General features: G+C 41.9%; 8 protein-coding genes and 1 long non-coding RNA gene across 16 annotated transcripts; 5 read left to right on the forward strand and 4 right to left on the reverse strand.

The window, feature by feature from the left end:
• Positions 1–715: 715 nt before the first annotated feature.
• LOC105020671 (E3 ubiquitin-protein ligase RNF126) lies at positions 716–4,841 on the reverse strand. The gene is made up of 9 exons (XM_010887874.5): positions 4,720–4,841; positions 3,933–3,991; positions 3,709–3,769; positions 2,898–3,136; positions 2,669–2,737; positions 2,505–2,574; positions 2,309–2,402; positions 2,092–2,207; positions 716–1,979 (listed from the first exon to the last, which is right to left on the reverse strand). The coding sequence occupies exons 1-9, from the start codon at positions 4,792–4,794 to the stop codon at positions 1,827–1,829; spliced, it is 936 nt and encodes a 311-aa protein (XP_010886176.1). The 5' UTR covers positions 4,795–4,841; the 3' UTR covers positions 716–1,826.
• Positions 4,838–12,522, forward strand: sugp1 (SURP and G patch domain containing 1). 2 transcript variants are annotated; one of them, XM_013133013.3, is made up of 14 exons: positions 4,838–5,004; positions 5,752–5,926; positions 6,059–6,168; positions 6,352–6,609; positions 6,820–6,943; positions 7,046–7,149; positions 8,651–8,774; positions 8,917–9,284; positions 9,675–9,781; positions 10,231–10,408; positions 10,884–10,990; positions 11,152–11,297; positions 11,661–11,790; positions 11,883–12,522. In XM_013133013.3, the coding sequence occupies exons 1-14, from the start codon at positions 4,986–4,988 to the stop codon at positions 11,907–11,909; spliced, it is 1,977 nt and encodes a 658-aa protein (XP_012988467.2). In that variant the 5' UTR covers positions 4,838–4,985; the 3' UTR covers positions 11,910–12,522. The 2 variants fall into 2 exon arrangements, with proteins under 2 accessions (XP_012988467.2, XP_012988470.2); XM_013133016.3 differs by having other exon boundaries at positions 5,755–5,926; positions 11,883–12,518.
• Positions 12,523–16,074: 3,552 nt separating this feature from the next.
• Positions 16,075–46,522, forward strand: stk11 (serine/threonine kinase 11). 2 transcript variants are annotated; one of them, XM_010887886.4, is made up of 11 exons: positions 16,075–16,256; positions 17,165–18,131; positions 26,425–26,508; positions 26,980–27,069; positions 27,433–27,565; positions 28,091–28,227; positions 28,383–28,510; positions 35,177–35,234; positions 38,218–38,411; positions 44,514–44,738; positions 45,908–46,522. In XM_010887886.4, exons 2-10 carry the CDS (start codon positions 17,848–17,850, stop codon positions 44,702–44,704), a joined length of 1,299 nt encoding a protein of 432 aa, XP_010886188.1. In that variant the 5' UTR covers positions 16,075–16,256; positions 17,165–17,847; the 3' UTR covers positions 44,705–44,738; positions 45,908–46,522. The 2 variants fall into 2 exon arrangements, with proteins under 2 accessions (XP_010886188.1, XP_010886197.1); XM_010887895.4 differs by having other exon boundaries at positions 44,514–44,728.
• Positions 46,523–47,286: 764 nt separating this feature from the next.
• LOC105020690 lies at positions 47,287–60,095 on the reverse strand. 2 transcript variants are annotated; one of them, XM_010887915.3, is made up of 10 exons: positions 59,993–60,095; positions 58,603–58,676; positions 55,216–55,361; positions 55,037–55,098; positions 54,789–54,951; positions 53,148–53,322; positions 52,821–52,952; positions 52,376–52,604; positions 51,875–52,091; positions 47,287–51,749 (listed from the first exon to the last, which is right to left on the reverse strand). In XM_010887915.3, the coding sequence occupies exons 2-10, from the start codon at positions 58,648–58,650 to the stop codon at positions 49,631–49,633; spliced, it is 3,291 nt and encodes a 1,096-aa protein (XP_010886217.1). In that variant the 5' UTR covers positions 58,651–58,676; positions 59,993–60,095; the 3' UTR covers positions 47,287–49,630. The 2 variants fall into 2 exon arrangements, with proteins under 2 accessions (XP_010886217.1, XP_010886208.1); XM_010887906.3 differs by having other exon boundaries at positions 55,216–55,421.
• A 4,218-nt stretch (positions 60,096–64,313) lies between these two features.
• On the reverse strand, positions 64,314–68,058 carry LOC105020712. 2 transcript variants are annotated; one of them, XR_828751.3, is made up of 3 exons: positions 67,564–68,058; positions 66,730–66,872; positions 64,314–64,907 (listed from the first exon to the last, which is right to left on the reverse strand). It is a non-coding gene; the product is annotated as an uncharacterized LOC105020712 (long non-coding RNA). The 2 variants fall into 2 exon arrangements; XR_828752.3 differs by having other exon boundaries at positions 66,730–66,818; positions 67,564–68,000.
• On the forward strand, positions 66,241–75,737 carry LOC105020703 (midnolin). Its single transcript, XM_010887926.3, has 6 exons — positions 66,241–66,886; positions 68,866–68,953; positions 69,302–69,364; positions 72,015–72,410; positions 72,566–72,980; positions 74,570–75,737. Exons 1-6 carry the CDS (start codon positions 66,666–66,668, stop codon positions 74,848–74,850), a joined length of 1,464 nt encoding a protein of 487 aa, XP_010886228.1. The 5' UTR covers positions 66,241–66,665; the 3' UTR covers positions 74,851–75,737.
• An 870-nt stretch (positions 75,738–76,607) lies between these two features.
• Positions 76,608–81,108, reverse strand: LOC105021126 (zona pellucida sperm-binding protein 1). Its single transcript, XM_020041950.1, has 8 exons — positions 79,799–81,108; positions 79,537–79,724; positions 78,283–78,380; positions 77,998–78,155; positions 77,695–77,887; positions 77,391–77,535; positions 77,226–77,301; positions 76,608–77,044 (listed from the first exon to the last, which is right to left on the reverse strand). The coding sequence occupies exons 1-8, from the start codon at positions 81,105–81,107 to the stop codon at positions 76,953–76,955; spliced, it is 2,259 nt and encodes a 752-aa protein (XP_019897509.1). The 5' UTR covers position 81,108; the 3' UTR covers positions 76,608–76,952.
• A 4,395-nt stretch (positions 81,109–85,503) lies between these two features.
• On the forward strand, positions 85,504–88,547 carry LOC105021136 (zona pellucida sperm-binding protein 4-like). The gene is made up of 10 exons (XM_029117907.2): positions 85,504–85,620; positions 85,773–86,299; positions 86,552–86,697; positions 86,772–86,959; positions 87,070–87,167; positions 87,345–87,502; positions 87,627–87,819; positions 87,989–88,133; positions 88,221–88,296; positions 88,435–88,547. The coding sequence occupies exons 1-10, from the start codon at positions 85,504–85,506 to the stop codon at positions 88,545–88,547; spliced, it is 1,761 nt and encodes a 586-aa protein (XP_028973740.2).
• Positions 88,548–95,847: 7,300 nt separating this feature from the next.
• cirbpa (cold inducible RNA binding protein a) lies at positions 95,848–103,296 on the forward strand. Of its 4 annotated transcripts, XR_004575595.1 has the most exons (8): positions 95,848–95,953; positions 96,733–96,842; positions 96,925–97,031; positions 97,200–97,356; positions 97,523–97,697; positions 97,816–97,877; positions 100,417–100,507; positions 100,618–103,296. XR_004575595.1 is itself a non-coding variant. In XM_010887951.2 (7 exons), exons 2-7 carry the CDS (start codon positions 96,743–96,745, stop codon positions 98,226–98,228), a joined length of 615 nt encoding a protein of 204 aa, XP_010886253.1. In that variant the 5' UTR covers positions 95,848–95,953; positions 96,733–96,742; the 3' UTR covers positions 98,229–99,221. The 4 variants fall into 4 exon arrangements, 2 of the variants coding, with proteins under 2 accessions (XP_010886253.1, XP_019900962.1); XR_828753.2 differs by lacking the exons at positions 100,417–100,507; positions 100,618–103,296 and adding an exon at positions 98,215–98,225 and having other exon boundaries at positions 97,812–97,877; XM_010887951.2 differs by lacking the exons at positions 100,417–100,507; positions 100,618–103,296 and adding an exon at positions 98,215–99,221.
• Positions 103,297–103,590: the final 294 nt, after the last annotated feature.

Genomic DNA, 103,590 nt, shown 5'->3' on the forward strand with positions numbered 1-103,590 from the left:
GAATTAAGTGAAAATTAATTTCACTTCTCAGACTTGTGTTTAACATAACCTCCCTCAGGGTGTTGAAAGATTAAAGAGAATTGCATTTTTGTGGGAGGTTTTCAAAATCACTCTTAATCTATGTTTGTATTTAACTTATATTGTCAAAGGCAAAAATTTATGTTTTATCTGCTCTCGTCATTGACTCATCCACTTTGATGAATAAACCCTCTAAACATTGTTTTAGAAACATTATATGAACACATTTTAATCACTACTGATGTTATTTGCTGTGCAATACTTAATTTTTTGTTCAAAAATTGAAAAGCATGTCAAAATACTAATAAGCCCCGGCACATTATGTAGCGCTGTTCAAAAAACATTTTAGATTTTTTTTTACATACTTCAATACTCTAATATTATAATGAAAAGCCTTTAAATACCAGTTGGAATGGTTCCGGATTAGGTTTACATCAAACCAAGTTAGATGCATTTTAATTTAAACAATATACACAAATCGGTTTGTAATGTAAAGCTGTGCGCACAAAATAAGGGATTTCCTGTTTTTTGAAGAATCCCACAGTTCCTTCCAACCTTCCTTATAGTGACTAACTACTGAGCTAACAATGTGTTGGTACTAATGTAGCGTTTTCACCACATTATATAGGGAATAATGTGAGAATTGACTACGAGGAAAGAAGGAAGGGTAAAATTATAAAGTATTGTCACAAAGCCCCAGGATTCCAGACACTTTATATTTCACCAATTACACAATCCAATATATAGATTCACACAATAGGGCCTTCTAGATTCTACTAAAACTGTCACACTATAATTAGAACTGCAGTGTAGCATGTTTTCGGTATCTTTACCCAAAATAATTAACTTCGAACTGGTTCAAATGCATTATATTGAAATGCGTTGTAAGTGATTTTCAAGTAGGGAAGTGAGTGAAAACTAGATGCCACTCTGAAGATGCATTAGGCAGAACTTGTCAATTGATAGTAACCTGTTAAAACATTTGAGAATACCCATGAAACAAAATCTGGGAAAATGCAGAGTGAGACTTTAATATGAGAATCACGATAGGTGCCTTAAAATGATAAAGGAATGACAGAAGAAATGCTCAGAGACACAATACCATTTTTGTTCAGTAGTATTTCCCCCAAAAATCACATTCTTAAAACCAAACAGAATATTGTGCAAAACAAACACAACACTGGAAATAAAAATTAATTATAAGATGCATAAGATATTCTGTACAGTGGCTGACCTGCTTTATGTTCTTAAATACGAATACCTCTTTGTACATGGCGCTCTCCCCATCGGCAAGGTAGTAAAAAAAAAAAAAGTTATCTTAAATATAAAATGTCAGTATGTTCCCATCTTATGGCACAAAGACAATGAGTGTCTCAATCACAAGTCGTAGTCCACTCTGGTCCAAACATACTCCGTTCCAGTTCTTCTGTGGATTTCTATTATACACCCCAGCCTGTACTCATCGGTCTCTGGTTCCCGTTGCGCGGCTTCACTCCCTCGGACTACAAGATTCCTCCAATGAGAGCGGTGCCAGCATCAACCCCAGTTTATCACTCACGGGGAGGACTCATTGTGTGTTTAAAGTTCACAATAAAAAGGGATAAAAGAAAGGGAAAATATCGCCGAGTCCATCGGGTTTATCGTTTCACCTCAAGAGCCCAACAGAGGACTTAGCAGAGCGCTGAGAGGTGGCCCTCTGGACTCTCCTGAGCCAGGGGTGTAAATTGGTCTGCGGTGGGGGGGGGGGGGGGGGGGGGTGAGGTGTTGGTTGTGCGCTGGAGGTGTTATGGTGAGATGGTGACGGAGGTCTACAAGTTGTTGGCAGAGTTCTCGTTGCTGGGGGAGTTGGATGAGGATGAGGAGGAAGAGGAAGGGGAGAAGTTTATTCCTGATAGTCCCGGAGGGTCCGTAGCCGTGTTCTGTCCACTGAGGCTCTTTCGGCACACTGGACACGTGTCGTGCTGAGGGAAGGAGACCGGTATATGATGTTCAGCTGACAACTCGGACAAGGAGAACAAATGAACGTCGCTACAGTGAAATGAATAGAAATGTGGTGTGAACACACCCACACACCTGTTCCAGCCACGGTACTATACAGTCATTGTGAAACAGGTGATTGCACGGCAGTTGCCTGACAGTCTCCCCTACACTGTAGTCCTCTTTGCACACTGGACATTCTAAACAGGAAACTGGAATAAAAAAATATTAAAATGTACAAATGTTTTGTCAATGACTCCTTTAACACGACATTCGACCTCTGGGGTTGACTGGTTGGTCATTGTCAACTCACCCACATGTTCTTCTGTGATCTGGATTGTGGGCAGGCTCTTTATCCTCTCTCGGTCAGCTGGAGGAGGTCCCGTGTTCTCAAACTGATTCAATAACTACAGGAGAGGAAATCCCGTGTCATTAGGTGGTGGAAATGTCACCAGAGTGTGTTGTACTTGCTTGTCATTGAACTTCATGCTTTGAGGATCTGGGAATACCTGGGTAATGATGGCATCAAGTCCATTGGCACCCCAAGCATAGTCCATTGGATTGGAGTGTAACATGCCCCTATCAGGAGAATTCAAAGTAATGACTGGAAACACAGTGACTAGTTTGTTTATAGGAATCAACGGTTATGTATATAACAACAGTGTACACATACCAAGGACCCATCCCAATGTTCGGCATGGCTGTGGGTGCTATGATTCCATTGACTAGCTGCTGAATGATTCTGCAACGGGACAATGAGAAACATTTTAGTCACTTCCTCAATTCCTTCCTGAAGGAAACTGAACCATGTCGCTACACGAGCAGTGAATGCATTCCCTTAATGATGCTTTTCCAGTGTCCTCCCCACAGGAAAGGCAAGAAGGTTGTAAATTGTTCATTACCCTTCTAGCGTGGGCACTCCCTCTTGTCTCTGTCCCTGTCGCCGTGGGATGTGTCGTCCTCGTGGCTGCCGGGCGCTGTAACGTTGCCGCGACGCCATCTCCCGTTCCCGCCGATTCTCTGTCTCGCGGTTGTCTTCCATCGGCATCCCCGCTCGGAGGTCAAAATTTTCATCGAAGATCCCCAGAGCAAATTGGCCGTATCCTGGTGGAAATGTAAACATGTGCTGGTGGTCCATACTCTGAGGAAAGAAGAAAAAGAGGGTAAAACAACAGTGTCACTACAAGGCAGTCAAACCAAAGTGCATGAGTTCAAGAACAGCACCTTTTTGTTGAAGAACTCAGTTGTGCGTTACAAACAGGGTCTAAACGGTTTCACCAGCTATACTCGTAACCCTTTAGGGCTTCATACAGTTCAAGCATTTCTTGAAGCATTTCAATTGCTTTTTGGGGCAAAGAAAACCCGGAATATATGCTAGTTACAATTTATATTACATCAAAATCTCCAACAGTGGTTTTCAAAGTAGTTCTGCTGTTCAGTTTCAAAGCCGTACTCCAAATCCCTTATTTTCCTCCCACCATTTCTACGCCTTTGGCCTGGACATCATTGGAAATTACAATTGGTATCAACTGCCTCCCTCCCAAAATGTTGAAGTATAATCCATTCTCATTATGAATGCAATTATACTTTCAGTAACATTACATAGCACCTCTTTGCTGGGTTATTTTCTTTTTTTGGGGGGGGTAATATTTTGTCTTTGAAAGACTTATTTTATGTGGACCAAAACATTGGTTTGAGGCCCTGGTCACAAACCTCAAAAGATGGACGGTTCTGATCACTGGTGGAGGCAGTTGAGGTGGACCCATTTTCAGTGCTGGACAGAAAAAATATATCAGAGTTTACAGGTTTCCATTACTTTCAGCTATACACATTTTCCTGAACACTGACAGCCTGTTTCCCGGTCACAGACAGCATTGTTAATGGGGAATTGCTGCTGAAAGTGATTTGAACTCAGGGACAGGAAGATGATACTGTACCTCCTCTCTTCTGATAGCTCTTCGATGAAGCCTGATTCACACCGTGGACAGGTGTAGTCCTACAGGAAAGCAGAGATAAACCAAATGTATCATGTAATTATAATCTCTTAGTCTCATACACGTTTGTTTTCCTTAATTAATTAAAACAAACAACCATACCTATATAGATTATTAGGTGTCTTGAATTCTAAATTAAACGAATTAGTTGCAATCTGATCTCTTTGACATACATTAGCTTTTTGCTGATGATCCATTAACTCAACGATAAATTGCTATTGAGAGATGAGTACCATACATCTAATTAAAGCCTAGCTATGTTAAAGCTACTGTAAAATTCAAGAAGCTTCATTTAAAATTTGAATGAATTAGTTAGTAACTTAGGTACATTTGAAAGGGGTAGAATGTGTGACCCAGTTAAACAGCCAAGCTGTCACTAATGAACAGGTCTCTGATCGCGTCGTTACAGACTGACACGCTGTCAATGGAAGATACGTGCTGCCTTAATTTGCTACCTTCCTATGTTGAAACTAGAGAACAGGCAAGCCACACTATTTAGTAGTTAATTAGACTACAAACAAAGCTAGTTAGTAAGACGTCAAAACATGATCGCAACAGCTGGCAATGTAAACGTTGTACACTACAGTCGCTCAAGCTAACACGTTAGCTAGCTGTCGTGCTTCAGCCATGCAGAACTGAGACAACCGTGGATGAAATAACCAAACCCCAGTTAGCTATCTAGGCATGGTTCTATTTCGTCAACGACAGAAAGCCTATCTAAGGTGCGTACCGGGAGACGTGGGTTGATCTCTGCTGAACATCGGTGACAAAAAAACCGGCAGGGCCGTGGGGGAGCTTCAGCCATCTTCTGATTCTCTACGAGACAACCCAGACGGAACGTGTACGGGTAGCAACAACAGACACAATTTGCTGTTCTCGGGTGTGAGTTGGGGGACGGACAGGAAGCGGAAACTAGCAAAGATTATTATTTTTTTTGCGTTCTTGTGCAAGCTAACTGGCTTAGCAACAACCAGCTATAAAGGTCTAGTTGCAACCATGGAATCCGGAAATACAGGTAAAAGCAATATTTTGAATGATACCTGAAAATAGTAACAACGGTTTTTTTTTTTACTTTAATTGGGTTAAACTCTTGTCTCATCAAAACCAGTTATTTTTAGCTTACTACGTTACTTAGCTAACGTTAACTAGCTACACTGAACTAGCTAGGTAGGTGCAGTAGTACCCAATCACTTCCCATCAAAAACAACCCTATGTGTTAGGATGCATACAAAATCGATGCATAAAATTGGTTGCCACAATCAGCTTCAACTACATATGTCCGATTCCTGACAACTATTTGTAGTTTGGCATTGTAGCTATTTATTATTATTGCTAGCTGATTTCTTCACGTCACCTAGTTAAAAGTTAGTAGCCAGTTGTGCTTTTACACACCCCGTAGCCTCTACGCTCCGGTCTCCAGGAGCATAGAGGTTGGCCTGTGGGCTATCTCTCAAATCTGTGACAACAAATATGATCAAGGGTAAAGCAGACATCTTTTCGGTCCAGCTCCTGACAGGATTAAATATTCCTAACCTGGAGTCCATACAAATGCAATGCATTTCAATCTTCAAGATAGTATGACATGATTGTTAAAAATAACAGTATAGTTATTGCATACTCATGTCTACAGATTACTTTACCTTTTCATATTTTAGGCTTTAATACACAAAGACAAATTACTATTGTGAGCAACAATATTGGTAACAATAATACAGACTACCACTCCCGACTCTTTCACTAACTGGCTGTTTTATTACCACTGGAGGGAGAGGAGGCTGGAACAACAAATTCCGGCCACCTCAGAAGAGCAGGATGAGTGTGAACATTCTGAGACAGGAAGAACTGATTGCTCAGAAGAAGCGTGAGATCGAAGCTAAGATGGCAGAACAGGCCAAGAACAAGAGCCTTCAGACTCACAACAAGCCACAAACACGAAGGTACATTTGACCCTGGGTTTTTGAAATAGGCTACTACAAATATGGATAGTACTCATACCCAGATGAAAGTACTTGTTTGGTTCATTTGACTGGTTGACTGTGGCTATTGATTTTGGCTTATCATCCCCACAGTTTACCTAGTTCTCAGGGACCCTCTCCGAACAACAACAAGTATGTGAATGACGGTAGCTTCTTACAACAGTTTATGAAGCTCCAGAAGGACAAACCCAGCTCTGACTCTGGTGAGAAAATAAGTTATTCTTCGGTTTCAATATAAATCTGTTAACACATTACGTTATTGGCAAAATAATTGTTAAATGACGTTTTAAGTGATTAATAATGAATGATTTACTTGTTTCTTCTGGATTAATTAAAACAATTTAGGAAACCGTGCAATTGGTGTTAATGAATGAGTCCGTTTGCAGGCTCCAACAGTGATGGCAAAGACCCATCCTCATCCACCTCCAGTCCGGCATCGGGAGCATCTCAGCCCCAGAAGAAGAGCATTCTCATTGGCAAGCGTCCTGGGTTAGGCATCAGCAGCATGCTCAACCAGTTTAAGAACTACTCACAGTCCAAGAAGACCTTGCTGTGTCCTCAAAGGCCTAGCATATTCAGCTCCCCCGACGACGATGACGACGACGACGAGGAGGTTGACGATTCAAGCTTCCTAGAAATCAAAGGTAAACAATGATCTGTGTTTTTGCTTGCTGAAGTACTGCCGTCGTCGGGGAACCAGTCTTCTGCTGTCCAATTAATTTTTGGCATGTCGCTGACGCTGTTTTCTAGTTGTGGCTTACAGTGGTTGCTTACCTGAGAAAAAAATGCTTTGCCTGAACTCTCGTAGCCTTCTAGAGGAGTGCAAAGATGAAGTACTCATAGCCCTCTTAAAGTCTCTCCCCCAGAGGACCCAGACACGCGACTCATCCTGGACAAGATGGCGGCCTTTGTTGCTGAGGGAGGGCCTGAGCTGGAGAGGAAGGCCAAGGAGGACTACAAGGACAACCCTGTTTTCTCGTGAGTCTGGGTGGATGATTTAAATGTTTTTTTTTATGGTGGATTTATGTAATGTCCCTCTTTTGTTTCAATATAAATATCTGTTTCTTCTCTGCCCTACAGATTCTTATATGATAAGAACAGCCGGGACTATCTCTATTACCGAAAGAGAGTTGCTGAACTACGAACACATAACCCAAAACCTGAGACGCCATCACGTTCTAAAGGTAAGATGCCTATATTGGTTTCTCTCTGTGTCCTGCTCTCTTGCTGTCTCACATTCACACACACCTACTGTCACTCTCACTTTCTTAAATACACCCTCTCACTCTCTCAACTCCAACGACTGCAGACGATAATAACACCATTCAGTCTATCTTTAGACGTGTAAATGAGTCCTATACGAGACAAATAGAATTTCCCTTCCTGGATAGTTTGTCAAGTTACCATTATACATACAGTTGATTAATACTGAAGCTTCAAGTTACAGATAAACAATTATTTACTTAGTACTCTCACCGTGACAGTAGTAATTCACAATCCAGAACTTAAACGTAATGTGCACTGAATAACGGGACAACACGTTATGGGGTATGCAGCCTTATGACATCAATACCTGAACACCCTCTACAAGCACTCCTTTAAAGGCCAGTGAGGACTTGAGCTCATAAGAAGCCCCGCCCTAAATGGGATATAACAGTCCTACCTACTCAGAATATGGACTACACTTCGTAGACTCTGCACAGTCAACAGTGTCGTAGCTCATATCCTCCTTCAAGAAAAGGTCATTACAGTCGTACCTGTACATTCCCTTTAAGTCGTTTGGACTTAGCTGTAGCAATTGCACATAATCTCTTCTTTTTTCTACCGGTTCCCATGGAAACTGGTCCCAGAATCCTGACGCAGCTGATCATGCTGCACTACCACATACGAGACCCCTGTCTCAGTTTGGAGGGATTGTTTGTGAATTAAATGTTAAGCAAGTGGACATTGCATGGTTTATACCAGCCACAGAACTAATAACATTGAGGACTAGTTCAGCTATTGATGACTTGGTGGACAAACCGTGAACTTGAACCTGGGCTGCGTTTTGTTTTTCACATTTCTGATTCTAATGTTGCCCTACCACTTACACATTTGATTGATGTAATCAACCTATCATCAAGTCTTTAGTTTGAATCTGGTGTTTGAGTGCTAGGACAAAAACATGCACCCCTTGGGGTCCGCTGGACCTGGTTTGGGAAACACGGCTCTAGTTGGACTCACCGCCAGCAGTGTTAGGAGGGAAACCAGTAAAGCTTAACTAGGTCCTTATGTTGGACAGTTAAATACGGTAGCCCCAAATTCCTAAAGTTTGCTAAAAAATTGTGAGAATGTCTAAGATAATATCACATGGAAGGTTGGACTTCTGATGGGCTCAAGCTCTTAATGGCCATAAAAGGCATAAGAACTGAGCTCATATGAAGCACGTATGTTTTACCTGTTGTACCTAATGACCGACTGGGAAAGGTTTGATGACCCAGTGTTTATGGCATTATTTATTCACCAATTTTAGGCTTTTTATTTAGTTTCAAATCTATATAATCCACTTCCCCAATCACCACCGTGTGCCCTGCTCCTCCCCCTCCTCTTCTTATCCCCTACTGGCTGTAGACTGGTGTGGGGGCCAGTTGAATACGGTACGCTAGTAGTGTGAGTTGAGCCCCAGTACTGATAGGCTGCTTAAAGTCTCCCCCCCAGTGGACGAGGAGACCCAGAGGGTGGCTGAGAAGCTGGCCAGGTTTGTGGCTGACGGTGGCCCCGAGGTGGAAGCCATCGCCGCCCAGCACAATGGGGACAACCCCGCCTTCAGGTTAGTGAAGATGATGTAACCGGAACGTTCAGTGCATTTATGCATCCGTATGTTATTAATCCCAATGGATTGGTCAAAAAGGAGTTGACTAACATTTGGTTAGTGGACATAAATTAATCTTATTTCTTCTCCCTCTTGTCAGTTTTCTGTATGACCTCCAAAGCCCTGCCCACAGTTTCTACAAGGAGAAGGTTGAGGAGTATCGTCGGGCCAAAAATGCCCAGAACCCCATCACCACAATCAAACAGGAACCCGGGGTAGGAGTTAATAGACCAGCTGCCCCTCCCCTGACATGTCCTCCCCCTCCTCCGCCTCCTCACTACCCCCACCTGGTTGGTCAAGTGAAGCTTGAACCGGGTTTGGAGATAAAACAGGAAGCAGCTACGCCCCCTGTTACGAAGAGGAAGAGGAAGAGCCGCTGGGGGTCAGAGGATGACAAGGTGGACCTGCCGCTGCCACCTATTATCATCCCCAAGGAGGAGGAGCCAGAGCCCAGCCCGTGTCTTTCTGGTATACACACCGCACCATCTCTCCACACACACCGCACCATCGCTCTCCGCACACCGCACCATTTCTCCACGCACACCGCACCATCTCACACCGCACACCATCTCATCCACGCACACATACACAACACACGCCCAGCCATTTCTGCGCTCACACATTCACTGCACCATCTCTCCACACAACACACACTTAGCCATCTCTCCATGCACACACAACACATTCACTGCACCATCTCTCCACGCGCACACACACCACACCATCTCTCCACACACACACACACCTAGCTATCTACAAACAAAGAACCTCCCACCTCTGCTCTTTCCCACATGCTCAAGCACTGTTGTGTCAGTATCTTAATGTGTTTATAAGGTATGTCCATTCTGACTATTTCAGCCAATGATCTGAGAGATCTGGGCTATAAGAAAGGCAAGCCTGTGGGCCTGGTGGGAGTGACTGAGCTCTCAGACGACCAGAAGAAACAGCTCAAAGAGCAACAGGAGGTAATGTTTCTATAAACTACATCAGGGGTTCCAACCTTTCTCACTCTGTCATCCTGCAAAGTCTGCAATAACTGACCTAACAAAAGGAAAACTGCTGATGCAACACCACATTTCCAAACTGCACCTTGTGCATTCTACTGTTAATATTTTCATGTAGGTTGAAATCATTACTGAGTACCCCCACTGTTTGGGAACAACTGCATGGCAACAAATTATACTTTCGCTGTTTGAATTGCCTGGGTCTGTATAGTCTTTATAATTGTAATGCTTCGGGCTTGCTTTGCTTTATTTTGGTATGGAAGTGGTCAATATACTTCAATAAGACCTACTGAGATGGTTGCATTCATTTTCAGCTACCTTAAAATGTGTTGACTGAGATGTGTGTTTGGTCTGCGTGTGTTGTGTGTGTGTGTGTGTGTGTGTGTGTGTGGTCTGTGTTTCCACCCCAGATGCAGGAGATGTTCGACATGATTATGAAGCACAAGCGTGCCATGGCAGAGATGCAGGTGATGTGGGAGAAGGCGGTACGGGACCACTCCCACGAGTATGACAGCGACGAGGAGGTGGACCAGGAGGCCGGCACATGGGAGCACCGCCTCCGGCAGATGGAGATGGAGAAAACACGTGGTACGGTTCATCAAGACACTGGGCCACACTCTTAAACAAATGTCCTATCTGGAATAGAGCCTAAATATAACCTGACCAAACACCATGTAGGCCTTATAATAAGAGCATTGAGATGGAGGCATGGCCTTGTCCCGCAGGCTTACAGACAGGGACTAAATCCCATGTTTCTGCAGAGCTTGTGTCCAAGAGGAGACTCTAACCCACCATAACTGCTCACGCTAGTTCCCTACTGCATGTAAAAATTGTAAATAACAGTGATTTCATAATGCGTAAATACTTCTGCCATGATTGTAACTTCTGATTTACTTATTTTAAGCCAAAAGCATAAAATAACATTTCAACAGTTTATTGATCATCTTAGGGACATAATGTCATGCTAACCTAGGCCGTGTTCAATCTGAAACCCAAACTGTGGTGTCCCACTGAATACCCCCTGAAGGATCTGGTGTTGATATCTGCATTTTTCTTTATCCAGAATGGGCAGAGTCACTGACTGACATGGGAAAGGGAAAGCACTTTATCGGTGACTTCCTACCTCCAGAAGAGCTGGAGAAGTTTATGGAGACCTTTAAGGCACTCAAGGTCACTCAGAAATCAACTTTTCAATGTCTTCTTTTTGCCACCTGATCCTTCCTCACCTTGCCTCAATCCTGAAAACCATTACCTGTGGCCACCATTTGGAGGAACATTCAATTCATATGATCTGATGTATTTGTGACGGTTTTGTGTCCTGTGTCCTACAGGAGGGCCGTGATCCTGACTACTCGGAGTATAAAGAGTTTAAGTTGACAGTGGAGAACCTCGGTTTCCAGATGCTCATGAAGATGGGTTGGAAGGAAGGCGATGGTCTGGGCTCTGCTGGACAGGGAATCAAGGCTCCGGTCCATAGGTGGGTCACACTGTCCTTGGACTGAAAAGAATATTCCCATTTAAAATCTTATATTCCCATAGCCTTAACCTAACCCTTCCACAAACACCTAACCTTTATTCCAACCCTTGCCTAAATGGTAATATTTATCCAAATCATTACCCTAATATAGACTCTCTTCATATGGACTGTAAAACAAGTCCTTGTTTTACTATTCTTCAAGTGATCTTTCAAAAGTGTAGTTAATGAACATACAGATGCATAGTACAAAGACTCATATTCGCACTAAGACACACCAACACTAAACATGAACAGACACACTGCAGAGTCCTCTACACAGAGTAAACATGTACAAACCAACTGTGGTGTCTTGGTTTACTCCAGAGGAATCACGGCGGTTGACGGGGCAGGGTTCGGGGTGGACCGACCCGCCGAGCTTTCAGGACAGGATGATGAGTATGATGCTTTCAGAAAGAGGATGATGCTAGCCTACCGCTTCAGGCCAAATCCACTGGTAATTACAACAAGATATGCAAGCTCTGTTCTGTTAAGATGGCCTGGCTTCGGTTAGAGTTTTCAGTAACAGGCCTCTCTCTTTTCTTTCAGAATAATCCAAGGAGACCATACTACTGAAACTGGGAGACTTTGTTCACCTTACTTTTTGAAACCACCAACATGGGCATATTATGATGGCACAGTTATTCCTGTTTCTCTGTTGTGAAAACAGACTTCAGGACACTGTTAACATAGACCCCTCTAGATTGGGTGGAATTGGTTGTTGACAAATTGTTTTGGAAGGAGAATATTTGTCTGATCCAATTTAAGTTTTCCAAGAGTCAGTTGATATTCTTACTGAACTGCAACATCAAAGTATCCTATTTAATAAATCTGACGGCTAGGGCTGAATAGTAGCGTTTCATGATTGGATCGTACTGTCATGTCTCAAAACACAGTGTAACCTATAACTTTACCTGTCCTCCCTGTATTGTGATATCTGTCTTGGTTTAGATTTACATTTTTAATTTCAGTTTCTTTACATGTTCAAGATGTTCTTTGACAATGGCAGTAACCAAAAACATAATTTGACTATTACATGGCTGTAGTTTGTACTTTTAGTACATGGTTTTGCTATGTTTGCTTTACCACCGTTCCAATATTTTACAATGTAAACATCTTTCTATATCGTAAAGGCAAGCAACAAATGTAAAATGCTTCACTGCAAACAATAAACATAAATTGTCTTGAATGTGTAGTAGTTGAATGGTTCCCCCTGTTGAAAACTATTTTATTTAACATTGATACTCAACTGATGTTCCATGATGTAGATGAAAGTTGCATTAAATTGTATGAAATAACTCTTTAAAACACATTCATTTAACAAGCAAATAGTACATTAATATTATTGTACAACACTGCTGGAGTGTAATGAGCAATGGTACAACTGTGTTGCAGTTTGTCATTTCAGAATATTTCCATAAGGCACCATTTCAGAGAGTTGTCCTGGATAAATGGGGGCCATCTTGATCTCCTGCTGGAGTATCCAGTTGTTGTTTACGTAGCTTTTCCCATGCCGGGTTGGATGCAGCTGGCCAAGATGCTCTCCGTTGCGCGGTGTCAGTATATGGAGAGGACCCAAGGTGGCAATTCAACATTGTTTATTTAGTGGCCTTCAAGAGTAGTCACTCTAGCACCCTCTGGACAACATTGGTGGTGTTGACCATCCATGGCTCGGTGAAGCCTGGGAGCTTTGAACAGCTGACACTACTGCAGCCCTTTGATGTGTATTAGGGTGTGTTCACTCTACGGTTTCATCTGTTCTGCTGACGTTAAGGAAGTTGTCACGGTGCTACAATGCCCTTGCCTCCTCCCTGATGGCTGACTCGGTGGTTATCCGACCTCCAACCACAGTGACATCAGAAAGAACGTAATATGTTACTCAGACAAAACAGAGTAGTTGGTAGACTCCACAAAAGTCTCCACCTTTAACCCTTGAGAATGATGGTCCAGCTGTTGGCTAACTCCTTCATATTCCTAGGGGCCATCACCCATAATATCAGGTAGGAAGACTATCACAGTGATCACCATGAAGACAGTCCAGAGAATATGCTGCACAACTTGAAGCAACGGAAAATGTGTACAATCCACAGAAAGTCCATTTGGCCACCGGCTGCCCTCCACCAAGGCCCTATATGACCCGGGCTAGAAAGAGTGAAGGCAAGATCATTGCTGACCCCATCCACCCAAGTCACCCACTGATTCTCCGGCAGACAAAGGACAAGCTACAGTACAGGTCAATAATGAGAAAAACATCCTCCCACCTGAACACTTTCTCCATCCTATGCTAGCCACACCAAGTCCCCGCCTGTTAACTGATCATTGAAGAGTTGCACAATATTGCTCCTAAAACTGCCAATCTGGTTTAATCTAGACAGATGCATTTACTACCTAGATGGGACTATAAATCTGTAAATGTGCACATCAACTGTAAATTATTGGCAATGAATGTGTAGGAAATACTTATCTAATTTGCTCACCATTTAATGTACATAAATGTTGACTAGAGTTTTGTGTTCTCTTCAAATGTAATTAAAGGTGAAGCTCTGATGGTGTTGATGTTATGCAGAGCCAAGCAGTCATGGATGCCCGGGAAGTACAGCATAGGGCTGTGGACACACTCCTATGGCCCGAGTGTTAAGTATCAGTGACAGCATGTGGTCTCCCGTCATATGTTCTAGTATGCAATCTCACAGGGTGGTGTTCAGTTTGATGGCGAGTTTGGGCGAAGCAGTAGCGCTAAATGCTGAATTATTGTCAACAAACAGCATTCTTACTATTTTCTGGCTATGTTGCAGTTGTGTGAATAGTGATGGAGATTGCCTTCTCTATGGATCTGAGGTTGTAGGCAAATTAAAGGGGGTAAAGTGATGATGGCACTCTGCCTTTGATGTGGGCATTTGCATGCCTTTCAAAGTACTGCCTTATTACAAGGGTGAGTGCAATGGGTTTCTTCAGCAGATGTAGGATGGTGGCGATACCACCTAGCAAGTAGCAACGACAGCAAAAGACAGGTTGAATGTGTCTGAAAAGATGCCAGCCAACTGGGTGGCAAAGAATCTGAAGATGTGACCAAGGATGCCATCTGGACGGATGGCTTTGTGGGTGTTTATTCCTATGAGTGTCCCTTATGTCAGCCTCCTAGAGCATGAACACCTGGTTATCAGGAGCAGCAAGAAAGAGAATGTGATGTGAGTTATGCATAAAAACAAGGCAACACTTTATCTTTACTGCTCCTCTACATTTACCGGATTGCTTACAGTGGAGAAGAGAACGTCCCCTTTTTGCCAATACATTTATGTTGGGAATCTAGTTTCAGACGTTTCTTTGAATGCTTAATATGTTAACAGACTTGTTCCGATCGCCCCACACGCGGCTCGAACTTGTGATCCTTGGGGGGGGGGGGGGGGGGGGGGGGGTGACATTTTTTACCAACGCAGCGTTTTCTATCGCTCCTCAAAAAAGCAATGGTCCTCCCAAGAGAAACAACTACCTCAAGGTCTAAGAGCAATGTGACGTAAACGATTTAAACACTATCAGTGCGGATTGCGGCGCTAACTGGCCATTTCACACTCACCTCCTCCGCAGCAGCAACCCCAACAGCTAAACACAGCACAACTGAGCGATCCGAGACACAGCATCAATGTTTGCTTTCACTCTCCCCCGCATATTTACATATAGTCACTCTTCTATACATACTTTATATACATTATTTTCATTACTTACATTAAAGCAATTTAGCATATGCTGTCATTGAATGGGATTTACGGGAGCAAGTGCACTTGCTTGATAGCACAATAACAGATTTTTCCCCTGGTTAGCTGAGGATTCAAACCAGCAACCTTAATTTGCCATATTGCTTACTGTTGATAGGCTATTTTAAATGTGTAGCGAATATAACTGGAGACTGCAATATTCTTCACTTCCCTTGCGAAAGGAGCTGCGTTGCAGTAGGGCAGAGTGGAAACAAGCGAAATAACTGCGCGAACTAGGCCTACAGTGAAGATTAACTAGCCGGGTGAGAAAATAAATTGTTTTTGGCGGGAATTTATATAATCACCCAAGAGAGCACTTTCGGACCCTGGAAATGTTTTGGTGCATGTGCACGTTGTCCCCCTCCCCCTTACAGACGGTCCCTAACCTTTTTATCACCCCCAGACTTTGGCAGTCAGCCACAGCGATTCCTATGGGAAGGGTAACAGATCTGTGAAATCCAAGCGTCCATCTCTTGGTGTTTACCTCAGTTAAATATAACACCCACCAACTAAGCAAAAGAGACCCCCTGGAACGCCGCATCAGCCAACCGCAACATCAGTGTTGGCCTCTGTAGGCTATGGTAGCTGATACTTGTATAGGGCAGTGACCTGTGACCTTACGTAGTCATGCCCTGTCAAGATAACCTCTGACTCCATTGACCTGTAGTGGTACATTTTAATGATACACGTTGAGGTGTCCTTAAATATTTTCCTTTAGTTATATATAACTGATATCATATTAGTGCCATTTCTGCTAAATGTATGTGTGGTGCCTGCTTAAATGCGCATATTTCTTGTCCTCATCGGTTCTTTTTTTTTTTTTTAAATGTATTTCATTACTCAATTAGTTTAAGTTCAACTTCTAAAATTGGCTCTAGAACCTAGAAAAATAAGATTTCGTGAAGGCTGGTAGTAAATTAAAAAACTTCAAGACAATGTTGACGCATTAACGTCGTTAGAGGTTGCCTCGTAAAAAAATGGGTTGGCTTTTCAGACTGAAGCAAAAGGAGCGAGGGGGAGGTAAACAAGATGGCGGTTACCGGATTGCAGCTGCATCAGGAATAGCAAACCTCACATTTTTGCAGAGAAACACAAATAAAACACTACAACGGAATGCTACGTAACTTACAGGATATATTTTTTAATACAGTCTGAAAGTCTGGATGTGTAGGTGAGACCCGTTAACACAAAATGTCAATATTTTGCTACTGTACTAGTTGGCTAACTTAACGTTAGCAACAGCTAACGTTACCGCAATCCATTTCAGTCTGTATTTAGCATTGGCTTTAGCGACTGTAGCTAGTTGGTAGGAGCGTTGCAGTTTGCAAACACAGGTACGGAGGATGGAACCTTAGCTCTGACGTTACTGTAATTGTTTTCTAGTAACTTTGCTTCTGAATAGCAACACAAACTCACTGTAATGTACCAAACTAAAAAGCATTTGAATAATTTAATTTAGGTGAGTTGCCTTGATAACACCCGTAACGATACCACCTAGCTAGTTGAATGAACGTCTAAATGCGTTCAAGTATGTTAACGTAGCTAGCTAGTAGTGTTTGGGACTAAAGTGTATGAACTGAGGTGTCAGAAGTGTGTTTGGTGGCCCGGTACATGGCATCGGCTAAATAGCGTAAGTTATTTGTTTAGAAACCTAGTTTCCGATCTTACTGTAGGTAAGTAGGTACTATATGGGGAATGCTGAAACAATCGGCATACAACAAAATACCCGAGGCTAACTGCTTTCTAAATACTGTATTTCAAGCCAACAGACTGAGCATACAAGCACAGCTTTTACATTTGCAAGCTTTTCTGTTATGTGCGACATCCATTGGAGTGGTGCGAAGGCTAGTGTCTTTCAAGAACATTTGTATTCTCTATTTCTCCTCGTTGGCTTGCGTTTTGAAGCGCTGATCTTATGTTTTACAGTGTTTTGACCTCAGACCAGAAGTAGTTTAAAACGAATATTGAATATATTGTGGGCTTATGATTGACACTCACTTTCTACGTAATGTATATTACAATAGACTGATATCCTTATTTGCTGAGGTGTTTGACTGTGTTTATCACTTTGACCCTTAGGTTCCCAAGAGGAAAAATTGACAACTGAGAAAATTTAGTGGACGCACCAGAACGGTTAACAAAAGAATCAAGGATCCTGAGAAGGAATAACATGAACTATACAAAAGACAGAAATGACTAATTTTGGTTTGTGCTTTTTGGTGCCCTGCTCTCTCTGAGGTAGAGACCATGGATCGCTACAAGGACCTTTGGCCAAAATGCTTTGCTTGGCTTTAAAACAGGACCTGTTACCTCTGCCTGTCGTCGTCTCATATCAGAACACAGAGAAGGTGACATGGAGCTTGGCAGCGGAATGTAATCTCGGTCAGACATCCCGCTTTCTATTAAGTAGCACCTGTCACACGGTCTGAACTCCCCACAAATCTTTTCAATCTGGACCTTGTCCTCATTCGGTCTTAGCTAACTATCCTACACCTCTCTAGAAACCGTTAGTCTGCAGCTTCACTAGAACCGAAACAAGCCTCTTGGTGTTTACAGACCTACTCTATACCAATTGAAACCGTTTCAGTTGCGCCACCTCAGATGCACCACCTCCCATGTCCCTTAGTGTTTTCTAATTGAATTGTATCCCTTAGGCACCAGGATACACAGCCTAGGTCAAAAGGCTACAGGTCACAATATAGTGCATTAGACTGCCTCGAGCTTACTGCCGGGAACTAGGTCGTAACTCGGCCGATTTAAACATGAGTGTCGGGGAGCTGCAGCACCTGGATTATCTGACTGAGAATGAGCTGATGGGCATGGACACGTTCATCCACCGCATCGACTCCACCGAGGTCATCTACCAGCCGCGCCGGAAGAGGGCCAAGCTGATTGGGAAGTATCTGATGGGCGACCTGCTTGGCGAGGGCTCCTACGGGAAGGTGAAGGAGATGCTGGACTCTGACACGCTGTGTCGCAGGGCTGTCAAGATCCTCAAAAAGAAAAAGCTCCGGAGGATTCCGAACGGAGAGGCCAACGTCAAGAAGTGAGTGGTGGAGTTCTGGGATTGGCTAAGGGAGTGTTTCGAGTGGGTGTGTGAAAGTGTTTGAAATGTAAATGCCAGTGACATCCCTACCGTTCAGAGATGTACCTTACTCCCTTCCAAAAGAACATTAAAAAATAATCTCAAATTAGTCATGGTGTACATTGCCGCTATCTTGACCTCATCAAATTTAGAGACTAAGTTATAGCCTAACTTGAAAATACTAGGCTAATTGCGAATACAAAAAGTTCGACCGTGTTTTCTACCCTTTAACTGTTTGGTACTGTAGCATGTCATTTTAACCTTTTATTCTGTCTGTTTGTAAATAGTTGTTACTCTCCATCTTTATTCTCCAATTCACACTCCTGATCATTCATCATGTACCACAAGTTCTTAATTTTCCACCTGACAAGAAATACATGTGCAGGCTTTGGACTGTTGCTGCTTATTTTTTGGCGAAGTTTGAAATAATTACAGAGAATGGATACTGACGATCTACTTGATCTTATTATATGAATCTACTGGGTAAGCCTACTTTGTCACTTTTGGGAAGCTACCTTCAGGAGTAGTCTAGTCTTGAACCGCTTGTTTTGACCGTCCTACTGCGTTCACCATTTGTCTAGTGCGCAATCTGTGAGTTCTGTGACACAATGTAACTGATGCGGGTCATTGCACTGTAGGGAGATGACGCAAGCCATGCTGGGATCTAATTGGCTCTCATCCCTGCACACACGTTGCTTGGTTTGCACCACATTGTAGGCTGCTTCTTAAGCTAATTTTTACATTCGTCCTGGGAACATATCATTCCTGATCCAATAACCATGACTGGTAAGATCCAGGCTCGCGCTCCCTTTTTTTGTGTACACCAACAACACAAGAATGTCATAAAGCCATTGCGAGGTGAAGTAAAAGTCAAAGGGAGAGAACTTTTTAATGCTTGTTTCTTCCCTAAACTGCTCTCAATTCACATTATAACAGGAACTTGCCTGTCTGACTGCAGCAGTCATTACATCAATGCATATGAATTTGATTTACAAGTAATTTTTTTTGTACTGTTGGCAATTGTCTGCTACTTGAGATCCTGTCCCAATGTCTGGTGTCAATTGACTGAAGCAATTCTTCAATCTTGCGCAGCCTTGGCTGAATCCCATTTATTTGAAGAATGTGAGAATCTTTGTCAATGTCATGCATATCATGTTGCAACCACCACCATGCCTGACAAAAGGAGACAATTGCTCAATGATGTGGTGTTGAATTTGTTGCAAAAACAAAGCTTTTGTACTTTGGCCATAATGTGTATTACTTAGCAGTATTACGGTAGGACCTTATTGCAGGATGCGAGTTAGAATTTTGATCATTATTGTGGGGTTACTACAATATAGTTGATTAATCAATTTTCTCCCATCGCAACAATTAAAATCTGTTGACTCACGATATAATTTTTATGTTGACCATGCTCTGGCAATCACTTCCCTTATTAGTGGCTTTTAAAATGTCTCTCTGGTCTTTGTAATTTAATCTTTGCTTTAAATTCAGTACTTGACTTTGGGAACTTGCATTATATCTTCTGTATGTGGGACAAAGAAAGGGCTAGTCATGTAAATCCCTGTTCATCTTTTGTTAATGTATCATTTTTAAATGTTATCTGTTACCAGGTTTAGCATCCCGATACTTGGTCCTGCAAAATACTGTTGTAGCTAGTTTTTATTTTATTTTTATTATTTGTAGCTACTTAACAAAAATACCCAAATTAAGGTAAATAGCTTGTGCAATACTTTATGAGAAAAATGTATATCGTTCTTCCTTTTACTTCTATAATATGAGTTCCTTAGAGTTGAGCATTGGTTTATTTCAGACTGGAGTGGGTGGTGTCATAGGTATGTGATAGGGTGACCACCTATGCTAGCTGGCGCTGGCAACAACACTGGCTGCAGTAAGTCTACATCAATGGGCAAGTGGCATGTAAGACTCATTCCATTCCCCTTCATTAGTTAGCATTATAGGTCACTGCCCTTGGAATCCAGTGGTTCAAATGGGCATCATGAGTATCTCACATTAAACAGTTACCCACGGTTGCCAGTAATACATTTAAAGACAACACTGTCTGATTTGATGGACGTCATTGTTTGAAATTATTGACAGTGGTGTTGAGCTGAATTACCCTTTTCTGTCTTTGTGGATAAGAATGTCTGACTGACATTTTTAGTTCCTTAATTAAACTGAAATCAACTTAATATAACTGGAAATGTAGGACAACTTTCAAAATAAATATTGCTAACTGCCAATATCATGTTATCACAGGCACAGGTCATACAGTGTTAAAATATGAGAAAATTGCTCAAGCAGGAAAATATTTAATAGGAAACAACTTTGCCATCATTACCATGTATTTGGTCACAGAGAAAGGGAGTGTACACTGGCAGAACAAACAATGTTTCTAGACTGTGTTGACTGACTAGCAATGCATAAACATTGATTCTGGGTGAAATATCCCTTTAAGAGAGTGAAGCTGAATGGCACAGACAATCCATTGGCTGAGGTCAGTGCATCCAAGCCCAGAGCAATATACTTAAAAAATATATGAAAGCGGAGTAAAACTCCCATCCAGATGTTTTGAATATTGTGTGTATATAGTGCACTGAATTGCCAGGGATTGCCAGTTATGATTTTATATGTTGATATATTCTGTATATTCCTTTGCCTATTTCAAAGGGGTTGTCATGAGTAATTACATTTATTAACCTATTTTTGTGTTATTAATAGTTCCTGTTATAAGAGCCTCACTCAAAATGCACACTTCAGTAAGATCCCTCTAATTGGCTCTAACCTTTTGGAAGTTAGCTGAATAAAGCAACACATGTTCACATTCAAACCAACTCTCCTCTTATAGCACATCTTGTTATAATCCTTTTCACTTTTGCTTGACCAACTTACAAAAGCTTTAAAGAAAATGTTTTGGTGTCTGTTACAAATATAACAGTAATTTATTGAGCACCGTGATTCCCTACACTACTCAGCCAATCTATTTATAAATACTAGTAGGTTACTGGGCTCTATTGACCAACAGATTAGTGAGTTATATTTATAGGACCATTCCATTTGACATCTGGGCAATAAACCAATACACATGAATTCCGATAGGTTTCCCAGCATTCAGTAAAATATATATGTGTAACGTCACAAAACAACGCTAGTCAAAATGCCTTTAAATATGCTGGAAGCTTATAAACGACATCAGATTCTGAAATGTGCTCAGTTACCTTTTTACAAGGCCAAATTAAATTCGATTTGACTGCAGGTATATCAGGTTGGATGCTAACACTGCAAAACATTTATTTATATTACGATATGGTTCGTCTGTAATGGCACACTCTCCCCCACAATATATTGCTTCATTGAGGATTTAGCCTATTTAATTATTTAGACCTATTTCAGATCAAGCAATGGAAAAACATGCATTGTATTTAAGAAAGCACAGACAGCAAAAAGTTTTATATATATATATATATATATATATATATATATATATATATAAGTACTTTTGTATGTAGACTTGTGTTTCTACAATATACTATATCTCTGGAAAAATTAAGATACCCCTGCAAATTTAACACTTCTGTTCCTCACTCAAAACTTTCCTTTTTGACTTTTTTGGAAAGGAACGAGAAAAGTGCAGTGGCCTCTTAATTTTTTCCATAGCTGTATATTGTCACTAGCTGCCACTTAGCTTGAATACGCTGCTCAAAACTTTTTACTGTAGCGAGTAATCATCACCCTATAACACCAAGTCAATTAGACTTCTGGGAGATCATTCTGTCCAGTCAGGAAGCATAAGCCATTGTGAATCAATGTCACCTGTTGTGGTACAAATGAGTGACAACCGGTGCCCTGGAGAGGCAACAGCAAGACCACCCTGAAAAGACAATGGTTGTGCAGGTGGTGGCCACAGACAATTGCTCTCTCCTTATCCCTCCTGAATGGTTCTTCTCTAGTTTTACTAGTGTCCTTGTCACTACTGGTAGCATGAGGCCCATTCAGGTGGCACAGGTAATCCGGCTCCTCTAGAATGACACATCCATACGTGCCACCGCCAGAATGTTTGCTTTGTCTCCCAGTACAGTCTCAAGAGCGTAGAGGAGATACCAGGCGATGGGCTGTTACATGATCAGAGCTGGACAGGGCCGTAGAAGGGCATCAACACAGCAGCAGGACTGGTATTTTCTCCTTTGTGCGAGGAGGAACAGAAGGAGCACTGCCATGGCCCTACAAAATGACCTCCAGTGGGCTACCGGTGTGCATGTTTCTGACCAAACTGTCATTGACTGGCCCTCACATTCCCCAGTCCTGAATCCAATTTAGAACCTCTGGGACATTATTGATCTGTGCGTCTGACGCCGTCAAGTAGCGTCACAGACTGTCCAGGAGCTCATTGATGCCCTGATCCGTGTCTGGGATGAGATCCCATAGGACACCATCAGTCGTCTCATCTTGGGCATGCCCAGACATTGTCAGGAGTGCATACAGGCACATGAGGGCCATACACACTAATGAGTCACATTATGAGTTGCCGTCATGAAATTCACACAAGTTGGAACAGCCTGTGATTGCAATTGTTTGAATCCAGCCCTCAAACGGTTTTTGTCTTTGGTTTCCATTGACCGTTGTTAGGTCATTTTGTCCTCAAGGAATTACACAATGTACAGTAAAGATTTTGATCTTTAATATATTTTGTTCATCGAGACTCGATGTGTAAGTTAAGTGTTCTTTGAGCAGTGTATTAAAGAGTAAACATATTAACAATATATAATCAAACTAATAAATGTATTTTAACAATATTACGCTAGACCTAATAATGTGTCGTATGCACTTCAAAGATTCCTCTTGTCACTCTGCTCTGCTTCCCCCTGCACATCTCAGTGCTGCTAGAGCATCAAACATGGCTGAAAGTTAGAAAACAATTGCTTATAACCACTATTAATGGGTACACCTCCTATTTGAAGATTTCTATTAATTTGCCCTAATCTAAAAAACATAGTGCTTATAAATATGTTACAATTTTATGGGTTTAGTGTTGCATGTTGTTTTTGTGCAAGCCTACTGTACTCATGGCCAGCTCTGCTTAGGTGCAAAGTTATTAGGCGGGATAACTAATTAACAAACATTGCTGTTGAAAAATAAGGGCATTGTCTATAAGAATGCCATCATGCTACATTATATGTACAGTAGAACATGTCTTTTGTGGTAGCAATCATATCTCTATCATAAGAGATCGTAATATGCAGGTTGCTTAGAATGACATGTTCCTACCCGGACTGTTTAGAAACCCAGGACTCAGGGAGGACACATCAGGTCACTAAGACGTGTCTGTGTGTTTTAGGTCTTACTAAACGAAATGAGTATAGTAAAACCAGAAAAAAATTGAATCATTGGTACCTTTTGCCGTTCCCCATGAGGCAAAAGTCAATTTCTGGCTCAGGGTTTAAGTTTTTGTAGTTATAATTGGGTTTGCTTTAAGGTCCAAGCGTTGTTGGTTAAGGTTAGGCATTACATCTAGGTAAAGTTTAGGCATAAATGTTACTTTATTGAGGTTAGGGTTAGGTTTAGGGTTAAGATTAAGTTTAGGGCAAGGGAGCATGCAATTTCTATTTTCTGATCCCCATGAGGGTAGCTGTACAAAACACGGTGTTCTGCAATGTTCTTGTACTGTACGGGTTATGGACCAAACTTTAAAATTATAACAGACTATTAATTCCTTCATGGGAAACAAGGGATATCCAAACACTACAAATAAATGTCCTCAATTCCATGCATTTAGCTACATTCCAGTTTACTCGGTTACACACCTCTCCAGGTGAGCTCTGGAGGGTGGGGGCTGATGGGCCACACCTGGTGTTCCAGCTCTTCAGAGAAGCAGATGTTAGCAGGGCACCTGATTAACATCACCAACGGTCTGCTGGAGACTTGGTGGGGCCAGATGCTTCTCTTCATTGAGTACACTGCCACTCTTCTCAATACACTGCACTACAACCTGGATAGAAGTGAACCTTGATTCCAAGGTTTTGTGGAGGTGTTTGCAAGTCATTGTGAGACATTGTGACACACTGGGATTGTCGTTATAGACTGTGGGTCATCCTTTCTCCTCAGCTGTAATCAAATGAGTTGGCCCTGTTGCTTCATGTTCACCTATGCACTTACTGTTTTATTGCTGACGGCTGATGCAAAATTAAAATGAGGGACTTGGCTTGGCATTCTGGGTGTGCATCGCACCCCGGGGAAGTTATTGCCTTTTTTGAACTAGGACTGGCTCCCGTCTGTGAGCCAGGTGACCCTTTAAACAAATGTGTATTTCACAGCTTCTACCCATTTCACATCACAGGCAACGTCCCAGGCTATAGCCTTATTTACAAGTTGAGCTGTATTACGTACCAGTAAATACTGTCAATGATCCAGGATTTTGGACTCATTTTCCAGTACATATTTTTCTTGGTACAGTGTTGAACAAGCATATCCTGCAGGGGACATTGTTTTGCATTGGAATCCTACAGATTAGATTTTCTATGTTGGACAGTTTGGTCAATGTAAGAATGGGTCATCTAAACGTGGTCCTGGTAGGTACATTGAGGCTATGAGGTAAGGTTGATAGACTAGCCTCCAGACCAACTGGCCCCATAGTGCTGCCCCACACCACAACCACTGATTTTTGTGTTATACTCGCACCCACGATTTATCAAAACAAAGCTTGGTCTAGTAACATCGTGCTACCTGTGCTTTCTGTGCATTCCTGAGTTTCTCATTGTTGTAATGGAGAGAGTTCCAGTACGTGTTTGTATTATGCCTGTTCATGTCTGTGTAGGTGGGCCTTTTTCTGTGTTGTTTGAGCCTGTGAGAACCATCCCCGGCCTTATAAGGGCTGGTCCTGGATGCCATAGTACTGCACTAGCTCCCCTTCTGTCTCGCACTCCCTTTTTCCCCATTCACACGCGCTAAACATTCCTGTCTGCCAGACACTTCCTGCTATCATTGCCTGGGGTTGCCACCGGGATGGGCACACTCCCTTTCTCTCATTGCGCAGTGTAGTGTTGCACAGTACAATTTAGATTTATTTTCTTATATACTTTAAAAATCTTTGGTGCAGGAATTGTTTGGTTTTAGTTGTTCCATCAAATGTTTGTGTATTGTGTATGAAAAGGCAGAAGAACAGGGCTTGCTCTCCAGTCACACATTTGTAAAACACAAATGTGACATTGTAAGTCCACAACAATGCTTGAACCACATCTGGCGAACACTTGAGATCTGAGGGCAATACAATCAGTTAAGGTTTTAGTTGAATATGGATTTTTTTAATGTTTTTTTCCCCACTGGGCATAGTTTTGTAAATTCTGTGTAAATAACTATGCTTGACACTCACTGTTTGTTTCAGATCTATTACATATTGGGAGTAGTCTAGTTCGTATTCTTAGATGTTTATATAGTTTGTGGGTTTGTAACAAGCTGTAAACTAATGTATGTAACTTCAGTCGTAACTACGTAACTTTCTTAGGGAGTACGTAACTTTCTTAGGGAGTTTTTCCTAGCCACTGAAATCCAACACTACTATTGTTTGCTCCTTGGGGTTTAAGGCCGGGTGTCTCTGTAAAGCACTTTGTGACAACTGCTGTTGTAAAAAGGGCTTTATAAATACATTTTATTTATTGAGTCTTTTTAATTGGTTTTGATGTTACACGAATAGCAACCATCAATGTATGTACTGTGGCACTGTGTCAATTCAGACATCATCAAACTGTACTAGTCACTGTATTTATTAATAGCAGGCAGGCTACTGCTGAATGTGGAGTCTCCTGTTGGTTATGTCACAGTGGTACTGAGAGCTCTCCTTCTTTCAGACCACTTCGCTGCTTGCGTGATGAGCTTGCTGCTTCAATTCCTCTTTTTTATATATTTATATGTACATTGACATTTCTTTTAAGGGGCTCCCCCGTGTATCAGTTGCCTTGCCATGTCTGTCTTTAGCATCTTGGGCGTCTGCCAGCCATGAATTGTTGTTGGTAGCTATAGGACCTTTTGGTTCCGACCTTTATTCCTGGTTAACCAAAAAATGTGAACCGATTGGCGGGGTATGCTTCAGAGGACATGTCCTGATTTTTGACTCTCCCGAGCCTACTGACAGCTGCATCAGCATTTTTGACTCTCCCGAGCCTACTGACAGCTGCATCAGCACAACACCATAATCACGAATTGACATCTTTAAATTGAGTGAAGATGAGGGGTTGACTGTAACCTTTTGTTTGTGTTTCAGAGAAATCCAGCTTCTACGGAGACTCCAGCACAAAAATGTGATCCATCTGGTGGATGTGTTGTACAACGAAGAGAAGCAGAAAATATATCCTTTCTGCTGCTGTTTGTGTGCATATGTGTGCATGCGCCTGTCTGCCCTGCAGCACTGGAAAGACTCCTGACGCAGACAGCTTACACTGCGTCATCCCCAGGCCTGACTTCGCGCACGCACACACTCCTCATCCCTCTTTCTCTCTAACTCGCTTTGTCCTATCTCTAGGCCTTGTCCTGTCCCCTAACGTACGTACCTACCTACATGTCTTCTTTATAAGATAATATCATAGGTTATCGATGACATCAAATGATATACATTTTTTGTGTGCATTTTGTACTTTCAAGTCACATTGCTACTTGCTTGAAAGCCCTGGTGAATACTCACCTGAACAAATAGAACAACTGCCACAATTGATTCCCATTTTCTGTTGTATTTTAATGGCTGTTGAATGTGACAATTAGTTGCATGCATGTGTTTCTCATTGCCCACAAGTGTTTGTGTTCCCTTGACTGGCGGTCTTACGTATATGGTGATGGAGTATTGTGTATGTGGGATGCAAGAAATGCTGGACAGCGTCCCAGAGAAAAGGTTTCCAGTATTTCAAGCTCACGGGTACGTTTGTCTCTCTCAGCTGTTCTTCTTTCCCCCTGTGTTTCTCTGGCTCGCTCTCTCCCCCTCTCTTATTTCATTACTCTGAGGTCCTGTGCAGTCTACTCCCAAAATAAGCTTAGGCCCAGGACTCAGCAGGACTGCAGAGCTTTTCATTACAGGAATACCTGGTCAATGTGAAAATCCCCAGCTGTTAGGTGACCTCTGCAGATAGACCTATGGATCAGTGCTTAAAGAATGATTTTTAGCGACACTTGCTGAAATGCTGTGTGCAGGATTCACCATAGAGTTATTGTAACGCATTGTCTTGTGGGATTTTGATTGTTAACCCCCTGTTAATGCTCCTTACCATCTCTCTCTTCCCAGGTACTTTTTACAGCTGTTAGATGGCCTTGAATATTTGCACAGCCAGGGAATCGTTCATAAAGACATTAAACCAGGGAATCTGCTGCTGACTACCGACGGGGCACTTAAGATCTCTGACCTGGGTGTGGCAGAGGTGAGAGGTCGAACCGCCTTTTCTCCTGGACTACCTTCTGGAGAATTGTGTGAAACTTTTTTTAAACTGAATTAGTTTAGATAGACTCCTGGAAATGTTTCCATACACTGTTACACCATCTGACATAAGATAATATCGTAGACGGCAGGTTCCATAGATTCATTTCATGCTACTTCTGTAAATTATTCCCATGTAGCTCCGGATGACTTTTTTTCAAACATTCAATCAATGTAATGATTATAAAAAGGTCTTATTGGGATTTTTATGCTGTGAATGATGTAGGCATTTTACACTGGAAGAAGTGTGTATTTTAAAAGCATTGTGCAGCTGTTGGTTATCAGAACTGTATATTTTACTGTTGACACCTTTTTGATTGTTGCTACATTCCTCCCTTTCATACTGGTTGCCATGTCACTTCTCTCTCACCTCCTGTCACTTCCTCCCCACCTCTCCATCTCTCCCCCGTCCCCACCTCTGTCTCGCTCTGTCAACTACTACACCCACCCCCCCAACCCACACCACCAGGCTCTGCACCCATTTGCGGAGGACGACACGTGTCGTACAAGTCAGGGCTCACCGGCGTTCCAGCCCCCTGAAATCGCCAACGGCCTGGACACCTTTTCAGGGTTCAAAGTGGACATCTGGTCTGCAGGTGTCACACTGTGAGTAAGGACCGTGGCCACTGCAGTGAGCCGTCATCCTGTCTGTTTTCACCTCAACACCTTGCGTGGTCTATGAACGATTTAGTTATGAGCGGTTGTTATACATCTAGATTCAAACTGAGTGCTGTTTCAGCTGTGTCCCTTTCCTGCCATAGATACAACATTACGACGAGTCTATATCCGTTTGAAGGGGACAACATCTATAAGCTATTTGAGAACATTGGGAAAGGAGATTACAGTGTTCCAGAGGAGTGTGGGCCCGCCCTGTCAGACCTGCTGCAAGGTGAGGATGACCATGATGATGGTACTGACTTAGTGGTTGATTTAGCTCACTGCTATGTAGTCCCTTATTACGACGATCTGATTCCGTCATAGAGTATGCCCTCGTTCCATGAGTCTGCTCATTGTCTGATTTAGAGTTGTCCCGTCTTGGTCCTAAAGGGTCAGAACAATTCCGATTTTTCTTTCTACCTGGGAGTTACAGATGCATTGGGGAGCTTTTAAAAATAAAAAGAGTCCCCAATTAGAAAACAAGAAATCTTTGTCGTTGTCCCCCGGGATTGTTGTTGGGCTGGGACAAAAACATGCACACCGCTGTCTGTATTGTAGGGAGATCACTGGAATACCCAGAGAGATGACTTTGGGGGTTTTCTATGCTGCCCCAGTAGATGGCGCCATGACACTGAGTCAGTCCGGTGTCCTCAGCACTGGAGCCTGTAACCCACCCTCTATTCACATTCCTTTGAACAACCCTTCACACTGTTTCGTTTTTTCCTCACTGATTTTTGGTACTGCCTTGGACTGTTAAACAGGTCTCCACAAAGGAAGGATATATATATTCATCTAACCTCAGCAGTACTGTACAAGAGAGTCAACGAGCTAGCTCTACTGCTTGAAGCTGTGCATTTAAATGTCTAACTGCTTGTGTGGATACGGTGACAGACAATAAGATTTGGCCTTGGTGAAAATTCTAATGTAAAAAGGAGATTTTCATCAGGAAATGTATGCTTGCCGAAATTAAATTATCTACAAATAATCTAAAAATGTTTGTATGCAATGAGGTTTTTCACCTCAGTAACGTCTCCTTTGTCTAGGTACGTGTACTAAGAATTAGCGTTAGGGCAGTGGTGCTCGTGGTAGACAATGGAGAATACACATCACCACGTTGACCTATGTAGAAATGGGTAGTGAGCATATAACACACTTGTGTGTGCATAGAGTAGTATTCCCCTTTGTCATAAAAACAACTAGAAAGGCACAGTTGATTCAGTAAATGGCATCAGATTGCTGTTGCTGGGGTTAAGCTGTTAAGTTAATGGCAATGTAGTGTCGGAAAGTTTTTTTACTCAGATGCAGAAATGCCTTGTCGGCACAGTTCATAGGCTTCCAGTAAGACCCACTCAAATCTTGCAAATGAGACGAATTGTTTTCGCAGTCACATTTCTTTGAAGTCAGAGCAAAGCTTGATCTATATTAGGGGTCTATATTAGGTAAAGCTCAAGCCGCTAAGAGCGCACTAATGAGTGGCTTGCCAAACAGTTCTGAAAGAACTGCGTTCCACCGAAAACAGTTAAAAACAAAATTCACATTTTAGACCCTGCAATCTCCCAGCTATTATCTAATCAAAACAGACATTATCCCACTGCTGTAGCTTATAGGTTGATAGTAATACTGTGAACTCAAAACCTTTCAAAACTGCAAGACTGGGAATACAGATATGTGTCTTTTCATTACAAATACCTTAGTAGCAGTGACCAGTTAAAGGGAGAGATGTGCAATTATTGGGAAACGACATACAAAAAAGTGTGTTGTCTTTCAGGCCTAAAAAATTGGCTTATGATGTAATTTATTGTTGGACTTGGGATGGGGGGGGGGGCGGGGGCGCCCGGGGTGGTCCGGCGGTCCGCACTGTTGGATTGAGATCGGCCCCACAGCCAAAAAATGTCCTATTTCCTCTCTAAAATAAACCCTTTGAAATGCCTCAAAATGCTCATGCTCAACAATGTTGAAGAGCTGTGACTGCCTTTCTTTAGTGGGATTGGTGGATATGAGTTGTAAGCTTTGTAGAATTTGTATCTTTGTATCTTTTGTCTTGAAGAAATTCTATGGGTGGTTTTGCATTTTCCTCATTTTGCCAGACCGCGTAAGGGGAGCCGGCCTAGAAGAGCGAATGTCTCTTACTGACTGACTGAGTGACTGGCTGACTACCCCTTGTTAAATAGTGTAGTTGTTAGAGATTTGACTCCCGTCAACATCAAAACACGTTATGCCTGAGGATTTGCTGGCCACTACCTTCAGTAGCTACATCATAGGAAGCCTAAAATAAAACAATTCTGGTGGATATTAGGATTTGTTCAGGAAAGATGAACACTTTGCAGACTACACGATTCTCTCGTCTTTTCACTTGACGAAAAAGTCAGTTATCGTCACCTATATTGATATAGTAGTTACTGTATCAATGTCATTCACAAATGGCTAATACGTTTTTAAAATGGCCAGTGGGAAAATTCATACAGTTCATAGATACTATTTGTGGTGGAGGTAAACTTAATAAGAAACGTTACTCAGTTTAACATAGTGGTTATTGGTATCTAACGATATATTCATATATACAGACTAGGGTTGCATGGTATATCGTTTCAGCATCGACATTGCGATGTACGCATCCACGATAGTCACATTGCAGAACGTGCGATTTAGTAAGGTAAACATATCAGTCTACAATATATATATATATTTTTTTTACATTTGAAACTAGCATTATATCTGTCTGATATAACGTAATTTTCTACTGGGTTATTGGATACACAGTATTATTATTATTTTGAACACAGATCATTGCTGCACGTGGTGGACAAGCAGGCTCTGCTTGCCCGTGACGTAAGGATGAGCGAGGAACAGGCAAAAAAGACAAATGGAGAATTTGGTTGCAAAAAGAAATGCATCGTCAATTACATGGAAATATTTCAGCTACAGGCAGGATGATGTTGACCAAAAACAGGTACTTTGTAGAGAGTGCCTTGCAATTGTTTCCACAACACGACCAATTTGATAGATCATTTAAGGCGGCACCACAAATCTTCATATGACGAGTTTAAAGCATCTCAATGCCTTCCAAAGCAAAAATCTATTTCAAATGCCATTTTGTAATGCCATCACACAACTATTTTTCTCAAGTTGACATCCCAGAGAAATGCAAGACAAGTTGAAACAGAGCTGAGACAATCGGAATATTATGCAGCAACAATGGACTTGTGGTCCAGCCGGACAATGGAGCCCTACATAAGTCTGACCGTACACTTTATTAATGAGGACTTCCACCTGAAAAGTCGCTGTTTGCAAACTGCATTTTTCCCAGAGGGTCGTACAAGTGAGAACATCACAACAGGGATGAGAGAAGCTTTAGCTGATTGGGGCCTAGATGAGAGTCGTCTAGTCTGTATTACAACAGACAATGCCGCTAACATGGTGAAGGCTGCACCTGAACAAGTGGACCAGATTGCAGGTCTTTGGCCACAGACTGCATCTTGGTAAGTTATGCCCAATTGCGCATTCTGTTTTACTACTGTTGCTATTGCTAAACTATTACTGTTACATATTATTACTTAGCAACCTGTTCTGAAATATGAAATTTTTCATAAGTTTCATATATGTTTATTGTAGAGGATGGGGCTGGGGAAGAATGAAGGATACAGACTGTCAGGTTGATAGCCAAAGCTCTGAATGCCAGGGCTGATATCCTATGGCATTAGTGTTTCATATCTATATATCTCTGCTATCTTTTTTATATTTAAATGTTGCATTTGTTTACAATAACAAACAATGGCATTACATGCCCCTATATTTTGGGGCATTAATTGTGTAATCATTTATAAACAGTTTTATGAGCAATTTATTTCTATAAATCATTAAAGTAAATGTATTAAATGTGCATAATAATAAGTACTTTATTTTGTCTTTGTTTTTTCCCTTAGAAAATGCAGTGAAAAAGGATGGACGCATTGACCGCGCTGCAGGTGTTGCAAGAAGCTGGTGGGTCACTTCTCTCACAGCTGGAAGGCCAGAAGTGCTCTTGAAAGAGCCCAGAAGGAGCTCAATCTACCTTCACATTGCCTCATATCAGAATGACAAGACGGGGTTCCAGACAAAAGATGATCAGCAGGATACTAGAGCAGCAGAAGGCTATAACTCAGGTCCTGTCTGAGGACAGGAAAACACTGCATCCAATTCTAACCTGGCAAGATATGGATGTCCTGGAATCTGTCAGTAAGTCACTGGGCCCACTGCTGGACTTCACAGATGCACTCTCAGGAGAAGACTGTTAGTGTCTCATGTGAAGCCAGTTCTTCACCCCTTCAACACTTCAATGCTGCTAATACAAGAGGGAGACAAAGACTTGACCAAGACCTTGAAAACTGAGATGTTGCATTACATCATGAGAAATATAGCGATGAAGCTACTCAGGAGCTGCTAGATGTGGCTTCTTGTTTGGACCCCCGGTTCAAGATGGACTTCATCAGTGAAGACAACAAGCCCCATGTCAAGGCCAGAGTGGCATCAGAAATGATGGAATGCCAGGAGGAGACGTCAAGCAGCAGCACTGAAGTTGCACTGAAGTCCTTGGGAAGTTTCTTTAAACAGAGCAGAGCTGCAGCAAGGGGTGATTCCTCTCTGACCCACAAGGATGCTGTGGAAGCAGAATTAAACAACTACCTGCTAACACCTTCCATAGACAAAGAGGAAGATCCACTTGCATGGTGGAAAACACAGAGTAAGCTTTCCACATCTCGCCAAGCTTGCCTGCAAGTATCTATCCATTCCCACTACAAGTTCCCCCTCAGAGAGGCTTTTCATTCAACGGTCGCCAACGGTCATGTCTCAAGCCTGTAATGGTGGATAGACTAGTATTCTTGGGCAATGTATACATGCTTAAAGTCAAGTTAATTTTATTTGAATAGAATTTTGATTTACTATATTATTCTACAGTTGTGAGAATTTTATTTTTATTTTACTAGATACTCTGTTTAGAAAGAAAGCAGATTTTATACAGTTGAAAAGTTTGATTTAATCCATTTGTCTAGCCATGATGATCAACACTTTTCTTTTGGCACTGTTGCTAAGAAAAGTTTATTGTAAAAACAAAAGTTTGTGAAATACAATAGTTCTGTGTTTATTAATCTTAAATTCATTGTTATTTATTAGTTTGGTTTTGCTTTTATTATTACAAATTACTTTTGTTTTTGTAAACCACTCAGGATTGGTGTATAGCTGCTTTGTTTCATTTATCAAAGGGTTTAAATGAAAAGATATGTTTCTATTTTCAAAAAGGAGGTTTGTCATTTAATTTGCAATGTAATAAAATGTTAAATGACTTTTTGATTTGATTTAGTCATTCACATTAATTCCCTATTGTGATAATGACATTTCCCCTGTAGAGAATGCCTTGTTTTAACCTGATTGGAGTACTGAGATAAGGCCTCCTGTAATTTCCTGGATCCCTTATAGACACCACCCCTCTTCATTCACAAATGAGCCCCTTTATTTTAGGGGAAGCAACATGCATTATTAATATCATAACATGTTAGATCACTGACTTTCGCCTGAATTGATTGAGTATTACATGACTACCATAGAACCACGGTGAATTAAACCGTGTATTAATTAATATAATAAATTAAACTACCCAAAATAAGTCAAAAGGTAAAGTCATTTTCAGTTTCATTTTTAAAATTTTCTTTTCCATGAAGATGCAGTTCCCTATCAAATCACCCCGATCATTCTAGAATAATTAATTATTCTCCAATAGAGCTTTTCAAGTAATCTGGTGAAGACATCCTGTATTTTTTCGTATAGCTATATATATTGCAGAAAAACAAAATATCACAATGTCAGTTATTTCCAGTATCGTGCAACCCTAATATCCACACCCAGCAAATGTACAGCTTTTGGCATCGTGGTTAATGACACAGCCTTTCACGTGGGCGGCCTGAGTTCGAATCTCGCGAGGGCAATCACCATTGTATGTTATTGCTTAATCACGATAGGAAGATATTGATGTGTGCCTGTTTTAACTTCTGGGTTCTAATAATCAGCAGAAGCTAAGTAAAACATCTGGGGAGATCCCCACTAGGGAAAAACTTCAATTTCTTACTTAGGGGTTAGGTTTTGGGTCAAACTTTCAATAAGGGTTAGCCAGTAGGGCTAAATTTTGTTTAGGTATAAAGGTTAGGTTTTTTGTAGGTTAAAGTTAGGTTTAGGGAACATGGAATTTTTGATTTTGTGTTCCTACAAGGTTAGTCGTGTGTGTTTTGTGTCTGTGTGTGGTAGGTAACAGTCGAGGTCTGCAAGCCATTCTGCCAATTACTTTCCCTAAAATAAGTTCCCAGTCTGGCACAGAAGGTGTCCTTCAGGATGTCTATGTATACTATACACTCATAATGGATGACGTTCCTCGCCCAGACCTTTGGAAGTGGAATTATTTCTGTAGTGAAGATGTATGCTCTCCATAGCTATGTCACGGATAAAACATTAGTCATTCTTTTTATTACATTAGGTCAGTTATTGTGTGATTATAGAGTTTGCTCTATATTTAGCCTTTTAAGGTCTTTTGTTTCTGCATTGTCCTCATTTGTAGTTTGACACTTGTGTCTGTAGTGCTTTATATAATAATCTGTTTATTGGTGCTTCTAATATATTCATGATTTGTTTTATTGGTGCTTTTTTCAATAAGTATGTTGGGGTGTTTTCATGGTTTATCCACAAGTAACATATGGTCTATACAATAGAAATTTGTTGTAGCAGTTTTTTATTAGAAATATATATATGACCTAAGTGAGCATACTGTAGAAATGGGCGGGTTTCAACCCTAATCCTGCCCGATGATAGTGATATTTTGAGTATTTACTAAAATCTTTAATGTGTCTCATCCTGTTTTTTCCTTCTCTTCCAGGAATGCTTGAATATGATCCTGTCAAGAGGTTTTCGATACAGCATATAAGGCAACACAAGTAAGTGACTGAAAATTAATGGTACATTCCAAGTATTTAGTTATGTGACTGATATGTAATTCAGGCTAGTCTGGTTCTGCTGCTTCTACACCAGGGACAGACTGAGGGGAAGTATTATTATTATTACTAATGAAACAACCTGCGTCTTAAGTTACACGGTTACACGGATATTGAAAATAACAGTATGTATCCTTCATTCTTCCCCAGCCCCATCCTCTACAATTAAAATGTACGAAACTCATGAACATGTTATATTTCAGAACAGGTTGCTAGGTAATAATATGTAACAGTAATAGTCTAGCAATAGCAACAGAATGCACAATTGGGCATAACTTACCAACTGAAAGATGCAGTCTGTGGCCTAAAGTACTTCACCATGTTCGCAGCATTGTCTGTTGTAATATTATTACTTATGGAACAACCTGCCTCTTAAGCTATTCGGTTCTCTAATAACCAACCCTCCACGTCTCAAGCTATATGGTTCTCTAATAACCAACCCTCCACGTCTCAAGCTATATGGTTTTCTAATAACCAACCCTCCACGTCTCAAGCTATATGGTTCTCTAATAACCAACCCTCCACGTCTCAAGCTATATGGTTCTCTAATAACCAACCCTCCACGTCTCGAGCTATACGGTTCTCTAATAACCAACCCTCCATGTCTCAAGCTAGAACGTTCTGTTTCGTTTATGTTCTACTGACATGCAGCCTGGTCGTTTATCCTTCTTTGAGTACTTGTGTAAGTGGTGTACCTACAGCAGTGACTGTAATTCAACTGAAAACTGAAATTGTTATATTTCAGAACAGGTTGCTAGGTAATAATATGTAACAGTAATAGTCTAGCAATAGCAACAGAATGTGCAATTGGGCATAACTTACCAACTGAAAGATGCAGTCTGTGGCCAAAGCACTTCACCATGTTCGGGGCATTTTCTGTGTAATACAGACTAGACGACTCTCATCTAGGCCCCAATCAGCTAAAGCTTCTCTCATCCCTGTTGCGATGTTCTTACTTGTATGATCCTCTGGGAAAATGCTCCTGTTTGCAAATTGCGACTTTTCAGGTGGAAGTCCTCATTAATAAAGTGTACGGTCAGACTTATGTAGGGCTCCGTTGTCCGGCAGGACCACAAGTCCATTGTTGCTGTATAATATTCCACTTGTGACAGCTCTTTTTCAACTTGTGCTTTGCATTTCTCATACAGCTCTGAGATGGCAACTTGAGAAAAATAGTTGAGTGATGGCATTACATACCACTTGTCAAGCGACCGGATCATGTTTTTAAAACCCTCTTTGGTAACCATGTCATGTCTTTGGCGACGTGAAATGTTATTGAATGTGTGATTTCTCTCTGCCGCTTGGAACCTTTCTCGTATGGTGTAATACTGGGAAAGGCATCCGAAATAGATTTTTGCTTTGGAAGGCATTTAGATGCTTTGCACTCCTCCTATGAAGATTTGTGGTGCCGCCTTAAATGATCAAACAAATTGGTCGTGTTGTGGCAACAATTGCAAGGCACTCTCGACAAAGTACCGGTTTTTGGTCAACATCATCCTGTCTGTAGCCGAAATATTTCCATGTAATTGATGGTGCATTTCTTTAACAAACCAAATTCTCAATCTCAGTCTTTTTTGCCTGTTCCTCGCTCATCATTTTGTCACGCGCATACAGAGCCTGCACATGTCAACTAAGTGCAGCAACGAACTGTGTTCAAAATAATAATAATAATAAACTGTGTATCCAATAACCAATTAATCTGAGTAAATTACCTTATATCCGACAGATATAATGCTGGTTGTCCATTAGAAAAAAATATTATAAACTGATATGTTTACCTTACTAAATCGCACTTTCTGCGATGTGATTATTGCTGATGCGTACATCGCAATGTCGATGCTGAAACGATGTATCGTGCAGCCCTTGCGTGTGCCTGACAGAAAACGGGAGGCAGGAGCGAGCAGTGATGAACTGCCTGTGATGAGATGTTTCCATGGTAACTCCATGGTTACACACACACACACACACACACACACACGCACGCACACACTCTAAAACACTTTCCATACTCCATTCATGGTTGTTGCAGAAACATATGGTAATGGTTTTCATGTTAAAGCTTTTGGATAGGGCTAGCCAACCCATTCATCCCATTTGGATAGGGCTAGCCAACCCATTCATCCCATTTGGATAGGGCTAGCCAACCCACTCATCCCATTTGGATAGGGCTAGCCAACCCACTCATCCCATTTGGATAGGGCTAGCCAACCCACTCATCCCATTTGGATAGGGCTAGCCAACCCACTCATCCCATTTGGATAGGGCTAGCCAACCCACTCATCCCATTTGGATAGGGCTAGCCAACCCACTCATCCCATTTGGATAGGGCTAGCCAACCCACTCATCCCATTTGGATAGGGCTAGCCAACCCACTCATCCCATTTGGATAGGGCTAGCCAACCCACTCATCCCATTTGGATAGGGCTAGCCAACCCACTCATCCCATTTGGATAGGGCTAGCCAACCCACTCATCCCATTTGGATAGGGCTAGCCAACCCACTCATCCCATTTGGATAGGGCTAGCCAACCCACTCATCCCATTTGGATAGGGCTAGCCAACCCATTCATCCCTTTTTGGAGCCAACTGACTAATCCCAATCATATTTTAGATAAGGTCTTAACTAATAATACAATTTCTTCCTTTGCCTTGGTAGATTAAACTCAGCTGCAACTTACTATGAGTCACGGCAATTTGTTTTGGGGTACTTGAGCACTGACGTCGCATGCAGTTTTCATCAAACTACAGATTTAAGCATGAAAAACTGCCTTATGGCATATTATCCCGTGTAAATGCAGGCTTTTCCTTGGATGCTAAAATAATCATTTCTGATCATTTTCTGAAGTTGGAGCTTCGGTCCAGAGTATCCAGTGTTCAGATGCATCATCATTTTGTTTAATGGGCTACTTTTATGTCCCTTTCCCCAGCTGGGTACGTAAAAAACACCCACCAACAGAGCCCCCAGTGCCCATCCCGGCCAGCGCAGAGAGCCGGGATGTGTGGCGCAGCATGACCGTGGTGCCCTACCTGGAGGACCTGCATGGTTACAGCGAGGAGAATGAAGATGACTTCTACAACCCAGAGGATGAAATCATCTACACTCAGGACTTCACCATGCCTGGTAGACACCCACACACAACTTCACTGTGTGAGAGAGACAGACGTGCACGTACACAGGGCTTCTGTGAGCCAGTTAGAGGGTTGGTTATATGTTCTGGGTTCTAGGTCTACTGAATGCACTCGGATGGAGCGCAAAGAAAAGACAGGGGGAGTTTGGAGTCAGAATTTACTCTGATGGAGAGCAAAGCAAAGACAGGGAGAGTTTGGAGTCAGAATTTACTCTGATGGAGAGCAAAGCAAAGACAGGGAGAGTTTGGAGTCAGAATGGTCTCTGATGGAGAGCAAAGCAAAGACAGGGAGAGTTTGGAGTCAGAATGGTCTCTGATGGAGAGCAAAGCAAAGACAGGGAGAGTTTGGAGTCAGAATGGAGTGAAGATGGAGACAGCCTACAGTCAAATGGAAACAAACCATAACTTATTTCACACGGTTATGGCTAAAAGAGTGCAATTCAACTGAAAATATAAAATGTTGCCCCAGTTCTTGAACTGCAGATATTTTGTTGGTTGGGCAAACACCACGATTTGGACAGTTGTTATACTCAGTCAATAAATGCTCATTCTCTGAGTCTGTTGGTAATAATGGCTTCTGATTACCTAAATCTCATCCTTGCAGAATTGTAATAACTATGCTTTTTTCTTCATAAATGTGTTGCTTGGCAACAAGGGGACCGAAAACAACGTCAGCAGTCCTTGTTAGTGTGATGACCTACAAAAAAAAGAATCAGAATATTCAATGGAGCTGCAGAAAGCTTGAATGGTGGTGGGTGACTGCATCTAATAATACCTCCGATTAAATAGCTTAGTGTGGGAGTATGAATGGTGGTTCCAGGCAACACACATACTTAACAGTACCTCTTAGAGCTACGTTCTCTGCTACAAAGTCCTCAAATAAAGGTTAAATCTAAGTATACATTTTTTGTTCATCAGCGTAATATCTTACACCAATATTGCAATAACTTGAAATCACAGTTCACTTATTTTAGGATTACCAGGCTACTTTGGATGAAGCACCTCCTTGATTCCTTCACCCAGTCATTTGTGTCTTTTCAAGTCTCTGAAATGGGTTGTTAACACTGTACCACCCCCATAGCATGATGCATCCGCTGCTATGCTTCACCATAGATGGTATTAGCCAGGTGATGAGCAATACCCTGTTTTCACCAGATGTTGCGCTTGGCATACAGAACTAATAGTTTGGTTTTGGTCTTCCCTCAGTCCTTTAAGTGCTATTTGGCAACTCCAGGGGGCATGTCACATTTCTTACTCAGGGGTGGCTCCTGTCTAGCCACTCTACGATGAAGTTCTGATTGATGGAGTACTGCAGAGATGGTTGTACTTCTGGCATGTTCTCCCATCTGTGTAGAGACCCTATACCAGTTAATGGCCTCTGTGATCTTGATCCCCACCCTGACACAGGCTGCTCGTGCCTGGTTACTGTGTTTTGCTGGATGGCCAGCTCTTGGTACAGTGTTGTTTTTTCCAAACTTATATTTCACAATGATGGAGCCCACTGTGCTCCTAGGGACTTTCAATGCTTTAGAATTTTTTTCCCTCTATCCTTTTCCATATCTATGCCTCAACACAATTAGATCTCTGAGGTCTTTGGAGAGTTACGTGTACTGCATGGCTTGGTTTTTGCTCTGACATGCACTGAAGTGTGAGACCTTATTCAATGAACTGAATTTGTTACCAGTTGTACAGACAGCTTTAATATGAAAAACTGGGCAACCTTTAGCCTACTGCTCTTGCTCTTGCTCTTAGTAGCTACAGCAATAGCAGTGCCAAGAATCCAATATTGGCTGAGCAAGAAAAATGTGTGGCCATGAAACAGTTCTGGGATGTTTAAAAAGTTTAAAATTGCAATAAGAATAGGGTGGAGTTCACTTTGGAGAATGACTCATAAGACCCAGATGGGTGTTTTCCTGAGCTGCCTATCAGTCCTGTGGCATCTGTTAAAGGGAATGGTTTTGCAGGTGGTGGCCACAGACAATTGCTCTCTCCTTATCCTTTCTGACTGATTCTTCTCTAGTTTCTGCGTGTGTCTTTGTCTCTACTGGTAGCATGAGGCCCATTCAGGTGGCACAGGTAGTCCAGCTCCTCCAGGATGGCACATCCATACATGCTGTCGCAAGGTTTGCTGTGTTTCCCAGTACAGTCAAAAGAGCATGGAAGAGATACAAGCGATGGGCCATTACACAAGGAGAGCTGGACAGGGCCGTAGAAGGGCATCAACCCAGCAGCAGGACCGGTATCTGCTCCTTTGTGTGAAGAGGAACAGGAGGAGTGCTGCCAGAGCCCTACAAAATGACCTCCAGCAGGCTACTGCTGGCATGTTTCTGACCAAACGTCAAAAACAGACTCCATGAGGGTGGCATGAGGGCCCGACATCCTCTAGTGGGACCTGTGCTTACAGCCCAGCACGTGCAGCTCGATTGGCATTAGCCATAGAACACCAGAATTGGCAGGTACGCCATTGGGGCTCCGTTCTCATCACAGATGGGAGCAGGTTCACACTGAGCACATGACAGATGTGAAAGAGTCCGGAGATGCCATGGTGAACGTTACGCTGCCTGCAACATCATCCAGCATGACCGGTTTGGGGGTGGTTCAGTGATGCTGTGGGAGGCATATCTTTGGAGTGTCACACAGACCTTCACCTGCTAGCCAACCGTACCCTGACTGCTGTTAGGTACTGGGATGAAGACCCATCATCAGACCTTACGCTGGTGCAGTGGGCCCTGGGTTCCCCTTGGTACTGGACAGTGCCCAGCCTCATGGCCAGAGTGTGTAGGATGTTCCTGGATAACGAAGGCATTGATTGGCCTCACGTTCCCCAGACCTGAATCCACATGATAACATCAGAGACGTTATGTATCAGTGCATTCGATGCCGCCAAGTAGCGCCCCAGACATAGGCCGTGTATGTTGAACTAATCCTTGGTTAATTTAAGACAAAAATCCTCTCCTAGACTTCAAAAATTGCTCACCAAATGCTAGGGACTCTTATAGAATCCAGATTACCAGCTTCAAGTTATCCAACCAGCCGTCTGTGCTGCTGTCCAACATACAATGCAGTTGCTTCCAGTTGTAACACTAATGCACCACTAGATCTCTTTCTCAGACACTGCTGCCCGAAAGAGGAGCAATCCATCAAAGTTTAGTTGTGAGAAATTCCCAGCGTGATAGGCATTGTCTTAATCGGCTTAGGGCCTACTACGGTTTTTGAAAAATAAATGTGCATAATATATAAATACACTTGTCTACTTCCATTTGATGTGGTGGTGTAAGTATCACATCAGCATAGCTCATTGAAGGGCGGACAACATGTACACACAGTGTCTTGTCCTGTATGATCTGTTACTTTGGGCATCGAGACTAGGTCGTTGGCTAGCTTGTTTAGTTATTTTCCTTTTATTTCATGTCCTGAACTTTGATTTTAATAGTATAATAAGTGACAGTCACACGAATGACCAAATCACCCCAAGATTATCAAAAGATACATGGCTATTGTTTATGGTTAATGCCAGACATGTGCATTGAAATGCTTATTTGACATTTCACAGTATATGTGCATGGGCCCTGGTGGTGGTTAATTAAGAAAGGCCAAACAAACCTACAGGCGTAGCCACTAGGAACGCAAATCTGCTCCATCAGGGCTTCAGGATTGAATGTTGGTATGTCTTATTAGGGTTTGATTAATTGAACGTCCCCCTGTCTCTGCAGCTCTGGACATGCTGGGCCTCAGTGGGCATTGGTATTGTGGAAGGTGCAGTCACATCGCAGCATGCAAAGACCCAAACAAAACCGCAATGCATAGCCATGATGTTTTGTGGACCGGCAAAGCAAACATGAGTTTTCACGAATTAGCAGCTGCCTCCAGCCAGTCAGCTTCTTAAATGTACACAGCTGATCAAAAGTAGCTGTTGCAGAGAGAACATGCTGACAGGCAGATTGCTGTTCTAGAATTCTGAGGCAGGACATTTACAATTTCATGAAGCAAGCTGTTTGTGTCAGGGCAGAGCGTTTTTGAAACATCTTTGATAAGGATCTCTGGGTAGTGTTAACCAAATGGCTATTTATGACACACCACAGGATGCACCCCCGCCCCTCATTGCTCACCAAGTTATACTGCAGTGATCCATGGTGGGTGGCTGTAGCAAAAGTGTCCCTTGTTACTTTAAAACAGAGGTTTGATTGGACCATTTAAACAGGTTATTGTGGTGATAACGTGATTTCGGCTAGCTACCTTTTTATTAAAGTGACATTGATGTTAGTGTTATAGATTGCTACCTGATTGTGATCTACTGTAGGAAGTATAGTCTGATGCAGTCTAGACTGGATGGAATGGGCAACATTTAACACCGCTGCATTTTCAAGGCGATTTCAAGAATCTGGCAGTATTTTGATGTGCCAAAATCAAGAGATGAACCCTTTTATTTTATTTGTTTTACAAATCCTATTCCAAAAACGTTGGGACACTGTACAATTGTGAATAAAAACAGAATGCAATGATACAACACAGATGGCATATCAAATGTTTAAACTGAGAAAATGTATCACTTTAAGGGAAAAATAAGTAGATTTTAAATTTCTTGGCATCAACACATTGGGACAAGGCCATGTTTACCGCTGTGTGGCATTCCCTCTTCTTTTTATAACAGACTGCAAACGTCTGGGGACTGAGGAGACAAGGTGCTCAAGTTTATGAATAGGAATGTTGTCCCATTCTTGTCTAATACAGGCTTCTAGTTGCTCAACTGTCTTAGGTCTTCTTTGTCGCACCTTCCTCTTTATGATGCGCCAAATGTTTTCTATGGGTGAAAGATCTGGACTGCAGGCTGGCCATTTCAGTACCCGGGTCCTTCTTCTACGCAGCCATGACATTGTAATTGATGCAGTATGTGGTCTGGCATTGTCATATTGGAAAATGCAAGGTCTTCCCTGAAAGAGACGACGTCTGGATGGGAGCATATGTTGTTCTAGAACTTGGATATAACTGTCAGCATTGATGGTGCCTTTCCAGATGTGTAGGCTGCCCATGCCACACGCACTCATGCAACCCCATATCATCAGAGATGCAGGCTTCTGAACTGATAACAACTTGGGTTGTCCTTGTCCTCTTTAGTCCGGATGACATGGCATCCCATTTTTCCAATATGAACTTCAAATTTTGATTCGTCTGACCACAGAACACTTTTCCACTTTGCCACAGTCCATTTTAAATTATCCTTGGCCTAGAGAACACACCTGCGCTTCTAGATCCTGTTTAGATACGGCTTCTTTTTTGACCTATAGAGTTTTACCCGGCAACTGCGAATGGCACGGTGGATTGTGTTCACCGACAATGTTTTCTGGAAGTATTCCTGAGCTCATGTTGTGATTTCCATTACAGTATCATTCCTGTATGTGATGCAGTGCCGTCTGAGGGCCCGAAGATCACGGGCATCCAGTATGGTTTTCCGGCCTTGACCCTTACGCACAGAGATTGTTCCAGATTCTCTAAATCTTTGGATGATATTATGCACTGTAGATGATAACTTCAAACTAAATTTTTTCTCTGAGAAACTCCTTTCTGATATTGCTCCACTATTTTTCGCCGCAGCATTGGGGGAATTGGTGATCCTCTGCCCATCTTGATTTCTGAGAGACACTGCCACTCTGAGAGGCTCTTTTTATACCCAATCATGTTGCCAATTGACATAATAAGTTCCTTATCTGTACATTTAACTTTTCCGGCCTTTATTGCTAACAGTCCCAACTTTTTTGGAATGTGTAGCTCTCATGAAATCCAAAATGAGCCAATATTTGGAATGACATTACAAAATGTCTCACTTTCAACATTCAATATGTTATTTATATTCTATTGTGAATTAAATATAAGTTTATGAGATTTGTAAATTATTCCATTCCTTTTTACTCATAATTTGTACAGTGTCCCAACAGTACAAATCGATTTTTGTAATCGGGTTTGTGCTTAGTAAGGTTGTCATAGCACAGAATGGTCTCCAAAATCGATTGGTCTCCAAACTATTTGCGTGTCCCTTTGGAAATGTGTTCCGACGAACTGTTCAGTCTTGACTAATCTGTCCTCACTTTGTTCTCCAGGGCAGGTGCCTGAGGACTTTGATGAGGCCGAGTTGGCTGAGAGCCGGGCCCAGGCCAAGCCTGTGTGTGTCAACGGGACAGAGAGCAAGCCCAAGCCGGAGCGCAGGTCTTCCTCCTCTTCCAACCCCTCCCGTAAAGGAGTATCCACAGCCAGCAAGATACGCAAGCTCTCCACCTGCAAACAGCAATGACCCCCCACCTCAACTATCCAGCTGGTGAGAAGAGGTGTGTTGGTCGACAGTGGTGTGTCCCAACACCTCTGTGTGTTACTGTGGACTGGGTAAATGTTATCTTTTGAGAAGCAAAAAAACCTTTATTCCCACTAGGGCTTGTGAGGAATGCAGTTATTTGACAAAGGGAGTCTGGTGGGTGAGATGGAGAGGATAGGTTGAAATAAAGAGGGTGGGTGGTGGGGGTTGGGGTAAAAGAGTATGAATGGTGATGGGGTGAAGCAGTTCAGGTGATGATGAGAGGAAGGAAGATGGAGGGGAACCAATGAGATTCAGTAGTCTTGTTTAGAATGGAGGGTGGGGTGGAGGGGAACCAATGAGATTCAGTAGTCTTGTTTAGAATGGAGGGTGGGGTGGAGGGGAACCAATGAGATTCAGTAGTCTTGTTTAGAATGGAGGGTGGGGTGGAGGGGAACCAATGAGATTCAGTAGTCTTGTTTAGAATGGAGGGTGGGGTGGAGGGGAACCAATGAGATTCAGTAGTCTTGTTTAGAATGGAGGGTGGGGTGGAGGGGAACCAATGAGATTCAGTAGTCTTGTTTAGAATGGAGGGTGGGGTGGAGGGGAACCAATGAGATTCAGCAGTGTTCTGTGTGAGTCATCTCTACCGTAGCGCCTCTCCCCAGGCAGCCTCCTGGAGACTGGGGCTCAAAGGGTATGGGTACAAGTGCTTGCACTCACACTTCACAACTACATTACATGGTGTATACAAAGAGGTACACACCTGTCATTTCACACTAATACTGTACACGCACAGCCTTTGCACTAGCAGCTCTAAAACCCTCTCCCACACAGGGCACAGCTACTTGGTATGATGTGCAGCAGATGGTCTGTATTAATTTGTAATGGGGATGACTCATGTTGGTCTAGATAGTGGGCTGCAGGCAGGATATTGTTTCTCTCGCTCCTAAATAACCTATTCATTAATTCTCCTTGTTGGGTCTTCTGTCATTTAGCTGCTTCATGTGTTGGTTGCAAGAGACAGGAGTCTCTGCTTTGTGTGCCTGTGTAACTAAAGCCATTGCTGCTCATATAAGCCAAATGGTGCCCTTGAATGGTCTTCAGGCCTGTGTCAAATAAGAATCTCTTGCCCTGTAGTCGTACAATAAAACTAACTAAACCTCGTCCTTTTTTTCTGCGTGTGTTTCTGTGTCACTCTCACAGGTTGATCTTTTCCCGTCCTTCTGTGTTTGGAGTCCTTGGTGAGAGAAGCCTGCTGACGTTATGACCCGTGTTTCCTCCTGAACCATTACAGTACTGTAGGCTACAAACTCTACGTGCATGCCCGTGGAGAGAGAGAGGGGAAGAGAGGCTGCTCAGAAACTGTACCCTGGCAGGTCTTGGTGTGAAGTAGTCCTTTCTGCTTCAGTTCCCTCTGCGGAATAGTTTTCTTTTGCTCCCCCATCTTCCCTTCTCGGGCCGTCTCAGAGGGGGCGTGGCCCGGCTGTGTGAGACCCCCTTTGTTTTAGTTATTTTTTTAGACAACCTTTACTTGACAGAACCTACCTGCAGTTATTAAGACCCATACGGATGTGGTGATAAAGAATACCTATATATTTAAATGGATGATGCTATAGATACCCATGATAAACTGTATTCTGTACGCTGAGAAAGGGAATCTACTCTGTCAAGGACACATGGACTGAAACCTTGACTTCCACTGGTGATGTGATGGGAGGGGGTTTATCGTTTTGTTTTCCATTTCTGTTTTGTTCCTTTTTTTCCAATAAATATTTTTTTAATTATTATTTATATAAAACACGTCCCAACCAAACCTGATTTGTCTTGCTCCCATTTTCTTTCATGGTTATTATATATGTTTTAGAGGTTTTAGGTAAATGTTCTGGTTTTATTTACACTACAGTTGTACGCTTAGTGAACACCAAGTTGTCATAGATGGTTATTTCAAACTAGTTAGTTGAGGCTCAGAAGATTCTTCATAAAAACAGTCCACCGTGCATCTCTGTTCATAGATATGCTGGTAGCTGTTTTTCCACACTGATGGTCTTTTTGTTGTGCTGATCACATCTGTGGAAACTCCTCCCACCATGACTCACTCCTCTTCCCCTTTAACTCCCTCCCTCCCTTCACTTCCTGGTTTGACTCACCTGCTGTACTGCCCTCCCTCTTCTTTCCCCTTATCTCTCTCCTCTGACTCACCTGCTGCCCCCCCCCCCCCCACCATCTCCTCTTCTTCCCCCTCACTGTGCTCTGATTCACCTGCTCTGTGATCAATTGTCACCGCTGGCCTGACGAGGCAGATGAAGGGTTGCATAAGATGAGAGCCAAACTCTGCCCACGTCATCCCAGTGCTGAGCAGTCTTTGCAGAGCCCAGACCAGGCAAAACTCAGCGAGCAGCCTCGTCTGTGTTCAGTACATTTGATTAAAAAAAAAAACATTTTGTTTAGCTGTCGCAGCAAACACCACTGATGCTGTAATTGTGTTAATGATTATTTCTTACAGCTGTGTTGTGTGAAAGGCGGAACACCATCCTCTTGTTCAGTGTGCCCCCTAAAACGTTCAATCCACAGAATCATGGAAGTGACAGACTTATTCTCTTTATTTTCAAAATGAAAATCTCAAATGACTGTACATTGGTTGGTTCCTTGTATAGGTTCACCAAGGCATTAGAAAACAGCTGAGATTGATGAACTGTTCAAATTCACACAATGAACTACCAGTTACATACACCAGGACCTTTTAGTCAGTGAACAGCAGCTTGAAACCTAGTCCCATTTGCCAATGGATTCACAGTTTGCTTTTCAGAATAAAGTGAAATGTAATAAGTAGCTAACACAATGTTTCAGTGTATAACAGGTTTAAATATATGATCAACTACATGGTTGCTGTAACATGTTAACATGCAAAACCAATCCCTTCCACTGGGGATTGGCGTCATATGGAGTCACTCATTACTGTATCCAGGGTCAAACCAATGTACCAGAGGCATTTACCAATAATCAATTCCAAGCACTTAATTCAGTCAATGATCCTGAATGCAGCAATCCTGCGGTAGTTAGATTTCCTGCTTTCCCTCCCTATCCCTCTGCATGCCACAAAGTATACAGTATTCCCTGGCAGACAGTTGAAGTATCATGTGTCAGTCAGGCTGATAAGTGCCCTCCCACAGTAGACAGCTAGGACACTTTCCTGTTCTCTCAGGCCTCTAGGGAGAGACTCAAAACTGAAGGAAGCTTCCGGATTCCACCTCTTTAATCAATGTACAGACGATCTTTGTACACTAAAGTTTTGGTCAGAATCGGTCCAGAATTTACATCTAATATTCATGATTGTTTCATATATATTTTTGTACATAGAAATAGATGAAGATGCAATACATAACAGAACATGAAATGAGCACTTGAATAAATAGATAAATAACAATAATGTACATCTGAATACATTCTGTCATCCAGTGCTACTAGCCAGTTGACCTAGAACCCATTCACTCCCATAGATGAACACACCCCTGATAACCATGACAAAGGACACTTGAAGGACACATTTTGGAATGAGGAACAACAGAACTATGACAAATGTCATTATTTTCCTTCCCATCAAAGTGCATTTGTTCTTATATAAAACTGTACATCATATACTTCCTCTGTCTACAAACTTATCATGCAGTAAATTACACTTTTATGACAGAAAATAGAGAATGAGATAAAAAGCTACTATATAGAGAAAACGCATATTCAAATGCCAACAAGAATAAAGCTATGGATATCTAATCTCCAAGCAAGGATATCTAGCTTCTAGCAGGAATCAATCTATGGTTATATAAAGTCACATCACTATCAGAAATAATGACAGCACCTGGTTTCACTGTAACACTGGAAGAGATATGAGTGCCAACACCCAACTGAGGTGTTTCAGTCATGGGATATACCCTGTACCAATGTAGTGGGTCAAGTACCCATCAGGGAACCTGTACAAGAAGCTAACTTGTAAACAAAGCCAGATCAGTTCCCATTAGGGAATGTGTTTCGAGAAGCCAGATCAGTTCCCATTAGGGAATGTGTTTCGAGAAGCCAGATCAGTTCCCATTAGGGAATGTGTTTTTAAGAAGCCAGATCAGTTCCCGTTAGGGAATGTGTTTCAAGAAGCCAGATCAGTTCCCATTAGGGAATATGTTTCAAGAAGCCAGATCAGTTCCCATTAGGGAATGTGATTCAAGAAGCCAGATCAGTTCCCGATAGGGAATGTGATTCAAGAAGCCAGATCAGTTCCCGATAGGGAATGTGTTTCAAGAAGCCAGATCAGTTCCCGTTAGGGAATGTGTTTCAAGAAGCCAGATCAGTTCCCTTTAGGGAATGTGTTTCATGAAGCCAGATCAGTTCCCATTAGGGAATGTGTTTTTAAGAAGCCAGATCAGTTCCCATTAGGGAATGTGTTTCAAGAAGCCAGATCAGTTCCCATTAGGGAATGTGATTCAAGAAGCCAGATCAGTTCCCATTATGAAATGTGATTCAAGAAGCCAGATCAGTTCCCATTATGAAATGTGATTCCAGAAACCAGATCAGTTCCCATTAGGGAATGTGATTCCAGAAGCCAGATCAGTTCCCGTTAGGGAATGTGATTCCAGAAGCCATATTAGTTGCAAGGAAGTGCTTAAAGCCAGAAACACATTATTTTTTAATCCTACATAGTATTAAATCGAACAACGTCCTAAAAGGAATGAACTGAACTAAGATGGCACCAGCTACAGACTGACCATCTGGCATTTCCAGCTCTGCGTTTCGCCGCAAAATGATAATTCTCTGGAAGGACTGACATTGGCCGACGAGGGGGCCCTTAAGGAAAAATAAGGGCTGGTGTGTTAGAAATGTCAGCGTCCGCCCCTGGATGACATGATGGTAATTGGAAGAGAGAAAGGTCAGCACAGGCTATAAGGGGCTGGAAGGCTCAGGGGAAGAGGACAGGGGGATGGCACCAACCACACACTCTGGTCCTCCCTGGCCCTGCCCTGTCCTCCACAGTCCAGTGTAGAGTCTGTCCTCCAGGCTCACAGACAGCTTATCAGACAGGCTGGGAGATGGAGGCTGAAAATTAGGGTTCAAGCCAAGGGATTCAGGTTCCTCCGTGTGGAGAGCGGGGGGATCTATGGACTCCTCAAGTGGTTCCGGGAGAACCACACCAGGGTCGGGTATGGGGCTAGAAGAGTAATTCAAAGCTTGGCTACTGTTGTTGTTGTAATTGTCCACACTTGGGTCCATCCCACTGGCCTTAGCCCTCAATGCATCAGATGGCTGACTAGGCGCATCTTCATTGGCTACAATATTATTCCCTGTGCTCTTATTGGTTGACTCCTTAACATCTGCGCTCTGACTCAACGCCCCCTCACAGGCCGTTCCCTTACTGCCACCAGCTGAACCCTCACTGGTCATTCCCTCACTAGCCCCCTCATTGGCCTCCTCGTCAGCTGCGCTAGCAATACGTGACAGAGTACTGTGGCACCGCGTGTCCAGAAGGTATCCTGCACTATCGCCTCTCCGTAGCGGTCTAAAACTCTGCCTCTCCATTGAGGGCGAGTAGCGCCCCCCAGACCCCGGGTCGCTGTACTGCTTGTGCCGTTGCCACTGCTTGCGGAGGTGGATGCGCGAGCGGTGCCGGGAGCGCAACGGCGACTCCTGCTGGTCGAAGCGGGGGTCGTGGCGCAGGAACTCGTTAAACAAGGCATCCGTTTTCTCGTCGATGCTGTAGTCACGGCGACGTAGGCGGACAGGACGAGGTGATGGCACGGGCTGGGGCGACTGTAGAGATTTCGGCTGTGATGGAGATTGCGATGGTTCTTCGATGGCAAGCTGTCGTCCATTAGAAGGCCTCGCTGATCTCTTCATAGGTTTCTCCTTCACCTCACTGTCCTCTCCCATATCATCCTCCAGCTCCTCCTGAAACACCTTGGCTTCAAAGCTCTCACACACGGAGCCCTTCCTCCCAGAGCTGGTGAAGAAGAGCCTCCTCTCAGATGCCGTCTTCCCCCGGGGACCTGCAGGGGTCCCAAACAGCCTGAGCTCCTCAGGGGCCCGTATTGGAGCTTCAATGGACGTGTACCCACTGTCCATCTGCAGGAGCTTTCGACCCCCTGCCTCCACATCTCCCGCTCCTCCCCCCTGGCCACTCTGTCTCTCCTGAATACCCCTGTGGCCAATTTGTTTTCCTGTGTCCCTATATTCCTCGTCCCCATCCGCCTCCCTCTGTTCTCCTCCTCCCCGCTCCCTTTCCATCTCCCCAAACTCCCATTCTCCCTCAGGTTCGTCGCCAAGGTCTTGGGAGAGGCATGCCGCAAAGCCGGACCGGGCTGCCGCGCCTCCTACTGAACACACACTGTCAGCGTCGCTCCGTATGGACTCTCTGTCCGTGCTGCTTTGGTCTGAGGAGGCATACTGCTCCAGAGAGGCTCGAAGGCTCCATATGTCTCTGTACTGGGAGGGCTGTGTCTCAGAGCTCTCCTGCTGATCGATGTACACCACCGATCCAGACCCGTGAATAGCCGTCCCGGAATCTGCCTTTATCCTCACTTCTGAAGATCTTAGCTCTGCATCAACTTCTGATTCAATGCCTGGTGTTCCTCCCTCCACTGTCTCTGACTTCAGGCTGGCTTCTGCCTCTTTTTCTGTTCCCAGAACAGCCCCTAAACCTGTCTTGGCTCTAACTCCCATCCCCGCATCTGGTTGTGAAGTGGCCCCACACCCATTCACCGTCCTTGTCTCTCTCTCTTGGGCTGTGTCTGTACTCAAACCAACCATCCTCTCTTCTGCCATACTCACTCCTCGTTCAGCCCCTCCCTCTTCGCCTGACTCTTCTTCTGACCCAACCCATACCTCGACCTCCTCTGCTGCTTCCGCTCTTGTCTCTGTCCCAGCTTCTCTCCATACGCCAGTCCCTGTCACTTCCCCAGGCTTCTGTTCTCTGTCCTGGGTCCCAGGGGGGTCTGGTGGTGGGTGAGTCACTTCTCCCTCTCCACTGCGGCTGGCTGCCTCCACCACCGCCTCCACTTCTAATCTGCAAAATGACAGACAGACAGACAGGCATTCATCAGGTAGGTTTCACCATTATACACAACACCATTCAGATTCAATAGGTTACCCCCATAACCAGTTGACATGTAATGAGTCTGTCAAAGATACCTGCTTAGGCAGGGGGAGGGTGGGCAGGTAGGTTGAGTAAGCAGCCCTGCAGAGAGACGCTGGATGCCCCCGATCTGGCTGTGTGCGATGGGGAGGGTTGGGGTGTTGTGACGGCAGAGAGGGGGAGAAAGGTGAAGATTGGGTGAGTCCTCTTCGGTTGGGTCTGTGTTGTCACTGGCTGCTCTCTGTCTCTGGAATGGGCGCCTCTTAGGCGAGCCTAGGGAGAGACCCATGTTGGTTTTAATAACAAAGTGAGGATCTAACCCCTAACCCATACTCTAAACCTAACCCCAAACCTCACCTTAATAACCAAACCTTTATGTCTATAATGAACCTAACTGTTACTCCTAAACCTAACCTTTATGGCCTAAACATAATCTGCAACAGTTACAGTCATGGAGCTTCTCTCTTTTTTATTTCTATTTTGAGCTCAGTTTAGACATTATAATAAGTTTAACTGAATGAAATCCTGGGATCTAGCTTCACTAAATTACCTCTTACCTTTGGCATCTAGACTGGCGGCCCGCTGGCTGCTGTTAAACTTCCACCTCCTGAAGTAAGGCCCCGCCCCCTCCAAGCTGGCATGCCGTGTCATTTTGCAGAGTAACTGCAAAACAGAGTCCTGGTGGCCCGAGGACAGAGACAGTCCCTTTGCACCTTCCGTCCCACTCATACACCTCGCCCTTTCTCTGTTTGTCCTGTCCCACGCCTTGTCACTTAAGGCCCCCATCTGTCAAAGCAGATAAAGGGAGAAAGACAGATAGCCATGGATGGAAAGATGGAAAGATGGACGGATGGGATATAGACAGGCAGCAGCAGCTCTAGGGAAAGGCTCGAGGGAAACATAAAACACAAACTTTTCAGTTTCTGAAAATCACCAAGTGTGTTACAACTACATTAGGGTCTGTTTTGCCAATGTTTTAAATGTGTTAAGTACAACACTCACAGGTCTGGAGCGGGGTGTCAGGGGGCGGTGTCCAGGCGGACTGACTCTGGGGTCCAGTAGAACGGAGTGGTGGGTGTCTCCAGGGAGGGCCCCGCTAGAGCTCTGTCTCAACCAGGCGGGCATTTCAGAAGACTGTGGACACATACAGTCCATTTAGGGGGAATCACTCAGAGGGAATCACTCGGGGAAAAGAAATGGTTGAGAAGCTATGTTTCAAACATTCCCTGAAACCTGAAGTTCTAAAGTGCGCACCAATTAATGTTTTTTTCCATGGGAAAAATAATCATGCTGATGGTAAAGTGTATAGGACTCAGGGTTCTTTTTTACCTGGTAGAGGGGGGGTTTGGGAGCAGGTGGATCATTGATGTTTAGGCTGCTGCTCTCCATAGACTCACACTCCATGATTGTAAGGATCTTCAAGGCCGAGGAAGGCGGTGCCAGGTGGAGGTGGGTAAGACGGGCCTTCTTCAGGTGATGGAAGTCCCCTTCTGTGAGGGTGTACCTGATCAGAGGAAGGAAATGTTCGTGAGTCAGGAGTTAACAGTGGAATTAAGAGAAATGGCAAAGCCTGATGTTTGCTAAACGTCACTGAAACTCAGAACCAGGACCTCTTGTCAGATGTCTGGATGAGAATAAAGGCTTTCTTCTGGCAAGACATCCAAATTGGTTGTTGGCATGGAGGTAACCCCAAGACTCAAACCACTCTGGTGTCTGCAGATTTTTTGTACTTCATGGTAACGAGCAAAATCTCACATCAAGTCAGCATCTTATCACCCTGCAGTGAACAGTTGTGAAAACATTTATCCAGGAGATAAAGCTCTACAATTATCACAAGAAAATGGTCCTTCAACAGAGAAATACCCTACAGAAACATAATTAAGCACCAGAATAAGCCATGGTAAAAAAGAAAAATGACTGAACCTCCAGAGACCTCAAAGAAAAAATAAAACAGCTTGTAGAGTCACAACAGAAACTGTAAAGGTGGATACCAGCAAATGGTCACACTAATAGGTCCTTTGTTCTACACAGACTAGATATCAGAGATGAGCTAATTAAGACCTATCGAGTTCACGGGCCCTAAACTGGGCCGTAATCTGTAGATCCAACAAACTCAAATGCTTGCTCAGGGTACTGGTGCACCTCAGTCTGGGCATACACTGTCACTAAACAGACCCAGAAAGACTGTAAACTTGCCATTACATTGTGACTACCCTGCAAGAGAAAGACAATCCCCTGGAACTGTGGTTCCCAACCAAGGTACTAGGACCCCTGGGGGTACCTGGCCATTCCATAGGGGGTACTTGAGGAAATTCATGACACCATAGGCTTACTAGTCAAATTAACATGAGGGGGTACTCCAAGCAAAGCGAAATCCAGTTGGTGGTGCAGTAACTGAAAAGGGTTGGGAACCACTGATTAAATCTACTGGATTAAACCTTTAGCATAGAGTACCCTTCAAAATTGGGCAGGATAATTTAACACGTGCTGCAAAAAGGGTGCAGATATCTTATATCAATCAGTATTTATAGACATCATCCATAACAAGGCCTAGGCATCCCTATTTGTTCAGCTGGTGATATTACAGCTAATGATTTATGACCCAGTATCAGAGGGAAGAATCTAAAATGGTAATTTGGCTGGCTGAGGGCCGTTTAGAGGTAAAACTGCTCCGGTTTTTAATTAATCTTTAGAATTAATAAAAGAAAATTAAACTCCCATCTGCTGGAACACAATGGGGCACTGTTATTCCTTGCACCGCAATAAAGGGATCTCGAAAGATAGACTGGTTAAAGGTATCTATTCAATTTAATGGATAAATGATAAGATGCTGGGAAAATATTTTGTGTGAGGCTTCCAAGAAACAATGGGTAGCTCATGTCTCAACTTCCCCCAATCCTCCCCACTTGGGTGGTCCCATCAACCCAAGTGAACCAAAGCAGGCATTTTGTGAATATTTTTCTGATGTACCTGCGTCCTTTGTCCGGAGTCTTACTCTCCTTCTCGTATAGTGCTGACTCATTGAAGGAAACACGGCGGCCAGTAGAATAGTTGGACGTGAACCTGTCTGACTCTTCATCGTGGCAGCCAGACGCAGAGAGAGCATCGGATTCATTCAGCCGAACGGTGATGTCTGGAGAGGGGAGAGACGGGAGGTTTGCTAGGTTTCCACTTATTTTGTGTCACGAGTGAAGTCGAATGGACCCGTCCCGGTTCACCTTGCGTGGGCTGTGAGTCTTCCACACAGGTGGTATTAGTCTTCTCTGGATCATCACTGGCCCTGCAGACAGACACAGGAGAGCGAAGACAGGACAAAAGCATTAAGGATTCTGTGGTTCGGTCCATTAAACGCGCGTGCGTGCGTGTGTGTGAAAGGGTTTCGGAGTGGGTATGTTACCTGGAGTAGCGACGGCCGACCACACAGCAGCGGTGACAGAACAGCAGCAGTACGGAGAGCAGGATCAGTGTGCCTCCAGCAAACACACACAGCAGGACCAGTAGGAGCACATAGTTGTCCACCCGTCCCGCCGACAGCGGCAGCTCCTGGGTGCAGGGAGAGACCACAAGGGTCAGGGCAGTGCTTCGTTTGCAAATCGGCTGGTCCTGGAATAAATTGGGGCGCGCGAGAGACGTGGATACGGTTGGCAAACCGATGCGAATAGGCAGAAAAAACAAAAAGCTACAAACTCTACCAATCTTGTCAGGCAGTTCCGAGGCTACAAGAAGCTGCAGGAATAGTCAACTTTATGAACTCTGATTGCTTTTAGTGGAATGTTTGCAGGGCAAAGCGAACACAGTGATGGAAAAAGACTAGTCATGCGCAGCAGACCGGATCTGTGAAAAGTAGGTGAAAATCTACTATGGTGAAAATCTGATAGGTGCTGGATCTTGTTCCGGCAGGATCCGACTCAAATTAACCACTGGGTCAGAGGGCCAGTACCATTTCTGACCCAAGCCACTGCCCCTTTGACACAATGGGGGTAGAAGTTGACGGAAGAGATCTGTGATTGATGGAGTCTTTTTTCCCCCACTGTGGGGCTACCGTGCCAAGCCAACACGTATCTCAGTAGTGCTGCTGGGAGGCCATATTTGATTTTCCCTCGTGAAGAAGAACTCACCGTGTCCCATTGCTGTGACAGCTCAGCAGTGTGAAACGCAGTCTCGTGAATACAGAGTGATGTTCTGAACCACACATGCGTGCGCGCGCACGTCATCCAACTGCTCCTCTCTGGGCGATTAATATGCTCTTCCCAAATATGTTCTTCCCTAAGTGATCCTTGGGGTTCTTAATCAAAACGCCAATGAGAACCTTAATTAAATGTTCCTGCTCATCTGACTGATTGGGAAATGTAGCATATGCAGGCTAAACATGGAAATAGGTGGAATAAAGGACAGGTGATGGGGAGCAGAGGAGATAGGAGAGGAGAAATAAGAGGGCGACAGGGTGACGTCACCAGGAGGAGGGAGTTAAAAATAAACAGTGAGCACCAGATTTTCTTTTCTGTTGTTATATTATCAACAGATTCTGATAATTGAGGACCATGGAAAGCCATGAATGAAGGAATTCTATATATATATTCTATACATATTACTGATTGTATGTACATATACAATCAGTACACACAGTTAACTAATTATGCTATGATTAAGACAAGAGGACATAAAGGATCCATTGTAATAACAAATATGACATGGGTTATTCTAAGATTGTCAATAGGTAATAAACCGAACATAAAACAAAGGGGAAGCACTCTAGACCAAAAGTGCTGGATAACCTTCACTGCTGAAACAACAAGGTCAACCTAGAAATTCCACTCATTACAGTTAAAGGTGTTGATGCCTAGTACACTCCAACAAAGAGAGAGGGAGACCCAAAGACAGAGTGGCAGACTGACAGAAAAGTACTTAGAGGGGAATGATCACATACTAATTCCCCCTCTAGTCTGTAACTCTGAATTTACCTTTGATGATTATGGAACATGCAGGTTGAGCTTCTGGGATGATGTTAGTTCCTGAACACCCCCCATCAATCAAATTCTCTGTCACACTGTCACCTCCAATCACACACAAGGCAGCAAGTGGTTAGCCTACAAGGAATCAAAACCGGGATAGAGAAGCCCTGGTTTTGAATTGAATGCCACTCTCACAATGAAACCTGTCATGTCAAGTGCTAAATAATAATAAAAAGTAACATATGATTTTGTATTTATTCATGATTATGTGCACGACTCAAAAAAAAGGAACCCTTGAGCCCGGGGAGAGTGTGTAGAAGTGTCTACTAAGTAAGGTATGAATGGAGTGACCATGCAGTTATAGTTAAAAGTCCTTCAGGCAGAGCCATACAGGCTGCATCATTCCCTGCTGGCTCTCAGCTATCATTACAGGAAACACAATACCCAAGCAGACACAGACCTCCTCCACTGCCAGAGTGACAGTATTGTAAGGCAATCTGATGTTTTTACAAACTCATCCCAGCTGTAAAAAGGACACTATCAATCAGCAGGAGCAGCTAAATCCCTGGCCAGCTGATAACCGGCAGATCATATTATTATCCAGCAGCAACCCAATGGAAGAGTCCCACTCCACCATGGATCCAGGCTTAAACATACACCCCGAGAGTTTCATTCAACAACATTGCGTAGAAATTATGTTAAATTTCGAGTCAAACGAATTTCAAAATGTTAGTACGCATACTGACAGTTTGATTTCAAATGCTCTGATGACTTTCTATGTATATTAGCATATTTAAAAGTACCATTCATACGCATATTACACTTGTATTTATAATATTTTACATTTCAATCTATATTTTCCATATACCCAATTCTACACTCTTCGGAATTGCCGCTAGTTTACAAAGGGGAAGCCCTCAAGACTATAAAAGCTATATTTTTGCTTTATATATTTCTTAATGCGTCCTGCGTAGATGTGTACCATGTCACAATAATGTCATTGTTCAGAATGATGCCATATATTATTCGGTGCCTTTGATAAATAAAATACTTTGATTTATCAAATGATCCTACGAAAGTTTTACTGATAAATCCCACTAATCAGTGTCAGTGCCCAAGCACGACCTTGTTTATTTGCATTTGACTCGAAATGTAGCTGAACTTCATGCAAAAAGGTCTAAAAAAGGTTCCTTCTAAAACGCGCTATCCGGAGCGTATGACATTAATCTTCATCGGACGATCAGCTTCCCATTAGATTTCCCATTATCTCGGTCTGCTATTATAATTCAACAATGGTCTGATACATATCTATACTGGTGACTGTATGGCTAAATTATTTTTACAAGTTTACTGACGTGATCAAATTACATGAAATGCCGTTGCCTATTTGGGAACGGTGCATGAATACACAACTGAAAAACCAGGAAATCGAAACATAATAATAATTGTTCTGACATTTTTTATTTATACATTGAAAAAGTATATTTCACGTTAAGCAGTCTATGTTTGAGAAGTAGTTCTTTATTCCACCACTTGGCATCGTGCATATATCGCCAGCTTTGCGTGCATTTTACTAAGATTCTCAGACAAACGGAAGCCAACCTTAATATTTATAAAATCCCACACTTTGCGTAGAAATGCTAGCACACATGATTTATGCACAGATGTACGAGGCCACGCAGGCACACTTGATATAAGGCCACAGGAGCCCATTGAATGAAACCCAATGCCAGTTTCTTTCATACTAAGAGGGTCAGGAGAGCCTGGGAGAGCATTATAGGAGCAGAACCAGGATGGAGAGAGGAGAGGAGTCAGAGAGCTGCGGTACTTACGGTGGAGTTCTCGGTCAGGCTTGTCAGTACAGGCGAGTCATTGCTCATGGTCCAGGTCAGAAAAATAGAGAATCCTTAAAATTGCAGACAGAGGTCAGAGGTCAGACCAAAAAGACGTATTAAACGTTTTACTTCCTAATTCTATTTCATAAACGCGGTTAAGGTTAAGTTAAGTGAAAATCTTTTTTAGGTAAAACCTATGTGTAAGTATGTGTGGGACCTGAGGGGGCAGTCTCTGCTAACCAAAATGTATCCTCCATCGATACATTTTGGAGAAAGCAGTGTTAATCATACTGAAAAATACAAAGAGAGATTTTAACATGAGATCCACTTATTCAAAACTGGAATGGATTATGAAATATAAATGTTGACGCCATGTTATTTATTGAAAAGTGAAAGGCATCTCTATATTGACCTTAGATCAAAAGTGTAAAGTGCTTCTTTCTACTTCCTTCTCCCCCTACGGGGCAGTCATACTGGACTATTTTAAAACTCTATAGATTCCCTGAAATAATTAGGAATATTCCACATGTACTTCAGAAACAACCTGCTACACTAGAAACGAGTACTTAAATGAGGGTGAATGTGACACGATGCGATCCTTGGACTAAATAAAGGCTTCGTTTTATGTAATGAGAAGAGTGGAGTAATATTCACCATGATCCTTACTGGACATCAGGAATATGGGAAAGGCAACAAGGCAGATGGACATTCTAGCACATTCCATTCTACTTATGTAACATAAGAAATAACGTCACATATAAAGCATGTCTCATAAGCCGTCATTCATTGAAGCGATTCACCAATACAACAGTTCCCTCTCGTATTGGAGAAAACTGAAGTGCGCGCTCTCAGGTTGGTGCTGAGACAGCGACTAGCCAGTTTTGTTACAGCTCATCAGCACAAATTCCTCCGAGAAACCGCTGATCAAGAAAATTGTTGCACAGTTGTGCACCATCTTATTTTTCCTCAACGAGAACCAAGCGGTGTAAATTATACCAAAAATCATATCGAATATTTGACCATAATCTGAAATTGTAAACTACACTACATTCACTGCACAAACTTCCAAGTGAGATATGAGCTCTTTACTCATCGCTGTATACGTTTTTATTGCAATGGTGTATTTCCACATTAACAATGTGAGGGAAATGTTATCTACAGTACATATGAATCCATCACATCAGTTCCTTTCCTAAGTCTTTCTAGCCTTCATCGATATAAACAGTGCGAGCATTTCTAAATATAAACTGTAGGCTTTCAGAATACAATCTTTTTCTTTCTGTTCCATCTTCTATGAGAGATAATTGGATCATAAACCAAAGGCAACAGATGGATGGACTTCAGTCTGGAATAGATAATGCATAAGGTCACTAGGAGACGCATTTACCTTATTCTAGGGTACTTCATGCGGTGCATTTGGAAACGCTGTCCATCGCTAGGCAATAGCACCAGCCTTCTCCGCGTAGTTTAATTTGGGCTTTAAATGCCGATCGTAGTTATGAATGAAACCGCACGCTATAAGACACACCCACAGCCCACTCCTGAAAACACCACGTGAGGACGACGGCAACTACGTGAGACCGAATCATAGAGAAGGTTAGAGGCCTCTAGTGGCCAAAAGCCTGTTTTAACATGGTCTTCTCAATTGAAAGTATCCGCCATTTTTATGTATTCAAGTGGGTTGGATTTCAACTTAATTTGTTGATCCTTGGAATCATGTCAAACTCTGTCATCAAGAAAGATTAAGTTAGACTTGATTATTCTAAAATTGACGACGTTTTTCATGGTCAGGTCTAAAAAAAACATTTGGCAACTGTTGTCTACATTTTTATTTAAATATATTAGATAAAGATGACGATGCCCATGACATTATATCTCATGCTATTTTGTCTCATACCCACATGGTGGTGGTGTTGTACCATAGCACAGTGATGTCAAGGACACTTTAATTAGATGTGCTTGCTAAAACAAAGCACAAATTTAGAGTTTGTTTATACTCATTTGTGCTTGAAGAATATGCTTGATACAACTTTTCACACTAAAACCATAACATCATTAAAGGAGATCATCTAGGTTATTTTAATTGTAATAATAGAAAATGTCCATAATGGAGTGGCTGAGGGGCATGTCTTGACTCAGTGAAGCCAGCCAATAGTCACGAATGAAGCACAACCGCAAATTGAAAAATCTTTCACAGTCTTGTCAGGCGGTGCTGAAGCTACAAAACGGGGTGCAGGAATAGGCAACTTTATGAACTCTGGTCGATTTTAATAGAATGTTTACAGTGCAAAGCGAAAAAGTGGAAAAAGGCTAATAATATGCAACAGAAACCAGATCCATGGTAAATTGGTGCCGGAACAAACTGAGCAATGTCCATAATACACTACCATTCCAAGGTTTGGGGTCACTTAGAAATGTTCTTGTTTTTGAAAGAAAGGCCAATTTTCAGGCCATTAAAATAACATCAAATTGATCAGAAATACAGTGTTGACATTGTTAAATAGTACCTGCAAAACACCAGTCTCAATGTCAACAGTGAAGAGACAACTCCAGGATACTGGTCTTATAGGCAGGGTTGCAAAGGAAAAGCCTTATCTCAGACTGGCAAAAAAAAAGAAAAGATTGCAATGAGCAAAAGAACACAGACACTCAACAAAGGAAGATTGGAAAGAACTGTTATGGACTGACAAATCTAGTAATTTCATCTAGGTTGAGGGGTTCAGATCTCAAAGAAGACGCAGACCCAATAAAATGATGCTGGAGGTGTGTTTGACACCATCTGTCAAGCAAGGTGCAGGCAATGTAATAGTCTGGGGGTGCTTTGGTGTTGGTAAAGTGGGAGATTTGTATAGGGTAAAAGGAATCTTGAACAAGGAAGGCTATCACTCCATTTTGCAACGCCATGCCATACCCTTTTGACAGCAATTGATTGGAGCCAATTTCCTCCTACAGCAGGACAATGACCCAAAGCACAGCTTTGAACTATGCAAGAACTATTTATGGAAGAAGCAGTCAGCTGGTATTCTGTCTGTAATGGAGTGGCCAGCACAGTCACCGGATCTCAACCCTATTTAGCTGCTTTGGGAGAAGCAGCTCAGCAGCTCAATCATTATTTCTAACCTTGTCAATGACTATATTTCCTATTCAAACTCATTTCATGCTTTCATGGAAAACAAGGACATTTCTAAGTGACCCCAAACTTTTGAACGGTAGTGTATATCTTCAGTAATAGTGGATTGATAGGGTTTCATTTCCCATATTCACCATCAATTATTTTGGTACATACAAAAATGCATGATTCTGTCTTCAAATGGAAAAGCTGCATCCTCCCTCTCTTCTATCAGCCTCAAACGAACAATGGCAGACAGGGCAAGTGAAATCCCTTGGTCATTTCCTGGTTGCTAAAATACTACACAATTCTTTCAATTTCCATTCAGGTTAGAAAACTGGTGCTGAATAGTAAACAAAAAAACGTTTTACAGCTTTTGTAAGCTTGTTAACTAAATGTGGAAATGAGTATATTAAGTGCGCTATTAGTTGTTTTGAATGTTAACTGCTTTTGCTGTAATTCAGCTAACTTCCACAAGAATGGAGAAAATTAGGGATATTTTCTTGACATACCAATTAATTTCAATGGCTATAGACAGATTAAAATGCTTGCTATAACAATCATTGTATCCTCATTCATTGAATTGTCAGAATGCAGACTTACATGTTCTAAACTTAAATCACAGCCACAAAACAGATTATTTTTAAACTAACCATAAATTCTAAAAGAAAAGCAACTACACCACATTTCCTTCAGTAGAAGTCCTTGTCAAGTTGAGATCCAGTTAACTTGCCTTACTTCAACTGTGTAACTCCAATATCAGGATGACGTTTGAGAATGCATAAAGAACTTCATATCATGCTCCTTCCTTGGGATATAGATTTTCAAGAGAAAAGGTAAAATGATCCCTGGATTAGGTTTATAATCATAAAGAGAAGGTGGGTTATTTGCACACAAAAAAAATAATTACATGTAATATACATTTGAGATATAACAAATATATATTTTTTCAACCCCAGTACTGACTGAACACATAAGTTAAAGAATAGGTTTGTTCCTAAAAGGTGAAGAAAGTGGAATACTAACTCTTCATAGGATCTTGTCAACATCTATTTCACTAATGGAAATTTGGATTCCCCTTGAGAGGCCACAGTTTGTTCTGATTGTTTAATGCCAAAGGGCGTGTCTCTCCAAAGCCTTTTCCTTCTCCTGATCAACAGCTTCATAAAATACTGAAAGAAAAAAACATTCTGCTTGATAGAGTGGGCTGTTTAAATATAGCAACAACTGTGAAACTCAATGCTGGAAATAGATAATGGTTTTTAATAATAACTGTTACATTTTCACCTTCTGCTCTAGCTCTCTGTACATTTCATATCCTTCATGTCAAAACCTCTATGCTTCATACATGCTGGATGGAAACCAAGGATACAATTATTTTCAATACACACTGATTTTAAATGGACAGGTTATCCAAAACTCAATGCTCATGAGAGATTTCAGACCCATTCTGGGGTATGTATGAGATATGTTATTTAACACTAGTTTTGGATGTCATGACAAAACAGCATCAAAGACCCATGCCCCTAATGTTCTACAAGGAAAAACAGTTACACATAAAATGTTTAATAAGTCAGTACAGCCAGGTAATTATGTGGAAATATAAAGTTAGATAAGACAATAGGGCAAAGGACTGTTTATGGAAAAAAGCACTCTCCCTTTCCCAGAGGGTGACTTTGGGCACACACTCACGTCTCACTTCCTGTTGTCAATCAATCCATCGGGAATTCTGGGAAATTGGGTTGTCAGCCAGTCAGCAAGGTTTCCTGTGGCTGTTTAGATGTCAATTCATCATCAGTCAGAAGTCACACATTCAGTTACAATGTGTGTGTAACTGAATGTGGGGAATGCCATCTGTTTCACTAGATTTAGAACAGATGGTTGACCTAAAAGGAATGTATAAAAATATATCCTGAAAGTACATCTGCACTTTCATCCCAAAATAACTTTAACAGTGCACTGTGTAGAATCCTGCCTTTAATGTTTACAAGATTGAATTTTAAACAATGACAAGACAAGTCTATTCTTCCCCTTCCTTTACTGAATGATTATTAGCTAGTCCAGGTTGGTTTATATTGGGGGAATAGTACTGCGACTGTCTAAAGAGAGTATGTCAAAGGTAACCTAAATGAATGGACGGAATGGTGAGAATGACATGTGTTTTGAGTTAATGTTACAAATATTTATTTTTACAAAATTGTTCAGTGTTTGATACATTTCCCTGTTAAACTGTAGATTTCTTCTGGTCATTTGTGCTAATATTCATACTAGTAGTATAGTAGGTCATAAATATGGCTAGTCTACAACTCAATAAAGGGCTGCCAAGCTTTTCAAAGGTTTGATATTTTTAGTTGTCTATTTTTAGATGGCATGCAAATAAAAATACATAGTCTGAGCTATTATTAATGAGGTTTACATGTTTTGAGGGTTCTAATACTGGAATCATCCATATTAATATAGAATTGTTGAAAGACATGTTATATTCCTGTTTGCAATAAAAGTGACTTAGAAAACAAAACACATTGTTTACCATTCATTTTTATTACATTGAAAATAATCTGAAACACAACCAAAAGAAAGGTCAAATACCATACAATAAGGCTGTAGTTACATGCATAATGGCAATTGCTTTATAGGAATAAAGGACCAAATACATATTGTGAATTTGTCCAAATACCTTTACTTCCATAAAATTGGTTTACTCTGAACAATACATACTGTGACCCTAAAATTAACAATGTCAGTTTGTAATGAATTATTACTCTAATTTGCTAGATTACAGAGCCAAATCAGATCCAAAAATCTGACACCATCTAATTTGGTCATCCCTGTTTTTTTTTCTACAGTACATTAGAAATACTTTCAGAGACCATCCGCCCTATACAAACCAAATTCTTTGCAAAAGTCAGCTCAGCTTTCAGGAATTCCAAGGCTAGAGGTGTAACATTCCAGGCTGATTAGACGTTAAGGAAAAACTGTGCTGGGAGAGGCCATGGTGGAGGGGATGAATAATGTGAGGATGGAGGGGAAATATGGAGACCAGGGATTTAAAAGTGTGTACCCTTGTCTTCTGATGTCAACTCAGTGTCCCTGCAGACATGGTCTGCTCCAGGGAATTTGAAATCCTGTAAGTTAGGGTCCATCCAAGAATCCAAAATGGCTTCTTCTACTTGTCTCCTTAACTTCCTCTGATCTGGCGACATTGGGTGGATAAAAGAAATACAGTATGGGAAAAGGTTAGGTTGGGTTCTATTTTTATCTTTATTTTAGATGAGTGCAGACACAGGGAAGAAGAAGAGGAAGCCCACAGAAACCCTAATAAATTAAAATTTCAGTAAGGAAGCCACTGTTGACCAACGGTATTGTACTTGCTGGAATTCTTCTGGATTCCATGGAGGACATCCGAAATGACGACATACAGGGCATAGACATATTGTACTGTAAAACTACCCCCAGAAATGGAGAGCATCTTCGGTTAAGTTTCATATCTATGTTTTAACAGAACTTCTTTTATTAATACCACCGGGTGCATCTCTCTGCAACAACACTAAAATCTCTATTCTTACCAAGAATAACACCCTCTTTCTGTGCTGCTCCTTCTCAACTCCAGTGTGATTTGCATTTGAGAGATTCACAGGCAGATGGGGGGGGGGGGGGGTGGCGGCAAAAAGAGAGAGGTAAAGGAGATTGAGGAAAACACGAGCTAAAAAAAGAGACTCCAACAGACATTACTCTTGTTATGAGGAAATGAGCAGGAGAATGGATGACAGAAGTCTCAGAGGAAAGGATGAAATGAGTGGGTGGAGGAAGGATAGTTGCACTTGCATAGACAAGGATGGAGTGAGAGAACGTGTGAGTGGGTGGATGGAGGGAGGCATGTGGGCCGGGAATGGTCTGACGCAGTCTGGGTGAAGCGGTGGTTGAGGGGGCGGTGCTATATTTAGCATGCGATAGGAGAGGTTCTGGCTGCTTTTCTCTGCCTGTCTACGTCACTGATTCTACGCTGGCCCTCGGGGCGATACCCATGTGACAGGTGACGATGTTCTTTATCAATCAGGAGACTGAACCGCAATATTAGGCAGAACAGCATTGTAAAATTATGTAAAAATACCTAACGGGAATACTGTCTCATTAAATATAATAGAAAATAGTGAAACGTAAGAGAATACAAAACAATTGGGTTAGTGTTTATGGATGAGTTTCTTGTAATAGGCAACTTACTATCTGTGAAACGTTTGGACCTCTGTCAACGCCAAGCATAAACAACAAACCTACAACCCACCAAAAATTCCTTTAAATGAACGTATTCTGAAATAAAGTATATGAGCCAGCACTGTGGTTTACATTTATTAAATATTTATATTTTTTTGTATCTGTCAAGGATAAAAATCTGGAAACACTGTTGCTTTTCTGATTACATCATCTTTATGAATGGTATGGCGCTTGGAGGTACAAGAACAGGGGAGGATCATGCCTGCACGTGGGTAGTATGTCTATTGAGCTGATTGGCCTATGCTACCTGACACAAGGCTCTCGTTCATTCCAATTGGCTAGTTTCGACAGTGGGAGGATTGAACAGTCATCAAATAAAGATGCTTTTTTACGCATTGAACATCTCAGTAGCTGAGCTGTATTTGGATTTGAGTGGGAGGGTGACAGGATAGCCACGAAGAGGCACACAAGCAGTCTATTGTGATTATCTATCTTCACTTAGAAGCTTCAAAGAAATGTATCACTCAGTTACATATTTGGAATAGAATGTTCAACATATAGGCTAATTGGCTCTACTGAATAAAGACGAAGAAGAAAATCATCTGTATTTTGTTTATCAGTAGGGCAGGCCTAGTGGAGTGTAGGTACTATAATACCTCGACCCTTATAAAGGGCTAGAATAATTCTTAGGTGTTTCACCACCTCAGTAGCATTCGAACTCCAGAGCGCGGCCCAGCGAATGGACCATCAACCCGTCACTCTGAGCTTCGTTCCTCGTGGGGATTCAGTTTGTTTGTCCGTACCTTTAGAAACGTCCATGCGCTTGTCCATCAGCTCAACCACTGGCAGCGGCTTCGAGCTCTCCGTCCATCAGGGAGAAACGGTGGAGGTGCTGAGGAGACGAATTTCCCAAAAGCTCAGAGTACCGAAGGAAAGATTCGTCTTGCTGCATAAGGAAACGTGAGTATTGACAAACACTATGCAGTAGCATAATTTACATATCATTTCTGGGTTAATTGGTTGAGAAAAGTTGAGGACCTAAAAGTTCGATATTGGCATTTGTGTATACAAATGTATGCAATATCATGCAAGGTATTTCATTTATTGTACACTACAAAATTGATGGGTTGTACATCAGAAAGAAACTCGCGTTAGATGTGGAGATAGGTTGTTTGGATCCAAGTGCGGATTTGTAGGCAACTTATTGGGCTGTTTTTGTCGAAAACTGCTGTGTGGTTGATGCTTGTATTTTATGGTTATGTAAGCAATAGGACAGAAGGGTGTGTGTTGTGGGCATATGGTCTGTTCTGGGTCCGTGCATCCTTCGCTTCATTCATTCGTTTTAGGAAAAAGGGGGGGGGGGGGGGGGGTCGATTGTTCCGGTTGGTTTAAATTCTGATAAGTCGGATATCATATGTTGTTAAACTGGGTTAAGGTTAGGGTCAGCAGCCAAATTAAAATTGAAATTATCATGCCAATAGAAGAAACGCCACAATCAAACAGTCTTGCATTAACATTAGTTGGCTTTAATTGTACTGATGTCGCTTGCTAAATGTAAGATAGCGTACTTAATTGCTAGCTTGTTAACTAGCACCACCTCAACCGGCTACGAAATAAAACAGCCTATAAACAAGTACCTGCTGCAGTAATACAAGTCGTCTCCCACACTTGCTCATCTTGGCGCCTGCTGCAACGGTGTACCGAGTTCTCCCGGGGAAAAACATCCGATTATATTGATCGGAGAAAGTTACTGAAAACGTAACATTTGAATGACACTCACGCAGAATGCTATGCGCTCAATTGGATGATTCTGCAGTCAGTAAAGACACAGTTGGGGTGTTAGTTTAGCCTGCTGCTGATTGGATTGTAGCATTAAAGCGCCTACTCATTTGGCCGGGGCAGCCCTAAAACACGTAATGGCTCCGACACTCACTTTCATCTGTTTGTCTTGTGTTAAACTCCATATCTATCTATCTATCCATCCATCCATCCACTCTGACAGCCACCCATTAAACTAGTTATATTTCCCATTGACTTTGCTGAGGCAATATTGTCTTATAAAGTTGTTGTTTTTGGCGTTCGTTTTAATATGGAGGAAGTGTAGCTTAGTGTTTTTTTGTGCTCTTGCTGTAAGTTATTGCAGGGAATGTAATCTAAACTACCACATTTATAATAATCAGAATAAATAATGGCACTGAGGTTGAGCATGCGTCCAGCATCAAATTCCTGGGTGTCCACATCTCCGAGGACCTCTCCTGGACCCTCAACACCTCAGCCCTGGTCTAAAAGGCGCAGGAGTGGCTATACTCTTTGAGGAGGCTGAAGAAGGTCCGTCTGTCCTCCAAGATCCTTGTGAACCTTTACCGCTGCATTATCGAGAGCATTCTTACTAACTACGCCTCAGTGTGGTTTAACAGCTGACTAGCCAACCAGAAGGCCCTGCAACGGGTTGTGAAAACTGCCCAGCACATCACTGGTGCCCAGCACAAGCCGTGTCTGCAGAGGGCGCGTAGTTTCATCAGGGACCCTTCACATCCATGCCACAAACTGTTTGCCCTCTTTCCATCAGACAAGCGGTACCGGTCTCTCTGTTCTCACACCAGCAGGCTCAGGAACAGTTTCTTTCCATCTACTGTAACCCTGCTGGTCTCTGTGACCCATCACTAACCATACACCGCTGCCTCTCAGGGTCTTTGTTGCACTACTCCCTTTGTACTACTCTGACACTGCCATGCAATGTTAGATAATGGAAGTTTTCAGTTGTTAATTATTAAACCGGCCAAAATCATAAATGAAGTTGCAGTTAGGAAAATATGCTCCTTGCTAAAAATAAATAGTAATCTCTCTGTGAATGAAGACAAAGATGTAATGAATTCAAATATTTTAATGTTTCCTTACATTGTAATGTTGTGATTGTCATGTCTCTTCTCTTTCAACAGGCAGTTGAGTTCAGGGAAACTCCAGGACGTTGGGCTAGTTGATGGAAGTAAACTGACACTGGTCCCAGCTATTGAAGCAGGCTTATCAGTGAGTAATGCAGTATATTAAACTGCATACAGAATAATATACAATGTTAACATCAGGAATAGAGGAAAATTGTCCGTAATGTCATCCATAATATGCAATGTATAAGGTTTTAGCAAAGATGTCTGGAACCTAATGGCATAGATGCATATTACTATTGGTGCTGTGAGCTGAACCACTTTTTCAGCAGAATCATGTGTTTAAAAAAAAAAAACTTTTGCTGGAAATTTGTCAGATTCTAGGCCTATTCATAGATCATTTCTTCTGCACTGCTCTGCATATATGGTCTTAAGCAGAACGTTTCATGTTAGCAATTAAAATATCATATTTAGTTTTTCTTTGCTTCCTCAGTCCCAACCATCCAGGACGAAGCAGACGATAATGCAAGCTTTGGAGAGTTTAACAGAAACTCAGGTAGGTCATAATTTCTCATAAAATTGCTTCAACACCATGTTGGCTTAATGTAGCGTAATTGAGGGCCTATGTAAACAGGACAGGTTTTCTTTCTGCCCCCCTTGCATGGCCGTATTTGGCCCTGGTTACTTGGATATCTTGTTAGACTAACTACAAATCCAAACATTTACGTGGCTTCTTGACAGCTAACATGATAAACACTTTTGCCAAAATCTGAAATTACTCCTGGTGTACTGAGAACTGACATCCTAAATAAGTTGCTGATGCCTGAAGCTCATGTCTACGTGTGTTTGGGGGTGGGTGCCTATGTGTTTTTGTGTGATGTGGTTGAGCGACTCAACTCGACAATGGTTTTCTAAGAAATGTCTAGGGAAATAAATAGCTCTGGCTAGGCAGGTCTGACTGCACCCACTCTCTTGCACACTAACTCACTCACACAATAAGCACAATCTCCTGCACTGTATTTCTATAAGCCAGTGATCCAGTGACGTAGCATCTCTGATAACATGAGGGGGAAAAAAACACCACATTTTCTTGCTTACATTAACACTTTTTTTTTTGTTGTTGTTGAAATGGCACTTTGTGCTTGACTTCTCCCTCGTGTCAGAAATGACAATGGAGAGGTGAGTGGTTCAACAACACCATTGTCTGTTGTGTCGTGACAGGCGTCTTTAAACATGATGCCCTCTTTGTTACTGAAGTGGTCTGATTCGTGACTGGTCTGTTATAATAATTGACTCCGGACTGATAATTGCAACAAAAACACAGTTGTGATGCCAGTGTGTCCATAGCAAATATTTATTTTTGTCTGTTTGAATGTCTGGAGTTTTTATTTTACCGGGAAAAATAGCAAACATTGTATTGATTCGCTTATTGGAGGTCTCAAAGTTGTTAGCATGTTACAACTTGAAGAATTCATTTATAAATGTTTATGCTTTCATGGAAAGAAATACTGGGGAAAGATTTATTTTTAAACAGCCAAATGCAGCTGTTTAGACCGATGGGCCACATTTTCCATCGAATGTCCATCAACTGTCCTCCGATAAATGGACCAGATTCCTGATGAAGAATGGATACTCAACTCATCAATTTATAGATACACCAATCAGCCATAACATTATGACCACCAGCCTAATATTGTGTAGGTCCCCCTTTTGCCACCAGAACAGCCCTGACCTGTCAAGGCGTGGACTCCACTAGACGTCTGAAGGTGTGCTGTGGTATCTGGCACCAAGACGTTAGCAGCAGACCCTTTAAGTCCTGTAAGTTGTGAGGTGGGGCCTCCATGGATCGGACCTGTTTGTGCAGCATGTCCCACAGATGCTCAATTGTATTGAGATCTGGGGAATTTGGAGGCCAAGTCAACACCCTGAACTCATTGTTGTGTTCCTCAAACCATTCCTGAACCATGGCAGGGTGCATTATCCTGCTCAGAGAGGCCAATGCCATCAGGGAATACTATTGCCATGAAAGGGTGCATATGGTCTGCAACAATGCTTAGGTAGGTATTATGTATCAAAGTAACGTCCACATGAATAGCAGGACCTAAGGTTTCCCAGCAGAACATTGCCCAAAGCATCACACTGCCTCCGCCGGCTTGCCTTCTTCCCATAGTGCATCCTGGTGCCATGTGCAACCTGGCCATCCACGTGATGTAAAAGGAAACGTGATTCATCAGACCAGGCCCCCTACTTCCATTGCTCTGAACCAGTTCTGATTCTCACATGCTCCTTGTAGGCACTTTTGGCAGTGGACAGGGGTCAGCATGGACACCCTGACTGGTCTATGGCTACACAGCCCCATACTCAACAAACTGCAATGCATTGTGAATTCTGACACTTTTCTATCAGTACCAGCATTAACCTTTTCTGCAATTTGAGCTGCAATTGCTTGACTTTTGGATCGGACCACACGGGCCAACCTTTGATCCCCACGTCCAATGAGCCTTGGTTCACCGCTTTTCCTTCCTTGGACCACTTTTGATAGGTACTGACTACTGCAGACTGGGAACACCCCACAAGGGGTGCGGTTTTGGAAATGCTCTGACCCAGTCGTCTAGCCATCACAATTTGGCCCTTGTCAAAGTCGCTCAGAACATTTGCCCATTTTTCCTGCTTCTAACACACCAACTTTGAGGACAGAATGTTCACTTGCTGCCTTATCTATCCCACCCACTGACAGGTGCCATGATAACGGGATTATCAGTGTTATTCACTTCACCTGTCAGTGGTCATAATGTTATGGCTGATCGGTGTATATTGATATATATAGAGAGAGCTAGAGATATACAATACAATAAAACAAAAAATAGACTAATTTTTTTATTTTTACTATACCGCCTCTCTTAAACCTCAACCAAGGCAATCTCAGAAATGTGTGCATCATTTACATATCCCTGTTTATTAAACAAAAGGTGAAAATGAAGCGAGAGCAGATGGTTAACACAGGTAATCATAAATATTGTCAATGTTTGTTTTGAAATGCAGTCGATGATGTGACAGTTAGTTGTAAAATTAACAAAATCTTAAACAAATGTAAGTGCGTCAGAGGTGTGTTCTCAGGTGAGTGTGGTTTGAGTGTCACTGCAGTTTAGTTTTGTATTTTTAACCATTTTCACAAGACACAAACAAATCCTTCTCTCTTTCTGCAGGTCAATGACTTCTTGTCTGGCCGTTTACCCCTGACCCTTGCCCTTAGAGTTGGCGATCACATCATGTTTGTCCAGCTTCAGCTGTCACCCCAGAACATAGCTGGGCCGCAACAGAGACCCCTCAACTCCCGGAGCACCAACAGGGCTGAACAGGTGCATCCTGGGAAGTCGGGGTCCACCAGGTTCCCTTATTCCCGCCCTCACCCCTCCCTGTTCTTTAAAACCCCAGGAAGTCAAGAGAAGGCTTCCCCTGCCACTCTCAGCCCTGATACACCTTCCTCAACCTCTCACGTCATCCACCCTCCTCACACATCCATTGCCCCCACCAGCTCCACCCATCCCACCTACTCCAGCCCTGGACCCAGGATCCCAACCCCTGCCACCACCTGCCCTGAGGTGACTTCACTACCACTCTATTCCACAGATAATCTGCAACATTTTGTTACTAGCTATTAATTGTCATGAGATGAAAACGGTTAGCATTTTATTTGAAGCTTTGTTTAATGAGATTTTGACATTCTAATATTGAACCCTGTTTCTCTGTCTCGTAGGGTGGCTGCAGTGTGGCTGGCCCTCCCACCTCTAGGAAGCCAGGTTCCGGGGAACCGGCTGCTGTCATAGAGAGTTTGGTGAGCCATGCTCCTGGAGTGTTCTCCGGGACCTTCTCAGGCACTCTCCCCCCAGCTTGTCAGGACAGCAGCAGGTCTTCCAGGCGAGGGATCAACACCATCCTCCAGATCCTCAATGATCTGCTCAGTGCCACTCAGCACCACCAGAGGGCTCCAATGTCCCTCTCCCAGCTCCGCTGCCCTCCCCCAACCACCCCAACCAGCAGTACACCGAACACCCCCACCTCTCCCTCCCCGCCCCTCTCACCTCTCACCCCTGACGCGATCATCACCACTACCCCAGAGCCACTTATGGAGCACATCAACCAGGAACAGGGCAGCTCAAGTCAAACTTCTGGTAAGCTGAAGTTCTGAATGCAGTGGTGTTAATGCTATGTGTGTTAACTTTCTGCTGATCTTGTTTAAGGGAGATGGAATTAACAAATTGCCACATTATGCAGAGGCAATATGTTTTTGGTTTTGGTATTGGGCTATAATTCTTCAAAACAAAAACTAAAGACTCTTTATTCAAAACATCTGTAACACATACTGTGTGCCAGGGGTATTCAAATCTTACACTACGAGGGCCAGAGCCTGCTGGTTTTCTGTTCTACCTCATCATTAATTGGACCCACCTGGTGTCTTAAGCCTGAATATGTCCCTGATTAGAGGGTTGCAATGAAAAATGGAGTGGAACTTGCTTCGAGGGCCAGATTTGAATACCCCTGCTAATATCCATTCAGCTAATATGTTACATTTTCTGTTTATTCTTTATGGAGTATTTCCTTTCAGTGGTCACTCGTTTCTATATTACAAACTCCTGTGTTGTGTGGATAGTAGTCCAATCCTGCTTAGAACAGTGAAGTGCATCTAGCGACTCCTGTGGTGGGTTAGGCTGCTTGCCTGCTTGTTAAGGTATGCTGTCGGGCAAATTCTCCCCCTGGCACATTATCACCTCAACCGGTCAATCAAACATGGTGTATTAAGCAGCTGTCACGAAGTGCTTATGCAGAGACCCAGGCTAAAATCCCATAGAGCAAACCACAATTGATGCGCAGTGGCTAGGAAAACCTCCCTCATAAACTTCTAGAAGGGTTGGAACCTAGGTAGAAACCTCTGAGTTCTGCCACACTCTGAGGGTCCAGTCCTCTTCTGTTTTGGGTGACGATTATAAGAGTACATTAACTTTTAAGGCCACATCAGCACTTTTACCAGTTCAGAGTGGGTCAATACATACAGGTGGGCTGTGTCCAGAGGGGCAGAATCCAGACAAGAACAGGGACAGCTGGGAGTCGCCAGGCCAGGTAGTACTGAGGCTTTATTCAACAGGACACCAGAGGTATTAGGGAGGATACCTCAGCATAGAATTCAGTCTGACCCTAGTCTCCCATCATGCAAAGTCATGCGACAAAGAGAAAAAAGGCAGAGGACAGACTGACCTTAGTCACCAGGCATGTAAAACCCGGGACAGAGGCAGCAAAGGTTGGGAGGGAGTAATGAGGGGGTAAGTGTCAGCCACCCATGTGTACGTGACTGTGTTTCTGAGTGTTTCAAGGCAGAGATGGAGCATGTACTTGGCCCTCAGGAGTCAGCTACTGACAACCACAGTCACACACGCATAGGAACAGGACATTAGTGTTTTTCACTTTCAGCTGTGTTAACTAACGTACCTGCCAGCACCTTTTCACCTTGTCACCGGAGAAATACTAATGAACACATAATCGCTGGCTACAGTGGCAGCTCTGGGTCACGTTGTCAGGGAAACGGCACTGCCCCATTCATAGAATTAGAATTCTGTTCCATTCAGTGTTCCCGACTCCCTCCATGACGCTTCGTTCAGTGAAAAATGCCAGGCTGATTATAAGTGTGTTGCTATGTACGACAGTGACATTCTCCCTCATTTCTTCCTGGATTTCTCTTCCCTTTCCTCTTCCTCTCTGTTGGCAGGCCTGCATCCCAGTCAGTCTGAGAACCAGGTATTGCGTTGTAAACTGGAGCGTCTGCAGATCTTAATGCACCAAAAACGTCTGCGCAGGAGGGCACGCAGAGACACTCGTACCTCACACCCCTACCCGCCTCACCACCGTAAGCCCTGGTACACCGGACCACGCAAGGCCAGTGCCAGGCAGCACAGCAACGACAGCCTGTCGAGCAGCGAGGGTTCTTGCCTGGACGACATGGAGATCCCATGGAAACCGGAGCTACCCTCCGACCTTGTGATGGCATAGTTAAAACACAGGAAGTGAGAATGACTGAGGAGTTTCGGCATACGTTATTTGAGATTAGGTGAAATTAAAATGTATGGTGGAGGGAGATAAAGAACAACTAAAAATGGACGTGTGTGTGGCTCCCAATTGGACCTGCGTCATTGGCTGTACTTGTGAATGCCTGAATAGGATAAATAACTGTCAATTTTTGTACTCGCTTGATAAGACTGCTTGGAGGACTTTCCAAAAAAGATAACTGTGCCCTACTTTCTTGAAACTGGACATGTAAATAGAACTCCAGTAGTATATTGTGTATATAATCAAGTTGAAGAGTTCTGGCCTTTTTTAAACATAGTTTATACTCCTTTAACAGAGTACCCTTTCTGCAGATCATTTATTTACACTTTACTGTCATCATTCTGTCTTTGTCTCATGGAACCAGCCTGTCTGTGATTAACATTTTCAGAGGGACTGTTTGTCTACCAGTAATCATTGCTGTAACTATAATTTACGCTGGGATTTCAACCTGCCTTGCAGTGTTTACTATGTATCTGTATTTGCAATATTCTTGTTATGCCCTGGTACTATTTTTTATACAGTCCTCAAGACCAATTTGTGTTAATTCGACCATTGAGAAAAGAGCTACTGCATTAATATTGCATTGCAGGTTTGATTTAATTTGGCTCTGTTTTCATTTTATCTGACCCACCACATCTACTTGTTTTTACCATAGTCAGAAATGTGTAATGTAATTTTCAGAAGTTGGTGCATACAGACACTTAACTTTTTTGACAGCTTTGTTTTGCAATTGCTCAACAGAGTGAGCGGATTCATAGTTTAATTTTTTTCTGTATATGTTCTGATTGATACATTAATTGGTTTCAAATATTAAAATGTATGAAATAATATAGATGTTTGTGATTTGTTTAATTCTCATGGACTATGTATATATTTCCAATAGTTTTTTTCCAGCAACCCTTCAGTTTGAAATATATATATTTTTGAAATAGTTCTCATTACAGGACAGGAGACCCTACAATCATTGTACACCTTAGCACTAAGATCAAGGAAGTTAGGAACTAAGTCTTATATTAGCAGTGGGGTGAATTCCCTATTGCACATCAAATAAAAATGTGGAGAAATCCCTTACGATTTCAGTTGCTTCTGTTTTGTTCTTAGTGAATACACCCCTGATCTTTGTATGGGTTACTAGGTGATCCCTCCTAGAACACATACATAACTTAGAGTTCACTCAATCAGTGAATCAAATTTGTTTTATAAAGTTGTCACAAAGTGCTTTTACAGATATCAATAACAAACTTGCCAAGATTTATAAATCTTTGCTGTTTACCAACATAATGTTTATGGCAATAGAGTAGATTTCAAATACATTCAAGTTCATGCGCAGATTAGTCAAGAAAATAAGAATTGCCAACATTGTGGAACAAAATGTAAAAAATTTCAGCCGCAAAAACAGTCATTTCCCCCCAGAATCTTTTTCTATAAATTGAAAATAGAATTTATAAAGAATTTATTTGTACATTTGTTACTGAAGGCATCTCATTTTGACCAAAAACAGAGTAGCCAATGTATACATTTTTATATAAGACAGTTTAACTTTTACACGACTTTCCAAATATATTGTTTTAGTTGTAAGAAATGTTAAACTTGTGCCCCCACTACAAATCAGAGTCTTTTGAATATAAGAGTATTTTGAAAGAAAAAAAAATTATAGTCCAATAATAAAGTATACAAATGAAATGACCTCTTCTTACTGATAAAAAGAATATGTAACTAGATGCATGGAGAATACGGTTCATAGGTCAATACTAAAAAGAGGCAACAAGAATATTTAACATTTGGCCTGGAATAAAAGATTGGTCAGTAGAACCCAAAAAAATGGATAACACAAAATGTCCTAGGCATGTCTTTACTCTAAACAGGTCTTTGTAAGTGGTTTATCATTTCAATTGTTTCTAAGCCAGTGTTACTTTGTACGCCAGTCTACTCTAAAACGTTACTGTCTGTGCTTCTCACCACCACCTCTTTGACTGGTATGGGAGTACTGTACATTATTTCACACCAGTTACAAACTGTTGGTGTTTGTATCTGTGATCCGAAAGCTATGTCGGCTTTTTGTTAACAAGGACCACTTCTCCACTGGAAACCACAGTAGTCTGTCTGGTCCTGTCTCGGGCAACTGCAATATTACTCCCTAAAAACACAACAGAATAAGGGTAATTAATGGCACCTAAATATAATTTCCACAATTAGACAGATTCTGAGCGTAGGAGGGTTGATCTGGGATTAGTTGACTTCCATGTCATTTTTGATAATACTATGGAATGGGAAGATTTGGTCTTATATTATCACGTAAACCATGAACAACTACTCACTTTGCCTGTTGCATTTCTGTTGACAGGGCTTCCCTGGTGTAGGGTGGCACACAGAGGTGCCACAGTGGAGGAAAATCTGACATGATAAGCAAAAAATACAAGAAGTTAGGAAAAAGTCAGTTGTATTTTCAAGTGTAAATTCATAAAAACAAAAAACCCAATTACCAAATCTTTCTGGGGTGCCATAGTGTGATCCACAAAGGTAAACATCTCAACTATGAAGCGTTTGTGGTGGGTGGGGTACAGAAGACCAGAATAGAGTTCCACAGGGATCATGGTGGTCAGGTATCTATCATTTAGGTATGGACATCTGGAGAGAGAGAGAGGTTACAGAAATCATTCCAGTCCAAAGCACTTCATATGAAATCCTAAAAGGTAATGTAATGAAGAGATTTCAAATAGATTGTTAGAAATACATATAGGTGAAAACAGTGAGACATGCATAATAATTAGTGCTATAGTAACTCACTCTTCAATGAGGAGTTCCCATTGGGGCATGCTGACAGGGCTGGGGGAAGAAGTGGCCCAGCAGTAATCCAGCATCAGGACGAGGTTGGGATCCTTCCTCTCTAGGATACGAACCTCAACATATACAGGCTGCTTCAGGACTTTAACGACAGGGAACTCTTCCTGAGTGTAATATGATGCAAAGGATCTGGACTCTGAAGTCAGACAGGGTTTAAAAATGTGTGCAAATGTCATTGAAAAAATCACTACATGTGTTTGAAGTCCTACAAATTCACAGAGAAGTGTGACAGGAAATGCTCCTTACCATTCTTACATCCTTTGGTGTCACATGCCCCTTTGGCCAGTCTGAGTTCCACCCTGAGGGGTCCCAGAGCTGCTACCGAAACCGGAGCAGGAACAGAGTTTATCTCAAGAACAAGAGCCTCCACTGCATTGGCGGAGTACTTACACTGGAACAGCAGTCTAGATGGGGGAGAAGAGAGAGTCCTGAAGCATATCACTCCTTTTTGTAAGTCCTGACAGGCATGTGGTGTTCTGGATATCCTCTGGAGAACCAGTAAAGTAATGTAATCTAAGAGAGAAGACTCACTCGAAATGGCTGTCCCTTGTGATATATCCTCGAGGTCCCATCAAAACTTCGTAGGAAGACGCCATCCTGTTCTCATAAACCACATAACCACTTTCCTCCTGCAAGGGAGTCCACTCATTGACCACAACACCTCATAAGATAATAATTTTAAAATTACCTTTAATTAATTGTAATACACATTAAATGTTTCCTTAAAAACATAAAGTAAGTGTTGATTATTTTTTTAGTGCTGAGCTGATACGAATCATTAAAAACAGGCCGTGACTTCAAACAAGTATTCCTCAGACCTTTTATTCAAAAGTATCTCTAGGTTAGGTTGCATGTTTATAACATACTTGTATATTAATGTTACATATTATGGAAATCAATCCCCAAGGAAAAAACATCGTCCCATTTAAAAACATGCTAATCTTTTTAATGCTGGGTATTCTATTTACTTACAAATTAACAGAAGGTCAAAGCATTTTCTAGGATTTTTGTTTTACCTGCAAAGAATACCCGGTGGTTACACAAGTTGTAGTAAAACACTACAAAAGCCAAACAAAGTGCCATGCTTTTGATAATGTCGTGATGTCGTGCTGCACTATTGAAGACTGAATTGCTGAAAAAGGACACTCCTTTGACTGCTTGTCTTTCTCTGCTTTCCCAGAGCTTGTAATGTTCATGTCAGTGCTGCGCTGCAGACAGCATGTGATTGAACCTGGCCAGAGTTCTACCTCGGAGCAGCAATTCTGCAGCCCTCACTAACAACAATCTGACACTGGTCAAGTCAATTCTGCACCTATCGGTTGGCCTGCTTCCTTTTTTGCTGTGTTGATGAATAAAAGAACTTTAAAGAGACTGCCTCCCGGTGTCTTGCATATGCAGACTAAAAAACACTGCAGGGTCTATGGAGGAAAAACACTGCAGGGTCTATGGAGGAAAAACACTGCAGGGTCTATGGAGGAAAAACACTGCAGGGTCTATGGAGGAAAAACACTGCAGGGTCTATGGAGGAAAAACACTGCAGGGTCTATGGAGGAAAGTTTGGTTGTGGTGGTAGTGAGCATCAGTTTGTTTAAATGGAAAATGCCAGATACTCAATTTTAAAGCAAATTGTTTTTTTAAACAGTCTGTTTGGGGTAAAACGTAAAGGTTATTCATGGCTACAAATGCTACAGAGGGTCGGTCAACAACATTAATGAGGTACTGTTGTTTTCTAGTTATTACTGAGCAAGAAAATGTACAAAACATATATTATCTCTCTGTACTCACCTTCAGTGTGGTACCACAGGCAGTAACAGGGAACTGGTATATGGCGAAGGCTGAAGTGATGCCAACAGGAATACAAGGGCTGTCATTTCCCCCCAAAAGACTGATGGAATCAATGTTTATTTTGGGCCAAGTGGCTTCCCTGGACACCACCACGACAAACTGAGCATCCTTGGTACACTGCACAGTCACTGGGGAGAGAGAGAAATGTTAAATGTTTTGTTCCCAGACAGAGTATTATGAGACAGAAGAAGCAAACACTCACCTGCTTTCCCATAATAGCACTGCTGTCCATTGTAGCAACAGTCAATAGCCTGACATTGAACCTGAGTAATTTTTGGAGTTCCACATTTCACAATATTCTGAGCCTGCACTTGGCATCTCTGATCTGGAGTTTTAGGTACTGCTGGTCTCTGGGTATTCTGCTGATGTGGCCACTGGGGTACTAGTCTCTGTGGAATTTTCTGACCTGGCCCCTGGGGAAACTGTGGCTGAGGCCAATTGGGTTCTACTCTCTGATAGGTCAGTGGCTGTGACGTCGGGGGAATTTTCCGATGTGGCCACTGGGAATCTGGTCTCTTGGAAGGTTTTTGCTCTGGCCTTTGGGGCTCTGGCCTCTGGTGTGTCTCGGGCTGTGTCCAATAGGGCTTTGGTCTCTGGGGAATTTGTTCATGTGGCCACTGGGGATCTTGTTTCTGGGGAATCGGCAGCTGTGGCCTCAAGGGAATTTGCTGCTGGGGTCTTTGGTGCTCTGGCCACTGGGGAGCAAGTTGCAGGGGCCACTGGGTCTCGGGCCTCTGGGGAGTTTGTTGCAGAGGCCACTGGGGCTCTAGTCTCTGGGGAGTTTGCTGCTGTGTTCTTTGGTGCCCTGGCCACTTTGGAGTTGGTTGAGGGGGCAGTTTGGGCTCTGATTTAAGGGGAATTTGCTCCAGTGGCCACTGGAGCACAGGTCTCTGAGGAGTCGGTTGCAGTGGCCACTGGGGCGCAGGTCTCTGAGGAGTCTGTTGAAGTGTCCACTGGGATTCTGGCTTTTCAGGATCAGGCGCAGGTCTCTGGAGAGTTGGTTGCAGTGGCCAGTAGGTTTCTGGTCTCTGGGGAGTTTGTTGATGTGGCCACTGTGGATCTTGTTTCTGAGGTGTCTGTGGCTGTGGCCTCTGGTTAATTTGCTGCTGTGGTCGTTGGTGCTCAGGCCACTGGGGAATCGGTTGCAAGGGCCACTGTTGCTCTGGACTCGGGGGAGTTTGCTGCTGTGGCCTTTGGTGCTCTGGCCACTTTGGGGGCGGTAGCTGGGGCCACTTGGTCTCTGGTTTAGGAGGAATCTGCTCCAGTGGCCACTGGGGGGCAAGTCTCTGGGGAGTTGGTGGCAGCAGCCACTGGGACTCTGGTCTTTGGGGAGCTTGCTTCTGTGGCCTTTCGGCCTCTGGTCTCTGGGGAGTCTGTGGCCACTGAGAATTAGAGGCTGTATCTTGGGGTTGGTGGTCATAGTACGGAGGAAACCTCCAGTTTTGCTGGGCACTGGAATAGCATGAAAACAATACCAAAACAAACCTAAGGGAACACCACCTCACTGCCATACTAGATCTAGAAAATACAAGGTATTTTTAACAGTACCTGCACAGACTACACTGCCTAAAAGATTGAAACCGGATTGTAATAGAATGCTGCAACCTCTCCTGTAATCAATATTAATTATTTGTCAATTCCGTGAAATGAAATAGTCAGCACTAAATTGATTAAACTGCAGTCAATGGTCTAACCCAAAAATATCCCCAATACAAGTTGCAAAAATGAATTGCAACCAGGGAACAACAATCAGCTTCAGTGCAGAAAAACTGTTCAACCTCCATCAGGAAGAACACAGCTTATATACCCTGTCACGTATGAGGTATTCCTTTGCTATGTGCGTACGTGTTTCTGTTCGTCCTTGTTCATGTATTAAGACCTTCCAGGATTAGCTGACGCCAGTTCCCATCATTAGCAGACATGAGAAATGGAAAGCAAATTCCAAATATTCAGTCGACACCTTGAGTGGCTTTCTCAAGACAACAGGATAGAACAGTAGTTTAAACGTGTAGGGTACAGAGACTATGAGCTTGTCATGCATTAGCCCTGTCAAACATAATCTAAATACAAACATTAGTAATCTTAAACTATTAGACTAACACTCTTCCTCTTATTATATTAATGCACATCTTATACATTGGATTGGTATTAGGTCAACTCATTGCCTTCTGATGATTCATGATCATAATAACTCTGTGGTACTGCATCAAAACCCACTTGGCATTACATATGTCAGGGTTGTGGGTTCTACTGCCCTGAAGGGCCTGTTCGAAAACACTTCTGGTTAGTTTCTGGTTGAAACCAGATGCTGCAAGAAGTGGGATTGGAGGAATAAAAATCCCAACAGCCCAGTAAGTATGTAATTAAGGCAGCTTTGGCTGACTCAAACAGGGACAACTTGTACAAGGGCATGTTAAGTCACAGCCTACTGAATTTAGCACGAAAAAGTTATTGAGCAGCAAGGTGAGGACCAATGAATTTTGATTATCTGACTAGCACAAACAATAAACCACACAGGGTATGGCAAAAGGAACTAAATGGGATCCCTAATTAGAGGCAATGATGTACAGCTGCCTCTAATTGGGGAAAACATAAAACAACTGTGCAGAGATGCCTAGAGGCCTCTCCTCTGCCAGGGCCTGACCATGGATGGTGGCTAGGGGCATAGCCAGGACCTGACAGCTTTGCTAAGGGACATACCAATAGATTTTTTTACTTGAGTGCTCCAACATTCAAATCTAGTTAACCTTTTTAACTTACGCACAACTACTCCATACTTGAAAGTTTTTTTTTATATTATTATTATTAAATTAGATACCTTTTACTATCATTATGCTCATTGTTCTTAATTGATTGTCACTCCACCATTTGGTGAATATACTGTATGTATTTTACATTGTTTTGCCTTACTATGTTCAGATTGAAGTACAGAATCACCACCCTAAGGCCGTAGATTTACATGTGACCTCTGGCAGTGATAGTGTGAGCCACAAAAGACGACTGCATTGCCTATGTAGAATACAGTACTGTGATAAACAGGACATGATTGCCATCCACAGTAGAGACCACAACTGGTATCTATACAACCATGTGAACATGGGCAATGTCTTTCAAAATGGAGCAGGATGGACAGCAAGGCGGAGGAATAAATCATAGAGCCCCTGAACAGGGTCAGAACTACAAACTGAACTGCTGTTAACCATCACAAATACATCTTTGTTGATGAAGTAGGCTTCTACCAAGCCAAAGATTGACAGTGTGTGTAATACCATTGGCCTGTGAGCAACATGGGAGAAACATATTCATGTGTGTTGCCATATCTGAAGATGGGATGGTGGGACATAAGCCACTTCTTGGGTCTTACAATGCTGTGGCTAAACAGCTTATTCTGGTCCTCAATGAAATGGATAATGTTAGGTTCCACCATTCAGAGGTGATTCAGGAATATCTTCAGGCCAATCCCTGATTCCTGACCCTATCCTTGATTCCTGACCCTAATGTCCTTTTCATAATATAGGTGGAGGGTCTATGACCACCATCCCCATGAGCATGTCACCCTCCTAAAGCTCATGGATAAGCCATGTCATGACATCACAGGTGACCAATGCCAAATTTGGATAAACCATGCCAAAAAATTATTCCTGCAGTGCTTGAAAAAATGAGGATATTCATTGTGATATGGCCAAATGCTGAATACAGAATTGATGCAAATTATTGTAGTGTATGCTAAACATTCACATATCTTTTATTAATTTCTGATAGTATTTGTTACAGTTTAGTAGAAAATGTTGCAGTACAGTAAATTTTTTGCATCAATTATTGTAGATGTCTTAAAATTGGGATAGAAATTATGGAAATAATCTTCTGTCAATTGTGATAGGTAATGTACAGTTAGAGTTTTGCCTAATGTGTAACAGATTACCTTAGCACTCCAAAGAGTCCTTTTGAAACACGTGTCTTACATTCTTTGGTCTTGGACTAACTGATTGTTACAATGACTTAACTTAAAATTACAGCTGTGGGTCTGTTGGAATATGTAAGGCAACAATATTGAATTACAATGGATTTAACCATTCTACTTTAAACCATTCTACAAAACTGTTAAATTATATGGGGAGTGTTGTTGGACATTCCACTGACATTTATTTGCATTCACGTCTGTGTTTTGACTATACCTTTACTTTTATATTCTTTAGCCCAAAGCGTTCAATTTTGGTCGCTGACATAAATAATTGACATACCTTCCCAACTTTCCTACAGAAATGTTTCCTCAAGGTCTTTTCTGTACATTGCTACATTCATTTTCCTTTCTGTCCCAAGACGTGCCCCAGTCCCTGACAATGAGAAAACATCCCAACAACATGATGTCACCGCCACCACCTTCCTTTACAGTAGGGATAGTGCGTTTGCATTCTAAATATTTGTACACACATCCCCTGTTGTGTCTTTTCACAAATATGTCCTTTAGTTCTTTAAAAGCTCCGTAGTTCAAAGTTTAAAGTGTATTTATCAAAAGCACTGAATAACACTGCATCATCCTGCACAATGAAATTATTTTGACATAGTACACAACATCTACATATTAATAATTAAGAAATATATAAAGCAAAATGAATTGCTTTACAATTCACTTCCCAAAAGAGGGAACCTACAGAAATTGCCAAATTTATCCTGGCATCAAGTGAATCACTACACTACAACAGGAAGGGATTTACTTACTTGGTGTGTGATTTTGAGAGGGATTGGTTACAGCTGACTTCATTTAGGATTTTACAAGACGGCTGGAGACTTTCTTATATTTCAGTTTGGTATTTTTTACATATGATTATATCTCACAATAGTAAGCATCAGCGCACTGACACACTCAAGTGTGTATTTAAACTTATTACTAACTTTTCTGGGGGGTTTGGTTGTAACCTTATTTTTGTATTGCTGTTTGTAAATGCAACTCATTAATGGAACTGTTTATGTCAAAGTTGCTAGTGTTCTGCTCGTTCTAGTTGTAAGGCTTAATATAATGTTTGGACGTGTAGATAAAAAAACGAATTAAATAATAAATCATCTGGAAACCATAGCAGACCTATCCCTAGCACTAGTCAATATTATTGAATACAAAAAGAAAATGGAGAAATCTTACTAGAAGATTTCATCATTTTCTTTATCCCAAACGTTTGTAAATCCAGGCCTTCAGGGTGCCGAGAATCTTTGGAATTACTTTACATTTCTCTTGTTGTCTGATGATAATAATTGTCATCATCTGATTGTTGAACATCATAATACAATGACCAAGGACACATAGAAACACGTACACACATAGCAATGTATTACATCATGTATAACAGGGTATTTAAACTCTGCTCTTCCTAAAGGAGGTTGAACAGTGTTTCTGCTCTGAAGCTGATTGTTGTTCCCTAGTTGCAATCACTTTTTGCAACTCGTTTTGCTTTCTTACATTCGCAGAGTCTGAATAAGGCCTGTGACTCTAGTCTAGCCAATTAGGTGCTGACTATTTAATTTTTCAGTATTGAAAAGGAATTGATTTTGACTACAGGAGACAGTTTGTGGCATTCAATTATACTCAGGTTTAAATCTTTTAGGCAGTAAGTAGTGCTGAAGATCTTACATTTTCTAGATCCAGTATGGCAGTGGGGTGGTGTTCCATTAGGTTTGTTTTGGTAGTGTTTGCATGTTGTGCTGATGCCCAGCCTAAATGGAGGTTTCCTCCATACAAAGATCACCAACCCCAAGATACAGCCTCTAAACCAAGGAAACCACAGTGGCCAGAGCCACAGTGGCCACAGCAACTGAACCCAAAAGTGCCAGAGCCCCAGGGGCCACAGCAATTGAACCCCCAGTTTTCAGATCATCAGGGGCCACAGCAACAAACTCCTCAGAGACCACATCCCCATGGGCCACAGCAACAAACTCCCCAGAGACCAGATCCCCAGGGGCCACCGCAACCAACTCCCCAGAGACCAGATCCCCAGGGGCCACAACAGACTCCCCAGAATTTTGATCCCCAGGGTCCACAGCAGCAAAATCCCCTGAGTCATGAACATAATGGGCCACAGCAACAAACTCCCCAGAGACCAGATCCCCAGGGGCCACCGCAACCAACTCCCCAGAGACCAGATCCCCAGGGGCCACAACAGACTCCCCAGAATTTTGATCCCCAGGGTCCACAGCAGCAAAATCTCCTGAGTCATGAACATAATGGGCCACAGCAACAAACTCCCCAGAGACCAGATCCCCAGGGGCCACAACAGACTCCCCAGAATTTTTATCCCCAGGGTCCACAACAGCAAAATCCCCTGAGTCATGAACATAATGGGCCACAGCAACAAACTCCAGAGAGACCAGATCCCCAGGAGCCTCAGCAACAAACTCCCCAGAGGCCAGATCCCCAGGAGCCTCAGCAACAAACTCCCCAGAGACCAGATCCCCAGGAGCCTCAGCAACAAACTCCCCAGAGACCAGATCCCCAGGAGCCTCAGCAACAAACTCCCCAGAGACCAGATCCCCAGGAGCCTCAGCAACAAACTCCCCAGAGACCAGATCCCCAGGAGCCTCAGCAACAAACTCCCCAGAGACCAGATACACAGGAGCCTCAGCAACAAACTCCCCAGAGACCAGATCCCCAGGGGCCTCAGCAACAAACTCCCCAGAGACCAAAATTCCAAGGTCAACAAGAGCAAATTCACCAGTGGCCAGAGCCTGAGGGGATACAACTGCTAAATCACCAAAGACCAGAGCCTCAGTGGCCACGGCAACAGAGTCTTCAAAGAACAGTTCCCCAGAGGCAAGACGTAAATGGGCAACAGCAGCAGATTGCCCAGAGACCAGTCCCCGAGTTGTCACATCAACAGTCTCTTCTGAGACCAGTGCTACAGTGGCCACAGCAACAGTCTCTTTGGAGACCAGTGCCCCTATGGTCACATCAGCAGAACCTCTTGAGACCAGCAGTAACTAAATCTCCAGATCAGCAATGCCAAGTACAGGCTGAGGATATTTTGCAATGTGGGTCTCCTAAAATTAATCGGGCTCAATGTAAGGCTATAAATTGCTGCTACAATGGACAGCAGTGCTATTATGGGAAAGCAGGTGAGTGTATGTTTATTCTGTCTTGTAATGCTCAGTATGGGAACAAAACATTTAACATTTCTCTCTCTCCCCAGTGACTGTGCAGTGTACCAAGGATGCTCAGTTTGTCTTAGTGGTGTCCAGGGAAGCCACTTGGCCCAAAATAAACATTGATTCCATCAGTCTTTTGGGGGAAAATGACAGCCCTTGTATTCCTGTTGGCATCACTTCAGCCTTCGCCATATACCAGTTCCCTGTTACTGCCTGTGGTACCACACTGAAGGTGAGTACAGAGAGATAAGAACATTTTTCAACCTGGCTCTGTGATAACTGGGCCTTAGGGGCCAAAGATTTTGAATGTGTTGTGGTCACTGAATATACTCTCCCTTGTAGGAGGAAAGTGGTTATGTGGTTTATGAGAACAGGATGGTGTCTTCCTTCGAAGTTGTGATGGGACCTCAAGGCTCCATCACAAGGGACAGCCATTTTGAGTGAGTCTTCTCTCTGTTAGATTGATCTACTTTATTGTTTCCTCCAGGTGTTTTGAAACATCACAGGCTTGTCAAACCTTGTTAAAAGGTCTGAGTATTCTGTGCCCAAATTTAGCCCATAAAGTAGGGATATGCTTTAAAATTCTATTGTATTACTGCAATTATCTCCCAATCTAGACTGCTGTTCCAGTGTAAGTACTCTGCCACCACAGTGGAGGCTGTCGTTGTAAAGATGAACTCTGTTCCTGCTCCGGTTTCGGTAGCAGCTCTGGGACCCCTCAGGGTGGAACTCAGACTGGCCAAAGGGCCATGTAAAAATAAAGGATGTAAGAACGGTAAGGTGCATTTCATTTCTGGCTTGTTTGGTGTAAATTTGTTAAACATCAAACAAATGGTTAATGATGTGGCTTTTTTAAAATGGCTTTTACAAAAAAACATTTGAACCCTTCCTCACTGCAGAGTCCAGAGCATTCACATCATATTACACTCAGGAAGAGTTCCCTGTGGTTAAAGTCCTGAGGCAGCCTGTATATGTTGAGGTTCGTATCCTGGAGAGGAAGGATCCCAACCTTGTCCTGATGCTGGATTACTGCTGGGCCACCTCTTCCCCCAGCCCTGTCAGCATGCCCCAATGGGAACTCCTCATTGAAGAGTGAGTTACTATAGCACTAATCAATTTAATTCCTACGGTTTCTGCTCCCAGATTATGCATATCTTGCTGTTTTTACTAATATGTATTTTGAACAATGTATTTGAAATCTCTTCACTACATCAAATCAGAAGGCAGAATGGAAGAGTTTCTATTACTTGTCTCTCTCCAGATGTCCCTATCCAGTTGATAGATACCTGACCACCATGATCCCTGTGGAACCCTCTTCTGGTCTTCTGTACCCCACCCACCACAAACGCTTCATCCTTGAGATGTTTACATTTGTGGATCACACTCTGGCACCCCAGAAAGATTTGGTAACCAGATACATTTTTGTTTGTTATTATATCTTTACAACTGACTTTTTCCTAACTTACCATGTTTTTTTCTTATTTTCTGGGCAGATCTTCATTCACTGTAGCACATCTGTGTGCCACCGTACTCCAGGGAACTCCTGTCAACAGAAATGCAACAGGCAAAGTGGGTAACGGTCCTTCCTTAACGAAGCCCTTGTTTGGACACCATTGCTCACACTTGCGATCAATGGTGAACAGTAATCTTAGATCAGATCCAACACTCCAGATTTTGGTTCTTGATCGTTTCCCTTGTGTTTTTCAGGGAGGGATGTTGCTGTTGCCCAAAGGATGTCCAGACAGACTACTGTGGTCTCCAGTGGAGAAGTGGTCTTGGTTGACCAGATTCCTGCCACTACCTACACTTTAGACCTGTGATCCAAGTTCTTTATACTTGAGTCACAAGTCCCTTGGTAGTGCTAAAAGTAGCTGTCCAAAGCTATTGATGTTCATTTATTTTATTCTATTGCTACATGTAGTAATACTGCTATCTAATATTACACTACACTATTAAACAGACAATAATGCTAAACAAACAATACTGGTATCTTATATCACACTACACTATTAAACAGACAATAATGCTATCTAACGTTTGCGGTTGTAGTATAAATAAAATATGCAAAAGGTGATATTTCCAGACCAATGTCGTCACTGGTTGAGACTGGATTGAGTGATGAGTCATGTGCTGGGTGTCTATTGGTTCCAATAAACATACATACCACCATGTTGGAAATTCTTAACATATTTGTAGTCTATTGTTTTCCATCTCCCACCCAAAACATAAAGCTGGTAAACATGTGGACACTGAATCAATAGATCTTGTCTTGTTTGTTACGTGAATTAATTCTCTTATTCTTGTTACACCTTGATAGCGATGATGAAGGTTGTGTGGAATTCTAGGCCAAAATACAAAACAGTCCAAAAATCTATATTATATGGTATTGGTCCAGAATGAAATGTCTAAATGATGCATACCATCATCCTAGTGAGAATATTGATACAAATATTAATTTAAAATAAAGAATACACAATATAATAACATACAATGCCTAGCAAAAGTATTCAAACCTCGGACCAATTTCCACATTTTATTCTTTGCAGTAGAATGCCGCTGAATAATTGTGTATAGGTAAGAAGATGGCAGAAGCCAAAGGGATTATTATGTATTACTATATCCCAAACTCGTCCCTTAATGCTATGCACTTGATCAGAGTTCCCTCCATGACCAAGTACTGCTGTCAAAATTCAGGATTACTTCCAGAGAGTGACGAGGAGGTCCATAAACCCATCAACATTGGACATAGAGGGAGCTAGCAGATTTGACAACAGTAGCTGGTAGTCTGCATTTGTCCTTTTGGATGTACTACAATTTCTGGGTAAAATATATTGTGAAATACTATCATTCCTATGTTATTTTTCTGCTATTATTATACCACAAGTCCACATATTTCTCTTTGAAGCGAAACTTTTACCTGTCTCAATATTCCTCCTAGGAGGGCTGATGGTTGGGTTGGACCATCAGTTACATTTGAGAGCCCCCTACTGGTCATGCTGGGTCAATTTATTTAAATTTATGGGGTTTATTGGCAGGGGAAACATTTGTTTACAAGTGGAAAAGAAAAAGCTACAAAAAATTAAATGAAGAAATCTACAATTGTAGGAAGACATTGAATACATAACAAGTTTCTAAAATGACATGCATTAGATATTTCATGCTCTTATCACCCAGGGTCTCATTTATCAAAGTCAACGTCTTTTATTAATCAAATGCACCGAATAACGTAGCGTCATTCTGAACAAAGAAATATTGGTGTCATTGCACACAACATCTACGCTGAAATATATAAAACATAAATATAGCTCAAATATACATAACAAGATAAACTAGTAACAATTCCAAAGAGTGTTGAATGGGGTACATGGAAAATATGGATAGAAATATTAAATATTATAAAGATAAGTGTAGTATGCTGAATTTGTGTATATAGAATGTAATCAGAGCATTGGAAATGTTCATGAGATCAACATGATCATAGATTAGTGTTGCTGGTTGAGAAGCCTTAAGGCCTGGGGGGAAACTTTTTGGTGAGTCTGGAAGTGCATGCCCAGATGCTCCGGTAGCGTCTACCAGACAGCAGCAGTGTGATCAGACCATAGACTGGGTGGCTGTAATCTTTTATAATGTTTTGTGCTTTCCTAAAGCATTGTGTATGGTAGATGCCTTGCAGGGAGGGGAGATGGCAGCCGATGACACGCTTCGCAGACTTTATCACCCTCTGGAGGGCCTTGCGATCAGCAGTTGAGCAGCTGCCGTATCAGGCAGTAATGTAGCCTGAGAGGATGCTCTCAATGGCGCACGTGTCCACTGTCTGCAACAAAGAATGCCTCCTTCCATGTATCTCAAACCAGGTTCTTGGCTTTATCTAAGGGCTCCCAATCAATCAATCAATCAAATGTATTTATAAAGCCCTTTTTACAACAGGAATTGTCACAAAGTGCTTTACAGAGACACCCGGCCTTAAACCCCAAGGAGCAAACAACAGTAGTGTTGGATTTCAATGGCTAGGAAAAACTCCCTCAGAAGGCCGAATTTTAGGAAGAAACCTAGAGAGGATCTAGGCTCAGAGGGGTGACCAGTCCTCTTCTGGCTGTGCCGGGTGAGATATTAAGAGTCCAATTAGAATAATACATTTCTCTGGGCAAAATGCAGAGTCTATTTGATTCTAGACTAGGTCAAAAGTATGACCAGGTGGACAAGGACAGGGACAGCAAAGGGCCCCCCAAACCAGGTACTCCGCAGGTGTGGACCAGGACCTCATCTCCTCCTAAAATGTAAAACTGGGGGAGACTGAGAAAAGTCAGAAAGTGCATTCCTCACATCCCCCAGCATAATAATATAGCAGCGTAACACCTTGGAACTGTCCCCTACATTGTCACATGTTGCTGACAAAACACAGGTAATACCAAATTAAACACTTCCTCTCCTACCTTGGACCCGATATGTGTAGGTGCACAAGAGCATATTTTATTTATGCTCAGCCTATTCCAAGTCAGGAACCAGAAATAATAATCTATGATACACTTTTCACACATTTTGAAAAAACTATTTTTAAACTTTTTAGAACTATTACACTCATAATAAATGGTGTGAACAAATAAGAGAGTTGCCAACCTCTCTCCATTCAGTTGGTTTTCATTTTCTTCTTCCCGACAGCCATAACAACTTTTGCTTGAGAAAATGTTCTTTGCCGAAAAGCTACTTTTCTTTCCATTTAACAATTTTTTACTGAAAACAATAACAGCTTACAAGCATTACAAGCATCAAACAATACTGTAGTTACATTAACAAAACTCTTCACACAGTCAGTGTACTTGAACCAAATTGTGAATAATTTCTCATTGCCTTCACACAAAATGCATTCAATGAACACATTCCCCAAAATCCATGAACTCTTTTCTCATTCATACTCCAGCACCCCCAAAACAATATATTCACAGCACATGTTTTCTCAAATGCTTACACACTGTTCTCAAAACTGTTATAAACACATTCAAAACAGAATGATGCAACTGTTCTGAATGTTTGCAGCAACCAGATTGAAATATAAAGAACATTTTTGATATTTGTTAGAAAATGTAAATAATGTTATATTATTTAGTCAATCCAAACACAGTTGATTGCAGTTTCAACTGAACACCGACCCAAGTTTGGTACACTGTACCTTTTGAGAGAAAAGGCGAATGTGTGAAAGAACTCTGGTATCAATATATCCAGTTAAGATGTCTGTCCAATAACTAAACAGGGTATATACACATCTATGGATAATGTAAAGTACTGTAAAACCATGGATTGACTGTTTTTTTAGAGAGTAATGGGGATGGAAGCCGGTCAAACTGCACATAAATTCATTTTTGTGGATTCAACCTGGCAAAAATCCGGGGAAGAAATACCATATACATTACTACAGTCGATACAGTAAAGTGAGGTGTTTTTCTTATTCTATGATCAAATACTGATTTGTGATTTTTTTTTTAAGAAAAACTTACAAGATAAAAGTGTGTCATTTATGTAATGCTCCCTGTTGTTAGTGTTTTTTAGGTCAGTGTGTTGTGAGTGGCAGTATATGTTTATGAGTGAGGATTGTTGCCAGTGTTTTGGTTGAACAAGCTTGTTTGGTTCAACCAAATGTATGAAGTGTTTTGGTGGTTTTAGTGAGTTTTGGGGGTGAGATTGACTGTTTTGCAATGATGCATGTTGGTAATGCACAGTGTGTGAAGAGTTTTGTTATTGTGGTTTCAGACCGATGCTTGTAAGCAATCGAGAAAAAATTTAAAGTACTTATTACCTAGAATTAATATTGAAATAAAAATGTATGTATGGGAGCGTTAAAAATTATGTTTAATTATAAAGGCTGTACTACTAGGACTTCAATATTCAAATTACGCAAATGTATTTTGGTGGAACAACAGTTTGGGAACAGAAAGTTGCGATAAATATCGATTGAGCAAATCTCTCAAAGTACAGATGAGCTTGATTCACAATGTGTCATTTATCATTATGATTCATAGTTTGTCACGCATTAAGCAAAGTTGTGCTTTGTTTCATTATCTGCACTGCTATTTTAGGTCCCCCGCTTGCAGTGCTAATATAAATCTGGGATAAATCACACTGGGCTGATCAACAAGAATACTGATGTTTCGGTATTTCAGTTCCAAAGAGTCCTGTTCCTGCAGTTTCATTAAAACCAGATATCAACTGATTTTATCTTCCATTTAACACACCTAATTGCACTTCTGCGTAGAAATATCTATCTATATTGTCAGTAAATTAGTATTTGATCCCAGAGGACTGCATTATAAATAAACACCTATTTCCATAGTTCATAGTCCTGAGTATAAGCTATATATAAAATATCAATATAGATAGATATTTCTATAAACATTTATAAACGGCACATGCAATCTGATTAATATATAGATGGAAGAAGTTACAACTGACCAAACATGGATGCCTAAAAAAACATATTCCAACTCAGAAATCTACATTACAGTTAAGAAAGATGACCCTACAACTTTATAGAGTATAGGTCTACATACAGCCACTTGTCAGAACCAAGAATTTAAGAACAGTAAGAAAAGGTCTGTGCATAGGATGGAAGAATGATGTAAAGGACATAGTCTGTATGTAACAGAGACTGATCAGACATAAACCCTACTGTAGCTATGAAGATGAGCTTCTCGGAATGTCATCTATAGTGATATGTGATGGAGTACACAAGAGAGAGATAGAATGTAAGGATATTGCATTTTTCTGAGCTTTGATGTTTCACTCTGAGATGCAATTCTATTCAAAACACAGACACTAAAAAAATTACTGTTTCTGATTTATTATTTGGCCAAATGAAATGTCAGTTTCTAATAAGGCAACTTAAAATGTTGAGAAGCAGCAAAAAATACAGCAGTACACTTCAACATTTCATAAAGAATTGCCTTTTATTGTCTTTATTGAAACCAAGCTTTGAGCATTGTTCAGCCATGTTGGTAAGAGCTCTTACCAATACAGGTAAATTAAGTGGTACAAAACCTATTAATAAACTTGGCAGGATAAAACTTCAGGTTCTGGTTGGATACATTGGCCACATAAATGAAAAAGTGCCAGTGGATAGCTAGTGTTAAAGCAATCAGTTCTCTTATCATAATAATATTAAAATAATAAAATGTTTTTCAATGGAGTAATTTGTTACTTGCTGAAGGTTCTGTGTTAATGTAAGCAGCACATGTAAAAAAATGTTTATTGTGTTGTGTTGAGGATCAAGATTCTCTGACTTCCAACGTTGTGTTGCACTATATAAAGTATTTCATTTATAGTAATGTAGCAAATGTTCTTATCCAAAGTGACCAGTAGTGAGCATACATTTTTTCAAACGTTTTAGTGTTTAGTGTTGGTGTGTTGCGAAGCATTAATCATTTACACAGGCATTTCACCTATTTTAAACACATCATTTCAAAGTAGGTTCGCCAAGCGTGACATGGCCCTGTCTAAGATGTTAGGAGAGTAACACTTTGAGCATACCCTAGCTTTTGTACTTTGTGAGAATAGCAAAATGGGAAAGTTTACTTTCCACATAAGTTAATGTTGGATAGAGAACAAAACATGTATCCACTACTACACAACTAAACATGGATGCAAACGTGTTTTACCTAGCATGTCGCAAAACACAAAAAACTTTGCATCTATTGTTCTGTAGAGGTTTTACAGACATTTAAATTGGGATATATTGGCCACATTTCCACCCATACAATCAGGACTTGACTATGAATAGGAGAGCAATCTAACCAGTCTCTCACATTGCATTCAGTGAGGTGGGGGATGGTAACTTCTTTGTTGTTCTAGATAGGGGTAGATCTTTCACTATCCTAAGGTAGCAGTCATACGATAAATGAGACATACATATAGATGCTAAACTTTTTTGGGTAAAATTTGGTTGAAATTACAGTGTCCCTGAAAACACTTGATGGAACCAACTGTACCTGGTGTTGTGTAAAAAACAACAATGATCCCAAAATTACGACTAAACTCCATCTGTGAACCATTAAAGTTGCCATTCTGTTTTCTAGGCAAAGCTTCACTGTTGAAGGATCATTGGCCAGGCTGTGAGCCTAAAGAAAAATAAAGATAAAAGTGCATTCTACAAAAGTTGTAGATAAAATAATAGAAGTGCATGAGGATTATTAATTAATTGCAAATACATGAAGGGTGCAAAATAATATCCAAATGTTGAACTCCCAGTGAGCAGTTGGATCAGTAATAAGAAATGAAAGCTGCAACACTCGATCTACTCTGTCACTCTACTGCCAAGTGCCCAGAAAACGCTGTTCACAATCATCATCCAACCAACCTGAAACACCTGGACAAAATCTGCAAAGAAAAACAACTCCTATGTTGTGTGCAAAGCGGACACATGTTTACCAAAAGACTTTAAGCTGTTGTAAAAGTGGAAGGTGGTTCTACCAAAGATTAATGGGATTGCATACATAAAGCCAATGTCACTTTACAATAATTGACTTTGAGCGGCAGGGTTTTAAAATAAAATATCAGACTAAACATAAAGTCAGTAAAATTTGAGATTTATTTAGGAGTTTCCTGTTTTAAAAAAAAAAAGATATAGTCAAAAAGACTGCTTGGAATTATTCAAGCGGTCACTGGTGTTCAGAAATCTGAAGAATCGTTTTGTAAAAAGCTACCAGTCTCAAATTCACAGGAAGGCCTATAGCACTATTGCAATTCAGGTCATCAATTTTATAGTTCTAACTTAATTTTGAAGCAATAAATTGTTTATTTAAAGAATTTACAAAGTTTGGAATAAAACGTCTATTAAAAGGTTCTGATGGATATGACAGAACTAAGCTAATTCGCTTATATGTCCATGTTTGTTGATTGAGAACACAATCATTCCTACGTTTATAGTCTTTGGATTTCAGCTTATTTAGCAAACTAAGTATTTATTTTATAACATAATCTGAGCCAGTCGTTGTGCCAAGACAACCAAACGCTTTGTTTTAGTATACTATAGTGTCAATTACTTTAATCAAGAAACGTTTAACCGCGAAAGCAAATATATCTTACGTGCCAAAGATCCCAAACGACATCACGACAACACCCCCCCCCAACTCATTTAAATACTTTGCAAGCACTCGTAACAGCCAGAGTGCGCGCATCCATTTCTTTTGCGACGACGTGCCTCTCCAAGCATCAGCCATTCTCTCTCTGTCCTCTAAAGGTACGTTTCCCGCTTACTATTTTCTGTAAATCGAAAAAGAGAAATTAATACAAATCTGATATTGTTTATGTATTATAAGTAGCTGATTATTTGCAAATAACACCGAGATATTGACTGAGTTATTGATAAACGTACTTAAATTGTCGATGTATTGTAGCTGTTAGCTAACATTACATGTACTTGTAATTACAATAACGCTTGTAGATTTACGCTATGTATTGCAAGTGTATTCTTTGGTTGTCTTGTTAATCTGATTCTAGGAAACTAACGTTTAATGTAGAACGTATATTTTTGATTAAGGTGTGTGTATATCAGTACGCTTTAGTTTTTACCTAGATTTCGTTTTACCGTGTAGACTATGAACTACATTGTAAAGATGGCCGCCTCTCCGCATTTAGATCGCTAGCTTAGCACCAGTCACCAGGTGGCGAAAGGGCCAACAACGTGGTACAAAATGGCGGCTGAGGCCTGCTTCTTTTCAGTCCGCGCATTAAGCCTGTCAAAAGCGTTTTTTGTTTTCAATCGTTTGGACGTCTTGTAATTATTTGATCGGTTTAATATACATCTGTTCTATAGCAAGTGAAGTTAGCAAGTAGTCTCTAATGCGCTATGGAGCTAGGTTAAATAATGCGTTACTGCTCGCCCACGTAAGACGTGACCTAGTTTTAAAACCGTCGACACTAATATTGGTGACGAACATTTCCACCAAATTAGAAAATTTGAACCAGGTATGCGCATAATTAATATATATTTTTTGCATCTTGACTTTCCCCTTGTAGACAAAGAAACATGTCCGACGAGGGAAAACTTTTCGTCGGCGGCCTAAGCTTCGACACCACAGAAGAGTCTCTGGCAGAAGCGTTCGCCAAGTATGGGAACATCGCAAAAGGTCCGTTTTTACATACGTGCACATCTACAGTTCCGTGGGTTTGATTACGATTTTGTTTAACTTAATCATCCCATTTCTTCAGTTGATGTCATCAGAGACAAAGAAACAGGACGGTCTCGGGGATTCGGCTTTGTAAAGTACGATAATGCAGAGGACGCGAAGGATGCCTTGGAGGGGATGAACGGCAAGGTGTGTTGAGTACAGCTATTTGCATGTGCATGAAAATCTACAGATCAGGGTGATGGCTTGAATTTTTTATTTTAATGTATAGGCACGGTAACAAGCTAGCCACCCAACTATCTGTTTAATGACACAATTGGCTATAAACACTGGTTGAGTAACTCTTGTCTTTTGCAGTCTGTAGACGGCAGAACGATTCGTGTGGATGAAGCTGGAAAGGGAGGTGGCCGCTCTGGAGGCGGCGGATTCAGGGGTTCCAGGGGCGGTGGTGGTTATGGCGGTGGAGGTGGATACGGAGGGGGGAGAGGAAGAGGTGGGCGAGGTTACTTGCGAGGTATGGGCAGACAATCTGCAAAATGGTGTGTTCCCTATCCTCCATTAGCTTTTTGTCTTGCCCTCCCTCTTAGTTTAGTGACATTCTGGATGTGATTTTTTATTTTTAAATATTTTTTAGTTTTGAACTTGTTTGGTTTTCAAACCGTGGTTATTTTTCTCCTCAGGTGGCGGAGGATATGGCGGTGGCGGTGACCGGGGATATGGTGAGAGGAGCTACGGTGGCGGTGGAGACCGCAGCTATGGCGGTGGAGACAGAAGTTACGGCGGCGGCGGCGGATACAGGAGTGGTGGCGGCGGCGGCTATTCATCTGGCGGCGGCGGAGGATACAGAGACAATAGGTGAGGCGACAAGCCTGACTAGCTATATAACATAACGCGTCGCTATATATTTGTGACCGACTGTCTTCCAATGGACAGGGACCTTATCTAGATCTCTTCTTTTCTCTTCCAATGTTAGGGGCCAGGGTGGCTATGGGGACCGATCTGGGGGATCCTACAGAGACAGCTACGACAGCTATGGTATGTATGAGCACGGTGTACTACGCGTCCGTGCCAGTTGCTTGCTCCATAGGCCTAGGCTGGGCTAGAACACCTCAGTCCCCAACGTTGTATTTATTAGTTGTATGGAATGCAGCCCAGTTCAGTTTGGCGTGCCTTCCCCCCGTATCTGTACTCAGTCGTACCAGTCTACGGGATCGTACGTAAGCTCAATGTTGCACCTGTAGCTTCTCATACAAAAAGACCCTCTGAAGTTGGTTCAGCTATACGGGACAGTTTAGTGTGGGTTAACATGATATCAAGCTCAATGTTCGTAACCTTCAGTGTCTTTACCTGTGTGCCCACTTCTTGTCCTCAGCTGCACACGAGTAAAAATCTGCCCCTGATTCAAGATCATCCGTTGGCTGGCTGTATTTAAAAAGATGCGCTCCTCAAGAAATATGTCCACGTGTTGTTGTTGTTGACCTGATGATTTTTGTAGTCCTATTGTGTTAAGTAGCTCGAGCGTCTTTAAATTTAGCCATGAAATTCGGCCATTCATTTACAAACCATGTTTAAAAAGTTCCAGTTCATGATGTTCTAAAGGAAGCGTCTCAATTTGCTCTTACGGTATTTAGTTCAACTGATTAAGCATAATGTCTGACTTGTTGGTGCTGTAAATTGCAAATTAGTGAAAACCAAAACTTTGCTTCATGTGGCTGTTGGTATATTAACAGTCACTGTTCTTTACTTTCTAAGCCCTCTTCTGATCCAGCACTGACATCTCCATTTGAATCCTTGATATTATTATTGGGATATCCAATGGTGCTTGTTTTCCTTCCTGTTTTTTGTTTTTCCTTTGTTTTAAAAGACCTTGTCCGACCTACCTCCTGCCAAGTTTTAAACTGAGCAAAGAACGAGTGATTCCACTAAGATGCTTTTGACAAAACTGGCTGGGGAGTGCTTTTTGGATTTTAATGAATGCATTCCTTAAGTGTCGCTAAACAGAAATGCCTCATCCATACCATTGGGGATCTTGATATAGCTGAGGGTTCTGTATGTTTAGTTTCCAAAAAGACTGAATTCCTTTGACTGGTGACACTGCACGCCTGAAGTGGCCTGTTCATGAAGTTGCAAATTGCAGCATGCTACAGACTGTCCACGGTATTGTTTTTTGCTCTGCTCAACGCCTGCATTTTAAATGTGCTTGTTATAATGGACTGAACTAAAATAATCTACGTCAATGTTACACTCTCTTGCCCAATAATATTCCACATGGGAACCATTTTGTACTTTCTGTTCTTTGTATCATCAACATTGAAGATTACTTTTTTTTTGTCAATTTTTGGCTTCATGGAGCCTATTAAAACAATTTGTTGAAAATAATTTTGTGCCTTGAACATACTTATGGGGAAAATAGGCTGGCTTATTGTCAGTGTCTTTCAATAGCGTTTGGGTATTGTTTCCCATTATCTACAGCCATTTTATCTGGTTAGTATAGATCTTAAGTTTTCTAGAAGCAAACAGTCTCCTACTGAAAGTCTTAGGAAGTGACATGGTTCCAGTAGCAGCATTCTGGTGTAATTTGACTAGTAATTAATGCTTCTCTGATGGCTTATGTTCCCACTTTTTGTCTTTTGAGGCTGAAGTGTGGTGTTTGCCTTTGAGTGGCTACTGGTGAGTGGAGTACTGGTAATCAAACAAATATAGTAGGCTATTATCATTTGCACTGTTCCTGTTACAAATATCATTAATTTCCATGGACTTGTGCCAAAGGACATGTTAGCACGGTGGTTGGTAACTGGCAGGTGAGGTTTGTAGTACAATCCTGTGTTTGTCCGATGGCAGTTTTCAAATTGGTAGTTCAGTATAACTTGGTGCTGAGACATTAGCATTTGAGGGGTACATTTTCAACCTCTTATTTGGGTGAATCATGCTATAACTAGTGTGGCTTACTAATGCTGGGAGGGGTCAGAGGCGTTTGTTGGTCCTGTTAATGCTTCATTGCTACAGAAAATGTCTACAAGTCCTTGGAGAATGAAGTGTTACGCCTACCAACCAGTGCTCGTCAGAAGTGAAAGCTGCTCTCTTGCCTAGTTCATTTGTGGAGAATCAATAGGCCAGTTCACGTGAGGTAAACTCCTTTTGCTCTCCTGCTCACATCCTTCAAACTGAGTTCTCATTTTGTTTCAGAAATATTTTAGTGTTTTAGCCATTGTGTCCCCCCCCCCTCCCCACCTGTGGCAAAGATTGTCACAGACCAAAGTGTCCATTTCAAACTTAAATATTTCTAGGAAATGAGTGGCCCCTCTTAAGTGAAATGATCTCATCTTCTCACCTGTCTTTTGTCCGATTACGCTTGCGTTTTAGTCTATGTATTTCAGGAATTCTGTTATAACATCACTGGTTCCGTCCCTTTTCCAGCCTGATATACAGACCACTTTATTTTCTCCCTAACTATTAATTTTTATAGCGTGGTTCTTGTAATTGTCTACAAATTCTGGGTAGTTGAAAAAAGTATTGCATGCTAAAAGAATGCCTTTATTTGGACATTTTCTAATCTTGTGAATGTTTTGTCTAGGGTGAATGTACCCTCTGAAGACTAACCTGAATGTTCCAGTCAGATTGTGATGGGCCAGAATTGTGGTGACAACTGTGACTCAGACTTTCAGGTTTGTGAGGTTTTTCTGGTTTTCAAGTTTATCCTTCTGCTAAGTGAGGCTCTTAACCGTGTATGTCAAGCAACATGGCCCCTTATGTTTTTTCCCCCCATTGGTTTCAGGTCCAGTGTGTGCGCAGCCATGGAATACATCAACTCTGGAATTTGGCTTTGGCAGAATGCCATGTATTTTATGCAGTCACCGATTCCCAAATTGAGGGAATATTCAAGTTTCCCAATTCCCATCGTAAACATTTGGTATTGAGATCCTTTACTTGGTCTGAGGGTCCTTATTCTTAGTGTTCTGTTTCGTAGAATTCTTAAATTCCTTTTTAAACTTTAAAATGCAATCATTGGTGACTAGCGTGACAGCTTAATGTGCTGCTTAGTGTTTGCACAGAAAACAAATCTACTGTACATCAAATGATCCTCCTAACGACGAACGCTGAATGGTGTAACGTTCCCACGTGTGCAAATGTGTGATGAAAGGGAACAAAATGCATGCACATGGTAGCCAATTTAAAACATTTGTGGCTAGTCTGTTTTTAGTTATATTTAACTTAAATTTTGTCCAATAATGTGTTTTATCCTTCTCTATGTATTGCGGCTGATTGCTGTTATCAGCAAGCCTCTCAGTGCTGCTGCATATTGCTGAGAAGGACTCGATTGTATTCCAAGGTGGGGGGAAATGGCTATCCTGTCTAAAAACCTGTTCAAGTACACTGCAAATGTGTCCTTTATATTCTCATTTAATATTCACAATTCACAAATACATCAGCTTTTGTATGTAGTTAAGTTGCTACTGCCAGTGATCTAATTAAGGTAAATTTTCACTGGTGAGGTTTTATTAAAGGAAAAGGTTGCTGTTTTTGAACCTGGGGCCTATTTGGATTATCTAACTTGATCCTAGGTCATAGAGAAATTTGTTAATTATTTCAATTTTTACGATTTTATTTTACTCTGCCGTCTCTGGGCTCAAATGGAACTGAATGGGGCAACTGATGTAGCGTTTGAAAATATGATACATTCGGTTTCCCAAATTGGAAGGCCATAGGTCTCTATATGTTCTCCAGAAACAATTGTGCCAAAACAACAATTGTGCCAAAACAAGCATTTTATCAATGGTTATGTTCTACATGAAAGCAAACTAACTTTTTCATAAACATTCCCTCACAACATCTGTAAACTTCCACACTCAAGCTAACAGTGTGCTGTTTCAAATCAGCTGAACTACGGTGCTAACCTCATTGGAGTTCACCAGCTAACAAGCACAGTTTTCGGACATGTATGAACATTTTCCAAGACTGTGCAGTCCCCTATTGTGTTATTAAAATGATATCTAACTAATTGTATAATAGACAGGTCATTATTCTGGAATGTTAACAGTCAGGGAAAGTAACTGACATGGCCGTTCCCAACAGTATCAAAATCATGCCAATACTCCATAGTCATTTTAGTACCTCCCCATATTATTCCTGCAGAACACGGCGTATGACAACATTATCCAAATAGCTATTACATGCCTACTAACTGCCCGGTTAAGAGCTTAAGAGGGAGTGCTGTCTGTTGCACACACTGGAGCCGATTCAGCCTCATCAATGGATACATATAGCTTCTCAGTGGCATTAGGTAGCAAATAAATCCCACTCCTAACATGATCTACAGTTTGTAAACGGTTACTGGTTAAATCCTTCTCGCATTTACCAGCCGCTAATACAACTTGCTTGCATTTTTGCTGGTAGTCTATACTAGCTAATGTGAGCTACAGTTTTGTAAGCAAAGCCAGTTAAGGATAAAGCCTCACAGACCGATTAATTGGCCCGGCATTTGCTTATACATTTTCCAGAAAGAATAAACAGCGATAACCTTTGATACAGTGCTTGTTTTGGCACAAATGCAGAGACCCAGATCTATATACCCTGGACTTCCCGTTTTGGAAAACCAAATATATATGTTTTCAAATGCTATATCGGTTGCCCCGTTCACTTCCATTGTAGAATAAAAAAAAAAAATGAATAATTCCCCCCAAAAATCTCTACAGTACAGAATTGTTTGATAATCAGAAAAATGGCACCAGGTTCAAAAATAGCAAACCTTTCTTTTAAGCATTATTGCACAAAGATAGTGTTTGGAATTGAAGTCAAAAAATCTGAGTGGCTTAAACAAATGCACATCCTTGTTTGAGCCATTTTAGCCTAAACAGTTGTAGCAGACAGTATTTTAGTTAAGAAATGATCATTCTGTAGGCTTACCAATTTTTGTCAGTTGGCAGACACCACAGCAAATTAATAGGAGCAGTTGAAGTCCTTTGCTCAGTGCACAAGGACATGTTTTTGAGCGAATCAGTTTCTCATTGATAAAAGTCTAATTTGTACTGTAACTTTTAACAAATATTTTTTTCAGGTGGTTTGTATTGAATCAAATCTGCAGATGTATTGAATCAAATCTGTCTTTGCCAAACTACTGTTATGCTTCTGGGATGCTGTACTGACTGGTTTGCATTTGTGTAGAATTTCAACATTCATTTAGGTATTTGATCCAATTGCAGGGTATTGGCCTTCAAATTTGCAATGCCTGTAACCATTGATTTGATTAAATCCCAGCCTTATTGTTGTTAACAATGTTCATGGCTTTTAAAGGTCAGTATTTAATGTTTCACTAGCTTGCCAGTTGTTTTAATAATGTGATGTATTCTGTATTTGAGAAATGTCAAACTGCTAAGAAGTTGCTCTATCTTGCATTAATGGAAAACTATTTAAGTAAAGCAATAAATGGGTTGTTAGCCACAGCCATTGAAATATATAACTTGGCAGACATTATTTTTCAGAGCTACTCATGGGAGCAATTAAGGTTGTTTGTCAATTTAGTAATCTTTCAGCTTGTAGATAGTTTCTATAACTGTTAGGCTATTTGCTGCTGCATGGATTGGCTGTACTGTAGGAAGTAGGACTTAGTGTCTTCAGAGAGAATACAGACCACTTTATCCACCTTCTGTTATAGACTGAATTTGTAATTGACTGAAAATGTGAAGGTCTTCAGAAACAGGAACCCACATACAGGAAGCTTGCATAATTCACAAAGCATGTCAGAGGTGAT

The sequence above is a fragment of the Esox lucius genome, chromosome 3, assembly GCF_011004845.1.
Source record: "Esox lucius isolate fEsoLuc1 chromosome 3, fEsoLuc1.pri, whole genome shotgun sequence".
Classification (NCBI taxonomy): Eukaryota; Metazoa; Chordata; class Actinopteri; order Esociformes; family Esocidae; genus Esox; species Esox lucius.

Bases quoted from the DNA above. Each gene is read 5' to 3' on its own strand.
- LOC105020690 (XM_010887906.3), bottom strand. From the start codon at position 58,650: ATGAGCAATGACTCGCCTGTACTGACAAGCCTGACCGAGAACTCCACC. The intron at 55,422-58,602 runs GTAAGTACCGCA...AATTTATTCCAG, and splicing joins GCCTGACCGAGAACTCCACC to GACCAGCCGATTTGCAAACG. The intron at 55,099-55,215 runs GTAACATACCCA...GTCTGTCTGCAG, and splicing joins GTCGGCCGTCGCTACTCCAG to GGCCAGTGATGATCCAGAGA.
- LOC105020671 (XM_010887874.5), bottom strand. From the start codon at position 4,794: ATGGCTGAAGCTCCCCCACGGCCCTGCCGGTTTTTTTGTCACCGATGT. The intron at 3,137-3,708 runs GTTTGTGACCAG...TTCTTTCCTCAG, and splicing joins AGAACCGTCCATCTTTTGAG to AGTATGGACCACCAGCACAT. The intron at 2,738-2,897 runs GTAATGAACAAT...GTCCCGTTGCAG, and splicing joins GGAGTGCCCACGCTAGAAGG to AATCATTCAGCAGCTAGTCA.
- LOC105021126 (XM_020041950.1), bottom strand. From the start codon at position 81,107: ATGGCAGTGAGGTGGTGTTCCCTTAGGTTTGTTTTGGTATTGTTTTCA. The intron at 79,725-79,798 runs GTGAGTGTTTGC...CTCTCTCCCCAG, and splicing joins GTGCTATTATGGGAAAGCAG to TGACTGTGCAGTGTACCAAG. The intron at 77,045-77,225 runs GTGAGTAGTTGT...TTGTGTTTTTAG, and splicing joins ACAGAAATGCAACAGGCAAA to GGAGTAATATTGCAGTTGCC.
- cirbpa (XM_010887951.2), top strand. From the start codon at position 96,743: ATGTCCGACGAGGGAAAACTTTTCGTCGGCGGCCTAAGCTTCGACACC. The intron at 97,032-97,199 runs GTGTGTTGAGTA...TGTCTTTTGCAG, and splicing joins TGGAGGGGATGAACGGCAAG to TCTGTAGACGGCAGAACGAT. The intron at 97,698-97,815 runs GTGAGGCGACAA...TTCCAATGTTAG, and splicing joins GGAGGATACAGAGACAATAG to GGGCCAGGGTGGCTATGGGG.
- LOC105021136 (XM_029117907.2), top strand. From the start codon at position 85,504: ATGGGCCACAGCAACAAACTCCCCAGAGACCAGATCCCCAGGGGCCAC. The intron at 86,698-86,771 runs GTGAGTGTATGT...CTCTCTCCCCAG, and splicing joins GTGCTATTATGGGAAAGCAG to TGACTGTGCAGTGTACCAAG. The intron at 88,134-88,220 runs GTAACCAGATAC...TTTTCTGGGCAG, and splicing joins TGGCACCCCAGAAAGATTTG to ATCTTCATTCACTGTAGCAC.
- sugp1 (XM_013133013.3), top strand. The intron at 5,927-6,058 runs GTACATTTGACC...TCATCCCCACAG, and splicing joins AACAAGCCACAAACACGAAG to TTTACCTAGTTCTCAGGGAC. The intron at 9,782-10,230 runs GTAATGTTTCTA...TTTCCACCCCAG, and splicing joins AGCTCAAAGAGCAACAGGAG to ATGCAGGAGATGTTCGACAT.
- stk11 (XM_010887886.4), top strand. From the start codon at position 17,848: ATGAGTGTCGGGGAGCTGCAGCACCTGGATTATCTGACTGAGAATGAG. The intron at 27,566-28,090 runs GTGAGAGGTCGA...CCACACCACCAG, and splicing joins CTGACCTGGGTGTGGCAGAG to GCTCTGCACCCATTTGCGGA. The intron at 28,228-28,382 runs GTGAGTAAGGAC...TTCCTGCCATAG, and splicing joins TGGTCTGCAGGTGTCACACT to ATACAACATTACGACGAGTC.
- LOC105020703 (XM_010887926.3), top strand. From the start codon at position 66,666: ATGGACCATCAACCCGTCACTCTGAGCTTCGTTCCTCGTGGGGATTCA. The intron at 66,887-68,865 runs GTGAGTATTGAC...CTCTTTCAACAG, and splicing joins GTCTTGCTGCATAAGGAAAC to GCAGTTGAGTTCAGGGAAAC. The intron at 72,981-74,569 runs GTAAGCTGAAGT...CTCTGTTGGCAG, and splicing joins CAGCTCAAGTCAAACTTCTG to GCCTGCATCCCAGTCAGTCT.